The 144179-nt window shown below is 34.1% G+C and overlaps 1 protein-coding gene across 6 annotated transcripts; it reads left to right on the forward strand.

The window, feature by feature from the left end:
- The first annotated feature begins 4043 nt into the window (after positions 1 to 4043).
- Positions 4044 to 116694, forward strand: CALCRL (calcitonin receptor like receptor). 6 transcript variants are annotated; one of them, XM_060152477.1, is made up of 16 exons: positions 4044 to 4250; positions 23605 to 23672; positions 64475 to 64564; positions 64750 to 64838; positions 65892 to 65984; positions 68281 to 68413; positions 71123 to 71233; positions 71333 to 71445; positions 72836 to 72927; positions 95879 to 96005; positions 98923 to 99076; positions 100407 to 100467; positions 100551 to 100617; positions 107442 to 107660; positions 107816 to 107857; positions 113188 to 116694. In XM_060152477.1, exons 5-16 carry the CDS (start codon positions 65931 to 65933, stop codon positions 113401 to 113403), a joined length of 1389 nt encoding a protein of 462 aa, XP_060008460.1. In that variant the 5' UTR covers positions 4044 to 4250; positions 23605 to 23672; positions 64475 to 64564; positions 64750 to 64838; positions 65892 to 65930; the 3' UTR covers positions 113404 to 116694. The 6 variants fall into 6 exon arrangements, with proteins under 6 accessions (XP_060008460.1, XP_060008464.1, XP_060008465.1 ...); XM_060152481.1 differs by having other exon boundaries at positions 64755 to 64838; XM_060152482.1 differs by lacking the exon at positions 23605 to 23672 and adding an exon at positions 60863 to 60976.
- The last annotated feature ends 27485 nt before the right edge of the window (positions 116695 to 144179 follow it).

Below are 144179 nucleotides of genomic sequence, written 5' to 3' on the forward strand. Positions count from 1 at the left end.
CTATAAGAAAATATTGAGTTCCTTAGAAGATCCAAATCCATCAGAACTTCGTAAGAATCAATGAAAAGAATAGGCAGGTTTGTAGCCAATTGTTACTGATATGTTGTTTGACTTTCTTGGGGAAACACATTATAAAATACTGAAAGAAATACTCTATATAAACTAGTAAAATAGTTTTATTTATCCATATAGGGACCTGATGTCATGGTACTCACTTCAAATTTAAAGTTTTCTGTTCTTTTCAAATTTGTATTTATAGTAAATATTTTAAAAACAACATCAAGATCTCCTTGAAATGATAAATTATGTGTATAATTAGAGTGAAATCAGCCCTTTGGTTTTAATAATGGAAAATAGCATATTCACTTTCAATGGCTCAGCCATCAGATCTGGGTCCTTCTACTAAATGCAATTCATTTAGTAATAAAATAACTTTAAATATGTTAAGCAATTTAAGTAAAATAATAGAAGGTCAGGTCGACTTCCTTACTAGGATTTTTTTGATTTAAAGATTATAAAAATTGTGTTTCTCCCCAAATTATTGGTTCATTTTAAACAATGCATGGTATACATAATTTTGTTGATGCATACATTTTCTGAGTATAAGTAATGACTTTCCAACAGTTGAGAACACAGAGGAATTATTAATTCACAATAATACCTGAAAAACTTCATAGAAATAATTTTTAAAGTTCTTTCTTGCACTCTCACGAAGGACAGTCTGTTCATAATATGTTTCATTTAAAAGTGTTTTGTTTTGTTTTGTTTTGTTTTGTTTGTGGCAGAACTATGCTCCAAGGCAGTAGCCACACGAATTCAAAATAAGTGGTCAGTTCAACCCAAACCACATTTTTGGTCTAATTTGACTAAGTTAGTCAAATAATATAAACAGTAATCCAGATATTTTGAGATAATCTCCTCCTGAGTGTTAGTCAAAGTGCATTTCACATGGTAATTGGTGCTCATTACTGGTAGACTACGGCTCTCATGTGCCTTACATGGGACCACAAATGTAGGCACAAATCTGTGTCTAGGATTCTGAAATGGGCAAGCATGACTAATTATTATCATATATTTCATTCTGCATTGTACATCATTCCTGAGTTCTACAGAAAACCTTATTGACAGCGTCCTGCATGGTTACATCTAGACTCTGCGTTTGCAACATTAGTTGTTAATTGCAGAGAATTTGGCACTTGATTCCTCATGTGCTCGTCAATCTATGCTGTATAAACTAGATAACAGAATACATCCTATTTTTTTCTTAATTCCCCAACACAGCTAGTACAGTGTCTAGCTCAAAATATAGGTTTGATCACTTATTAAATGATTGCAAGTGTCTTTAATCATCTGTTCTGGAAAAAAATTATTTTATAAATAAAATACATAAAGCTAAATTAATATATTGATTAATGCCTCACTGGTTAAGAATCACCTCAATGATTATTGAAATGCTTTCACTTTGTTCTACTGCATTTTTTCCAAATATCTGTTGTCATGTTTCAGTGTTGAGATCCATCTTTTCACCTGTCCCTTCATATCCAGAGTGGCTCCCTGAAAGTCCTCATGCCATTTATTTCATCTGGAGTTTATAAAATGGCAATTTAGAATCTGATTAGTGGGATGCAGTTTGCCTGTTATTTCTAAATAAGGCTTTTAAATGATAAGTAATAAAAATTATCCAAGGGACTTCATGGAGTATAAACATGTGCCTGAACAATAATTTAAATATAAATACTATAGCCTCTATTAGCCTTCCCATTTAGTGTAGTATTAGTAAAGGAGAAAGAGGATGTATAGTAGAGGAGAAACAGGGTTGGTTTCAGATTCTTAGGACATAAGTCCAAAGCATAGATTTTTTTATTCCCTAGACTTTACTAGTGTTGGGCAAATGAAATCAATGACTCTTGAAGAAAAAATATTAGTACTTTTGCAAACTTATTGGCAAAAGTTTTAGTTTTTTATAACTTAAATTCAAAAGCTATATTTTGATCTCTTACTAGGAGCCAGATGATATACCAAGCATGAGAGATCAGAAGACATGGACAGTAAACATTCAGGCACATATTAAAGTCTAGTATTTGATTCTGCTCTGAATTTTAAGATGGGAACAGCAACACGTAAAATATTTTGTCAAAGGTCACACTAGAAAGTATCAGAACCAGGACTGGAATCTCATGTCTCTTGGTCCAATCCCAGTGCTTTGTATTAGTGGTTCCCTTAGTGTATTCACTCTGCAGCAGAATTCAGTAAAGTTTTCACCTGGCAATATCCATGTCAGTATTCTGATTAAAGAGCCACTGTTTGTGGAGTTGGTCATAATCTGCAACATTGACTTTTCTTCTCATGGGCTGAAAGAAATAACTCCAAATGAAGTACATCTCAGCAGCCTCCCAAAGCAAAGCAAAACCTAGTCCTAACTGGAAATGACAATATTCTGTAAACTTGCAACCTATGGTTATTTTCTATTTCTCAATAACCAAATAGGTATAAGTTAGTTTCTTACAAGCTTTATAACTATAATTTGATAGAGATTAGTATGTATCCAATTTTTATATGTATTTATTTTTATCAACCTTGATCCTCTTGATCTTAAGATCAGTAATTGTGTAATAAGTTTCTTCCAAGTAATAAAAGTGTCAGCAGGAACATACTGTTTAAAATACGTGAATTCTCTTTAATTTATGTTGCCTGGTGCTCCTTTGTTATTCTACAAGGAATATGAGAATCTCATTTTGTTCTGGAATTGCAGTAACACACCAATATCTCATTGCCTCTGATTTCAGATTTACTAAGAATTGAGTAATCATCATCATATCATATGTATTTCTAAATGTTACCTAATTTGTTGACTGAAAGTGTTAAAAATATATGGATTTTAGATATTCTTTGATACATCTCTTCTAGTTTACAGATAGAAAATTGATGCCCAGATAAGTGACTTTTAGTGCTGTTTAGATTTCAGAAATTATTATTGTTGTTGTATCTCACACATACACCATATTGTCAAAAAAAAAGTTCATTTCAAATTTAAAACTTTCTCCCCTGATAACTTCCAATGATTTATTAAACACATTTAGAATAAACTTATGTTTTGAGGCAAAACTTTTTCTAAAACATTAAAGTATGTTACATATTTTACCTTGTTTCATAATTTAAGTCTACAAATTATTGGCATTTTTGTTAAGGCTATTTTGAGGTATAAGTGTAGTGGTATTAATTACTCTTTTATTTCATAGGTGATAACAAGTCAAATATTTTTAAATATGTGCAATTATTTTAAATGTATAAACACGTTCTCAAAAGGTTATTTTCTCTAAGATATATATTTATATATAATGAAAAATAATTATGTATGTATATGTATACACACACAACACATACACACACAATGGTTTTGGTTATGACACATACACACATATCTATGTCATGAACAAAATAAAAAAAATGTTCAAAAACCTACAGGATAGAGTTTCATCATTTAATTGTGGAAAACTGATCAGGGAATAGCTCTGATTATCAGAGATCCAAATTAACAAGAGTTAGATCACAGAACTAATTATGAGGGAAAAATAGTTATTAGTTTTCTGTGTTCCTTTATGAAGAAAGACATGTTAGATTAAAAAATTCCCTTGATGCTTTGTAAAGTGTAATTCAACACACACACACACACACACACACACACGCACACACTTCCTAATTCCTTTAATTCTTTGAGCAGAATACTATGTTCAGATTTCCTTCAAATCATAGGCATCTCTGTTTGACAAGTTCTAACAGAACTCAGTCAAGGTGAAATACAGCCAGCTTTTGCTGCTAACAATGTATTCATACAGCATATGATCTCTGTCTGTTCAGGCTGCTTCTTGCTCTTGTCTCAGAATAAAAAAGGAGTGCTGCTTTCCTGGGGTATGCCATTTGAGAAAGAAAGTAACCTAACACTAACTGCAGGCGGGGTCAGAGTGATGTAACAGGAAGCTCTGATGTTTCCCTTCTGCTGCTGAGCACATACAATGTGACAACCCTTCCAATCTACTCAGAACAACCCTCTCTCTCCAGCAGAGAGTGTCACCTCCTGCTTTAGATCATCAAGCTCTGCTAACTGGACCTCACCCTGCCTGCAGGGTTACACTGCAAAGCTTTCACCCTTCCGCACCTTGTCTGGGGGTACATTTCTTCTGCGGAATCTCAGAAAATCAAATTCCATCCTAAGAATATTTCACCAAGAATTTCCTTAGGAGCTGTGCTGGGTAAGTGCATTATTCAAAATAAATATATTTATTCGGAGTCGTATTCTCATGTAGTTTGACAATGTTTCTACTATAGAATTTAGTTAGTGACATTGAAATTATGTTGAAACAATTCTCATTTATTTCACATGTTAGAAAAATGAGAGTATATCTCCCCAAGATGTACACAATACCTATTACTACTAGATAATATTATGTACAGTGATATTCTAGAAAAATAAATTTGGGAAGTGATAAAACATCTAAATGGATTAAAAGGCATACTTTTGAACAAATATCTTAATCAGGGAACAATGCTTTTTAAAATTAGCTCTACTATTAGCTAAGCTTAAATTTTGACAGCTGGAAAACATTTTTCCCCCAGGAAGAGTCTTTAAACTTTCCATATAATCTGTATTCTAAAAAGGGGGTGAAAGAATAACTACTTATGGGGGTCTCGGAGTCTCACTCTGTAGTTGAACACGATGGAGAATTAAAAGAAAAGGAATCACTTTGGGTTTATTATATTTGTCTTCTATTTGCCACTCACGCCTATTTACACATACATCTCTAACTATTGAACTAATGGAATTTTCATTGTTCGCTGTTGCCAGATGTGTCTAAGTCTCTCTTTTACTAACTCTGAACTGTTTCCGCTGTATTGGATCATGGGGTGGGCAACAAAGGAAAAAAACAACTAGGGTTGAGAAAATGTTGATATTTCTATATTAACTCCAATTTCAAAGCTCTTAAGCTAATAGAATGTGTTACTTCCATTTGTCTGGTATCCCTCTGCAAACTTTTTCGGGGAGGGTGTGATACTGAGATAACCGTGGGTAAAGAAAAGTAACAAAATATTTCCCAAATAGATATATCAGATAATTAAACAGGGAAATTAAAGTGTGTATTAAAAAAAGAACTTCCAGGATAAAACTTACTGAAATGTTGAGATGAATCATCTGTTAATGCTTCTTTCAACAGTACAGACCGTCCTGGACAATTTAAGAAACTAGTATCTACTTAATAAGTTGTTGGTATAGAGACATGACAAATTTGTTGCTAAGAAAAATTAGATGTCAGATTTGGGTTCAAATTATATTAATTGACATAATTTTAATATATTTTCTTACCTAAGTGAAATTATAATCTGCAAAATATCCTTCAGTGGAGAAATCCTGTACTTAATCACCCATAATCTGGCACATTAACGGTGGACTACCAACACATTCTGAGTAATTCCTTCATAATTTTCTACTCAGTTTTCCCACAAATTTCTCCAAATAATGGAAAGTTCAATTAAGTCTTATTTCTGTGATTCTTTAAAAATATTATGGCTGGTTTCCTATCTCCTGTCATTCATTAATTGTACTGAGTTCCCTGACACATTTGTGGAAATGGATAGTGTTTTTAGAATGTGACTTTGTAAACAGCCATTAGATAATTAGGGGAAGAAATGGAAAGAACACACTAAATGCCTAACCCAATGCCATGGGTTAGTAACAAAAATTAAAATAACACTGTTTTTAATTTAGATTACTTTCTTACAAGGAGGTATTACATTAATATTATATTTTATAATAAGGAACTCCCTCAAATTCTCTAATCTTTATTTAATTGCTAGCCAAAACCCCATAATTTTCTTTAAATTATTAAAATAATTTAATTTATTTTTTGTAACTATTCTTATAGTATGGTTTATAATCTTTATTTTCAAAAAATACTGTGGAAAAACACTAGGCAACGAATATTGAGGGTCATTTGGCAAAGGTTTATTATTTGAGAAAATAATTGAAAGCTGGAAATAAGAATTCATATTATTAAATTCTACAGTTTGCTTTCTTTAATGGTAAGAGAATATCAGAGCATCAATGCATGCTTTCAGCCATTAAGAATTAATTTACTTTTCTGGATGATATTACCCTGTAGGATCATAAAATCAATACACAGAATCTAATTACAGTTCTAAATATGTAAGATAAAAATACAGAATTGAGAAATCACATGGGTAATGTGAGCAAAACTATGTTCTACCTGCAATATTTAGATATCTTTAAGAATATGCTTTTGGTTATTGCTACAAGTTCTTTTTTCCCCAGTATATCTTGGCATATGCCAAAATATTATTTTGTTAGTTAAAATATGTAAATTTTTAGAATATATAAGAGTATTCATTCACTTTGAAAAAAATGAATAACAAAAACTTAAATAGAAATTAGAACTGGGTCTGTAATTTTAAAAACTATGTTAAGTGAATGGCCAAGGTATATGTACTTTACTCATTGGTGATGCCTAGGACATACTGAAGTTTAAATGGAGTCAACACCCTAGTATACTGTGAGAACTTTCACATTAACCTGTACATATTTTATCATTATTTTATGCATAACAGATATTTACTTCAGTAAAAAATTCAAAATAATATTAAGACAAAAGTTTACCTTATAAGCTTTATGTTAATGTGGAAAAATTCTTTGATAAATACAAAAAAACTAATCAGAATTCAGTTTATAGTATTATTACATATTTCTAATTTAGATATTTGTAACCATTATAACAATATTTTGTTTTCAACCTTTAGTTCCATGGTTAAAATTTGATAGTTACTTAATTTTTAAGAATTGCCTTAGAGACTGCTATAGAACAATTAAAATAAACTTTTTAAAGATCTAAATATGCATTCACTAAACAAAACTTATTTCATACTCTATGTATGACTTTGAACACAGCTTGAAAAAATAATTGTTTTTAGGGATACCATGATAATGGTGTCAACATTTCAGAAAACAAATATATTTAAAGGACATTATTTGAGTCTTTGGTTTTATTCCTTATCTTTATTTAGGATTCAGAGAAGCTCTTAAACCATAAACATAAGATACATCATTGCAACAGTGTTAAAGACGACACTCAAAGAGTGTAGTATCTCTTAGTTCTTGACTTGTAGTGTCTCTTAGTTCTTGACTTAGACTATCAGAGAATATACGTAAGATGGAAAATCAGTACACACCTATTTAAAAGATTTGTCTGTGTCTGGTTTTGAAGTTCATGGATGCACTATATAAATGTTTATAATTTCTTAGGAAATCTCTCTTTTTCTACCAAAGTACTATTACCATGCTGCACTATTAAATTTAAGAAATTCTCTCATTTAATATCAGAAAATGTTCTGATGCAATTAGGTGGAAAACAAATACTTAACCAGAAACACAAGGTCTATATGCTAACCAGATATCTCGATCATTTTCCCATTTATTCACATGGACAATCATACCTGCCCAAATTCTTTCATCAATAGTAGTTATGCAACTCAAAGTAACTGGATAGTTTTCACACCTTAATTTTAGTTTACCTACTTATAAGTTGGTTTATAATTTTGAAGGTATACAGCCTTAATTAGTGTAAAATTGAAAAAATAATATAGAATACATTTAATTGTAAACTTTGGAATATAAATATTGAACTAGTGTGATTTAAGAAAAAAGAGCATATGATTAGATATATGATAATTAAATTACCAAAACCCATTTAAATAATAGGAAATATATTTTATACATCCTATTGCCATTCCCATTTAAATAATTTAAACTTTTTGTCCTCAATAAATCCAGATTATTATTTTCTCATGTCTAATTTGGATTATAATATTGTTCATTAAATCAGATTAGATCAAATAATCTGTATTTTTCCATATTTGAGTAAACTTAAAATCAAGTTAGTTTTTTAATTTAATGTTATTTACAAAAAAATGAAGAAATGGATTTTAAAGATCCAATAAAAGGCTTCTTATTGTTAAAAAATAAAATGGAATCACTGGCTGTGAACTGAGTTAGAGTCTATGTTTATTAGGTTACCAGAATTATTATCAGATGATAAGTTGCAAATACTTTCCTAGAACATGTTTCTTCCTCTTTTTCCTTTAAATTAGTTTACTTAAAAGAAACAGTATTATACAAAACAAACACAACATATTGTCGTTTGCAAAAATGGTCAAAAGAGTTTATTTACTTTTAAACATAAAACAAGTTTTAATCTTTTTCTTCCTTCCTGGTTTAATTAAATGCATCATATGCTTCCTACCTTACTACCAATTAAAAGATCAAAAGCTCAGCTCGACCCAATATAAATCTAAATAAACAATTAACCAAACCAACCCTGTGGTATTGAGGCTATTGCTTTATACTTTATTGAAGTTGTTGGATGGAGCCCAATTTTTAGTGAAATCTTATTCCTTTTAACATGGAACATATTTTTTAGATAAAAAATGTTAATATGGCATAAACTTTTGTATAAATCTGTCATTATTTCTCTATTTAGGTTTAGGTTAACCTGAACTCAATTGTGCTTCTCATAAAACCATAGTGACTTGTGAGCATGTCATTTGGTATATTAAATAGCAGTGATATAGTGAAATAGCGGCTAGCTGGTTTACAAGGTGCCCCTCTCCTTCCAGCTTAGTCAGCTGGGAGGTCATTAGCATATTCATGAACACATAAGCTTGGTTTTATCAATCAAAACTAAGATAAATTTGTCTTATATCCAAGCACTGATTTCATACATTTTACAAACGAGCATTATTTTGAACCCATAACCATTAGTTAACCTGACACCAATTATTATGCAGATATTTGTGCATGAACCTCAATTTTGCTTCCCTTCCAAGGATAACTTGAAGGGAAAATTGGAACTTCAGTAAGTACTAGAGAAGAATAAGTAATGTTATAGCAGAAAATAAGGAGGATTAAAACTATGGGAAAAGAATGTCATCAATACAAAACTGTTGGTTTTTTTTTGTAATTCTGTTATTTTCAAATGTGAGGCAAAATAGGAGACTTGTTTTTCCTTAAATAATGCAGATCTAATATCAGGGTAACATGCTTAAATATTTTATTAATCAATTTACATATGTCTTCTTTAAAAATCTATTTTCAATGAAATTTTTTTGGTTTTAAATCTTTTTTTTTAGGACATGCCCCTATACTTTATTAGCTAAGGCAAAAAATATAACTTATGGATTTGTGTTTTAGAAATTTAGATATAGTTGTTGTTTGAAGCAATTCCCTGGAATGGAGTACATTTTAGACATCAATCATGTCACATTTAGTAAGGATATTGCTACATTTTAAATGTGTTAAACACAATTTCGTTAAACTCCCAGTTAACTAACTAAAATATCTTGGAATTGTCAGGTTTACTTGGGTAAATATATTTATTGTCAGCTTTGCTTTTTGGTCCTTGACATTATTAGATAAGGATGAATTATTGGATGAAGGATGCATTATTGGATGCATCTATCTTAATATCCCTGAGGGACAGAAACTTTTTTTTTTTTTTTCTGCCTCAAACAGTAGAGTCTGCCTTCCCTGCTGCAGCATTCCCACCAGAAGTCAGCATGGGTGAATTTGTCCACACTGCACTCATACAAGAGAACCCCCTTTTAAAGGGTGGCTTGCTGCTCCTGATTTAGCTAATTTCTTTAAGGGTTTGCCATGTGCTATGGACATTATTAATTACTCATGTATAAACCCATTTAATCTTCCCCAAAGCCCTAGCAAATATTATTATCTTTGTTTGCAGGTAAGAAACTCCAAAACCAAGGCACAGAACTCCTAAGTAATGTGCCAAAGTTCATATGGTTATCAAGTGGCAAAACCAGAACTTAAATTCTGACTCATGCTCTGAACCACTCTTCTTCCCTTTCCAATTGGTGGCTGGTATCTCATCATTCCTATTGCAAAGGGATGCTGTTCCTGGAACCTTAAGTTAAGTATAGAATGAACTGAAATTCTTTTGAAACAGTGATAGAGTAAATAATCTTGGGTTTCCTGGTTAGTCCATAAGTTTAATTTTTAAGTAGATTTTTATTTCCCACTGCTTTCTTATCAATTGCAAATAAAATGAAAAGAAAAAAATTACAATACCACAGCTGAAATATGAGCTGTGCATATGAAATATGAGAAGTGCAGCTTAATGGACTTTGGCTTCAGGTCATTCACATATGAACCCAAACTTCACCACTTCTTAGTTCCCCTTTCTCTTCTGTAAAATGGAAGTGATTAATCACATTGCTTTATAAGGTTTTGTGAGGAATCCAAGAAACAATACATTGAAAATGTTTAGCACAGCACTTGGCACGTAGTAGGTATTCAACACATTTTAGTGCTCATTATAAATCTTTTGTGAACAAGACTGAGGACATAACTTGTCTCTATGCAAAAGCTCATTCGAAACAATAAACATACAGACAATTAGAATACAACTTCTTCACAGGACAGGGAGAGTGAACAAGTGTGATTTGTAATCAGTTTTTAGACTGATCACACTTTGCCATCATCATATAATATGTGCCAGACCTAATAAAACTGACACTGTTAATCACCATTTCTACAGAGCTTGAGCACCTAAAAAGTATCTTCAAGCTAAGAATTGTAAAGGTATATTATACAGAAATTATTGTTTCTTTCTTTCTTTTACACATGATGCCCAATGAAGTACATGGTGTTCCCGAAGTCAAATGATATCATTGATAAAGCTCTGATTTTAACGTACATCTACCATGACTCTGAATCCTAACTATTTTGTTGCACTATTATATATTATCTATTATTAGATCTCTTATTGCTAACATTGCACAAAGTTGAATAAGCATAATGATCCACCAGATTTAAACTCAATTTCTTCTAACATAAGATAATAAAAGTAAGTTTATTTATGTTATGTGGATTTTGTGGAATATGGTACATTAGAGATAAATTTAGATGTTTGTCAAGAAATTTTTAGTTTTTACTACTTATAGCAGCTGTAGAAACTCAAAATTTAAAGGACATTTAGAATGATCAAATTAAACTTCATTTGTAGGGCTCCAAGTTTTTGGTGGTTATTTTCTTTTTGTAAAAATGTCTTTATTACAGGGCCTTCTTACTACTGCCTAATGGTAGACACTTATATTTTCTTATGTATTATATTTCAGAAATAGGATGAAAGAGTACTTGTGCAATAGGACAGTGAACATTCATTTAAGTTTTGGTTTAAGATAATTTATTCTAAAAATCTGTTTTTGAATATTTTATGAATTACGGTCCATATTGAGAATATAATGAAAACTACAAATTCTTTCTCCAGTACAAAACCAACTACATTCATAGGGACTCACATTTTGCATACAGTTGCATGAGTTTCATGGGATCTCCCTTTTTGATGGATCCATTAAGAGTTTTTGGATCTCATTTATGAAACTTGCTAATTAATTCAAACGACAATTTTTCTTCTGAATGAAGTAAATTATACGTATATATTTTTCAGTTACTTCAGATACTTTTATAAGTACCTATGAACTCAAAAAATAGACATGAACATCAGAAACAAATGGTTTTTAAGATTATCTCCATCAACTAGAGGGCAATACTGCAGGGCTCTAGGAAAAAACTACACAGTAGGTAGAATCCGCAATTGGTAATTTTCTATCTCCTCTCTGTACCCTTCTCCATTCACGATGTTTCTATACCTAAACCTACACCTTTGGACTCTCCTCCAAACCAAATACTCAGCAGCTTCATTCTGGCCTCAGATAGTCAAGAGTAGCATGGAAAAAAATCTTGAAGAAAAATTCTTTCTTTATTGGGAAACCTCAGGGTTTAATCTTAAAGCTTTCCACCGATTGGAAGAGGCCCACACACATTATCAAGGGTCATCTCCTTTATTTAAAGTGTCTGATGGTAGATGTCAGTCACATCTACAAAATATCTTCACAGCAGCATCTAGACTACTGTTTGATCAAACAACTGGGCACCATAGCCTAGCCAAGTTAGAACATAAATTAACCATCATACTAGTTTGGGGAATTCATCCATATTTACTCTTTTTTCTCCAAAATTATTTAGATTTTTAGATTTGGGAAATTCTTCAAAAATTCCTTCTGGAATGATAACTGGAACTGTAGTGAATTCACTAGTTAAATTGACAAGAACTGAGGCCTTAATGTTGTCATCCAACCATGAGCATGGTTCATATTCTCTAGTTACTCAGGACTTTTTTTAGGGGGTTGGTAGGGCAGTCTGATATGGGCTTAAATGTATGTTAAAGGTATATTTAAAAGAAATATAATATATGTTATAACATAAAAATACATTATGAATGGGGGAGGGTAAAGAGAAATGATATAAGGTTTCCACTTTTTTTGAAAAAGATAACATACACACAGGATCTTCCAGATTCGCTCTTCCTCTTATCAAGTTAAAATATGTTCTCATTGCAATATATTTTATATGGGGAAATTTCTGTTCACACCAGAATTTAATCTTGTCAGAGAACAGTTGTAGTTTAACCCAGTGACTATGTCATCGTTGATATTAGGGGTGCTACGGTTAAACAGCCTGATCTTCAGTTTAGAAAGCACTCACAATGTGCCAGCCTCTATGTTAGATGTTAAAGGTAAGACCCCGGGTCTGGACAACATCAGCTCCACCTCAGTGCAGTGTAAGACAGTGCTGGTTAACTCTTAAGCTATACTGCTGGCTGCCACTCTATTTTTCATTTTGTTGCAAGATCAGGACTGAATGCCTTAACTAGGGTGTTTCTAAAATGACAAAACCTGATAAATCAGATACTTTCTGCATATATTTATTATATTTAAGAAACCTTGGATTATAGATTAAAAGTAGAAAAAAAAACTGAAATAAAGAATAATATAATGGATTCTACTTAGCTCACAATTGTATGTGCTTTGATATTCTGAAATATCTTCTTTTCAACTGCTTCTGATATAACTTTGACATTTTAAATTTTAACAGAAAGATTTCCTTGCATCTAAATCCACCACAAATGTCATGGTCATGTAGCAGAAATTGTTCATTTTTTAGACAAAAAGAATGTGGTTAAAGAAAGTGATATCATTAAGAATAAAGTTTGAAGAATGTTTGGTTTCATTAATTTGAACAGGAAGGTCTTCAAATGAGATATGAGCAAGTTTTAAGGTCTAGAGCAAACTGAGAGGGATGTAATCCATAAATGATTTTCCTAAATATTGTTTAATATTTTAATTAATTGAATTCTTCACATGAATTAACTTCCTTAATTATACACTTTCCAAAAGGATTTCCTGTACTGTGCTCCATGTTATCAGTTCAAAAATTATTAGAAGACTTACCAAGTCTTTTGATCATAAAATTAATATACGTCCATATTTAATGAACCAGATTCCAGCCTACTTCCTTCAAAATAAATATACCAAAATCAAAGAATTTATGTTAGAGTTTTTGTATAACTCAAACATCTTTCAGGGCTACCCTGGTGGCGCAGTGGTTGAGAATCTGCCTGCTAATGCAGGGGACACGGGTTTGAGCCCTTGTCTGGGAAGATCCCACGTGCCGCGGAGCAACTAGGCCCGTGAGCCACAACTACTGAGCCTGCGTGTCTGGAGCCTGTGCTCCGCAACAAGAGACGCCACGATAGTGAGAGGCCTGCGCACCACGATGAAGAGTGGCCCCCGCTTGCCACAACTAGAGAAAGCCCTCGCACAGAAATGAAGACCCAACACAGCCAAAAGTAAATAAATAAAATACAAAAGTAACTGTACCATTTAAAAAACAAAAAAGGAATCTTTAAAAAAGAAAAAATCCTTCAAAAATCCACTAATTGTGTGTTTCAGATTAACTCTGAAAGCTCACAGTTCACTGAATTCGTAACTGTCACAACCCTAGTACCATAAGACACTACATATTTAAGGCTACATATTCTCAACTTTCTCAGTTATAGTACCATACATACCATAAAAGACTACATGTTAAAAACTTTTAATGTTACATGTAGTTTCTGAAGCTAGAAGCTAGAATAAGCTAAATAAATCTAGTCAATGGGATCTTAACTTAGAAATAGGAGACTCCAGCTCAGTGTGTCTTCAGAGGGTTTCGTTACGTGTAACTATGATGTAGGTCTTGACATAGCGTGTGCTCTAAAAAAAAAAGTTAGATTTTTACACTGAGACAACACTCTGCTCCTAATTACTCAAAATCATTTAGACTTCAAGGATTGTCCTACATCTTGGTCTATGTTTTTCTTCCACACATAACTGCATAATTTTATTATCACGAAAGGGAAGCAGTCTGTAAATACAATGTGTAAGCTTTTCTATCTGGAGAGCTATCACAGTATATCAATTCCAATTTGACTAACTCCTTGGAATTAAATTTGTAGTAAACAAAGATCAGGGAATTCCCTGGCGGTCCAGTGGTTAGGACTCGTACTTTCACTGCCGTGGGCCCAGATTCAATCCCTGGTCAGGGAACTAAGATCCTGCAAACTGCATGGCGTGGCCAATAAATGATAAATATATAAATAAAACAAAGATCATTGTGTATCATATTACTTTACTAATACAAAATTATAATAGAAATTAGTGAAGGAATACTTACTTGAATGAATTGAGTAACTTTCTAAGTTTATTATGTCTTCTTTACTCTTAATCACATATGCATCATTATAGCATCTGAATATGAAAAAAAATGCTAATCGTTCTTATTTGTGGGTGTGTAGTTCCTGGATTCCAGATTTTAGTAGCTCTTCTTTCTTTTGTTGAGTCCTTCACCTCCAGACAAGTTTACTTCTTGCTAGTACTTCTGATATCAATTGGCATAAATTTAAGGGAAGGTCAACACATTATCTAAGAAGGGATTAAAACTTATCTGAGTCTCTTTTAATGAGCATAGAATGTTTTTCTCCCAGATATCCATATGCCTAGGTCCCTCTCCTCCCTGTAGTCTTTGCTCAAGTAAAAAGTTTTCTATGGGGTCTAAACTAATCACTATTTAAGATAAACCTACACCTATACCACCACAACCCTATTGTTCATCTTTAGCTATTTTAGCATGTTCTTGCTTTTTCCTTTAACACCAATCACCTTGCAACAAACCATCCACTATAATTTACATATTTTCTGTTTTTATTTATTTTCTGTCCATGCAACTAACATGTAAGCTCTACAAGTACAAGCATTTCTATTTTTTTTTCACTAATATATCCTAAGCACCTAAATAAGTGCCTGCACTAGTAGGTGCTAAAGATTGCTTAATAAATGATTAAATGAATGAATATGTTTCTTTCTACCAGTCTCCACAGAAAACTAGTAACTGTGATTTTGTATGCAGTACACAGTAGATGTCAGAGCTGAAATTTTGAAGGTGTTAGAATCACTACACATTGCCAAAGAGAAAATATTCAGAAGCTAATTAGCATTTCATTATTCTTAGGTCAACCTAATATTTACCCCTTCACTGTCTTTGTAAAGGAAAATAAATTAATAAAGATGCTTTCGGTAATGTATTTAGTGTTCAGGTTTCACTGAATTCCAAAGCATGACCTTTCAAACTGGGGTAAATGAGAAGGCTGGTCAGTGTTTTAACACAAAGTGTTGAAGCATTTCCCCAAATGGCCAAACAATGGCTGAAATTGGCAGAATTTCTTGTTGAAACTGGCAGACTTGCCCACTGTTACCTCCCAACAAAAGTCTTCCTCCATTACTTGTTGCCTTTTTGGACAATAGCACTAAAAAGTCTATAGAAGGAGAAAAAAAACCCTTAGCAGTGAAATAGAAAGAAAGTAAATCAGTCTTTTAATAAAGCATATAGGGTAGAATACAACTCCTGTTTAATTGACAAAAAATTATACCTCTGTTTGATAAGTGAAGAGTTACATATTTGTAAATCTATAATTTATCAAGCTTTTAAGTGTTGATTTATAAATATTTAAAGATAATTTTAAAGTGTGCCAACTGTCAATGCCCTTTCATCATTGTATAGCTTTGAAAGTTTTCTAAACTTAAAGCCAAAGGACTATTTTATAAATTAAAATACATACTTGTCATTAAATAAAATCATGATTTGCTTGAAAGCCTAATGATGAATTTTCACAAAATGTATCTTTTAATTGACACAACTCATAAGTTATAACAATACTTTTCTAATTAAGATTCTCCATGTGTTTGAGACACATAGAGCTAACTTTATTTTCTTTTAAAACAGGTGTTAGTCATTCATTCACCTAGAAATATCACTGTTGAGGTTTTCTTTCTTCTGAGTCTAGAATGTATATCATTCAGGGAAATAATAATATTCCTTTGAGAAAAAGACTGATTCTCAACATATGTCCATAGTATTCAGAAAAAAAATATGTGTATAAAATGTGTCAAGGTTGTAACTTTACTGTCCTTCAGTATATTATCTAATATGACTGGATTTTAAACCACAAGCAACAAACTAGCTTGGATTAAACAACGCTCTGTCCTCAATGAAGTATTGTTCAAAACATAAAAGTAAGTTGTGAAATAGCTTCTTGTTTAAGTCTTCTTGAACTTTCTGACTTTATGTGGTATTATTGAATGGTAAACTTATAATAAAGTTACTATTACAAAACATAAATGATAATAATACCCTAAAAAAATTGTATTTGTTTTAAGAATTATTCTACATTCAATTAATTTCTGGTATGTTTATATATAACATGACAATCCAATAATCTACATTTTCTTTGTCCCAAGTAGCTTAAAAACAACAACAATAATAAAATAAAGCTGAAATCAACAATAACTTAAAAGACCAAAATGTGACAATTTCTAATCTAGAAGGGCTTGATGAAATGGTGGAAAGGGCACTTAAAATACGCTTTACATATTAATAGAATAATAATGAATTTTCAGTTCAAGAAATTGGAGCGCAAAAATAACTAATTTCTCACAGTGAGCAGAGACACTTCACACTTTCTCAAGCTAGAATCAGTCCCTACAATGAAAAATGGGTGCTCCCAGTAGTCCTGTTCAGAAAAAGGCAATGCCAAAACATTTGTTTACTCTCATCTAGATTCAGCAGAGGTACCATGTATTCTTGAGAGCCTTTTCTAATAGAGTGTTACTTGCAGGATGAAAAAGCTCTTTTGAAGACTGAATAATTGTCTAATACTAAATTAAGTCTAACAAAATTGCTGTCAAAAACGTTTCACTAATTATTATAATTGACTCTTCATTGCACATTGGATTTAAGGGTATAGAACAAAATTCATTATCAATTTTAGTAGTTCTTCAGCTCTTATATACTGGATCTCCTTGACTCTGTTAAAGTGTCTCTATTCTAGAGGAATAGCTTGTTAGCCTATAGCATGGAATATAACCATAAATCAGTTTTGTAATCCATGATGTTGTCCACAAACATTACTAGCAATTCTCTGATTAGTTCTATTTTAACTAATTCCTCTTACTTACTAGGTCCTCACCTCATTTGTTTCTAAAGGAGTGGATGTACTCTCCTTGTTTACATGGATCTTATTTTTTAATTGCATATTTTTAAACATATAATTTAAAAACTATACAAATCCTAAACTTTTCTGCCTTGAAGTAAAACCATGTCAGGTCCGGTGACAGTGTCTGTCAAGGTGAAAGGTTTAGAGGTTCAACCAGAAGTTGATGAAACTGGAAATGAAAGGAACAAGATTAGGGAGTTAGAGACTAATCAGGAGAACAGAGAACAGGAAAGATTCAGAAAAATTCTCATTCAGAGACCAAATATATATGACTGTAATAATGTAATTAACTTAGTAATTATTGTTTACTGAGTCAAAAAACTGATATAAAGCCACAGTGAGGGATGGGATTGTAAGTAAAATAAACCAGAAAAATAAAAGGGAGTGAATAGAATAAAGAGAGGAAAAGAGGGAGAAGATAAAAGGAGAAGCTATAAGAGAAGATAAATTGGTTCAATAAGACATAGTATTTGCCAGAAAGGTTAGGAAATAAAAATCCAGCACTGAACTGCATCAGTTAAGATGTGAAGATATTTTGGATACATGGTCATGAATAAAAAGTTAGTATACAAATACTCTCCAGCTGCTTGGTATAACATTTTGGATATGAAGAATTTACCTGCTCTTTTGTTTGAAGAATGGGGTTGAGTGTTAAGCCTAAGGGTTATTCCTTCTGATAAGAGGTGAGGAGTGTTTATGAAGAAGTTGTGAGAAGCAAATACCACCTCCTGGTACCAGGTGGTACCACCTCCAAGATTACCTGGATGGTAATCATGTTCTAAGACTTGGACCCAATTAGTCAAGATAATGACTCTACTTTTAAAAGGGGAGGGTTCAGAGAGACTGACCCACTGGGAAATCTGAGTCTGTCTAGGATAGTTTCTCTAAAGGTAGCCCAGAAATTGGGCTACATTAATCATACCACATTTAAAACAGCAGAGCTTATTTGGTTAACTGCAAATCTCTTGGCTCATTCCAAACCTACCAAATCAATCTGGGGTGGCTCAGCATACAGAGGGAGGTGATACTTAAGTACTTGAGTCCCCTGTGCTCTGAAAACCACTTTCCCTTTACTTTACACTGCATATTGTGAGATAAGAGATGATAACCTGATTAGATTCAAATTTACAGTAACAAAATAAGAGTGAACAAGGCACAGGTTTAAATCAATTAATTTTCTAAATAATGAAATAATGAGTATAAATTCACACTGAACTACACATAAATAACAAGATATATATTGCTTTCCCTTCTAATTCTGGCTCTGAGAATTATTAGTTTTGTGATTTGAGGTGCACATTTTCCATGTCTGAATCATTATAACTTAAAAGTCTTAGAAACTTGGTAATAATCCAAAATACAACTTTACTGACCCTTTCCTTTTTCACTGGACTTGGCGGTAAGTATACACACACACGCACACACACACACACACACACACACACACACACACAAATACTTACACATATACATTGATTCACAGGTTGGTCATCATTGGTGTTCCAAAATTCCCTCCATGTAGCTAAGAAACTAACCTAAAGTCAAATAGAATTCACACACCTAAATCATACTTGTAAAATTCACAAAGTGTTTAAATCATACATATACTATGATTTAACTGTGAAATCTTAAAAAGGGTCTAATCTTAACAATATTCTGACAAAAGGAAATAAACTTTAAAATTGAATGCGTGTTGTGTGAGGCATCTCCATCTCCCACCCAACACCCCAGACCTATCTGAATTACATTGCGTTTTTATGTATTTTGATCCACAGATCCATAACAAGTACATGATTCCAAAGTAAGGAATCACACTCTGCACATTGTCCTACAAAAGCTTTCTAAACTTTAAATTTTCATGCATACGAAAGATTATTAAAATATACTGCTTGGGCTTCCCTGGTGGCTCAGTGGTTAAGAATCCGCCTGCCAATGCAGGGGATACGGGTTCAAGCCCTGGTCTGGGAAGATCCCTCATGCCGCGGAGCAACCAAGCCCGTGCGCCACAACTACTGAGCCTGCGCTCTAGAGCCCTCGGGCCACAACTACTGAGCCGGCGTGCCACAACTACTGAAGCCCGCGTGCCTAGAGCCTGTGCTCCACAACAAGAGAAACCACTGCAATGAGAAGCCTATGCACCGCAACAAAGAGTAGCCCCCACTCACCACAACTAGAGAAACCCCGCATGCAGCAATGAAGACCCAACGCAGCCAAAAATAAATTTATAAAAAAAAATACAATGCTTAAATAAATAAATGCCTGTATACCTAGAACCCATCTTTTCCATCATGTTCCTCCCTGATTAAGTCACATGTATGTCCCCAGAAGTAAACCAGTAGCCTAAACTTGTACTAGTCATTCCCTTGCTTTACTTTATGGCTTGACTACCTATATATGTATTTCTAAGCAATGTATTATTTAGTGTTATGTTTTTAGTTTTACTTTTATGAAAGAGGAATACTTCTGAATATAGTCTTTGGAGACTTTCTTCTTTCATTCAGCATTATGTTCCAAAGATGCATCAGTGATAATGTGTGTAATTTTGGGTTTGTTCTTTTCACTGTTGCAGTGTTCCATTGTATGAATGCACAATGTATTTATCTTTTCTCCTGCTGAGGGACATTTGGATTGCTTCTATCATTTTGCTATTATAAACAATGAAGCAATGAACATTTTTTTAACATATTTCCAGGTACACATGGTTGAGTTTCTTTAGGGAATAAATTTATGAGTGGGATTTCAGGATCCTAGCAATTCTTGTACCAATTTATAGTCCCACCAACAGTGTATGAGGTTCCCATGACACCACATCCTTTCCAATACTTTGTATTACTGTCAAACTTTTAAATTTTTGCCAGCCTGGTGGATATAACATAGTCTCACTGTGGTTCTAATTTGTATTGCCCTAATTACGAGTAACAGCAAATCTACATGTAAAACAAGTTAAAATTTTCCTCTGAAATATTTGTTTCTAACTGGGTAGCAGTGACTTAATGTTGTAGAATTATTTTTTGCTTATAATTATTTAAGAAAAGGACTATTTTTGGTTAGGTGGTCCAGGGAAAGGAAAGATTGTTTTATTGCTTTTAAAACTGGGTATGTGTGAATGGCATTTCTCATCATGATCAAGAACATAGACTGATAATACCTAGAATCATACCTCAAATTTTCCATTTCCTTTTATTCAAAAACCCCATCAAATACATATCTTCTTTAAAAACAGAGAGGAAGGGACTTCTCTGGTGGTGCAGTTGTTAAGAATCCACCTGCCATTGCAGGGGACACAGGTTCGAGCCCTGGTCCGGGAAGATCCCACATGCCACGGAGCAACTAAGCCCGTGTGCCACAACTTCTGAGCCTGTGCTCTAGAGCCCGTGCTTGGCAACAAGAGAAGTCACCGCAATGAGAAGCCCATGCACCGCAACGAAGAGTAGCCCCCGCTCTCTGCAACTAGAGAAAGCCTGCGCACAGCAACAAAGACCCAACGGTGCAGCCAAAAATAAATAAATAAAAATATATAGTAAAAAAAAAAAAAAGAGAGAGGAAGAAAGTGAACACTTCCATTCGGATGCATGTGTGCTTTTTAAAATATAAACTTTATTTTTTAGAGTTGTTTTAGATTCATATCAAAGTTGAATACAAGGTGAAAGATTTTCCATATAACCCCTCTCCCAACCCTCCTCTATTACTAACATCTCCCACGAAAGTTATAAATTTGTTACAACCAATGAAGCTATATTGACACATCATGCCCACTGAAAATACAGTAGGATTCACCATTGATGTTGTACATTCTATGAGTTAGGACAAATGTATCATGGCAAGTATTATGTGTTTTTATAATATTTTGACTATTTTAAATCATTCATGGAGCTTACAAGTCTCCTGAAAGAGATAATGTCTCTCTTTCTACTGTTGTAAAAATTATTTCTTATACATAAAAATATCATAGAAAGCATTGGAGTCTGTGTCTTTCATGTAATTCCACATTTTGGAAACCACTTGATTTCCCTTATATCCAGTAGCTGAATTTAACTAATATATTTCTTCAAGATTCTGATTTCCTCTTAATAAATACACTTAGGTTTGCATTTTTTTTCCAGCTTGATTGTTTTGCTTCACCATGGCAAATATCAAGAAAGTTTATCCACTATTCTTACCTAATATATTTATTTTCTGTGTTTCTAAGGCTTAGTTGATTTTGATTTCATTGTCTACTTCAGTCAGTGGTGCTACTTCCACAAAATTAGCTTTCTTTTGAGTTTTCTCTAGGTATCGCTATCACTTTCATTAAGGCTTTATAATATTTTCTTTGTATCCTCTCTTCTTGGATATTAATCTATTTTTTGGTACTACAGATACTGATATTTTCAGAGGAAAGTGGAAGTAAGACCATGCTGACATATACATTATATTTTATTAATATGTGCAATGCATTTACTAACCAAAGTTAACTCATCAATAAATTTACTGATAGTCAGAAGTAATCGTTGACATATTTGTTTTTTACTTATTCCCTATCACCAAAAAGGTGCAAATATTCTTTCACAGCATTTTCAGCTCGGATGAAAAATGAAATTTCTAGACCCATGCAGAAAAAGAAAACACTCCATGGTCATGTCTATTTCTAGTGGCATTTTCTAGCAAGTTGGGAAAATACTCAAAATAAACTTCAACTTTGAACCTTGTGAATTCCATATGAATGCCAGTAAAGGCTGAGACTGCCAGGAGTTTTTATTTTTTCCAAAATAGCTTGTAGAAAATTCAGATTCTAAATATATGTGGAGTGTCTATTGGTGTAAAAATACACAAGTCTTTAAAATGACCAGATCATGATCCTAATTACAACATATACTAGACAATTTATAATATATAATAAATTATTAAAATATATGAAGGTGTGAAAATTTACAAAATAATTTTACAAAGTAATCAAAATTTTTTGATTTATATAAAAAAATTTGATTACAGAGATTGCTTTTAACATAAGCTTTCTTAATACTTTTGGGTTTTCATGTAAGGATCCCTAGTGCCTTCATGGAAATCCTTGACAATCATTCAGAAATTATTTTTGGAAGTAGCAAATTCATGATCCATAAGAACAAGTTTAATAAAAGCCTCTCAAATCACAATATAAATTAATGGAGATAAAAAATTTGCAAATGCAAATTTGATATTTTTGAAGTTCTAAAGTCCAAATAATACTGTGTAAATGCAAAGCAAGGTAAACAAGATTATAGCTATATCTTGCCTTCGACCTTATTTTGAGGCTGAAAAAATGATGTAAACCACATTTATATACGTTAACTCAGTTTAGCAGTGGATGAATCTCACCTATTAGTGATACCCTATGTTTAAGGAGAGTTAAATCTCATTACTGACATGGTCTAGCCTCTGGCTTCCTCTTTGACAAGATCTGTGTCACTCTTTCCCCCTCATTCACTCCAGTTTGATCACGTTGGCTCTCTTTATGTACTTTGAACTAGCCATGTCATTTCCTTCTCAGAACCATTGACCAAGCCACCATTTCTTCTGGGAACAACCTTTCACCTGAACATTTCAGGGCATTCACCTCTCCCTAGTGCTAAGATCTTGAACACCAGGGACCATCCTCCATGTTCGTGCTCCTTAAAATACTCATTCTTAAGAAATAAGGTCCAAGAACAAAGTTCCTGATTACTTTCAGGTCAGCATGGTGGCAACCTAAATGTGCCTGAAACAACGCCTCCCAACTTCCCATTAAAATGAGACATTTAAAATACATATGTTTGTGATTTAAAAAAAAACACTAGGGCTTCCCTGGTGGCACAGTGGTTGAGAGTCTGCCTGCCAATACAGGGGACGCTGGTTCGTGCCCCGGTCCGGGAAGATCCCGCATGCCGCAGAGCCACAGGGCCCGTGAGCCATGGCTGTTGAGCCTGCACGTCCGGAGCCTGTGCTCCGCAACGGGAGAGGCCACAACAGTGAGAGGCCCGCGTACCGCAAAAAACAAAACAAACAAAAAAAACCACACTAGTATATAACTTTAAGTTATGTAAAATCCCACTATCCACTAATAATACCAAATTCACAGGAATGTTCTCTTGTCATCCAGGGTCCTATGATGATACACCAGCCACTTGTGCTACCACCTGTCAAAACTATGGATGGCCCTACCTTCAGGTATTGAGTATGAATATATTACAAAAGAACATTCATGACTTGATGAAAGTAACATGTTGAAATTCCAATGAAATTGAGGATAATATGAACATGTTAACAATCATAAGAAAGATTTCACAGAATGATACATAACTCCAAATAACTTCTGAATCAAGGAAAACTTTGAAAGGCAATCTAACAAAATACAGGCTTAGGGACATCTGTCAGACTTACAAAGTCATTTCCTTGGGACCTTTGGGTATGAACTTATCCCCCATGTATTTTTTCCCTTGGCCAGAGGACTAGGAATGTTAAATTAATACGAACAGTTCTTATAAGATTTATTAATATTAACAATTTGGTAGTATTAGCCACAAACATCACACAAACACACACACACAAACACACACACGTATATAATGTCTATGGCTAATCTTATTTTAACTATAACTATGTATATATATATCATGTATATATGTATATCTATATATACATATATAAAAAACAAATTATGTTTCCTGTATAAAATAATAGGGCTAGGTTGCTCTTTTGAACTAAATTCCTTTCCTCTGTAGAGTTCTTTGTTTTCTGATCCACATAGTCACTATTATATTCTTATAAATGTCTGTAAACCTTTCCCATAATTGGAATGTAAAAAGATATCATTTATAAATACGGGAACAGGAAAATGGGGTGTTAGCTGAATTAAAGATTTAAGTTGCTCTAATACTATTTTTAGAACTCCCTGGCAAAGCAGTTTCAATTTCAATCCTGGGCATTAATTTCAAGCTTCAGGGGCATTGGTGTCTCCAAAAAGATTACTGTTGCAGACAGATGTGTCTTATTTATATTTAGTATTATAGTTCCATATCAGATAAGATATTATGTGATTATTATTACACCTCACATCCTCCTTCCTGACAAAATTAAAGTAGCTTTCCTGTCCTTACTTATTTTTAGACTGTGAAGTATTTAACAATTCAATCATGCATCGTCCCAATAAACTATAATAGCATTAATGAAAAATAAAGGCTACTGAATTATTTTACTTTAAATTCAAAGCTGAGTGACATAATTCCTTCTTCTGATTTTAAATTCCCAAGTCATTCTGCTGGACCCCAAAATAGACCCTCTATAATTATTCTTTGTCCCACAGCATGTCTTTGGGAACTCATCATTGTTGTTCTATCCTTTTTATGTGTCAGCTTCCTTTGCACATTGCATCTAATATGACTCACTGTTCCTTAGAGCATGGTTTGAATGCTCAAAATGCCTACTTATATCTGACAGCTGGATTTTTCTTCCTGAACTTTTTTATGTGAAGTGGTGCCAGATCAATTTTTAAAGCCCCAATTTTGCTTATTGAAGACATACAAGAAAGAGCAGAAAATGGAAAAAGAGTCACTTACTAGGCAAAAACTGATTTTGACTTCCAGTATCTGTTAGCACCAGTCATCTTCCTATGGAAATTAAGAGGATTACCCTTTTTTTTTTTTCTAAATGTCTTTCCACCTTATAAATTCTAACATATATTGGATAGTTTGAAGGAGATAAATTGGAAGTGGCTTGAAAATGAAAGGTCCAAATTTAAACTGCATTCTCTTCGTTAAATTGATTTCTGACTTGCAGAGTATTGGTAAGATTTTTTGTGAGACACTAATAGGCCTAATGGTAATTTTTAAAATTTTATTTCTAACAAGTAGAGTTTAAGGTGGCTAAATATTTAAATTCTAGCAAGAAAGAGGTTGAAAAAATGATCTCTAGGGAGATTAAAAAATATAACTGAGAAACAGGACTGTGGTTTGCTATCATATTAGTTTGACTCACATGTGGTTTAATTTTAACCTAATAAAAGAAGCACAGAAATGAGACTTAGGAAAGAGAACTCCTAGTCTTACCTTAGCTCATCTACCTCTACTGTGGGATATGAGGCACATCACTAAACCCTCCTGAACTCCCACCTTCCAAATCTGTAAAATAAGCAGGTTATACTGTGAGACCTTCAGGTCTATTCCAGCTCTGAGATTCTGGATCCTCTAACTGTAACTACTCTGAATTAAAGACAGGAGCTGGAAATAAAATATCATCTGAAGTTCTTTGTAACAAATACTGTGATTTGTAATAGCTCAATTCCTCTAACTTCGAATAGTTTTGCTTTGCTTTATTTACATAATCATTCAGTAGACTCTGAAATTTGACAAATGGGTAAGAGGTGATAAAGAGGAAAAAACAAAGAGAATATCTCTGGCTAGACTGAATTTTGGCAATAGATGGATCCATTTCTATTTATCACTAACATATTATATTCTTATTGAAAATTCTCTTTGACTCCAATATAGTAAAAATATTAACTTTTAAATTTATAATAATTTAAAGGTCCATTTTTACATTTAAATCTTAAACCAACTGAAACTGAATCTCAGATATAAACTTTTCCCCAAAATTGATGGACAGTTGTAGCAACACGTTTTATTAAACAATTCATCCTTCCTATTACTGATTTGAAACATAACTAAATTGTTCTATTTACTAAATTATATTAACAAAAATTATTTTGGATTCTAGAGTACATTTGTCTTATTGTTGTTTGTTATTTGTTTAGCTGACCTTTAAAATTATTTATTATCTTGATTGTATTACATTTACACATTATTTGGGGAAAAATTAAGCATCTTTATACATTTTAGTTTTGTATATATTAATACAAATGTCTCTTTATTTATTAAAAATCATTTTATGTCCATAAGATAATTATATATTTTCTTCAGAACGGCTCTCCATGCAGAAGAAGTGCCTGTTTCTTAAAGATCAGAGAAGATTTTTACACAGAGCAAGATGAAAGTTTTCTCAGCAAATAATATGAATAGTTCAGACAATCAGGAGTGAGTCCAGTTGGTTAGAACAGTAAGAACTAAATTAAGGTAAATTTGGAAACTAAAAAGTATTCATATTCCACTAAACTAATGAAACTTAAATTCCAGGACTTTCACTCGAATAAGACCCTTTTAAGACCCTGCATTTAACTTTGAGTTTATGATTTGGTGCTGTTTTTTTTAAAAGAGGAATCCTATAAGCGTGTTAGTTTTCTCCAATCCAAGACCATAGCATATAAGTCCCCAAGTTGTCAGTGCTTTGGTTCCTACATCTCATCTGGTAAGGCAGTAAGGGTACCCAAGGAGCAAGGGGGCCACGGGTGTGTAATATGAGATACTGGCCACTGAGGGCTGGTCTGGTGTGTAGCACATCTCTCCTTCTAGCTAAGCTTTTGACTTATGCATGTCACATAAATAGACTGGAGTTTGGCTGCCCCATCCGTAAAATAGGAGATTAAACTAAATCTGAAAAAAAGAAAAAAAACCCCAGAAAGTTGCTCTAAAGAAACTCTAAGATCCTCCTTAATTCTAACTCTTCCCAGGCACTGTGGCTCATGGTTTTATCTCTATCTCCAAAGGGTACATTTTACGTTCTGTCTTTTGTCCTTTAATTTGGCATGTCCATCTTTCTTGTCCCCGAGCTACAATACAGAGGCATCTGTAAAGAGCTATTTTAAACCTCTTTGTAGTACATCTTTTAGTGCCTGTAAACTCAATAAGTACGTTTACAAATTATATTAAAATGCTCCCTGGAAATTATATCTTTACTGTTTAAACTATGTTTATAGATCAACTTCATGCATGATTGTCTTACTGTCCCTTGAAAAATTTATAGCACACTATCTTATTGCTCAGAGTTAAAAACAGGTAAACTAAGAGATATCATTATTCTAGAAGGCATAATTAACGACCTGTTACAAAAAGTAGGTATAAAAATATATAACATATATATATATATATATATATATATATTTTTTTTTTTTTCGGTACGCGGGCCTCTCAGTGTTGTGGCCTCTCCCGTTGCGGAGCACAGGCTCCAGACGCGCAGGCTCAGCGGCCATGGCTCACGGCCCAGCTGCTCCGCGGCATGTGGGATCTTCCCAGACCAGGGCACGAACCCGCGTCCCCTGCATCGGCAGGCGGACTCTCAACCACTGCGCCACCAGGGAAGCCCCTCATATATATATTTTTTAAAAACTGGAATCCTTTTGAATATTTTAAAAAATTATTTTTATCTTTTATTTTTAAACTATTTTAAAGGTTACACTCCATTTACATATATTTTTAAACGTAATTCTTAAAAGAGTCAAAAGATGCAATATTCTAACAGTTAGAATGTCCAAAAAATACCTATTCTCATCTTGCTGTGTAATGATCCATGTTTCCAATAAAAATCATTCAAAAAAATTATGGATTCAACAATATGAGTTTAGCACAAACGATGAGGAACATTTGCTATATATACCTGTCATTTATGTTAACTTACATATCTCACATGCAAAATAAAGCATGAACCTAAGTATAACACACCACCTCAATAATTCAGTATTGTTATTGATCCAGTGACTTGGGGTTCTCATTTCCAGTGCCAAAAATGTCTACTAATATTCTTTTGAATCTCTAAGAAATTTCCGTATTATTATGCATCCTATAAATGGTGGTATTCTTTACAAATACACTTCTCTGAAACCACCTTGCTAACTTACTTTCAGTACGCGGGCCTCTCACTGTTGTGGCCTCTCCCGTTGCGAAGCACAGGTTCTGGACACACAGGCTCAGCGGCCATGGGCCACGGGCCCAGCTGATCCGCGGCATGTGGGATCTTCCCAGACCGGGGCATGAACCCGTGTCCCCTGCATCGGCAGGCGGACTCTCAACCACTGTGCCACCAGGGAAGCCCTGCTAACTTACTTTTAATCAGACTGCCTTTTAGTGCATAAAGTTGTTCTACTTTGCATTGATCCCTGAAATAGTCCTTTCTTTGACATCTCTAAAAAATTCCATACACTAAATTGTTTTTGAGCATAGTAGACTTCACTGCAGATTTTCATATGAAAGATTCAGGAGAGATTCACAGATTAGCAATGCAAACAATTTCAAATCAAGTGGTAGACATCACCATTTTAAAAAGGTCACTTGGAGAGTGGCATGGACATATATACACTACCAAATGTAAAATAGATAGCTAGTGGGAAGCAGCCGCATAGCACAGGGAGATCAGCTCAGTGCTTTGTGTCCATCTAGAGGGGTTGGATAGGGAGTGTGGGAGGGAGATGCAAGAGGGAGGAGATATGGGGATATAGGTTATGTATAGCTGATTCACTTTGTTATACAGGAGAAACTAACACACCATTTTAAAGCGATTGTACTCCAATACAGATGTTAAAAAAATAAAAAGGTCACTTGGTTCTTCCAATATTTTATCTATTTCCAGCCTCTTTCCATCTTTCTGGATCCACGCTCTTCTTCTTTATCACTCATTTTCCTTCTTCCATTTTAGGAGTGAAAATAATACATTTTCTAATCTTGAAGCATGAAGAGGAGATTTCTGCTTCTTATATTTGAGCAACTGCTAACATTTATGGCCATGTGGCTGTTCTATCCCATGTTACTTTTGATGTATTTTACAAAAAAAAATATAATTCCTTCTATAAGAAGAATTCTGGTGTCAATGTTAATGAGCATTATTTAATAAGTTATGGTAACAATTTGTTAATAATGACAATTATTTAATATTTAATTTAATAAGTAAAAATAAGTTGTCATTGAAGTTTAACGGGAACCATGTTATATGTAGTATAGACACTATAAACTTTCATACATTTATTTACTTATCATTTGTCCTTTTCACATTTGCTTTATATTAAGTTACAATTTGTCTGATTCATTTTTCTCACTACAGTGCCCAGCATAATAGTTCTCAAATGCAATGCATTTTTATTTTTGGTAGAATTGAATTTCTTCATTTAATATGTCTTACACTTTAAACCAGTGATCTACAAACTGGGGTATGCATACCCCTAAGGAGTAAGCAGAAGCAGCTTGTTTTACAGAAATCAATTTCCAGATTCTTAACCTTCATTTGAACTCCATCCTAGAACTGATCTGCCACAGAAAATTACTAAGGTCTAAGCTTCAGGCCACTTCTCACTTTTTCTTTCATAGTGCTCCTTTTACTTCTTTACACACACACACACATACACATATGCACTATTTCACCCTTCTGAGCCTTACTACAAAGCATTTCTGCAGGATGTAACAATCTCCTAGGGCATAAATGAGGGGACAGGGATGATGGATACACTGATGTTTGCCAAGCCTTCTTAAAAAGGACACATGACTTTCCCACTTTCTTCATCTCATTAATGATGTATTTCTAATAAAATTTTACTTTATGTGTTTAAAAATTATGTATCAAAATTTATAATAAATTTATTATGTTTTCATCTAGAGTATAAACTCTAGAGCCAAACTGGTTCAAATCCTGAATCAAACAATTTTTTTAATTGGTGAAGTTAATAAACGTACTTGTGCCTCAATTTCCTCAAAGGTAAACCTGGGATAAACAGTACCTACTTTATATGTTTTAATAATGTGATCATATAGTCTGAAAAGGTAAATATTATTTTTTCATGTATTATAATATAAAGTAGCATATCATCTATTATGTATCATTGGTGTTTCCAGACTTGGTGGCCACTGTGTACATGAACTGATGGAAGTGGAGGCAGAAGTATATAGTGCTTAGGTCATGGCTTGAAATTGAGTAAGCCTTCCAAAAGTTTTAGCTACTATTATCATCATTGTTATTAGTATTATTATTTCTAATAAAAATTGTAATGGTAATGCAATTGGGAAGGATTTTTAAAAGATTCATTCAGATAGGATTTTTTTTAATGAAATTTCAACCTAGGTATACATATTTTGTTGTATAAAAGATTTTGAGCAGAGAAGACTTCATTGAAAATTTTGCTAGGAAAAGATTAGGAGAGGTTTGCATAGTAGCCATGCAAACACTTCAAAGGAAAAGGAAGATATTGCAACATTATAGTTTTTAAGTGTCACCTGCTCACTCAGTGATCTATTTCTACATCCCTCCATCTTTCCTGCTCCACTCTGTCTTTACTCCTTCTATTTCTGTATTATGCTTTTTCCTGCTCTCTTTCAATGTGGTCATTTAAAAGAATTTGAAAAATAAAGTTCAGTAGAATAAAATTCTATCAGGGAAAGATGGATAGTGGAGTAGAATATGATGTCAATGAGATTAAGAAATGAAGTAAAATTTCCAACTGTCAAGAAGAGAGCATTCATTTCTCTACAAATGATTGCGTAGGTATTAAATTGTTGTTGCATTTACATTTCATTGAAAAAGAATACTATAACAGTCATAGTTTAAAATATCATCATTTAAAATGTGCCCAAAATTATGTTTTGCAAATGACCTAGTAACTTAAATGAGTGAAGTTTTTTTAAAAATTACTTTATAAATAGTGTCAACAGAAAAGTTAGAACACTGCACTAGATTGGCATGTTTAATTCATCTTTGCATTCCCTCTTCCATGAAAAGTACATTTAAAATAAGTTTATTAATAAATATGAATATAGCATTTTTATCATGAAAATAGGATGAGTTATAATGTCATACCTTTCATTGTACCATGGATCTATAACCAAAACAACTAACTTTATGTTCTTGACTTAATTACAGGAGGATGTATTGGATCTGGGATAAGGTGACTAGGTACTACACATATAACATGGAAATGAGCTCTTGCTGTTATTACTAAGAAAATAAATATAAGGCTTTGCAAGCAGTGGGTTGGAAGATACCATAAGGGCTTCTCTTTTGTTGTTAAGGATAATAAATTATAAGGAGGTTAAGAAAGGTCCTTTGCAACTGGAGCTTATAGCTCTATGTGTAATAATTTATATTTGTAACTTATGATTAACAAATAACTTACTTTTATTTTTTGATAATGAAGTTTTATTTTTGATAATGAAGAACATTATAATTTGCAAAAACATAAGAGGTTGTCATTAGATGTGGGAAAACTCCACAGCTTTTTTCCAAGATGCATTGACCCATATAAAAAGCAATCACAGGCTTCCCTGGTGGCACAGTGGTTGAGAGTCCGCCTGCCGATGCAGGGGACACGGGTTCGTGCCCCGGTCCAGGAAGATCCCACATGCCGCGGAGCGGCTGGGCCCGTGAGCCATGGCCGCTGAGCCTGCGCGTCCGGAGCTTGTGCTCCACAACGGGAGAGGCCACAACAGTGAGAGGCCTGCGTACCGCCAAAAAAAAAAAAAGCAATCAGTTGAACAAAGAGTACCTATCTTGAAAGGGTTTTTTATCATATTTGAAAAGCTTGTTTAATGGGATAGACCCATACTTATGATTAAAAATCAGACCCCTCAACCAAATCTCAGCCAGAGTCCATTAGACTCCAGATTAATTCTAACAGTCATTAGGGTGTGGATTTCCCCTCTGTAGGAAAACCGTGCATTAAAAAAAAAAAGCACCTCTCTCCCCCTACAGAAAACCTTGTCTGTTTCACTTAGATATTTTATTATTTTTTCATTTGTCTTTCACCCTATCTCCCAGGCCTTCCTTAAGCTTCCTTTCAAAGCAAATTATTTACCTTTCTATGGAATAGATCAATTTTGACAAAATTTTCCCTCTTCCCCAATTATGCAGACCCTAACATGAACACAACAAAGTGAAATTATCAATCAGCCTATGCCACAATTCACTTATACATGTCAGGGTCATAATTTTGCTAGTTTTTAACTTTGAGACAGTTCTTCCTAAACTGCCCATATTTATAACATTCCTAGATTATCTAACTTTCTGTCTGTGTTAATCCATCAGTCACAATATACTTATAAATGGCCAGATGGGCAGGCCTTTCCACTTTTTGGCTTATTCCATTAATGTATAGAGTCTTGCTAATAAATTTAATGATATTTATACATCTACTAGTTATTGAAAATAAATGAAAACACATTTACATTTATTGACTCCTGTTTAAGTGACCACATTTCTACCTAAAGTAGTGGAGAAATGCCTAGGACCTAGGAAGAATAAAGGGTGTGGCATATGAGGAAACCACAGTCATTTACTGTATTTTACAGGAAGTTCCTGCTGTGACTAAAAGTTCTTTGCTCTCTCAGACTGCTGTAGATATAAGACAAAGAGAAACGCAACACAGATAATTATAGCTTTTAATATGCTGAATGTAAAGCACTTCTACCAATGAGAAACAGACCCTGGATTTAAAGGAAACGAATGCTATAATTCAATGAGCCTGGCAAATATACCTGGCAACAATAACACAAGACAGATGCACTATTACTGTTTTAGGTTGTTTTAGAGAAATCAAAACCTCCAGATGAAAGTTCAACACTTCTCTGTCAAATGTTTTGTCTGTATGACACCAAATATCACCTTAAGTGAGAGAAATTTGAGTAACCAGTAACTGTCAACTGCCAATGGTAAAAATTACCTCATTGGGCATATCCACATCTTTTAAATAAAATTTGGCTATTGTTAATTAGGCTTTAAGCAAGAGACCTCCTATCTATAAAGAAAAAATTATGGCCATGCTGAATTTATTATTTGTTATCTCACACATAGAGTAAACTTGTTTTTCACATTTACTATAAAATTAGTAACAAACTCTAACTTCAAATCATTTGGGATTCCGTTTTATAGAGTGTGCTAATCTTAGTTACATATTTCCTGAAAAATTTATTATTGTGTATTTATTCTCAATTTTTTCCAAAGCCTTTGGACATTTAATAAGGGATCCGGAAAACAGTGCTGTGACACAAAGATTGCCATATTACTGGAAACATTAATGCATGCATACACATAAAATCACAAAATACTTTAGAATGAATTTTACTATCATAAGAGTAAGTTTTCTGAATCATAGCAGACCTTAGAATTCATCTTTCAGCCAAATCATAAACATATACCTCAACAATATCCTATTAAGATAGTTTCTGTGTTTTCTTTACTGGGGGAAAAAGACATTGTATGCTTTTATAAATTCTCAGATTCTACTTGGTATTTCATAGACTATTTGGTGGAAATTATACATGAATACACACAAACATACATACATACATACGTGTAACTTGAAACACAGCGGAAATTCAGATGCATTCTGAGAAAAAAATACATGCAATGAAAATAAAGAGAAAGAGGTGTGTTTGTTCACAAAGACATACTAAATTAAAAAGAATAAGGTGATATTTTTGGTTCACACTTTGTAGTGGCTGGTTTGGAAAGTTATATCTTTGTAGCCAGAACAATTCTTCTATTATACTCTATTCTTAATGTCTGTTAGTTTCTATTATTGTCTTTGAAGGTTAACTGCGTCTTTAAAAATTTTTAGTAGTGAACAGGGAGGAGTTATTTTTTCTCTTACAAGTCCCACCTAAATACTGTAATGTAAACTGTAATTTCTATTCTCTCTATTACAGCTCTATTGCTTGGAAGTCTTTGGTGCCATTTCCAGGTACAGAGCTTTAAAAAGCCCTATATTCAATCTTCTAATACATTAGCTTCATAGATTTGTAGGACTAGATGGATCCTTACAGTTTTTTGAGACAACCCCACATTTTTGAAATGAAAAACTGAGAATCAGGTAAATAAAAAGACTGATTAAAAGAAACAAAATAGTAATCTGGTGTCACCAACAGAATTAGTATCCATTTTACTTCAGTACACTTATACTGACTATTCTATAAAATGCCCACAAACTACCTAATCATGTCCCTTAAAAGTTATCTATAAGCAACACTCCACTCTTCACACAAATTTAATTTTCCCCCGTATTCTTCTGGACATTTTCTTATATGTTTCCCTTGGAACTTAACAAAGCATTCTCTGATATTGACTCTAAGATCATCACTATTATTGACAGATTTGATAAGTCTTCTTTCATGATGCCCTAAAACAAATTGTCACGTACGGTTAAATCTGGACTTCAAAAAACTACCCCATTTTTGGATTCATGTCCTATCCATTGTCCATTGAATTGTCAAGTTATTTTCTAACTGGGATCACATAATATGCTGATGTATCTTAAATTTCAGGTAGTTGTTGCCACAGAATCTCTCATGCAGTTTCAGTTCAAACCCTGATCAAATAAGCAGCGTGATTGATATTTCTATTTTTAAAAATTTGGCCCTATCAAATAACTTTCTGAAATTGCTCTCCATATCCTGACATGATGAGGGTACTACTCAGTTAACAGAGGGCATTCACATGTGCTTAGAGACTTTGTACCCACTCTGTCTATATGAGGTCTCTCAACTGCCATTTTATTTTATTTTTCTCTCTTTATGTAGCAAGTTGGACCTATTTAGCCCCAGGGCCTTAAGAAATTACTATGCAATTAGTATTTATGTTGAAAAAATACATATTACACAAGATAAAGCTGGACTTGTTAGCAGGAGCATCAAGCTGACTTCAAACACTGGTGAAGTAGACAAAAACAAAGATAAAGCACACACTGTTCACTAAATGTAACTCTTTGGAGTCATTGGTTTTTATATCTGCCTGAACCCATATGTAAATACATTAGTCTAAAAATACTAATTTCCAAGTGAAATCTCAGTAATAAAGATCACTTGAACACTTGTGGGTATAGTTAGGTGTTCATACTTTATATTGAGGATGTTATTAGCTCATTTCACAGGATTTTGCATACCTGGGATAAGTTCCCAGTGACAGCATAGAGTACCCAAAGGGATTTGAGTTAGGAGACATGTTTCTAGTCTCTCCTTTGCCTCAGACCTGTTGCGTGAATGTGATCACGACACTTCACTTCTTTGGTATTTTGTCCTCATCTATAAAGTAAATTTTTGTATCAAATTGATTTTATTTATATTGTGAAAAAGTGATATTTAATCATGCAATGCATATACTAAATAATAAATGTGCAATGCATATACTTCCAAAGTATATAAATAATAACATGCAATGTATATACTTCCAAAAGTCATGTTGTATACCGTTTTTCTAATTCTGAAAAAGAGATCCCTTCTGGAGTCAGAAAGATCTCAAATCTTATGTGATTGCTCATAGAATGAGCAATTTCAAGGTAGAAATTACATAACATTATTTAATATGGTCCATTTTTCCCTGAAGTATACTTTAATGCTCTTAATATAAGCAGAGAAACAAAATTGAATGTAAAAGAATGGTGAGGTTTATTCATTTTAATGTCCTTCCTCTAGGATCTAGCATGATGGTGGGCACATAGTAAGGGATTACTCCATAAACATTGGTCTTTCAGTGATAATTTTGCTCTGTGGGAGAACATGTGCTTCACATAAACTTTAAAATATTGCTGATAAATATCTGCATAGCCAGTGACTATTTGGGGGAGTGAAATACATCAGGGTCCAGAGAAAGTTCTGGTTAAGAGTATATGTTTAGACGTCAGAGTCACAGTCTTGAGTCCTAGCTGTTCACTGCATTAGTGAGATGACTTTGAGTTTCCTTATCTGGAAAAATAAATGAGAGAGTGTAATAATTTGTTACTCTTAGAATTAAATATGGTAGCATGCTTACAGTGGCTGGGACAGTGCTTATCACACAGTAAACACTCAGTAAATGGTAGCTATTACTATTTAAATTATCCTGTAATTCTGATTTCAATTGTTGCAAATAACACCAAATTAAGACTTGATTTATTTCCTACTATCTACTTTTGATCTTTTGCTAATAGATTTCTGAATGTTACCTCAAGGAATTTCTGACAATTTCTGCTCTCCCTTTATTAGTTAGTGGAACTAGGATGGGATGCTTAGTCCAAATACCCCTCCTTTTCCAGACTTCCTCCTTTTCCCCTACCAGCATCTATATGCTTGAAATAATATGCAGGGAACTTTGAATGTTGCTGAAGAAAGAAAGAGGGGGTTGTTTTGTTCTGTTTTATGGGACCTGACCTACGATGATGAGGACGTAAAACTCAGAGGGTGGCATGGCACCTATGCTTTACTGGGCATGAATCGGGTGGAGCTGCTAGGGAGCTAAAGATGAAGGAAACGTTTTCATGAGAGTATTAGTAAAACTCTGGATAGATCCCAGGTGTCAACACAGCAGACCATTTTCTACCAGTTCTGCACAGAACACAACAGGTCTCTGGCCCCAAGAGTTGAAGGCTTTGAGAGCCTTCACTATCAGGAGATAGTGCCTTTGTGCTATCATTTTCAGGATGAAGCAGTAAGAAATATCAAGAGTAAAGTCACTTCCAGTGATTCTAAAGACAGAGGGCATAGAATAAAGAGGTCAGAGTTCTAGACAAAGTAGGGTGTGTGTTGGCCCTACGAAAGAGACTGGCCTATGAAGCATTTCCTTAGAGATTTCAAGAGTTATGTGGGACTTTGCAGGATGCTGGAGGTCGCATGTTCTAAGGCGCAGACAAAATTAGAAATTTGGGGGTTATTGATGATACGACTTGGTATCCAGAGGCTTCTACAGTCTAACAAGATTTCAGTCACAAGAATAATTATGGGAAAGTTTATTTAGATATAAATTAAGATAAATATTTAACTAGTATGGAGCCAAGAATAGATTTCAAAGTGTCTGAATTTATGAAAATTGTAAGTGAACTATGGGATTACCCAGCTGATTTAAGGTACCTTGGGCTTTTACATGAGTCACCTGGCAATAAGGAGGTATGTGATATTTCCTAGCAAAGTTATTTTCAGATGGGAAAAAATGAATATAGCTACTTCCACATGGGAGGTCCTGCTACTGATCTATGTAACCCTAAGGATTAATCTATTCATGGTTTAGATAGTTCTACCTAAGAAAGGTAACATGTAAATTCTTGTAAGTCAGCATTCACAGATACCCTCCCTCTAATGTGTTCAGAGGAAATTCTCAAATGGCTTTAAAACCCTTAATCCTTTCTCAAAACCCATGCAAAGCATTCAATATCCTGATATCTTAAGTCTACTTAAAATAAACTTCTAGACATGTATTGTTACTGTATTTATGTGTAAATAATCTGAGAGTGGATACTAGAGATTGTCTTTCTTTCATCTTCCTTTCTGAACACTAGCCTTTCCCCACACCTCCACTCTCTTGTATCACTTACATGTATATTTCAAAATGCTTCTTTCTTTTTACTCAAGATACCACTCAAACATATGTACTCCTGAAATGTAAACTCACGTTATCTCCTGCCAAGTTCAGATTCCAAATTAAGTTGCCTAAGGCCCTTAATGATTTGGTTTCCTCTAGCCAGTATTTGACAAGAATTCATATCTGCTTTCAATGTATCCTTTTAATAGATTTAAAAAATTTTTTTAGCCTGCCCTGAGTTTTATTTGTGGCTGTAGGCAAATAGGTGAAACTTGGCAAAGAATCATGCTCTATGATGATCTTCACCATAGGGACAGCTGCCTCTCCCTACTGGTCCAATTCTTTCCTTTTAAAAAATTTCAGAAGAAGAAATATAATTATGACCATTAGCCTATTTGAGCTGTACCTTCAACCAGTTTCATTGCAATGTCATTTTTATACTTTGAAAAAACAGCGGTTCATTAAAGAACAGATTTTTCCAAGATATGCATTATGAACAGTAAAATGCATTATAAATTCATGAAAGAAATTTCATCTCTTCCAGAATTAGTTCATTAAATGATTCTTTTAATCAGATTGGTTCTTGACACAAAAGACAGAAACTTTTCTCTTAAATTCATCTGGCAAAGATACAATCTTTTAAACACATGAAATATCAGCAGATTTAATTAACTTCAAGCACTATATGAAAATGATTTTTAATGCTCTTACTATGAAGGCTCTTTTAGAAATGTTAGTATCTATTTCATTTTATAGCTTTTAGAGTAATTTCTATTAGGAATGTATATAGTTCAGTGTGAGAGTGGCAACTGAAGGTTCATTGATTATTAGGGCAAACAGAGGTTAAGTTGGCATATGAGCCAGTCTCTGCTTCCATAAAGCTTAGCTTGTGGCTCCTGAACTAATAGCTATTAATCATAGCATTTTTTTAAACTATGTTTAATGGCTTAATATTATGCTATTTATCTTCATAATGGCTTCAGGCAGATAGCATAGATCCTTTAGTGGTAGATTTATACCTCTAGTTAAAATAATCTAAGGAAGGCCTTTTTAATGCATTTTAATTTAACCTCACGTACAGTAAATATTTTCTTTAAATAATAGCTCTTTAGCAAAAGAAAATGTATTTCTTTGTTTTAATTTTGAATATACGAAATGGTATATTTATCAACAAGGAAGTGTTTAAAATTAGATAATTTTTAAAATACCTTTATGAAATTCTGGGAAATTTTTCTTCAGGTTTTATTTAGACACTAGCTCTGAGAACTAACTCAACCCAACTGTATTAGTCTGTTAGGGCTATCCTAAAAAATCACAGCCTGGGAGCCTTGAGAAACAGAAATTAATTTTCTCACAGTTCTGGATGCTGGAAGTTCAATACCTTGGTGTTGACATGTTTGGTTTCTCTTGAGACTCTCTTATTGGCTTGCAGATGTCCACCTTCTCATTATGTCCACATATGGCCTTTTCTCTGTATGTGAGCATCCGTGGCATCTCTTTCTCTTTTCATAAGGACACCAGTCCTATCGGATTAGGGAGCCACACTTAGGACCTCATTTAACCGTAATAACCTCCTTAAAGGCCCCATCTCCAAATACAGTCACATTGGGGGTTATATCTTCAACAGAATAAGTTTGGAGAGGGGGGGAAAATTTACTCCATAATGCCAAGAATTTCTCAGAAATTTTTCAAAGAAAATGGAGTTGAAATAGGTAAGAGTTATTGGAAACTTTTTAATTAATCCCAAGTAATAACTGGGTTTATTCCCTAAGTAAAAAACTAAGCATCCTGTTGACATAAAATGAATAGACTGCCAGTTATTTCTACAGCAAAAAAAAAGGGGGGGTTTATTCAGGATCCGCAGAGGACTGCAATTCAGGGTCTACAATCCTGGCAAGCCACATGCAAGTCACCCACAATAAATGGAGAGGAGACCTCTTTTATAGAGGGGAAAAGGAATTTGGGAAGGCTATAGTAAACAGAGTCCGTGGCTTTTCACTGGCTGAGTTATGGCAGTCTCTCATTGGCTGAACTCTTGCAAGGAAAAAAGAGGAAGTCTTTCTTCTTCCTGTTGGGTTTTGCTATAGTTGTAGGGTGTGAGAACTGCTTCTGTTCTCCTGACTCTATTTTAATTGAGGTTTCTGTTTATTAATTTCTACATTTCCCATTTTTGAGCACGATCTTTCTCTAAAATCATTGTGGTCAAGAGTCAGTTTTTCCAGTTTCAGTGGCTTTTTGTCCCTCAATGCCAGGAAGAATATTTCCTGGGTATAGTGTCCCTTGTTAAAGGGAGAATGCACAAATTGTAAACCTATTGAGGTCATATTCAAGTAAAAATGAGCGGTAGGAAGGAGAGCTCTCAGGTAATTTTTATTTAAGGTCCATATGCTATCAGGATCACAGTCATCTGAAGTGTTATGTCATAATCAAAAGTTTGGCAGATGAACTTGCAAAAGGCCTGGTCTGGATATCTTGGGAAAGCTATCTCATCAGATGTTGTTTCCTTCAATTCTTGGAAATCTTTACTTTCAGGTCACCAGATGATATGCCTGTAAGTCAGGGTTTGGTGCTTTCTTTAGGTGTGTCATGTGAATCCAACAGTCTGTTCCTTAGAATTTGGCAGGACAAAGGTTGGTTAGCAGCACCTGATAGGGGTCTTTCCAGTGAGGTTGAAGAGAGCCTTCTGTAGGTATCTTTTCCAATAGATGTAATCTCCAGTTTGCAAGGTGTTATGCTTAAGGTCTTCATCTCCTGAAACACACTGTGAAAAGACTGCACTACCAAAACATGATTATTTTTAATAGAAGCAGTTAGACCTCTGTAATATTGGAGTATCTCTCCTTTTATAAGTTGTGGGTCAAAAGAGGCAGAAGCCAAATGCATTGGGTGTCCTGTGATTATCTCAAAGGGTGAAAGTTCTATGAGTTCCAAAAGAGTGGATCTAATCTTTAGAAAGACCAACAGCAATGCTTTTGGCCAAGGTATTTGGAGGGCCTCACAAACTTTGCCAATTAAGTCTTAATACTGCTATTAGTGCATTCAACTAAACCAGAAGATCGAGTGTGGTAAGTGCAGTGAAAGCGTAAAACCAGCCAAATAACACAGACTTGTTGAAGTACCTGAGCAGTAAAATGAGTTGTTGGATCATTATGAAATTTGAGAGTAGTCCCCCAGGTAGGGATAATCTTTTCCAAAATGACTTTGCTACAGTAGTCTGTCTGCAAGGAAAGGCTTCAGTCCAGTGTAAAAACATGCAGACCCTGACTAAAACTTATTTATATTCATGAGACAGAGGACATTTTATGAAATCCATTTGACGGACCTCAAACGATCCATTAGGAAGTTTAAAATGTTCAGGAGCAATACAAACAGGCTTCCCTGGGTTGTATATTGGACAAGTGGGACAAATGACATAAGCACTTTTTGTAGCCTTGTTAATGTTTCCCCACCCATATTGATTCATGAATGCTATCATTTTGTCAGTAAACCAATGGTTTAATGCATGTACAACAGTGAGGAGTGAGAATCTGAGAGTCTGCAGTAGGACTGGGTTGTTTTTTGGTCCAAACCAGAGCCTTCTCTTTTTGTCAAAGCAACAATTATTGAATTTCCAATCTGGTTCTTCCTTTTCTGAGGCCAATTGTTGGGCTTCTCTAGCCAGTTTTTATAACTTATCATTTGGGGAAATATCCCTTTTGACCATGGCAGAGGTTTGGCTGCTGTTGGTTCCTTTAAGGAAATGATTTCCCCTAGCTTCCAGGCAGTCAAGTTTAGAATTCCCTGGAATCTTAGTAATAGCTAAAGTGGCAATAATTGCATTTAGTAATTCCTGAACGTAAGGGTCATTTTTTGTTTTATTTTTTCTGGAAGTAAAGAAGTCACACTGCTTCCACAACATTCCAAAATCATGAGCTACTCTGAAAGCATATCTACTATCAGTATAAATATTGACAGTTTTGCCCTTGGCTAAAGTACAAGCCCATGTAAGAACATATAATTCAGCCTGTTAGGCTGAAGTAGACATAGGTGAAATGCTGCCTCAACAGTATCAAAATGTGTTGCAGTAGCATAGCCAGCACAATATTTGCCATTGTCACCTTTTCAATAAGAACCAACAGTGAACCATGAGAAGTCAGTGTTTCCCAAAGGAATTTCCAGCAGATCATCCTGAAGAGTCAGGAGGTGAACTGTCAGCATTAAGCAGTTGTGAGGAACTTTGTCAGTGAGAGAGAGAAGAGTAGCAAGGTAAAGATTACTGCAACTTGAAAGAGTTATATGAGGAGCGGTTTTAAAAAAGGACTTCATAGGAGGTGAGGTGGCTGACTGAGAAATGTTAAGTGTGATGGGAATTCAGGAAAGCCTCTATAGCATGAGGTACAAAAATGGTTAGGGAGAAATCCCACAACAATTTTCTCAGTAGTCTTAACCAAAAAGGCAGTGGCAGTAATGGCTCAAAGGCAAGAGGTGTATCCCAATGTCCCTGGGTCCAGTTGCTGGCTATAATACCCTATGGGTCAATGGTGGTCCCCATGTTTTTGGGTGACTACCCCAAGGACATTTGCTTCCTTTTCATATACAAAAAGAAAAAAAGGGAGTCTGATAATTGAGATGCCCAAGAGCAGGTGGGTTCATCAGACCCTCCTTTAAGGACTTAGAGACTGTATTGTCCAGTTTTTCCCACAAAATTGGGTCAGGGCTGTTGTTGTTGAATGAAACATACAGAGGTTTTGTCATAACAGAGAAATTTGGAATCCAATTTCGGCAATAACCAACTAGCCTGAAAAAACCTTGCAGTTGGTGCTTGGTTTTGTGCAAGTTCCCCCCCAAAATGGAAAGGAGATGGAAGTTGGGAGGACTATAGTAAACAGAGTCTATGGCTTTCCATTGGCTGAGTTGTGATAGTCTCTTGTTGGCTGAGCTCTTGCCAAGAAAGAAGATGAAGTCTTCTTCCTGTTGGGCTCTACCATCATTGTAGGGCATGAGAGCTCCCCTTTCTGGCCTCCTGGCTCTATTTGAATTGAGATGTCTGTTTATTAATTTTTACAATTGATATCTTCTATATGCCAATAACTTCCCAATTTAAATTGTTATGTAAGAGCTTCTTACATATCAGCCCTTCAGTAAGAACTTTTAGCCAAATATTTTATAAACCATTCATAATGATAAACCCTTTCATGGCTGAATATCAAACTGGTGTCAGAAACACTGTTAGTTTCCTGTTATAGACACTATTAGATGACACAATGGCTTATAAAAATGTTTCTCTGTTAGTAAGTATACTTTTCAAATCTATACTCTTCCTCAGATTCTTCAGAAGGATTTCTCTTTCTTTTGTGATTCAATATTTTTCAAGCATGCCCCTTTTTAAAAAAGTTTATTTTATTTTGGTTGCTGATCATGGCCTGAAGATAGACCTGCTCGCCGACAGACAGCTTGAGAATTTCCCTTGGTTATGCTCACTGTTCTCTAGGCTTTCATCAAAACCCCTTTTCATGTCAGAAGTTTAAAGGCAAGCAGATAAGCATAATTTTAGCCAAAGTCCCAACATTTACAAAGCATTTATCTAGATTTTTCTAGAGTGGAATTGTCTCATATCCTATATCCTATCATCTGGAACTCTCACACTTTGACCAATAGAATGCATTAAAACCTCTTCACCAGGGCCCTTGCTACTTCTTCCTTCCCCGTAGGGCTTGACTTATGGGATTAACCCTTAACCATAGAGATTATTGAGACAGCACCAGTGTCTACTCCTAACCAAATCAATTAATCAATCAACAAAAACAATGTATTTCTTGTTTTCTGGGAAATAAAATTCCTGATGAATGGGGGGAAAATGTACAAAAAGAATAGACACACATCTCTGGCCTTGTTTTGTTTTAAAACCAAAAACACCTACATTTACTAATTTCTTGGTGAGTACAGCTCACAATCCTCTGAGCTTCAGAGAAGATGTTAAATTTGGGATGGAGTGTGTGTCAATTTTTTGTCTGTTGGGTAGGCACTGGCTGTTTCTGAGTCCACCTCTACATTAATTGGAATGCCTCCATGGTCCTGGGAAAATCTGTCTTAAATGTCCATGTTTCTATGTGTTTTTCTTCAACCTCTGGGTATTCAGTGTGTAGCTGGTGTAAAGATAGTAGATGGCATACGGTGCATAGGTTGCTATTTAGATCCTAGTTTTAGCCAAGATTCACATGTGTACTTTGGTTTTAGACATTATTTATTCTATTATGATGAAGGAAAGATTGTGTTTTCAACATCCTACAGATCTAGCTGCTAATAATTATGACCTCTCAGAGCAAAGTAGATTTTAAATGAGTTCATTATGGCATGCTGCTGCCTACATTAATATGTGAGCAGTGAGTTTAAAACGTGGTCATCTATTTATAACTTTACTATTTAAAGTTACTTTTATATTTAGGAATGAAATACTATTGACTAATATTGAGGAATTCAAACACCTTTTTGGCTAAGAATATGCTAATTGACCTCTTAGGCAACTACACTTATACAACTTTCCATACTTGCACCCTAATAAAACATGGTAGAAAAGAGAACTTTCTTCCCATAAATGAAATTTTTGCATAAATAAAATATTTGCTATGCTGATGTCCCTATTTACATATTGTACTTCCCATTCCTCCTGCTGTGTGAAAATTAATGATAACCAATATTAAAATTGTATCATAATAATAATTCACATTGAGTGCTTACTGATGTGTCAGAAAATGTTAGCTCACTACATACTAACACATAAACCCTAAATAGGATATACTACAATTATTCACATTTTATGTAGATATCAAAATTAGAGGGATAAAATGATTTGCCTGGGTTATTTAGATACATAGTGACAGTTTATATCAGCACTCAATGAAATACTGACTCAATCAGTGACTAACTCTATAAAAATAGTCTTTCTCACTTCTCCCAAGATGAAAATGTAAGCAAAGCAACTCTGGGTTGCCTTCTCTGGTATTTTATATCTATTGAGACATAAATCACAGTTTTTGCGTCAGCCCTGGTGCTGTCAACATACAAATTTTAGCTTGAATAGAGATTATTTTAAGGTCAGGCCAATAACAATTACTTCAGGGAGTTTTTCTACCAGAATTGTTGAAGAGAAGAATAATTTCCATTATTTTGCTGAAAATTTAGCTGCCCCAAACCTACTTTTGTCCTTTTGGTATATGAATAACAAAGTCTTAAATAATATAGTTCTATAACATTCTCTTGCTTTCCTCATATGGGGGGGAGATAAAATTTAATTAACTGATAAAAATATGATATAACAATTATGGTAGGGCAGCCATCAGATAGATAGCAATTACCTTAAAAGGTTTAAAATATAACAGCTGACAATAATCACATATACAATGTCAGGGGAAACAGAATGAATGTTTGAATCTCTTTAAACTTCAAAATTCTGAGAGATAAATACTGTGTCTTTTTGATATTCATGCTTTTCTCCATGTCTTTAAAAAAGATTTTTTTTGCACTTGGTCCTTCCCCCATTTGGAATATTCTCTCTCTCTCATCCTCTCTGACAGATGATTAGATCATAATAATATCTCCTTTATTGGTCCAGAGAACAATCCTGACAGTATTAAAGTTATCTCCTAAATCAAAACAAATAAGTTTGAAAAGCTGATCCAATGGAGGGGAAGGAAAAAAAAGACTTTAGTGTTGTAAACATTTTCCCAGGGATTTCAAGGCTATTATCCATCATTATTTGGTAAACAGAGTCAATTAAAGGCATTCACGTGTCAAACATTCCTTTACAAAGAGCTCACAGTGACTGCTGCAGTCAAGGGAGAAAACTGGGGAGAAGGAGACAAAAAGGGAAGAAAGAACAAGACTTCAGACCTTTAACCAAGAGTAATTGTAAACATTTTACGTGTGCTGGAATAATTTATTTGTGCTTTCTTGAAAATGTAATTGCTACATAATTTTTAGGAAAAAGCAAGTTCTATATTTCCATAAAATGTTGTTTTAATTACAAACTATATAGAGCATGGAGGAAGAGAGAATAGAATAAAAATGTTAAAGAAAAAACTGCATTTATAAACCTTTTTCTTCTTGGTTGAGCTATTCTTTAGCTATCAGTGGAGTATAATTATTTCAGTCAACTATACAGTGATTAAATTACTTAATTTCTTTTACTAAAATTTCCTTGGTAGCATTTCTGAGATGGGAGGATTTGTATACGAATTACAATAAAATTCAAGATCCATTCTGGATTATCACAAGGGCAAAAAAAAAAAAAAAAAAAAAAAAAAGCCAGCTACAGAAGGGAGTTTTTAAATTTTCATTTGTACAGAACAGAGACTCCAGGGAAAGGTTATAGTGAATTCATTCATATATTTCATTTAGTAGGTGTTTGGGCTTCCATATCATCCTACCTTTTTAAAAGAAAGATATATAGCATGTAATATAATTTTATGAATATCACATTAGGCATCTTTGAGTTTTATTTCTGTCAACAGATTGCCTATTTCTTAATAATGTTTTAAATAAACTTTAAAATATACTGTCATGCTTCTTAAAAGTGTTGCCTTACTCATTTATTAAGGCATTGGGAGGAGGAAAAAAAAGAAAAAAACTCACTAAAGCTAAAAAATGAAATCCAAAAATGTTTTCTAAATATTTAAATAGATATCAAAATAGCATTATTTTGCAAACTGTAATATTTGTTGCATGTAGATCTGAAACAAATTAGTGAGGAAAATTTTCTTTAGTTTAGCTTTCAATACTTAATGGATTTACATTAATATATATATCTTAGATAAAATAACAATGATATTTCCCCTCAGAACAGTAGAATTAAAGAACAAAAAAGGACCTTAAGAATCTAGTCCAATACCCTTATTTTACAGATTTAAAAACAAAACAGTACAAAACTGAGGCTACCAAAGGTAAATGGTTTTTTTCAAATTATATAGAGCTTGTTTAGTGACAGAAACCAAGACAACATATAGAGGTGAAAATACTAGTAATCTTACCGCACTATGCACAAGAAGCTTTAGGTCACACTAGAGCCGGCCTTCACTCCTTTTCCGCTGTGATCCCCAGGTTTGGCTAAAATTAGAACGCTGGTTTTATTCACACTCAACCTGAAGCTATTCGAATTTTTTAGAATAGCAACATTTTACCTAAATATATGCTTAACGTTAAAGAAAACTTTAATATCAAGCAGCATATATTTATATCTCACTTTATCTCAGCCCTTACCTCATGCCAAAATATTTCTCATTCTTTTATTTCTAAATTTGTTTTTTTTTCTCTTAGAATATAAAAGTCAGCACAAATTTCCAGGATTAACAGCAAAAATATACCACTAAATTTTTGAATATGCACTATTTTAGAATTAAAAGAAGCAGTTCATTTGAAAATGTTCACAACTTGCCAATTTTAATCGCCATGATATTATCACCCACTAATTTTTAAAAATTTTCTTCAACCGTCTGAGAGAAAACATTTTTTGGATTAGTTTAAGTGTATTTCTTTATTTGACAAATGGATGAGACAAACCATTTTTAAATAGTCATACACTCTTCCTAAATACACATGAATTTTGCTGTGATCAGTCTTTGTAAATCATTAAAACGATTTTAATTATTATAACTATAGACATATTTTGTGATGAATATTTATTTCATTTGTTCATTCATTAAAAAAACTGGTAAAGGTTACTACACACCAGGCAATGTCCTGGGGACCCAAAGGTTAGTAAGGCAGTACCCTCAAACCCCCTCAAATAGCACTCACATTTGGTGGGAGAAAGTAAAAAACCAGACTGAACTAAGTCTAGTGTGATAATGTGCTGTAAGAGGGTGCAGTCTCTCTGTGGTGGGAACATTAGGGACATAAGGAATTCAGAGAGGGTTTCCTGAGGATGAGAGAGCCAAAGATAAGTCCTGAAAAGACAGTAATTAGATCCTTCATAAAGCATCATTAGCATTATAGGACAAACAGTTCTATTTTTTTCAAGAATTCTGCTCTTCTTATATCTGACTAAAAGATTTTCCAGTTAAGTAGTTAATGTGTGTATTTAATGGTGTGGATTCCATCACTCCTTCCCTGTGTAGGAAATAAAATGGGAAATCCTGTCCTTCTGTCTTCCAGTTTTAGCTCTCTCTCTCTCTCTCTCTCTCTCCCTCTCTTATGTAAGAATACACACACACACACACACACACACACACACACACAAAAGGACCAAACCACATCTTTTTCAAAACTTATTAGTTGCTTATTTTAAGTACCAACCACAGTGTTTTAAGCAATGATTACTTTAAGAGACCATAGATATACCCAAACAAACAGACTTATAATGTTAGGTTCCCCAATACGTCCTCTTTTTTTCCTCCTTTTTCTTATCAATTGTACCCACCATTATGCAGAGGTAGAATCCTCCTAAGATTTTCTTCATAATAAAGATATTTAACAGAAAACTTACGTTGAATTGTGAATGGAGTATTCTAAACATCTTCATTAGTTAATGAATTTATTTCCAATTTTTTAAGTACATATAATTTTCATAAAATGGTAAGGGCTAACAAATAATTTTCATAAAAGGTAAGAGCTAAATCAAATAGTTACAAATAATTTTCATAAAACAATGAGCTAAATCAAAATATATGCAATTTTACAGAACAAGAAATTATTTTTGAGCTTCAAAATCTTTTTTTGAGATAAGGTATTGTTTTTATTGTTTCTTTGCCACGAACAAACATATCAACTTTTTCCCTCTTTTCTTTTTCTTTCTTTGGCTGGGGATGGTGGTGAGGTGGGCCAGAATTCAGTTTTAACCATAAGAATGAAGGGATAAAGCCCAGCTACTTACAGCCCCACATTCATACTATTTTATATTAAAAGGCAACATTATGTCTTAAAACACAAAAAGTACTATTTAATTAAGAAATAATAAATTATTAATCGAATTATTTTGTGTTATATATATGTCTGTATTAATTTTAATTGTTTTGGACAACAAAATAAGCTTACCTAAGAACTGCTCCAAGTTTTTTCTTTCTTTCTCCTTCAACTCTTTACGTTTTATATCTTTGCACTATTCTGCCTCCAGCTAAAAACTCCCTGTTTCCAGATAATATATCTGATGCCTTCAGTTTTACTGGTTTTTTTCATCCCGGGATTAAGAAAATCAAAAACAATTGATAATGCAGATGTAGAAATCTTCATAGGGTATGTGTTTGTGACAAAGAATAAAAGATTTCACCTCCTTAATAATATTGTCCTGGGGATCTAAAGAAGAGACTGGAACACTGGTGTTTATTACCTTCTTAGTAAAAAGGCCTGATGTCGTGTATGTGTGTATATGTGTGTGTGTATATACATATACATATATATATATATATATGTATATGTATATATATGAAATGGTACCTCCTAACAGAGCAAGGGTTAGCAGTGCTATGTATTGAGCAAAGTAGTGTTCATGAGAAAACAAGCAATTTTGGATTTAGAGTCCATTGTCACTCCCCTTTGAACATGGTAAATCCCAGGCCTTTGATGGCCAATAATCTCCTCTTTTACAGAAAGCTGAGGAGGTTGGCATTGTTAAATATTCACATATAATTTTACCCAAAATTGCAAGTCTTGTCACTGAGACCGATTAAGGCAAACCATGGCATTCTCGTCCGCTGCAGGGGAGAATAGAGACCACTACTTTCTGAGTACTTATCACTTCCCAGATAGCAACAGGTGATTATGTGGGTTATTACATTTAACCCCCATAGGTATACTTAAGATAGAAGTGCAATGCCCATCTGAGAACTACAGAAACCCAGGTAAATGTTGCAGGTTAGGTTTCTGCCTACATTCCCAGTTTGTAAATACTACAGCTGGTATCCAAAACCAGAGCCCATTGACGCAAAAACCTGTGCTCTTTGCCCTGCATTTTGCTTTCTACCGTTTTCCTGTCTTTTTTTTTTCCCAATACAAGTCCCCTACTGTTATTTTTAAAAAGTTGTCGTTATCCGTTGCCAAAAGCAGCATACTGTTCAGATAAATGCACTGACTCCTGTCCCAGAAAGCCACATGTGAGTTTTCTAGCCATAGCCCCCATCAAAGTGGCCATGAGGCTGTGTTTATCTTTTATTTACTTTCCTCTTCTTCCCCCTCCTCTCCCTCCTTCTCCTCCTTCTCTTCCTTTTTTTTTTTTTTTCTTTTCTGAGATTGCTATTTTGATTGCTGTTTAGAAAGACTTTTGATGGAGAAACACTTCTCTCTGCAAAGATAGACATGCATAACACTACAACCTGAGTTGCAGTTTGATGAACTTGCCCCCAAAATGCTTGGGGTTTGTTTTGAAGTGACCAAGACAGATTTCAGGATGTTGTGATTCTTTTCTTTTCCTCCAAAAGAAGAAAAAAAAGAAAGATCAACTTACTGGGTACCTAGGGGACCATTTCATATGACTAATTTATTTTCTTTTAGGTTATTTTAACTCTTACAAAACATTTATTTTCTGTAGTAATTTTTTTCTCTTTATTTGGAGAAAAATCCTACTTCGGTGGACAGATTTTTCACTTGATTTAAAATGGTGACTTTTTTTGGTAAATTGTCTCATCTGTTGTTTCTTCAGGGTATTTTGCATTTTCATGAAAATGCACTGTCTTAAGATTCAGTGAGAGGAGGGGCAGTCAGGTTAGGAAAATGTTTTACTGTTGTTGTTAAGGCCTATTATACCATGTCAAGAGTGACAGGGCATTTTTTTTCTTTAACACATCCTGGTCCAGTTAAGGCTGAGATTCAGAAAAAGTGCTTGCACAACAATTTAGCAGGAAAGAAAGCTATTTTAAAAGTCTTTTGGGAACATGTTTGTGAAACAGGAAAAAACATAAAATTGAGTTGATAATAGCACTCCATAAAGGTTAGACTCGCTGAAAGGGACTTGCCATCTTTTTTTCACAGGGAACGTGTTGTTCTTAAGCAGCAGTTCTCACTTAAGCATGGCTTAATTCAGCAAGGAGCTTCTTCCTGTGTAACTTCTTTTGCAATGGAATATCTATTTTTAAATTACAACCCAGATTTAGTCACAGGACTAAATAATTAAAAATAAGCTGTGTTTGGTATGTGCAAAATTACAGCAGTTGTAGAGTACATCATGGGACTGGGTGCCTGGGAAATGTTTCAAGTCACATATCCAGGTTTCTCCGCATTGATTTCCTAAAGATTCTCAAGTTCCTTCAAGCCTGCACCTTTACCCTTACTCACACAAACCTTGCTCTTTCATGAACCTATGCCTTTGTGTTTCTAGTTCCTAGTCTCTAGAAAGCTCTACATCTATCCTCTATCAACACACAGTCTTCCTTTTGAAGGAAGAAATTCCTTAAATTCCACCAGTGTTTTTGAAATGTGCTCCAATTCAATTCCATGTGCATCTCTTAGAGTATACTGTCTAATCCTTTCCCATTATAGACAGTGTTTCTGGAAAAAATGGCACCTTTTACTGCTCTATTATATTATGATGAGTGTGAACATTTTATTTCAAGGCCCTTCCTTACTAATTTCCAGAACTATCTAGACAAACACTCTCAGGCATTTTCTTCTTCAGAATATCTCATCTGTACTCAGATATTTTCCCACACTTGTTTTCCTCTGTTGTAGACCCTATATTACTGACTGGAAGCCAGATACTCATATTAGAATTGGGGGGATTCATTTAGGTTAATTACACTCAACTGAATTCTAATATCCTCATAGTTTAACCTTTTTAGTATCTCTGACTTTTAAATATTGCTTTCCATCCCCATCATTATTAATCTTAGTTCCAGCCTCCATGATTACAGTATTTTCTTGCCTCACTTACTTAGAAGTCACTGCAGTATTCTAATTCATCTCTGTACAACTGCCCTTGTCACCATCTCTGAATTAACTCTCATACTTTGTAAAATGAAAATCTTGACGTACTGTTCTACTACTTAATTCCCCTACAATTATTATTATTATGATTTTTCTGCAGCTGGGCTAGCAAATATTTTGAATACTTGTCATTCCTTCTTAGGATGATGCCCATGGCAGACATCACTGATGCATCAGTGATGCTCACTGAGCCTAGACTCAACCTCATCACTGCTCAGTGCAGCAATACTGCCTGCCATCAACAGCAAATCAGAGTAGGCATAGAGATGAAAATCCATAGCCTAGAGCATTAAATCAAAACTCTTCAATATGACAGAAAATATCATCTTTAATTTGCATCCCTGTCTTTCAAGAAAGCCTTATCTCATAAGTACGTGCATCTTTTTAGCACCTGACACTTCCAAATTACTGATTTTTTGAAACTCCACATAAGTGTCATATTCTATATGTTTCTCTCTACATGCATGAGCGTGCACACACACACACACACACACTTCTCCTATCTAAAATGCATCATTCTATCTGATCAGACACTACAAATATTTATTGACTATCTATAATACTTTATTATCTACATTTGTACATCTTTTTCCCCTACAAGATTTTTTACTATCTCTAAGGTAAAAAATTATAGCATTTCTGGATCCCCAGTATTTAACATAGCTTTTGATATATATATTTCAAACAAATAAATTTTATATTCAAATGAATATACTAAAAAATATTAAGGTGGAATTATGTTTATTGGTTGTGAGAAAAAGAAATCTGTAAAGGAACAAATTTTAGTATTATCAACCTTCTGTTTGATTCTTTATAAAAATAATGAAAAATAGAGTTAATTTTAAATAAAGTGTGCATTTACTTGAGACACACATTCCCTCCCTCTTTCTTCTTTCCCTCCTTCTTTCCTTTTTCTCTATTCTTCTTTCACTTTTCTTTTACCTATTAATAACATCATAAAAGGGAAATATTTGGGATATAAGATTTTTTTTTCGTTGTGCTAGGTTTTTGTTGCGGCACGTGGGCTTCTCTAGTTGTGGCATGGGGGCTTAGTTGCCCCATAGCATGTGGGATCTTAGTTCCCCGACCAGGAATGGAACCCGCATTTTCTGCATTGGAAGGCAGATTCTTAACCACTGGACCATCAGGGAAGTCCTGGGATATAGGATTTTTAACCAGGGTTTATTTCCAAGAATGAACCAAAGTTCAATAATTTCTCTTCTCTTTCTTGCTAATACTCCTGTGTGCTATTTCTTTGTTGTTATGGTTTGTAATCACACAATTAAAATATGCCTCAAATGAGATAAAAATATCTGCATTTTTGTATACAAATTGTCAGTTTCTACTCCTATCAGAAAATGAAATAATGCTATAGAAATGTAGAGAAAAGAAATTACTGTCAAGAGAAAAGAGATAAACAACTACAAATCCTATTTAAAACTAAGGGAAATTTTCTTAGATATCATTATACTTTTTGCTCAATTGTGTACAATGGTTATTTTAAGTAAACATATTTATTCTTCAAGGGAAATGTAAAATTTTTTTGTATGAGGTGAAAGCAAATTTCAATGCAAATGTACTTTTCCTTACAAATCAAAACAGTACTAAGCATGTAAAATAGGGTTGATTGGGTGTTGTTGAACATGAGATAATGCATCAAATTGAAGGGACAACTTAGTATACATCCATGTAAACTAGGCAGGTTTTTTGGTCAATGTATTTTGTTTTACAACATGAAAATTATTTGTCCCTTGACAAAGAAGAGAGAAATGAGACTAGATGTTCTACTAAATCTAGTGTAAATCTTCCCTTAGATATACACACCTTATTTTGCATTTACTTTTTAAGATATAAATCATATAACATATAGTCCATCGATTTAAAGTGTATAATTCAATGGCTTTAGCATATTCACAGGGTTGTGCCACTATCACCACAATCTAATTTTAGAACATTTCATCACCCTAAAAAGGATCTCCGTACCCATTAGCAATTACTCCCCTTTACCACTCTCCCCCAGCCCAAAGCAACCACTAATACGGTCTCTGTTTTTATAGGTTTACCTGTTCTGGACACTTCATATAGAAGGAATCACATAATATGTGTCTTTTGTGGCTGGGTTCTTTTACTTAGCTTACTGTTGACAAGGTTTATCCATGTTGTAGTATGTATAAGTATTCCTTTCTTTTTATTGACAAAAAATATATCATTTGGGGGATATATCACATTTTGTTTATCCATTCATCAGTTGATAGACATTTGAATTGTTTCCACTTTTTGGCTATTAAAAATAATACTGCCATGAACATTCAAGTACAAGTGGTTTTTTGGATATATGTTTTCATTTCTCTTAGGTAAATATCTAGAGTAGAATTGCTGGGTTATATGGTAACTCTATGTTTAATATTTTGAAAAACTGTTAAACCACTTTCCAAAGCAGCTGTACCATTTTACATTCCCACCAGCAATGTATAAAAGTTACAATTTCTTCACATCCTTTCCTACTTGTTATTGTCTATCTTTTTCACTACAGCTATCCTGGTGGGTATGAACTCATAACTTATCGTGGTTTTGAATTGCATTTCCCTATGACTAGTGATGTTGAACATTTTTTTCATATGCTTATTGGTGATTCATATATCTCTGTGGAGAAATGTCTGTTCAGATATTTTGCCCATTTTTAATTGGATTGTCTTTTTATTATCTAATAGTAGTAATAGTTCTTTGTATATTCTGAATACAAGTCCTTTACCAAATACGTAATTTGCAAATATTTTCTCCCATTCTGTGAGTTGCCTCATCATTTTCTTGATGGTATCATGTGTAACACGAAAGTTTCTAATTTTGTTGTAGTCCAATTTATCTTTTTTTTTTGGTCACTTGTGCTTTTGGTATCATGTCAAAAAATATTGCCTAACCCAAGGTCACAAAAATTTATTCACTTGTTTTCATGTAAGAGTTGCATTTACTTTTTGAATTAGCTATAAATATCTTATTGCAGGCACATATTAGCTGTGGATTATCCAAGGGCATATATGGTTAAGGCTATTTCAAATTTAGAAAAAAACAATCACATCATAGATATATTGGGTGGAAAAAATTAGTTTATGAACTCATATTGGCTGGGCTTGGAATATGCTTTGGAAATGAATAATGATGTCCTGCCTTGGTAAAAAAGAAAATAATTTGGAGATATTTAGATTACAAGGTATAAGAGAGATTGAAGTCATCTTATTTTACAGGTCAGGAAACGGGGGGCTGGCAGCGTAACTATCTTAGGCTCGGTAAAGCTAGGCAGAATGCAAAATGGAACCTTCTTAGTAATCTTTCCACTACACTAGCATTTCTCAAATTGTTAGTTAGAAACGTGTTGGTTGCAAGAGACAAAACTCCAAATCAATCCTGTTTAGGCATAAAATGTAACTTGATGGTTTTCCCCTGATAACATTAAAAGAAATGTCCCAGGGAGAATTTTGACAGTACAGATTGGATCCCATTTTCATGCCTAAATCAACCTAAATCAGAGGATTGTGCTAATCTGACCAGTTTTCAGTCACTTCCTACCTCAGTAGAGCAGCCTCACTTGAACCAGAGGGAACAGATTTTCCAGTGGAAAGAGAGGTTCATTTTTTCAGGGAAAAAAAGAAAGTGTGCCAGACCAACAGTATCAACAGAGTTCCCGTGGTTCCGAAATGCTGAGATATGCTAGTAGGTGGTGTTTAAAAATTTTTTTTTTGAGAAAGATTGAAAACAAATAACAAAAATACCATAACTTTTATGATGGACTATTACGTTAATTCAAATTAAAACTCCAGCAGAATTATATACTTTCTGATTTTATTGTCTGAGGAAGAAAACATGTTTTCGCATAGAACTTGATTCCTGACTTTGTGGAAGGGAAATAGGTATAAAGCTCGTAGTCCAAAGAGCTGGAAAGATGTATTTTGTTTCTATGCTCTTGGGCAAGCAATTCTTTCCATATTAGATCTCCTGGAGGGAGATTGTTCCATCAAGTACAAAGCAATTTTTTTCAGGTCCCCACCTACCTTTTACTAATTAGGCTGATATTTGGCCACTTGCCTCTTTCAAATAAAAAGAAGGTGACCAAAATCACCGGAAATGGCTAATTATGCCCACAATGGGAAAATTATTCCCATGAGTAAGTACTTCAGAGTGTAAAATGAAGTCCTAAATTTAATCACAATATTATCTCTCTTTAATGGTTATTCAACTATTCACCCTGGAATGTTCATTAGATAAGCAAGTAAGCATAGAGTCAATGTTTTTCTTTTTGGTTCCAATACAATGTTAGTAAAGGCTGTTACAGTCAACCTAAAATTAAAGTCAAATTTGAGAGGTTTTATATCTTGTTTTTAATTGGATTAGCATGTTATATTCTTTACAGTGTGACTGATTACAATGTGTACAATTTGCTAGAGTTTTAGTTTATATAAGCTCAGCATTAGGAAATATGCAGTTATTTATTAACTAGATGGATATTATATTTGGAATATACTTGTTATCATTCACTTAACTCAATATTTTCATAACTGATTTAAATGACAATAGAAACAATCATATTATTTCTACAGAAGATAAAAAGTCAAGATGCTTATCATGATCACCTTGAAATATAGGATTAATTTTCACCTATAATGCTATTGAAATTGTAACAAATAACTTAAAACATGTATGAACTTACTTATATTATTAAAAATTTTAATGTGATATAATAATAATAACTAACATTTACTGTGTTCTAAAATGTTTAGGTACATTATCTCATTTTATTTTCACAATAGCCTTTTGGTTTAAAAACTATTTTGCAAATGAGAAAACTATTCTTAATGAAGTTTTTTAACTTGCAAGTGTGAGGCTGAGTTGGGTTTTAAAATCAGGAAATCTTACTCATATTAGTAATCAGTACAACTACTGCCTCTACTTGTAACTGACCTCACACATTGTCCCTCAATTATGCTAATTATAAATATCAGTTGGATACTACTTTATTTCAATAACTTTGGAAAAAGGAAAACTGTATCTGTAGCAATGGGACAATATTTACAATATATGTTTTCTTAGCATTTGGAATTTAATGGTTATTATTAAACTAAGGTGTCATTTCAAAAATAAAATACTTTCTGGAGGTTTTTATGAGAGTTTTTATTGCCTTTTTAAATATTAGATGTGTTTTTATACTAAGTCACTCATAGGATTTTGATAAATTAAATGTAATAATCTTTCTTACTCTTTCATTAATTAACTTGTTGGGTATATTGTTGCATCATTTCTTAACATGTCCTGTAATTTTTGGCACTGTATGATTTTTAAATTTTTACCTAAGTCATTTTCTGTTAAATGAAAAACAGATAAAAACCAATGTAGCTAAATTTCAGAAATTGTTGGTTTCCAGTATTAGGAGCATTAAGGCTATTCCAGTGATGATGGTAATAAGTTTAGCTTGGCCTAGATGAACTGATCAGATTCCATTCTGAGAAGTCTGGCAAGGGGGCTTATGAGGAAGTATGTTTGCTTTTCTAATTTCAATTTTCTGCAGTGCAGAAGAGAGAACTAGCCCTTTTTTTTTTTTTTTTTTTTTTACAAATGGCCTTTCAGAAGTAAGAATGGCTCTTAAAAAGAGGCAGTATATGAAGAGGTGAAATCAAGATGCGATTTTTTTTTTGGCCTAGATACCTTTTCCCTGAATTCCCATGTAACAAAAGAAAGAGCATCTAGCCAAATGGTCCACTTTCCACTGTCTTAGATTCAAACTCAAACTCCTTTTGGGTAATTGGTAGTAGGAGACCTAGAGAAAGTCTTCCTGAGCCAGAAAAAAGTTTCAGGAAAGACTTGGTTTCAAGGATACTTGGGATTTGGGTTACTTTCAACAAAACTGTTCCTATACTAACCATTTTTTTCTTTTTATATAAATTTTGAACCTTTATTCAATATTTAAATTTATCTTATCCTACTCTTTTGTTTTACAAATGAGACACCTGAGAAGGTATGTAACCTGCTCAAGCTCATTGCAAGTGTACTGACTGAGGCCCAGCACTAGCTTCCTTTCTTAAATGTTGTGAAATCATCCTTTTTTAGAACCTCATGAATGACTCTTATGGACTGTGTTTAAAAGTACTGAACGAATCCTCTAAAATCAGTATAAGATTACCACTATCTAACTTGATAAATATTTTCATTGAGAGCAGAAATCTTAACTTGTGTTCACTTCTGTCTCCGTGCACAACTAAGTGAAAGTAGTTGCTCAAGAAATAGGGTAAGATGACTAATTGAATTTCTAGAAGTACTTCTTAATCTAAACTGCATTTTAAAGTGCTTGCAAGTGAGACAATACATGTGTTTTTGATTTTGGTACCTTAGCAGAATGGCAAGTCTGAGTTGTCAAGCCATTTACTAATATAAGTTAAAAAAAAAAAAATCAAATGTCACAACATTTCTAAGGAAAGGAATTAAAAGAAGAAATTGTGCCAGAAAAAAATTATAAATGTGTCTTATGAATAAAAATAAAATGCAATGCAATGAATGAATGGCCGGTTAAATAAAACAACTGAATAAGCAAAATAGAAATGTATTCTGCACTTTTTAAACCTTAATTATCCAAATAAATGACTCAGTCCTCTAAGTCAGGATGGTGCAGGACAAAGGGGCCCAGATTTAGGGTCAGAGAATCTGAGTTCTTAGCTTTGCGTCAGCCCTAAGCTTCTATGTGACCTTGGCCAAATCACTAAAATATGTATGCTGGTTCATTCAGTTGAGATTAGCATTGTGACAACTGATTGAAATAATATAGTAATAATGATAATAGCAAGAGCTAATGCTTATTGTGTATTTATTATTAGACAAATTCTTTATATCTATTATCCAATTTAACACACTGACAAGATGAGTTATGATAAAAATTCTAGGCAGGACTTCCCTGGTGGCGCAGTGGTTAAGAATCCACCCTCCAATGCAGGGAACACGGGTTCGATCCCTGGTCCAGGAAGATCCCACATGCCACGGAGCAACTAAGCCTATGAGCTACAACTACTGAAGCCCACGCGCCACAACAACTGAAGCCCGTGTGCCTAGAGCCCGTGCTCCGCAACAAAGAGAAGCCACCGCAATGAGAAGCCTGTGCACTGCAGCGAAGAGTAGCCCCCGCTCACCGCAACTAGAGAAAGCCCGTGTGCAGCAACGAAGACCCAACGCAGCCAAAAATAAATAATAAATAAATAAATTAAAAAAAAAAAATTTCTAGGCAACATTGATTCAGCCACTACTTGTACACCCACTTTCAGGTCAGGAAATAGATTTAGTGAGTTTAAGTGTTGCAAGAGCTTAAGTTTGAAAATATGGCTCTCTGACCCCAGCATACCTCTTCTAACAAGGATGCAGTAGCAAACAAGAAGCTAAAGATCAAGTTGAGTACCCATTTTCTAGTTGGGTAAACCATGCAGAAAAAAAGTTGAATCGATTTTCTCAAAATCACACAGCAATTTAGGAGCAGCTAGAAAGAAATTCTGCTAGCTAACGTGATTGCCTTGCAGTATAATGAATACATAGACAGTCCCCAACTTACAATGGTTTGACTTTATGATAATGTGAAAGCAATACACATTCAGTAGAAACCCTACTTTGAATTTTGATCTTTTCCCAGGCAAGCAATATGTGGTATGACATTCTCTTGTGATGCTGGGCAGTGGCAGCAGCTGCAGCTCCCAGTCAGCCACAAGATCATGAAGGTAAAAAACTGATACACTTACAACCATTTTGTACTCATAAAACCTTCTGTTTTTCATTTTCAGTACAGTATTCAATATGTTACATGAAATATTCAACACTTTATTATAAAATAGTATTTGTGTTAGGTGATTTTGCCCAACTGTAGGCTAATGTAAGTGATCTGAGTATGTTTAAAGTAGGTTAGGCTAAGCTATGGTGTTCAGTAGGTTAGGTATATTAAATGCATTTTTGACTTATGATATTTTCAATTTATGATTTATCAGGAGATAACCCTATCATAAATTGAAAAAGATCTGTATTCTAGAGTTAGGAGGAATGATTGACCAGTTGGGAAGCAGAAAATTACCACTTAGTTTTGATGGGAAAATTAATTTTTGATCAGGTAAGTAGTTGTACCTAGTTTTTTCTCACAGCTGTAAAAAATTGCCACAAATTTAGTGGCTTAAAACAACACACCGTTATTATCTCACAGTTCTATAGGTCAGAAGTCCTATGGGCTTGGCTGGTTTCTCTATCCCAAGTCTCACAAGGCCAAAGTCAAGGTGTTGGCAGAGCTGTGTTTTCTTCTGAAGATCCTGGAGAGAATCTGCTTTTGGACTCATTCAGGTTGTTGGCAAAATTCAGTTCCTTGAGGATGTACAGTTGAGTCCCCATTTGCTTGCTGGCTGTTAGTTTGAGGGCCACCTTTATCTTCTAGAGGCCTATTTCTGGTCCTTGTACATGAGCTCCTGCATGGCACAGCCAGTAATGGTGCATTAACTCCTTATGTTGCCATATCTCTTCTGCTTCCTTTCTTCTGCTGCATCACTCTGACCTTCCTCTTCTACTTTGAAGGGCTGGGTTTAGGCCTACCAGGATAATTCATGAGAATCTAGGATAATCTTCCTATTTTAAAGTCCATAACCTTAAAATTGCAGATTCTGGGGATTAGGTATGGAAATCTTCGGAGGCTCATTATTCTGCCTACCACAGTATTCTTCTGTCTATCCCACTGGTTCTCAAATTTAGCTGTATATTCCTGTATCACCTAGGAAACTTGATAAAATGCTTATACCTGGGCCATAGTCAAGATGAATTGAATCTGAATTTCTTGGACTACAATCCAGGCAATGACTTTTTTAAGGTATCAGAAAATTTTAATATGTTTGAGAGGGTTGAGAACATCCCAGAACACAAGCTTTCTTCAACTTGATTAAATTCATTTTGTAAGTAACCTACTCAAAACATACTTGATATACCCTCTTTATGCCCCCACTTTGCTAGGGTTTGGAGTCACAGAGATTAATATGATGCATGTCCTATTCTTCCTGTGCTCACAATCTAGAGGCACAAACGGTACAAAGGAATAATTACAACAGTACATGAAATGTTTTAAAATAGGATATTTGAATAACTTGCTCTGGAAGTTCTCAGATATTAATTATGCCTGAGAACACTGCAGAATATTTTGCTTGATTTATACTTAATAGTACTTTTAAAATAGTCTGGCTAGTACCTAGGGACAGAGGAATATAAGTGTGTCCAGGTTTCAACATGGCCAAATGATGATGATGTATTTATAATGTGCTTCCCAAAATTTAACAGGCCATGAATTTCCTCAGGTGCTTGCAAAACGTGCAGATTCCAAAGTTCTGAAGGTTCTGATGCAGAGGTTCTGTTGTGGGCCCTAGACATTCTCACGTGTTCAGCAAGTTCTGGTGGTGATTCTGATACAGGTGATCCATTAACCCACACTCTGTGGAATTCTGTTTTATGTTACAACAGTAATTTAGTAACTGTTCATTAAATAATGAAAACCCCAAGCCATATTATAAAAAAGGACTTACAGTTTGATTTTCTTACATCAGTAACAGATCTTCAGGAAAGAGAAGTCTATTTATATTTTAATTTTCTTACTGCTTCATGGATTGAAAGTGTTAGGAACATTCCAGGTCAGGATGGGGGTGGGGAATTAAAACCTTATACTGGAATTTCTTTCTCAAAGACTCTAGTGGAAGTAAAGACAGTAATTTGCAAGAATCATTCTAGCACAAAGACTTACGTTTTGCCAAAAAATAAGCAGTGAGGAGAGAATAACAGGTAACCAGGTCTTGTACTTGGATACTTGTTTTAGTGGCACAATCTGTTCCACATAGTATAAAGTGACAGAAAGAAGTTTGCATTTGTCATAGACATGTAGAATATTGAGACTGAAAAGTGCTTTTCCCTTGTTTTGATTCAGGAGAAATATAGCTTGTTTAATATGCCATAAAGGAAGACATGTAACTAGATAGGAAACAGCCTCACTTTGCTCACACAAAGGTTCAGGATACTTAACAGCAAATTAGATATGTGTGGGAAATGCTTCTGTTAGCCAACTTTATAGTGACTGGATAAATAAAAGGAGGAGAGAATATGGCTTAGGGCCTCTGAAAATCCAAGATATTTTGGAAATGAAGGAGTGGAAAACAAAAGTTGGGTTTTTTTTCTTAATCTTGGAGTGAACATACACTTTTAATATTAGGGTTAGGTGACTCAACTAAAAATAAGAATTATTATTAAGAAAAATAAATTAATGGAAAATGTGTATATGTATAATAAAAATCTGAGAAAATAAGAAGCGGGTTTGAAAGGCACTGGATTTATGCTTTTATGTTCTGGTAAATTAGTATTGATTAAGTCACACTAATCTATTATGTTTATGTAGAATAAAACATGTTTTTACACTGAAGTAAGCCAAGAAGATTGGTTAAACTTTGTGGACTTGGAAATGTAGAACTGTTTAAAAAAAGGTAGAACTGTCTTGGGCTGCAGATCTACTGAAATTTTAAGAAATGAACCCAGAATGATGCTACATAAAGCCTTGAGTGACTAGGAAGCTATATTTCAAAAGTTAGTTGAGGTCTCAAGTCAAAGTTCTTTCTGTGATGAAATCAATCATTTTAATTTTATTTTGGTGATTCTTTGGTCAAGAAGCTTGTAGACTATTTATAAGCTATTTTTTATTCTATGTGTACAGTAAAGAAAGTTATTTTGTTTCTAGTAGTAGAACCAAATCTTCCACTTTAATTTTGAGGTGTGATAATGAAATGGTATTTATAGGATCCATGAGGCTAGCAGAAACAGAAAATGCCAGTAACTACTACTAGTACCACTGTGATTACAGATTCACTTAAGTTTAAATTAGAGCTTTCTCAGTTTTGAAGAAGTGCTTTTCCCATGAAACAAACCTAAATTCACTTGGAAAAATCCACTACCAGATTTAGTCATTTAACTTGACCTCCTTTAATTATGTACTTGATCTCTCCTCCAAATTGAATGGGAGCTACTATGTATTTCACCAGGCAACATGCAACTCAGTTGTCAGTAAATGGTTTAACTAGAACTGAGAAATTTACAATAATTTACTTAACAGCTTAGGTCAATTGATATCAAGTGAACTTCAGCAAAGATAAATTTGGAATAAGCTAAACATAGAAGAGAGAACCACTTGCTGAATGAACATATGAGAGGCTGTATACAAAGAACCAATAAGCTAAACCTAGGAGTACAAGTAAACATACTTCTCCTAGTAATAATCATGCCATTACACCTACCAATATGAGGCTCAATCTAAACTGACCTTCATATGTATCTGCAATGGCATTATCTATATGCCCAGTCATGATCCCTCCATTATTGGCCTAGGGAGCTCTTGGTGAAAGAGGTGATTCTTCCATAACTACCACTCGCCATATGTGTCTGCTGGTAGGGAAATTTAATGAGTCCTTCGTAGAGTAGATGCCTCAAGCGAATTGTATCACCACATGAAATGGACATTGCTAGATCTAATGAAGAGTACAGGTGTCCACCACGTTTTTGAAAGACTGGCACCCAAACTTGCTGCTGCATCCTTGATAAAATCAGAGATCATGAACCTGCCCCCTTGGTTAGGAGTGCTACAAGTTTACACAGTGCAGAATACAATCTTGACCCTAGTAGCCCATTTTCCAAATCACTAGGGAATAGGGTAAAGAGAGAAAGCTGTAAAAGTGGAATTACTTGCACTGATCAATATTTTGTGAGTTGAATAAAGTCCTCTTAATTATTGGTGCCAGGATGATCTATTGCATGCTAAGAGATATTTCACTAAGATACTTTTTGGAATTCTGATTTTGAAACCCATTAGATAAGCAACAAAAGTAACTGCTATTGTTACATGAACTGTTTTTCAAATATGTTGGATATAGGAAAACTTCAAACATGTTTTTTAAGGCACTTTTTCCTTCAATTTTTGAGCCCATGTACACATGGAAGGTAATTTAGTCTTGACTCATGTAAATCATCAAAGCATTGCTTCATAAAACCTATCTGATTTCCAAATAAAACAATATCAATATTTCTTTACATTCCTGTTTGTAAATCTGTGTGTTTTATATGTATTTAATACAGAAAAATGTGGACGACTAATGTTTTAAATTTGGCTTAAGCTTTATGACTTCCAAAGACAGTACAGTAAACTACTGCTTATTCAATATCCAAACGACCACAGGACTCAAAAACTGAATAAAGGACTTTATTCTGTAGGAAAGTAAACATGCTGATATAAGAACTTTTTTCCCCAATTTTCAGTGTCAGTATAGATTCAAACACTACTTAAAGTCTTCTAATAGAAGAAATGACAGTTCACTAATAGTTATGATTAGTATTCCTGATTGTAAGCTTAAAATCCTAAAGTACTTTATTGTTTCATTTGTTTATTTATTTATTCATTGATTTATACAGCAAATGTAAATTAACTGCCAGAGACAAAGGATACAAAGATCAATCAGATATGGTTTCTGCCTGTGAGACACCACACAAGCTAGGGAAATAGATATAACTAAGATTAACACATTCCAATAAATATTACATAAAATTATTCAAAGGAAGTTTAAAATACAGTTTAATTTAAAAGTCCTTTTATCATACTCTAGTTCTTTGAAATTTACTTAAGTAAAAGATTCAGTTAATTGCTAGTGTTTTGACCATCCTGGATAAATGAAAATTGACATTAAGTTTTTCCATATAATGGAAAACAACAAATATTTGTGACAAAACTCAAATATATTGTAAGCAAAACAGATTTTTAAAAATTGGAATAGCTTAATAAAAATATCATTTTTCTAGTGGCATTTTCTTTGAAATTTTAAATTTATTATGGAAATGATTTTGGCTCATTGAAATAATATTAAATTATTATATCAATATTTCAGGTCATGACCCTGGATTTAAGAAATTTTTCAAGACAGTTTTGAGTATAATCCAAGAGAAAATGTGATTTGAGTCTGGAGACAATTGTGAATGTAAGTATTGGAAAATTAGATTTTTCTCATTGTTCCATGCAATAAAAACTAAAATATCAACTCATTAATTTTTGAATTGCAAAAACTTTGATTCATTGTTTTCTCTCTATTACAACACGATTTTTTACATCTAAAATTAATGGAATTCTTCCTATTTTTTTTTTTCTGGGTTGTATTTTTTAAAGATCAGCTAATAATAAAAGCCCAGTGTAGCTGATTGAAGAGAAAACATTATTTGGAAGATTGCTACAATAAAAAGAAAAGTTTCTTCTAGGTAAGTCATTGATGAGGGCAAGCAATGGCATAGATTCTGTGTGCTAGTTAATGGCATGCTCTCATTGCATGTGATAATGCAAATGCTAAGTAAAATGAAGAAAAGTTTTTTATAATTCTTATTCTAACATTTGCCCTATAATAAAAATCATGACATGTTTCCTAACAAAATCAAATCTAAGTTCATAGTCCACTGGCAAATATCTATTGATTAGATTTTTATCTCCTTTGAAAAATATTTTTTACCCATTCAGTTAAATAAATACTATATTTTATGACTAAACCATGGTCATTTATATTTCATAAAAATACTGCCAGAGTATGTTGATCATGGAACTTAGAGGGAGTAAGCATTATACACATTACTCCTGCAATGTTTGTCTCTTAGAATTAAGAAGTTAGCAGAGAACTGTATCTATCATTAGAAATACTCAACAGAAATACTTTTATTTGGTATTTCCCATCTCCTGTAAACTTATTTTAATAATATAGATGACTTAGGGAATCTTTTATTTTTGATTAAAAACTTGAATGCTGAAGTGAAGAATAATTTCTATTAAATCATAAGGCCATTTTTATGACTTATGGATGTTAACTCTCAAGAAATTGGCCCAAATACAAATTTTTCCCTTAAACTGTTGAAGAGTCATAAAATTAAAAATAATATTAATACTTATCGGAAATAAAGGTAAGCTTTATAGTAAAATATGCTATCAAAATTTGTGCTTTTATGTTCTCGTGAAACTCTTTACCTTGTACTTTTTATCCCAACTTTGGTAAAGGTAAAGAAAGTGAGATGTTTTCTAATTACTTAAAAATATATCTGTAAGAGGCTTTCCTGCTTGTAAGGCTAATTAAGTTAAATTAAAATGTATTTAATTAAGCTCTTTAGTACTTTAAGCCATGATGCTCTTAACATTTGTAATATGTAAGACTATTAATCCAATCCTTAAAGCAAAATTATTGTGTAGTTTTAACATTTTTTCCATTGAGAGCCATCTATGTTTATTTCATAAATATTGCTAAATTATATTTCTTTTATTTTCTATTGCAGTTTGATTTATATTATATAACATATTTCATCTTGGCTTTAATGATGGAGAAAAAGAGTGTCCTGTATTTTCTGTTTCTCTTGCCTTTTCTTATGGTAAGCATAAATTTCTCTAATGTATCTCCCTATCTATGATTATTTCTGTTTTAACTTCCAACATACCCATAATTGATAAAGGCTAATAACACAAAAATACATGTAGTTATTGGATGCATAAATTAAGTACATTTTTATATCTAATCAATCAGCAATCATTTGTTTCCCTTCAGTGTACCTTTTTAGGCTTTTAGTCCTGTTGCAGGCACAACAGTATGATAGTGCAGTGTGGGTGGAGGGATGATGAACACAAATGTGCAGACGCCAGAGAAAAGCCATTACCAGAGTTCGAAAGAAAAATGGAATGGCTCTATGGTACAGTCGTACATAATAGATGAAATATTTTCAATCAGACCTGCTGATTCTGAGTTAGATCTATTAAAAAAGCAATTCCAACCTGTTGATTTTTCTCCCATTCTGCCAACTGATTGACCTGTATTGATTGAAAAGCACTTCGGAATCATGCACTATGTTTTAAATTAATTTCCTTACCCATTCACTCAAATAATTATTAAGTGCCCATTTTCTGACAGGCATGGATGCTAAGTTTGAGGCAGATGTGTATGTGAGTATGTGCATTCCTGCATGCCTCTGCATGTATATGCAGGGGACGTGGGGCTGGAGGTGGAGGGTAGACTAAGGATGACTAAAAAGCAATTGATGTACTCGAGGGGTCATAGGTCATAGACATTTAATTTTATTTTTATTTACAGAAATTTTTGTTCCTATTTTTCCCTGTTTCACATTAAAACAGTGACTATACTCTTATTATATGTTGAGAAACTCAGAGACATAATCTCATCTAATTCTGTGCCAGCAAATAATTTTCTTGTGGTGTTTCCAAGTAAACCCCACAAAGATTCAAACAAAGAAACTCAAGAAAAATATAGAAAACCTAAATGGGAAAAAGCACAACTACTCTCCTGTCATCCTTTGTATTTAAAAACATTCTCAAGTCTAGGAGCAGTCCAAATTCTGCACTTCTTAGATGTTATCTTAAGTAAACAGACTGAAATTCAAGAAACAGGATTCCTGTTTCTTCAGCTCCCACCCTCCATTGAGCATGCCAATGAGCTGCACAGGCCAAAGTTGGTTCCCTGTAGGTAGTTCTGTAACAGATTACCAATCTGATTATTGTAATTTAAGGAATTGTGACCGTTTCTCTTGAATTCATTCAGACAATGTGCAAACTTGAGTTTTTAAGTAACAATAAAAATGATATTGATTTTATGCAATTCTATAAACTGAGAACAGGAGGAAAGAATTTTTTCTTGATGTTATAAATTTCCATTTATTACTTGTGCAGCACAACAGCTGCATACATCTTTATTAAGAGATTAAAGCCAATCAAAGAATAAAAAAGTTAATATTAAATGGTGGTGAGGTGATGGTGAAACTTGAGTGGTGCCACATACTGAGGGAATTTTACTATTTATTTTAAATTTAAATTAAATTCAACTTCCTGCTAGAGAATAGAAAATCAAAAATAAGGAAACAAAATAGGAATAGAAAAATAACTGTTTATGGAAAATAATTAATAGGAATTATGCAAAAGCAAAGAAGAAATAAGGTTGAAGAAAGGTTTATACAGGCTTCATGCTACAAAACGGGAAAAAAAGTCATGTAGAAATTAAAGTATAAGTGAAGCTTAAAATAAAGCTACTAAAGTGGAAGAATATAAATATATACCTTGCCTAAAACCTTTATTGATGTGCATACAATAAAAATTCTGTTTACCAACATCATAAATGAACTTGTCATTATTTTGATTATCAAAATGTAATTATAAAAATGGCAACAATTTTAAGCATTTACCATGTGCCAGACACTTCCCCTCTGTTATCTTGATACTATTTTATCCCATTTTACAATAAGAAAGCAGAAGTTTTGGTAGTGGTAGAGGGGGTGGTTAAATATCTTGTCTATTAAATATTAAATATTTTAAACTCCCAGTTAAATATTTTGACTCCCAGATCAAAAAATAGAGGTGAATTTTGAATACAGCTGTCTGCATTCCAGATACATGGCCTGGAGCTGGCTCCCACAGTCTTCTGAGAGGGAACTGTGGACTATGCTGCTCATTGGGGCCATTGGAAACTCTTGGTGGTGGTTTGAAATTGGACATAGTAGGGATATTTACACCATGGAAATTGGCAAACACTACAAATCAGGAATTTCCCCCCAGAGCCTGATGACCCTGCAGTACATCACTGCACTTACTGTTTTCCAATGTGACAGACTGCTTCTCACAGACATTCTCACAATTCTGAAGTTTTATTTTTCTTTAATCCCTTAGATTCTTGTCATAGCAGAATCAGAAGAGAACCCTGGTGACTTAATTCAGTTGGGTGTTACCAGAAATAAAATCATGACGGCTCAATATGAATGTTACCAAAAAATTATGCAAGACCCTGTTCAACAAACAGAAGGTAAACATGACTAATTTTAAATGCATTTAAAATATTTTTGAAAGAAAACTACCTCATTACATTATTACGGGTCCCTTAGGTCCATTCTTAAAAATGGGTTAATTGCTAGTTTTTCTGGTATATGTGCAGTTTTAATTATTTACTTATGAAGAACATTTTACGATGTAATTATCTTGCCTCTTTTTAAAAATTCTAATAAAAATATGTGTGACAGGGATATTTTTAGTAACATTTTTTATGGTATAAAGATATTTAAAATATCAAATAAGTATGTGTCTTGGATTAAATCAGTGACAGTTGATCTTCAGTTTATGTGATTTATGTGTCTTTTTTTTCAAAAGCTCCTTGATAATAGCTTAATAAAATGATGAATAATTTTTTTTTTTGCACATAACATACTTTGTGTGATACATTTGGTAGCAAAGCTAATGAAATCCAAGAGCTTCTGTTTCCATTAAGATATTTTTAAGGTATTTTTGAAACATTTATTGAGGGCCTACTAAGTGCCGTATATATGCTTCAATTCTGAGAAGGACAAGTAGAGTTGCCAAATTTAGCAAAAGCAAAAACAAGTCCTGTATTTTACCTGGCAACCCTAAAGGCAGAGTTATGTTCAAAATGTAAAATGCAACACTCATAGTGAAACAAAGCAAAATGTGAAGACTTTAGATATTTTTAAATCTTTAAACCATCAGTAGAAACAAAGAATTTAACTTTGGGGGAAAATATTTGATAGTATAAAATACAATGTTTGTTATATACATGAAATGTTAAAAGTAGGTTATTATTAGTATTTGTAACTGTCAAAATGAACTTGCTAGTGAGAAAGAGAAAAAAAGCAATTTTCCCACATTGGTCAACTCTTGAAACCTTAATCTAACTGAACAATACAATTTGTTCATCTTCGGAGAAGTAGTTAGATATATCTGCCCAAATATTTTTATTACAATATATATTCAGTTAAAACATGTCTTTAAAATATGCCAGACAATGACAAACTATCTGATATTAGCTCAATAGGGATTGAATTATCAAGTAATTAAAATTTGTATACAAATTCTTTGTTAACTGATCTGGCTTCTCACTTTATTCCATTAAAATCTAAGTGTTGGGCTTCTCTGGTGGCGCAGTGGTTGAGAGTCCGCCTGCCAATGCAGGGGGACACGGGTTTGTGCCCCGGTCCAGGAAGATCCCACATGCCGCGGAGCGGCTAGGCCTGTGAGCCATGGCCGCTGGGCCTGCGCGTCCGGAGCCTGTGCTCCACAACGGGAGAGGCCACAACAGTGAGAGGTCCGCGTACCGCAAAAAAAAACCCAAAAAAACTAAGTGTTATTAGTTTAAAATTATTGAATTAACACCTTCCAAATCATCTAGATATGTGTGAAAGCTAGCTTCAAATCTAATTGTTTAACAATAGGAATATATTTATGAGGGTTTTATAATAAAATAATTTTGTGATAAAATAAGTTCAAGATCACTGCATAATAAATCTTCCTCTTGGAGAGTCATAATACACTTTGTAATTTTAAATACTCTAGAAAATCTTGTTATAAAGAAATGTTTATTTTAACTTTGTGTTCTCCAAATCTATTTGATTACATAATTTTTTAATGGAATACCTACTCATGTCTCACTCAAATGCCATACAACACAGTTGGAAAAATTCTAGACCTGGCAATCTATCATGCAGCCAGTGTTGTGGAATCTTTTGGAGCAGTATAAGGACTTGTTTGTGAGGCTTTCTAAAATGGTATCAGGAAATTTTTCTCTGATAGGCCACAAAATGCAATTTATTTAGTAATATGTGGATGCAAGCTATTTATATGAGTTTGAAAATCTCAGGAGGGAAAACAGACTATCTGAGGCTTTTTTTTTTTACCTAGAATTATTTAGATTTTCAGGCCAATAGAACTTTTTCTATTTCCGTGAAGCCTAGATTGATTCTGAGATTGCTGTACAAATCTGTTAATAATAATAAACATCTCATGCAACATTCAAGTTTCTATCTATGTGTGCTTACCTAACAAGGCGGAAAATTACTCTCTTTGATTACAGACTTATAACTTTGGAACATTTTGGTCATTTTATTTCTCTATGTCTTTAAAAAACTTTACATTTTTTTATGTAAGAGGTTCTTTCTCTTAATGTTGGTAAGAAAAGAATGAGAGATTAAACACTCTACTTCATTTGAAAAGAAAAGGAAGGAAAGTAAGAGCTAGAATTTCGTGGAGGGACCTAAATAAGTATGTGTCAGGGTTAATGTGGTGAAACAGGAAATATTGGAATGTTCATCCGTTCACTTCAGAAAATACTATAACTTGCCCTAAGAATACAGTTTCTAAAATAAAACATATTTTCAATTTCCCATAGTTTTTGAATTTCAAGCATAGGGACAATAATTAACCACTACTTTATGGTTAAGAAAACCAGCAAAGACCATGTGATTTATTAAATAAATAGCTACCTTTGAGAATTAGAATTAAAGCTAAACCTCATATTTTTTTAGATATTTCTAAATTTAATTTAACAATTAGTTATTCTAATAATTACTTTGTGAATAATCCAAGTAATTGTTATAAAGATTTTATATGATGCCTTCATTTTCAGTAGACAGTCTTTATTCCATGTCAGTGTGAGTCTACCATTATTTATGTCTTTCTATATAACTAGAGAGAGTTAGTAAGCCCTAATTTCTACTCTCCCCTTAAGGCATTTATTGCAACAGAACCTGGGATGGATGGCTGTGCTGGAATGATGTTGCTGCAGGAACAGAATCAATGCAGCACTGCCCAGATTACTTTCAGGACTTTGATCCTTCAGGTAAAAGCAGAAATTTATATACAAATATCCTTGACATCTATTTAATAAACCCTAGGTTAACTAAATTACTGTTTCCTTTTTTCCTTTTTAATTTTAAAGAAAAAGTTACAAAAATCTGTGATCAAGATGGAAACTGGTTTAGACATCCAGCAAGCAACAGAACATGGACAAATTATACCCAATGTAATGTTAACACACATGAGAAAGTGAAGGTAAGTAATAATTATAAATTCAGATTTAATTTACACTATTTTAAAAGTTAGTTGCCGATACAATATTGGAGAAAATTTAGCTAGTGTTCATTCCATTGTAAAGCCTTTTCATCATAAAAACAATGAACAAAAATATCTTCGTAGAAATAATTATTGATTTGGTCATTACACCGAGGAAGCAATCCTGCTAGGTAATTCAGTGTCTCAGTATTGGAGTTCAGAATTTTCCAAATTAAACATACTTTAAAAATGTAAGAAAAAAGAAAATTTTCATCTGTGGTGGAATTCCTATAATTACGGTCAGGAATTGTGCTCAAATAAACAAAATAAGCCCAGCGGGGTTTACACAGTTCCCTCAGCAGAAAGCTTTCATTCTGACTGGCTATTAGGTCACCCTCACTGGCATTCCCACTTTTAACATCATACATTAAAGTCAAGGTTAGTCACAGTTTGTCTCAACAATAAAGGTTCGATACAAAGTGCCTGCATATATTTGCACGTGTGTGTATATTGAGGCAGTTTGTCACAGTGATTAAAGCTGAGTTCTGATTTCTGACTTCCTGTTTCTGCTCCTTACCAGCTGTGACCTTGGGCAAGCTGTAACCTCTCTCTGCCTCAGTCCCCTCCTGTGTAAAGTGAGGATACTAAACCCATCCACAAGGTTTTCATAAGAATTGACTTAATATAAGGAAAATATTTAGAAAACTAACAAGCCTATAGTAAGCATTTGATAACTGCCAGCTATCATAATTATAAATCATGTATTCTTTGCTTACTCAGAGAAGGGTTTGAAGAGAATTATAAAAATACACAATAAGATGGTAAGTTACAATAGAATAAAGACAAAAATCAGAGAAAAAGTCAAAACCAAGATAAAAAATTTATTTGTACAGATCAGAGGCGCCTGTAAATTACTGTTCTGAGACTTGTTTTGGAGCCTCAAATTTGTCAAACGAAAAAAAAAACCCAGTTAGGAAAGAAAGCCTTATCTGGCATTTAAGTCTAAAGAAACAAACAAAAATCATTGATTTAAGGTGCACAAACTGATAGAGTGAAAATTGTCAATGTCCTCCAAAATGATAAATGTTGGTTTTCATATATTATACAACATAGATCAAGAAATTTATTTCTTCATATGTTTAATATGTGACTCCTAATTTCTTAAATAAAAAGAGCAATTTATAAATTTTGATATCACCTGATAAATTTTCATAGATATTCTTCATTCCAGATGTATTCTAATACTCATTGGCTTGCAAACTAAATGGTAAGGCTATCAGATCACATGTTTTTAAAAATATAAGTTGTTTTATTGATTTTGAGCTTACACACATGTAGAATTATACTATTGATATGAGCCTTAATTTTTTTTTATCCATACAAATTACAGACTGCACTGAATTTGTTTTATCTGACTATAATTGGACATGGATTATCTATTGCATCACTGCTTATCTCACTTGGTATATTCTTTTATTTCAAGTAAGTACATGTAAAATTTTTTTTTAACTGATTATCTTTGGTGAATGCAGTATCATGTGCATATTTATCCATGTGCTGATAAAATTTATGAAATATAGATGATTTATAATGTTTAAAATAAACTGAATGTTTAAAATGATTAGAAATATGTTGACTTTATCTTGACTTTATAAAATGTAGAGAATCAGGAGATTGATAAAATATCTGAAGCCTAACTTTACAAAATGAGTATGCATATAAGAATGAAGTCATGCAGTAAAAAGGGAGCCAGAATGAATATGTAAACCTATCCTTATTTGCTTTGGAAACTGCCAAATATTATAGGCCTTCCTAATTAAATTTTCAACTTCTTGGTCAATTTTAGTATCAGTATACATGGTACATTATAAGAACTGGTATTTTGTGCAAAAAATAGCAATGACATTTCATATATATTATTAAAAATAATAATTTCAATATATTATGGTTAGGTTAATTTTTCTGGTTTGGGGGGTTATTTTTAAAATAGTTTTAATATTATATTTTGAAATTTACTTGAAGTTTATTCTTTTTTAGGGTGGAGGGAGAGTCAGCTCCAATTTCTTTTTTTTTAATTGAAATATAGTTGATTTACTGTATTTTAGATATAAAGCAAAGTGATTCAGTTATTTGTGTGTGTATATATATATATATATGTATATATATATACACACATATATATTCCTTTTCAGATTCTTGTCCATTATAGGTTATTATGAAATATTATAGTTCCCTGTGCTATACAGTAGGACCTTGCTGTTTGTCTATTTCATATATATAGTAGTGTTATCTGTTAATCCAAAATTCCCAATTTATCTGCCTTCCTCCAATTTCTTTTTTTTTTTTTTTATTTTATTTTATTTTTTTTATTTTATTTTTTTTAAACATCTTTATTGGAGTACAATTGCTTTACAATGGTATGTTAGTTTCAGCTTCACAACAAAATGAATCAGTTATATATATACATATATTCCCATATCTCTTCCCGCTTGCGTCTCCCGCCCTCCCACCCTCCCTATCCCACGCCTTCAGGCGGTCACAAAGCACCGAGCTGATCTCCCTGTGCTATGCGGCTGCTTCCCACTAGCTATCTACCTTACGTTTGGTAGTGTATATATGTCCATGCCTCTTTACCGCTTTGTCACCGTTTACCCTTCCCCCTCCCCATAGCCTCAAGTCCATTCTCTAGTAAGTCTGTGTCTTTATTCCTGTTTCACCCCTAGGTTTTTCATGACATTTTTTTTCCTTAAATTCCATATATATGTGTTAGCATACGGTATTTGTCTCTCTCTTTCTGACTTACTTCACTCTGTATGACAGACTCTAGGTCTATCCACCTCATTACAAATAGCTCAATTTCGTCTCTTTTTATGGCTGAGTAATATTCCATTGTATATATGTGCCACACCTTCTTTATCCATTCATCCGATGATGGACACTTAGGTTGTTTCCATCTCTGGGCTATTGTAAATAGAGCTGCAATGAACATTTTGGTACATGACTCTTTTTGAATTTTGGTTTTCTCAGGGTATATGCCCAGTAGTGGGATTGCTGGGTCATATGATAGTTCTATTTGTAGCTTTTTAAGGAACCTCCATACTGTTCTCCACAGTGGCTTTATCAATTTACATTCCCACCAACAGTGTAAGAGGGTTCCCTTTTCTCCACACCCTCTCCAGCATTTATTGTTTCTAGATTTTTTGATGATGGCCATTCTGACTGGTGTGAGATGATATCTCATTGTAGTTTTGATTTGCATTTCTCTAATGATTAGTGATGTTGAGCATTCTTTCATGTGTTTGTTGGCACTCTGTATATCTTCTTTGGAGAAATGTCTATTTAGGTCTTCTGCCCATTTTTGGATTGGGTTGTTTGTTTTTTTGTTATTAAGCTGCATGAGCTGCTTATAAATTTTGGAGATTAATCCTTTGTCAGTTGCTTTATTTGCAAATATTTTCTCCCATTCTGAGGGTTGTCTTTTGGTCTTCTTTATGGTTTCCTTTGCTGCACAAAAGCTTTTAAGTTTCATTAGGTCCCATTTGTTTACTTTTGTTTAAATTTCCATTTCTCTAGGAGGTGGGTCAAAAAGGACCTTGCTGTGATTTATGTCATAGAGTGTTCTGCCTATGTTTTCCTCTAAGAGTTTGATAGTTTCTGGCCTTACATTTAGGTCTTTAATCCATTTTGAGCTTATTTTTGTGTATGGTGTTAGGGAGTGATCTAATCTCATACTTTTACATGTAGCTGTCCAGTTTTCCCAGCACCACTTATTGAATAGGCTGTCCTTTCTCCACTGTACATTTCTGCCTCCTTTGTCAAAGATAAGGTGACCATATGTGCGTGGGTTTATCTCTGGGCTTTCTATCCTGTTCCATTGATCTATATTTCTGTTTTTGTGCCAGTACCATACTGTCTTGATTACTGTAGCTTTGTAGTATAGTCTGAAGTCAGGAAGCCTGATTCCTCCAGCTCCATTTTTCGTTCTCAAGATTGCTTTGGCTATTCGGCGTCTTTTGTGTTTCCATACAAATTGTGAAATTTTTTGTTCTAGTTCTGTGAAAAATGCCAGTGGTAGTTTGATAGGGATTGCATTGAATCTGTAGATTGCTTTGCATAGTAGAGTCATTTTCACAATGTTGATTCTTCCAATCCAAGAACATGGTATATCTCTCCATCTATTTGTATCATCTTTAATTTCTTTCATCAGTGTCTTATAATTTTCTGCATACAGGTCTTTTGTCTCCTTAGGTAGGTTTATTCCTAGGTATTTTATTCTTTTTGTTGCAATGGTAAATGGGAGTGTTTTCTTGATTTCACTTTCAGATTTTTCATCCTTAGTGTATAGGAATGCCAGAGATTTCTGTGCATTAATTTTGTATCCTGCTACTTTACCAAATTCATTGATTAGCTCTAGTAGTTTTCTGGTAGCATCTTTAGGATTCTCTATGTATAGTATCATGTCATCTGCAAACAGTGACAGCTTTACTTCTTCTTTTCCAATTTGGATTCCTTTTATTTCCTTTTCTTCTCTGATTGCTGTGGCTAAAACTTCCATAACTATGTTGAATAAGAGTGGTGAGAGTGGGCAACCTTGTCTTGTTCCTGATCTTAGTGGAAATGCTTTCAGTTTTTCACCATTGAGGATGATGTTGGCTGTGGGTTTGTCATATATGGTCTTTATTATGTTGAGGAAAGTTCCCTCTATGCCTACTTTCTGGAGGGTTTTTATCATAAATTGGTGTTGAATTTTGTCAAAAGCTTTCTCTGCATCTATTGAGATGATCATATGGTTTTTCTCCTTCAGTTTGTTAATATGGTTTATCACATTGATTGATTTGCGTATATTGAAGAATCCTTGCATTCCTGGAATAAACCCCACTTGACCATGGTGTATGATCCGTTTAATGTGCTGTTGGATTCTGTTTGCTAGTATTTTGTTGAGGATCTTTGCATCTATGTTCATCAGTGATATTGGCCTGTAGTTTTCTTTCTTTGTGACATCCTTGTCTGGTTTTGGTATCAGGGTGATGGTGGCCTCGTAGAATGAGTTGGGGAGTGTTCCTCCCTCTGCTATATTTTGGAAGAGTCTGAGAAGGATAGGTGATAGCTCTTCTCTAAATGTTTGATAGAATTCGCCTGTGAAGCCATGTGGTCCTGGGGTTTTGCTTGTTGGAAGATTTTTAATCACAGTTTCAATTTCAGTGCTTGTGATTGGTCTGTTCATATTTTCTATTTCTTCCTGATTTAGTCTTGGCAGGTTGTGCCTTTCTAAGAATTTGTCCATTTCTTCCAGGTTGTCCATTTTATTGGCATAGAGTTGCTTGTTGTAATGTCTCATGATCTTTTGTATTTCTGCAGTGTCAGTTGTTACTTCTCCTTTTTCATTTCTAATTCTATTGATTTGAGTCTTCTCCCTTTTTTTCTTGATGAGTCTGGCTAATGGTTTATCAATTTTGTTTATCCTTTCAAAGAACCAGCTTTTAGTTTTATTGATCTTTGCTATCGTTTCCTTCATTTCTTTTTCATTTATTTCTGATCTGATTTTTATGATTTCTTTCCTCCTGCTAACTTTGGGGTTTTTTTGTTCTTCTTTCTCTAATTGCTTTAGGTGCAAGGTTAGGTTGTTTATTGGAGATGTTTCCTGTTTCTTAAGGTAAGATTGTATTGCTATAAACTTCCCTTTTAGAACTGCTTTTGCTGCATCCCATAGATTTTGAGTCGTCGTGTCTCCATTGTCATTTGTTTCTAGGTATTTTTTGATTTCCTCTTTGATTTCTTCAGTGATCACTTCGTTATTAAGTAGTGTATTGTTTAGCCTCCATGTGTTTGTATTTTTTACAGATCTTCTCCTGTAATTGATATCGAGTCTCATAGCGTTGTGGTCGGAAAAGATACTTGATACAATTTCAATTTTCTTAAATTTACCAAGGCTTGATTTGTGACCCAAGATATGATCTATCCTGGAGAATGTTCCATGAGCACTTGAGAAAAATGTGTATTCTGTTGTTTTTGGATGGAATGTCCTATAAATATCAATTAACTCCATCTCGTTTAATGTATAATTTAAAGCTTGTGTTTCCTTATTTATTTTCATTTTGGATGATCTGTCCATTGGTGAAAGTGGGGTGTTAAAGTCCCCTACTATGAATGTGTTACTGTCGATTTCCCCTTTTATGGTTGTCAGTATTTGCCTTATGTATTGAGGTGCACCTATGTTGGGTGCATAAATATTTACAATTGTTATATCTTCCTCTTGGATCGATCCCTTGATCATTATGTAGTGTCCTTCTTTGTCTCTTCTAATAGTCTTTGTTTTAAAGTCTATTTTGTCTGATATGAGAATTGCTACTCCAGCTTTCTTTTGGTTTCCATTTGCATGAAATACCTTTTTCCATCCCCTTACTTTCAGTCTGTATGTGTCTCTAGGTCTGAAGTGGGTCTCTTGTAGACAGCAAATATATGGGTCTTGTTTTTGTATCCATTCAGCCAATCTGTGTCTTTTGGTGGGAGCATTTAGTCCATTTACATTTAAGGTAATTATCGATATGTATGTTCCTATTCCCATTTTCTAAATTGTTTTGGGTTCGTTATTGTAGGTCGTTTCCTTCTCTTGTGTTTCTTGCCTAGAGAAGTTCCTTTAGCAGTTGTTGTAGAGCTGGTTTGGTGGTGCTGAACTCTCTCAGCTTTTGCTTGTCTGTAAAGGTTTTAATTTCTCCATCGAATCTGAATGAGATCCTTGCTGGGTAGAGTAATCTTGGTTGCAGGTTTTTCTGCTTCAACACTTTCAATATGTCCTGCCACTCCCTTCTGGCTTGCAGAGTTTCTGCTGAAAGATCAGCTGTTAACCTTATGGGGATTCCCTCGTGTGTTATTTGTTGTTTTTCCCTTGCTGCTTTTAATATGTTTTCTTTGTATTTACTTTTTGACAGTTTGATTAATATGTGCCTTGGCGTATTTCTCCTTGGATTTATCCTGTATGGGACTCTCTGTGCTTCCTGGACTTGATTAACTATTTCATTTCCCATATTAGGGAAGTTTTCAACTATAATCTCTTCAAATATTTTCTCAGTCCCTTTCTTTTTCTCTTCTTCTTCTGGAACCCCTATAATTCGAATGTTGGTGCGTTTAATGTTTTCCCAGAGGTCTCTGAGACTGTCCTCAGTTCTTTTCATTCTTTTTTCTTTATTCTGCTCTGCAGTAGTTATTTCCACTATTTTATCTTCCAGGTCACTTATCCGTTCTTCTGCCTCAGTTATTCTGCTATTGATCCCATCTAGAGTACTTTTAATTTCATTTATTGTGTTGTTCATCGTTGCTTGTTTCATCTTTAGTTCTTCTAGGTCCTTGTTAACTGATTCTTGCATTTTGTCCGTTCTATTGTCCATTCTATCTCCAAGATTTCGGATCAACCTTACTATCATTATTCTGAATTCTTTTTCAGGTAGACTGCCTATTTCCTCTTCATTTGTTAGGTCTGGTGGGTTTTTATCTTGCTCCTTCATCTGCTGTGTGTTTTTCTGTCTTTTCATTTTGCTTATCTTACTGTGTTTGGGGTCTCCTTTTTTGCAGGCTGAAGGTTCGTAGTTCCTGTTGTTTTTTGTGTCTGTCCCCAGTGGCTAAGGTTGGTTCAGTGGGTTGTGTAGCCTTCCTGGTGGAGGGTACTAGTGCCTGTGTTCTGGTGGATGAGGCTGGATCTTGTCTTTCTGGTGGGCAGGTCCACGTCTGGTGGTGTGTTTTGGGGTGTCTGTAGACTTATTATGATTTTGGGCAGCCTCTCTGCTAATGGGTGGGGTTGTGTTCCTGTCTTGTTAGTTGTTTGGCATAGGATGTCCAGCTCTGTAGCTTGCTGGTCGTTGAGTGAAGCTGGGTGCTGGCGTTGAGATGGAGATCTCTCGGAGATTTTTGCCGTTTGATATTATGTGGAGCTGGGAGGCCTCTTGTGGACCAGTGTCCTGAAGTTGGCTCTCCCACCTCAGAGGCACAGCACTTACTCCTGGCTGCAGCACCAAGAGCCTTTCATCCACAGGGCTCCTTAATTTGGGATGATTCGTTGTCTATTCAGGTATTCCACAGATGCAGGGTATATCAAGTTGATTGTGGAGCTTTAATCTGCTGCTTCTGAGGCTGCTGGGAGAGATTTCCCTTCCTCTTCTTTGTTCTCACAGTTCCCAGGGGCTCAGCTTTGGATTTGGCCCCGCCTGTGCGCGTAGGTCGCCGGAGGGCGTCCGTTCCTCGCTCAGACAGGACGGGGCCAAAGGAGCCGCTGATTCGGAGGCTCTGGCCCACCCAGGCCGGGGGGTAGGGAGGGTCACGGAGTGCGGGTCGGGCCTGTGGCGGCAGAGGCCGGCGTGACGTTGCAGCCTGAGGCGCGCCGTGCGTTCTCCCGGGGGAGTTGTCCCTGGATCCCGGGACCCCGGCAGCGGCGGGCTGCACAGGCTCCCCGGAAGGGCGTGTGGCTAGTGACCTGTGCTCGCACACAGGCCTCCCGGTGGCGGCAGCAGCGGCCTCAGCGTCCCATGTCTGTCTCTGGGCTCCGCACTTTTAGCCGCGGCTCGCGCCCGTCCCCGGAGCTCTCCCAAGCAGCGTTCCCAATCCCCTCTCCTCGTGCACCAGGAAACAAAGAGGGACGTAAAAGTCTCCTGCCTCTTCGGCAGGTCCAGACTTTTCCCCGGACTCTCTCCCGGCTAGCCGCGGTGCACTAACGCCCTGCAGGCTGTGTTCACGCCGCCAACCTCAGTCCTCTCCCGGCGCTCCGACAGAAGCCGGAGCCTCAGCTCCCAGCTCCGCCCGCCCCGGCGGGCGAGCAGACAAGCCTCTCGGCTGGTGAGTGCCGGTCGGCCCGATCCTCTGCGCTGCAATCTGTCCACTTTGCCCTCCGCACCCCTGTTGCTGTGCTCTCCTCCGCGGCTCCCAAGCTCCCCCACTCCGCCTCCCGAAGTCTCCACCCGCGAAGGGGCTTCCTAGTGTGTGGACACTTTTCCTCCTTCACAGCTCTCTCCCGCTGGTGCAGGACCCGTCCTTATCCTTTTGTCTCTGTTTAGTTTTTTTCTTTTGCCCTAACCAGGTATGTGGGGGGTTCCTTGCCTTTTGGGAGGTCTGAGGTCTTCTGCCAGCGTTCAGTAGGTGCTCCGTAGGAGTTGTTCCACGTGTAGATGTATTTCTGGCGTATCTGTGGGGAGGAAGGTGATCTCCGCGTCTTACTCTTCCGCCATCTTCCCGGAAGTCCTAATGTAGATCCCTCCAATTTCTTGATTCAACCTATCAACTGTGATTTTTTTTAATTGACAGGAAACTAAATTCTAAAACTGCATAATTATCTTATGCATTAACATGGTCTTCATGATTTTGATCATCACCAGTAATTAAAGAATTCAGTGTAAAGAGAGAGTAGCTATATTTTATTGTATCTTCATCACCAGTGTCACTGCCATTGTCTCTCTCTTCCTCTCCTTCCTCCTCTTCTTCTTCCCTCTTCCCTCCTCCTCCCTCTCCCCCTGCCCCTCCTCCTTCTCCTTCTTCAACAATTATCTTGGAACATTAGCAGCTTCAGAACCAACTAAAGTAGTAGCTGCACATCAAAATAATCCAAATCCAGAAATTATTAGACACCTAGATGTTAGGCTCATTTGTAACTGGAGCACCAGCTTTTAGCCCACAGTTCATCAAATATTCAAAGTACATGAAATAATATACGAACCAACCAATGATTATTTTTCATGGGATCAAAATCATGGGATCTAGAGATTGCATCATAATTGCTGTTTTTGGAAACTTGCACTTTCTTAAGAATCTTCAATACCAGTTACTTTGGGGAATTTTTAAAAAACTTTTTGTTTTATATTGGATACAGCCAATTAACAATGTTGTTATAGTTTCAGATGCACAGCAAAGCAACTCAGCCATGCATATACATGTATCCATTCTCCCCCAAACTCCGCTCGCATTCAGGCTGCCACATAACATTGAGCATAGTTCCCTGTGCTATACAGTAGGTCCTTGTTGGTTATCCATTTTAAATATAGCAATCTGTACATGTAGGTCCCATACTCCCTAACTATTACTTTGGGGAATTTAAATGGCACTTTTGATTTATAACATTATCGAGGCACCATTAGAAACCGACTAAAAATATTCCACTCTGAATAAAGCTAATTCAACATTTGAGTACATTTTAAAATGTGACTTTTTTTTTACTAAATTGTGTTAAAACATGCATCAAAATAAGTTGAAGAGACTCTTTATCCTAAAATATGGAAAACATTTCTTAAAGAATAAAATTTACTATACTATATTTTGTAACAAATTGCCAAAATGTTCTTGCTCAAAACAAACTGTCAATTCTCGGTCACTGCCTTTATAATTAGTTACATAATATCAGTTGCTTATATACAGTTTAATAAAACTTCATGTCTTTACTCTTGAATATACTCTTAGGTTATGTAAGGTTTTTGAAATGAATATTTTGGAGTACGAAAAACTTCATGATCACTGTCTAATAGATTGAAAACTGGAAAATAAACCATTTCCCAAAGTGACAATTTTTAAATAAAGTCCTCGGGTCTACAGTGATAAATTATTTATGCTAATTGACAAAGTGAAATAATGTTACTGATGATAACAAGCTTATTGGTAAAATATGGCACTAAAACTCAGCTAATATTTTATTTAGTACATTTAAAAACACAAAATAAAATTAAAATTTCAAAATCTCACTTAGTATAAATTTAAGCAAGATATAGTTCTTTTTTTTTCTTTATTGCTGAAAACAAAATCTTTACAATTTAAAAATGAATGTATCTAAATTTGAAAAAATGACTCTCTTGGAACTTAGAACTAAATGATACAAGTAATTCCCTAAAATCTATGCAGTACTCTAGAACTCAGATTCTGAGTTCATTAAAATTACATATTACCACACATACAAACACAGAGAAGATTAATTTAAATGTAACTAATATCAGCTAAGATTCTTTTTCTAACATGGAGACTTTTATGACCATGACTAAGTATAAAGTAGATCAGCCTCTACCCTAAAGGCATACAATAGAAATCATAAGAGTTATTTAAGACTATCTTAAAAAGCTTCTTGGAGAAAAGGTTATGTTTTAATATTTCTAACCTCAGGAAAAAGAATGCAACCATTAATTAAAAACAAACTAGTCTTGAGAACTGCACTTATATTTGCAATATTTTTAAAAATTGAGAACAATTTAATTTTTTAAAATAAATTTTAAAATAAAGAAATATATACACCTATAATTCTAATACACTATAGGGCAATTTCATTTATTTTTCCAGTTTTATTTCATACTCATTTGTATTTACTCAGTTTTATTTGTAATGTACAAGTTATTTTAACTATTTTTACAACTTAGCATTATATAATTCTTTCCCTGTCACTAAGAAGTTTTTAAAACAACCATTTAATTGGCTAATTGGCTATTTAATTGGCTAACTAATATTGCATTTAGTAAGTTGACAAAAGTTTACTAAATCATTCTTCTATTTTTGAAAATTAACGTTGCTTCCAACTTTTCCTATTAATAAAATACACTGCAATGGACATTTTCAGCCATAACTTTCCCCATATTTTACACTATTTTTTTAGGCTACATTCCCAGACTTGTGATTTCTTGGTGAAAGGGTATTTATCTTTTTATGGCTCTGGAGATATATCATCTCAGAAGTATTTCAAAATCAACATGTTCAAAACAAATTCATACTATCTACCTTCTCCTAACCCAAAGCAGTTTTTCTTCCAGAGCGATCCATCTTTACAAATAACACCACCAGCAATCTAGTTGCATAAGCCATAGACTTAGGAGCAATCTTTGATACCGTCTCAGTTTTCCTATCATTCTCTCCTCATACTCTGTGGATAAAACCTCCTGACAGCCCTCCAATCTATCCATTTTGTTTCATCTCTCCTGCCACCACCACCAACCTAGTCTTATCTAGCCTCAGTAAGTCCACTTTCACCATCTTCATTCAATGCTAAACATCGCAGCCAGAAGATTTTCAAAGATTTATATTAAATATAGATCTGATTTTGTCATCCCTTGCTTTAAAAATTTTAGACTTCCTATTATAATTTATATAAAATCAAAGTCATTAATGTATCCTATAATTGAATATTCTGTATAGTCTCTTCCCTGCTCCTCTAGTCTAGTTAAATGTAGTCATCTTTCAGATCTAAACCTTAGCATCATTTCCTCAGTGAAATCTCTGTGATTTTTTTATTGTAGTATTTCTGAAACTGCAACTAGTTTGTGCTGAATGTGGAATAAATTTTTAATTACCATTTAGGAGCCCACCATCTCTTCAGATTTAATACTAATACAGCTGAGACCCTTCAGATTAAATGATCTCTTTTTATTTTGCATGTAATAAGCCAAAATATTTAGACACATTAAATTTCTGAAGGACACAAAGTTAAATATAGCAATTATATTGCATGCCAAAATCAGTATTTAAAAAGACGACAAAGGGTATCCTAGAATTCCAAGTCCTATGGCTCCAATCAAGTTTGAAATTTAAGGATATAAATAAAGTTCTAAACTAACTCCATAAAACCAAATGTAAAATTAACAGTTTCTTTATGAAAAAGCCATGATTTAACTGAGCAAATGCTTGCTGTGTACTAATGAGGCAATAGTGGGACTGCCAAGGGAAAACAATATTGCAAGCCAGACTATACATAAATGCAAAGTATCCAGTTTCAAAGCTCTAATTAGACCAGTCATTTACTCTGTCTACTATGGACTGACTTTGCAAGAGGAAAAGAGTATGTCATAGAACTGACTTATCAGGACAATGAAGAAGTTAAAGAAAATAATATCTGCTGATCAGGGAGTGAAGGTACCAAAAATGTTAAGCCAAACAACAAAATAAACAGGGAACAGCAGATGACTTCAATAATCTGAAAGACTAAAATGGGAATAGAGTTTGTATAATAACACAGAGAGGAAAAATAGTTGGCTCAGTTAAAAACAATAAAAAACGCTAACAGGCAAACAAAATAGACTGAACCATCTGTTGACCAACTGACCTTTCTGTCACCCAAGATTTTCAGATATTAGGTGTCAACCTAGCAGGAATTTTGAAATAGGTGATTTCTATACTGGGTTCATAGCTGCACCTAATGATCTGTAATGCTACTTTCAAGCCCAAGTCTATAATTTAGGAAAGAAGATTAGAATGAAAGAGTTAATTTTTTAAAACAAAATATATAATTTCAATATCAGGAAAGTTAGCATTTGTGAAAGTATTTTGCAGGCTGAAAGCAATCTACACAGGTAAACTACATTTATTATTGATTAGGAATTGAAAGAAAATCTGGTTCAATATTTTTATATCTGCATTTACATATATTATATTTTAAAAAGCAAATGCTATTCAACCAATACAAGTAATTTTAAACTGAAGGGTTAAAATTTTAAACTTGAGAATTAATTTATTTTCTCTGTAGAAAAACACTTTTTAAAAAACTGAAATTGTGTATATACATGCTAAGTACTTTAGCTTTAAAGATATAATCTGTAGACCCATTTCTCATTTTAAAAAGAGATGCTAAAAATTTCATGTTGCCCCAAACATCGTCTTCATGTTCAACATATTGACAGACCTTATTTTTTTCAGAAAAACAGGTTTTCTTTTTTTAAATCAAGAATACTATATGCAATATATATATATAACGTATATATATATATATATACGTTAATTACTAAAAATTTCAATGCTTTAGAAAAAAGATTTGTGACATGCTACATAGGCAAAACCTCATTAAAACAAATAAATATCTTGCCAATATATGGAAATTGGTTCTTGGCCTCTACATAAAAGAAAAATTAAGGTTTTTAACTAGTTGCATTGTTTATTTTTAGAGTTTATTCTGAAACTACAATTAACTATTCATTTTCTATAGTGAACTATAAAAAAGCTTTAATGGTGAGTTAGCATGATAGATATATACTTGATTTCAGGCACAAGTTAATTTTAATGGATAGTGTAATACAGTAATTAAAAACATGGGATATATGCAAATCTTGCCATCACCACTTACTAATAGTATGGACTTATCCTGATTTCTGTTTTTCAGTTAGCCTGTTTCTTTATAATGAGTCCTAATGTTTTTTGGTTTTTTTTTTCCTTTTTTTTTTTTTTTTTGCGGTATGCGGGCTTCTCACTGCTGTGGCCTCTCCCGTTGCGGAGCACAGGCTCCGGACACGCAGGCTCAGCAGCCATGGCTCACGGGCCCAGCCACTCCGCGGCATGTGGGATCTTCCCAGACCGGGACACAAACCCGTGTCCCCTGCATCGGCAGGCGGACTCTCAACCACTGCGCCACCAAGGAAGCCCAGTCCTAATGTTTAATGTTAAAATGTTAAAATACTGGGCAGAGAAGACACACACAGTACCTGGCATGTAGCAAACTTTCAATATACAGTAAAAGGTACTAATTTTGTCTTTAGACAATATCAATCATGTAGGCACATAGACTACACTTACTTAGTCATCTAACATTATCCCTATATAAATAGTAATACAGCGCTTCCCTGGTGGCGCAGTGGTTGAGAGTCCACCTGCCAATGCAGGGGACACAGGTTCGTGCCCCGGTCCGGGAAGATCCCACATGCCGTGGAGCGGGCTGGGCCCGTGAGCCATGGCCGCTGAGCCTGCGCGTCCGGAGCCTGTGCTCCACAACGGGAGGGGCCACAACAGTGAGAGGCCCGCGTACCGCAAAAAAAAAAAAAAAAAATAGTAATACAAAGTAAACAACAACAACAACAAAAGCCCCCAAAATTGCTGTGGAGCTACAAAGAGCTATGGGAAGACAGAGGAAAGAAAGACTCATTTTGACTCATAGAATTGTAAGATCCTTGAGGTGATAATCTCACTGAAATGAGTGTTGAATAAAGAGGGTAGAATTTCAACAGATAGAAATTGTAAGCCATGAAAACTGAAGAGATTATCTAGTTCAACACCTAATTTTACTTATATTCTAAGTAGTTAACTAAGTTATCTAGGGTTCCTCCCCAGCTATGTACTTTCTGTTTGGCTTAGTAATCTTATTTGACTTTAGTTATCTTTTAAAAATGGAGAATTTGACCAGAAAGAAGCAAAGTTTCAAATTAATTTTTCTTTTTTATTATACATTCTCAGGCTTTATGAGAAACCTGGGCCAAGTTAGGCCCGGGTATACCATTCTAAATACTTTTTTATGTGTTAGACAGCCTTCACTACAGGTGAGTAGTTAAGAGTATGTTCTCTAAACAGGCACATCTTCTCTTAGATTCCACCTTCGTCAGCTACTTGCTGCATAGTATCGAGCAGCTTCTTTCATTTCTCTAATCCTCAATTTCACATCTTTAAAACGCAGATTCTATTAGTATCTATATCATAGCTGAGATGATATATATGCATTGTTAAGTGGAGAGTCTCGTTTGGAAAACACTATTATTGGCATAGTTGTCACTCTTGCTCTTTCTTACTAGTCCATTAAAAGATTTTATATAAATATTTAGCCCTGACTGGCACATTTTAACAGTGGGCTCTTTTAAAACATAATTAAAGAACACAGTTTCTAGTTTTATGTGTACCACATTTTTAAAGAAATTGTTATAACGTTCACATTATAAGAAAAATAAGTATACAACGAATGAAAAATTTTATAAAACAAAGTAGTAGTATAATTATATCAGGAAAAAATTGAGGTTAAGTAAATTAGTCAAAGATAATAAGACTTTTTTAATGCCCACAAGATATCACATAGCTTACTCAGTACTTGAATTTGTAGTCTTTGATTTTAAGGCACTTTTAATATATACTCCCAGAACTATCTACTAAAATAGGAAAAGCCACTATCAACCCAAAACAACTATCCACTAAAACAGGAAATAATGGAAAGAACAGCACAAATTTAGCTCCATGAGAGCAGGAATCATCACTGCTTGGTTCCTTTACACATTCCAGGGCTTAGCACATAACCTTGTGCATAGTAGGCACTTAATACATTTTTAAGGAATGAAGACATGAACTGACTTGGAAACTTATTTCTAGGACAGACTTTCCCATGACTTATCTGTGACCTTGGACAAGTCCCTTGAGTTTGTCTGGCCTTGGCTGTCTCCATCAACAAAGAAAGACATTAGAGTAAGACTCTTTACAATTCTAGCCAGTAGAAGCAACTGTGTAAAATAACATAGGATACCCTGCAGCTAGATCCAAAGAAGACCAAGGCCATCTCAGAAAATGCTTAACTGAATGGTTAATGAAGCACGTTCATATAGTCATGAGCAATAGAAATCTTAGCTTTCCTCCAACTAACCTGGAAACAATTCCTAGGAGAGCTGATGTTTCACATAAAATCATTGTGTGTACAAAAATCTATCAATATCTCCTTTCTGCTTCTGAACCCAGTTCCTCATACTGCAGTCATTCTTGCTTAGTCTAGGGTAGAGGCAACTATTTTTTTCATTTGTTAATTGAGTGAGGGTCACTGATCCATCCTAATAAAAACCAAGACCATACAAAAAGTTGATTTACGGTACTGTTTGTTATTTTTTATTTAGAGAGAGAAAAGAAAAGTCTACTACTCATCCATGCTTTAAATTAGAAGCAGAGAACACGAAACACTATTTACCAGATATACTTCAGTTTTATATTAGAGCCAATTAAGGAAAGAGAGTGGGAAATAAAAAGAAAGGGAACAGAAAGGGAGGGGAAGAGAGAGAGACAGAAATTTGGGATTTGCCAAGCCCTAAGAGGCAATGACTCTTACTCATAATGATCCTTGGAAAAACAAAGCAGAATCCTTTAGATAAAAAAAATAAATAAGCTTTACCAGAATTAATTATAAGTTATATTTTAATTACTGTTTAAAATCTGAGAGCATAGCAAATCTTGCTCTTACTTTCAACCCAGACAAAAGGCTCCATATTCTTGCACATAAAAGAGCACACGTAACTTGCATGGGGAAGAAGGTAGTTCTTTTTTTTTAAACCATCTTAATTTTGCTGACATTTCAGACAGTGATTCTAAATAATTTTAAAGCCAAGTTGCATATTTACAACTATACAGAAGATGATATTTCTCGGTAGTCCTGAATAAAATTCAGCAAAACATCTATTTCTCAACTTAATAAAATGATCCTTTAATGCTTATATTTCTGCTTTTCAGGACAAGTGACACAAATTCTCACCTTTCTTTTTTTAAAATCATATTTGAAAATATTCAATCAATATTGTGAACCTTTCTCTCATTTCGTTTCTTCATATATCTCTTGAATTAGAACAAGTATGGCTTTCTTCTTTAAGCTATAACTATTCTCCTGAAAACTGTTCATGATTCAATCTTTAAATTGGTTTCAAATAAAGCTAACTATTTAAAGAAATCCTACATTGAAACAGAGAATAGAGAGTCTTATCTACAAATCATGTTCTGATGTCCCTGTATTTGCAAATCAGAGCTATCACTTAAATAAGTTGTTTAAAACCTGGCAAATCTGCACTGTCAGAAGTCTGACAATGGCTGAGTTCAGAAATAGTCATGTAGCGATCCTTGAATAACATACCTCTGAGTGCCTACCCAGGACCACCCTTGCTTTCTCCACTCTTGTAAGAGTGCATTCATTGTAAGTCTGTTGTGCACTACAGTTCTGAGATACATTCTATTCTATTGTATGTATTCTAGACTTCGTTCAGCTTAACACTGGATATTGTTAGTTATAGTTTTTCATATAATGTTTTATTAGAGCATACTCACTGAGTCTACTTCCAAATTAATGAATTTAATCAATGTGCTGAAACATCCTTCCCTCTCAAATGAACGTGATGAGAGCTGAAAGCATACCTATTCAGGAATGCGAGTCTTGGCTGGAAAGCTTTTTAAATATGTCCACTGTAATTATATAATAAAAGCATTGCATTTCCACATTAGAGTATCAGATTTAAATCAGGACAAACTGGTGCAAGAAGTAATGGGTTTACTCTAACAAAATCCAGTTCCTCTATAATGTAACTGCTATTACTGGTTTATGGAGAAGAGTCCCAAGTATGGAAATATAACTGAATTAAAGAATTTGGACTTATTTTAAAGAGTAAATTTATTATTTAAACTATAACTAAATGTTAAAGATTACATATTTATGTTGATTTTTCTAATAAATATGCAACTTCTTTATAAGTGTATTTATAACGTATATTTAAATGTAAGTACTATTTAAGCATAACTGAATTTTCATGGGAACAAAATGACAAATTATTTTAAGAATGCTAATGATCCGCTGCTTGGTGTAAAAACTATACAGTTATTAGAATGGATTAAAATTTTGTAATTTGAAATAGATAACACAAATAATATAACATCTTTCTTCCCCAAATCATAATATGTTTTGCAATCTGGTTTCCTACTCTTGCAGACATAGTTTATTTTCCTAGACCATACCCACTGATATGACTATATATGAGGAGAAAGCAAAGCAAAGTAAACCCTCCCAACTGTAGCATCTTTTTAGTAGTTAGGAAAAACAAAACCCAAGAATGACTGGATATTACATTGCTAACATTTGCTGATGGAACATTAAGATGTAACATAAGAGTAAGAGCTGCAGAATCAAAAAGTCATTTAGTAAGTTATGTTCTTTGAATTTAATTTTCCTCATTTAGTATGGAAAAAAAACAGTGTAGAGTTTTGCCTTATGCTTTATTCACATTGTCTGTCCTTCTTGCCCCTCAAAAACCTTAAGCTTTAACTTTAAAAAAAAATGTTCGACACAGGATGCTCTCTCTGCTTGAAATGCTTTCCTTCCCTATCTTCTCCTGTTTCAGTTCTATCTGGAGTATTCCCCTCACTCTTGCCACAGTCTCTGCCTATCTCCTAATTCTATTTTAACTTCTAAAAAGCATATAACACTATGTAGAATTACTTTATGTAATGTATGTGTCTATTTACCCTCCACCGTCCCATGAGTAACATGAGATCAGGATCTTGCTCTGTGTTGTTCATAACTGTTTCCCCAGTATCTAGAAACAGTGAACAATATATTATTATGCATCAAAAATAGTTATAAGTGACTAAATGAATATTAAAGGAGACAAAAGCCTTATTATTGATACTTTATTAAAAACTTAAACGTTCAAATTCAAAAGATCACTTAATAGGATTGTGACCTGGAGCAGCTTACCTCAATTTTATTAAAGGATAATGATATTTCAAGGGGTTGTTAAATGAGATAATGAATGTGGAATACTTATCTCTGCACCTGGGATATTGTAAAGCCTCAATATCATGGTGTATGCTATTATTATGAATTTTATCTCTAAAAGGGTTGTTTTTCGGTTTTGCTTTTTGGGATTTTTTTCTTTTTTTCTTTTTTTTTAGAGCATAAGAATCACAGGCATTCAGAAAGCCAGACTATTTCTTCTCTAGTTTTCTGCCCTTAGGAGACCAAGAAGCACACTTGCACTGGGGCAATTCACACATGAGAGCAAACCATTTGGCCACATAAAATGAGCAGGTCTCTTCCTTATGCAGCCTGTATTTATATGTAATATTAAATGAGCAACTTTGAAAGGCATGGGCAGTGGAGGAGAGAGCATGATAGAGGAAGGGCAACCATTTCCTCTCTAGCAGGACTTGACTGAGCACCTTGGTTGAAACACTCTTGGACTCTTTCTAATCCGGCTGAATGGATCACCAGCAGCCTCCAAAAGAGAGCTAATGCTAGAGGTTATGTCTACTTTGTGTCACATAACCAGGTGATTCCATCAACTCAAAGTTCCATTGCCAGTAGACAAAAGATAGCCATACTGCTTATTCTTTTAATACATTTATTGCTTTCTGCCTGTTGTTTTTGGCAGTGTTCCTATTGGCACAGGCTTTCCTTTCGGATACATGATTTGTGTTTTCTTGTGGAAAAAGCTGAGCATTTGGAAATTAAATTAGATAAACTAGCATAAGGAAGTAGTACACTGTAGAGTGGGCTATTCTTTTATTGCTTGTATTTCCTCCTTCCATGACTAGTTTTGCTCAGGATTAGTACTGAGGAAAGTAATTTGGAAATTTCGACCTCATGTCAAAACCAAATGGGAATCAAAGGCAAGTATTTTGTCTATACTGTGGCAGAACTTTGAATATGGAGCAGCATAATAGCTGGCATCAGCATGACAAGGAAAGTGGAAATTTGCAGACAACTCCTTGGGAAGATAATTTAGGTTGCTTGATCTATTGCCCTTCATCACATGGAAATTCTCTTTCTGATGCTGAATTCTTGTGTTTTGTAACAAAAAGATGACAATGTATCATTGCGTTACTTAAAACATGGGCAGTTTTATATTACTGACACGAACCTTGATGCTATTTTATTATTTGTGAGAGAAAACCATTAGAGAATTTGGTTTAAATTAACCGCATGAAAACTATGTTAAAAATTATAGTTAACTTGGAATGTTCACTATAGGTTAGATATTACGCTTAGCACTAGACATGATTTAACTCATTGAACCTTCCAGCCAATCCTGTGAAGTACTATTGTTATCCCTATATTACAGAAAAGGAAACTGAAACTGAGGATTAGAGTTTTTAAATAACTTGTCCAAAGTCACACTTTCAGTAGGTGGCACAAAAAGAGAATTGAAAGGCATGGTTACATTACACATGGAATGTAATGGTTTTGCTGCCACACTTATGCCAACTGCCTCTATTACTCCGCTTGTCAAAATTGCATATTGAAATAGTGTTCTAAAATAATTATACATAGAGAATATGAAACGGAAACAATCCAGACCCACAAACCACATTTTCTATTCTATGGTTATGCTAGGATAACATTTAAAGAAAGCAGACAGAGATTTTTGTAAAACATTCTATAAGCCTATAAAACAATTTTTAAAATATTTTGAATAAATAATCACATTAAAGAATTTAGGATAGGTTAAATTGGTTGCAGATTAACATTTGAAAAAATAGCAAAATATTTTAGTATTTCATTTAAGCAAACCAGTGTGTTTACCAAGTACATATTTTGGTTTTCATTTTCAAGTTGATTTTATTTGGCTTAATGTACTTATACGTATTAATGAATATGTTTAAAAGAAAACAATACTCATCACTAGAAAAATCTGAACCATTTTTACCACTAGACATTGAGAAAAAACATGTCAGATGGCATTTTTTCCTGGAGGAAAAAATCGAAGAAACCAAAACTATAGTCTAGTATTGTAGAGAGTAGGACTTATTTTACACAACACAAACTGAAATGATTTGGCAATGGTTCAGTATGTTACAACGATATAGACAGCTAAACAGGATATCAGGGTTCCTAATGCAGAAGTATATGGTTTGAGTCATATATGGTAGATTATCTATGTTGACCATACTACTTGGATAATTTTGTATAACACTCAAAATAAGCTTCATGTGTCTATTGAAATGATTTCATGTGTCCTCTTAAGTATTTGTTTGGTTTTGGTATTCAAAAATTCATTTACCATAGAATTTCACTCTATCATTTCAAAATTTTGCCCATAATATGGCATTGTTTGGGTCTAAAAGATGGAAATATGGTATATTCTTTTATCACATAGTAAGAGAATAAGAAACCATTTTTTTGGTGACTGTAGTCACAATAATTACATCTTTAGAAGAGAATAGATACCAGCAGCTCATTTTTTTTTTAACATCTTTATTGGAGTATAATTGCTTTACAATGGTGTGTTAGTTTCTGCTATATAACAAAGTGAATCAGCTATACGTGTACATATATGCTATCTATTTTACATTTGGTAGTGTATATATGTCAATGCTACTCTCTCACTTCGTCCCAGCTTACCCTTCCCCCTCCCCGTGTCCTCAAGTCCATTCTCTACATCCAGCAGCTCATTTTTAAGTCTTTAACTTTCAAGCCAGATTGAGGTGGGAGCCGAGTCATTAGAAAAGAGGGAATTCTCAGAGGAACAGAAATACAGACTATCATAGAGAAGAGAAGAAGTTTAAATGAACACAAGGAAAATTAAACTGGTTTTTCAACTAACTAGTTGGCATTTTATTTTACGTATTTTCAATCTTTTCACATGTGAATCCTATAAATATCAACAGTTATTATATAAATGCTGTTTGTTTTATGTTCCTCAGTTCATATCTTTCAGCTCTTACTTCTATAATGAACTGCTATTTTTGAAAGCCTTCTTCAATGTTTGTTTTCCTGCATTCCAATTTACTCTTTACAAATATTTCTGACTTGCTCTGTAAGCAAACCCTCCTAGTCTTTTGGTCATAATTTGAAAAATATGAAATTTTGTTTATGTATATATGTCTTAACCAATGGACCTGGATATAAGTGTGTTCAGCAGAAAAGGGCAAAACAACCCAGTTAAGGAAAACATTTTATTTTTTTTCCCATGATGGTAGCTGAGTTATCTAAATTCTGTTACTAAAAAAGGGCATGGGTGTTTTATAATTGCATGGATAAGCAGTTTTTCCTTAAACAATAGTTGGCACTCTATAGGCACAGGGTAAGCCCAAGACAGGCATTTTAAAATAAGACCATGTTGACAAATTTTATGTGTTCATAATTTTCAACACAGAAGAGTGATAAATTACAAGAAATAAACTACACATAATATGTATAAATGATTTGAAAAGAGTATTTTTTATTAGACCTCTCCTCATATTCATTAATTCTCTTCACTCTCAGTAAACACAAGCACTCGTGTCACTGCTGTGGCATTTTATCAAAAATAGAGCCATCTTTGCCTCAATGTTGACTTCAGTTAAAGAGCAGAACTCATGATACTCCTTAATTCAAAAACTTTCAAAGATTCTTCTTCTCTATAGAGTATCATTTTTACACTGTTCCTTGATCCCTGCCTGCTTCTCACTACTGTCATGCACTGCAAAGTCAAGTCAAGTTAAAGACTCTCTAATATGAAAATACTAGCAACTCTCAGCTGTTTCTATTTTGATGGACTCCATCTGGACTTCACAATTGTTGGTATATGACTGTCTCACACACAGTGATTGATCTGAGGGCCGTCTTGTTCATGAAGCCTTTCAAAGAAGTTTCCCTGATAGCATCTACTTCTGTGAAAGGCATGTATTGAAATTCCATAAATTTTGATTTGGATTGGATTCACTTTCAGATCCTTTAAAATACTAGAGCTATATACACGATCACAGACCTTTAGCTGCAAGAAATTTCAGAGACAATATAGCCTAAACTTTGCATTTTAAATATAGAAAACCTTGGCATCCAGCCTAACTATAATATCCTGGGCACATATTCTATTTAAAATAAGGTGATATAGTGATAAAACTAGGTTAAAATCTCAAAGTTTCCAAAGTAGAAGTCACTGATTTGAGTTATATAAGACAGATTATCTAGGTTGATCATATTAATTGTATAACTGTGTAAAACCCAAAATGAGCTTTTAACTCTTTGTAATGAAATGATTCCTCATGTCTTCCTACATACGTTTTGTTTTGATATTAAGTGTTCAGTTTCAAATGGATTCCTTTATATTATTTTAAAACTTTACCCATAATAAGCCATTGAATAATGCTTCACAGAAGAGGTAGTACTTGAATTGGTCTTTGATCATGGGTAAGGCAGTCATATACGATCTTGTAGAGCAGATGTGGATTCAATCTGAAGACCAGCATTACTTGTCACGAATGACATCTGCTCCTGAAATCTATTTCTATATGAACTCCATTTAGGCAGTTTTAAAATTTTGTTTTACACATGAGGACCTTCAGTAAAAGGAGGTAATATTTTTATATCTTATGCATGGCTGGGCCAATTGGAAAAAAATTCAGTGAAGCTGAGCAAACCTCATTGGTTGCTAAATCTATATTTTTATCAACTCATTTCTTCTAAGTACAATGTTATTTTTCTCATGATTGGTCTACATAATCACCACTACCACATAGGAGCTATATAAACAGAACAACCATAAATAACCATAAACAGGCTATATAAATAGAACAGCCTATGTGGTATAATGAAAAGACCATTATCTATGTGAGAATCTGATGACAAATCCAAAGTTTTCAAATTAATTAGCTGCATGATTTTTTGATCAATTATCTATTTTCACTGAATTTCAGTTTCTATATCTTCAGAATGAATTAGAATATTAATCATGATGAGAGATTAAGGGAAGAAATTTATGTAGAGGCCTTGTACAGACAAATTTCCTTTCCTTATATATGTTTACCTGTACTGAAGCAACTCATGTGTCTCTATGCTTTAAGGAATTATAGATTTTCCCCAATTAAAATTTTATCATGAGTAAATCTTGGGGAGAAAAAATAATTCTTCCCAATTTGGAGCAGCTGCTATGAATTGTGAATGTATCTTATTTGAATGATTATTAATACAAAATGTGGAAACATTTTATGATGTCAGCACACTTTGGTTTCTCTTGCCTTTCAGGAGCCTAAGTTGCCAAAGAATTACCTTGCACAAAAATTTGTTCTTCTCTTTCGTTTGTAACTCTATTGTAATAATCATTCATCTCACTGCAGTGGCCAACAACCAGCCCTTAGTGGCCACAAATCCTGTAAGTAAAATGAAGTTTAGGTTCAAGGGGTTAGTGGGGAAGAAATAGGAGAGGTGGGGGGGCAGGGGTAGATACATGTATATGTGTGTAATTAAGTACTAATATATGTATATTTTATGTCTGCCATATAAAGAGTATGTATATGTAGCTATATTCCAATTTAGAAAGGTAAATATATCTCAATATTCCCCAAGTTATAAATATTGCATAACAAAAGGAAGAGTAATTTCTTTGTTTCAGTTACCTATATATGTTAAATGTCTTCACCTCATTTATGGTTAGAGTCTTACTGCTGGTGGGACATAACATTTCCTCAATCAAATTTTTAAAAAATCAAGCAAAGCAACTAACTGTGCAGTTAGAGAAAGGCAGCACGTGAAAATGGAAAATTTAATTTAAATTATATGTTTGGTATCAGGCTGACTTTAAAGAGTTAATAAAACCAGGGAAAATGAATTATGCCTATATAATATTGAACTTTATCAACATAAAATTTTTCAAGTGCTCTACCAAATCCTAACTGTCTCAGCAAGTATTTGTAAATTGTTCCCTTACAATCCCTTTGGAAGCACAGGTTTTAGGATAAATATAAAAAGATACACAAAAATAAGCACAGAGACTATCACAATACAAAAGCTATATTTTAAAAATATAAACTGACATTTACAATACAATTTTATATACTTTATGCAAGTTATATGCATATGTAAGCTATATTTAAATTAAAATATCTCCATAAATAGCAAGCATATAGTTGAGATTTTTTAATTGCCTGCTTTTATATTTGTAGTATCTATAATACAGTTTTGGATGTAGATTTGGGAAGGGTGTGTATATATGATATATAAAATAGTTTTTATATAAAAGATTAAGGTTAAGATTATAAAAGATTAAGTTCTGGTTACTGAAATCGGGGAAGGGAAGGAATTTTCACTTAATTGTTCAATAAACGATACTCTCATATGTGTTTTATGTGTGCTTTTAGGGTAATTTCCAAAATTCTAAAATTCCCTGCGTTGTTTGCACATATGCATCTGGATGCTTAATCTTGTATATGTTCCACTCTAAAGTCACTGGGTGAGGAAACACTGGGGTATAATTAGCAATATAAAAAATTGGCAAATATCCTGCCATTTTAGAGTGCATTTCTCTAGAGCAAGGAAAGTCGGAGTTTTGTCATGAAGCTTCAGAGAAAGAGACTCTAAATCTTACATTTATATACATGTGATACTGTTTATCACATAAATTGCAAAATGTAGTATAGTTACTTTTAATGTATTCTTGGAAAATTTATTGTCTGTTTATATTGCCAATGCCATCATAAAAATATTTTTCTAAAGCATGCTTTAAGTTCTTTTTATCATAATAATTTATAGATTAAATTTTTAATGAAATCAGGAGTTGGAAGCCCAATTAGATATATGTATCTAAAAACTATACAGATAAAATTTTGAAGCTGAAGCCTATCATTTCTATATAACATAGTTAAATAACTCAGCTTTATTTCTGAGAGAACTTTTTAATATAATGTTTGACATCAATGTACAATATTTAAAATTTAATATCATACATTCTGCAGATGTATTTAATAAAAGAATAGTTTTATAAATATCCTCAGTCAGAAGGCATTATGTATGGTCGAGAAAACAAAATTTTGTTCAGGATGTAGCTTTGATTGATGTTGTATGAATTAGCAAATCATTTAACTTCTCCAGTACTCAGTTTTTTATCTATAAACTATGTGGCTAGTGATAAATCATGCCTCACAGAATTATCTCAGGGATTACATAAAACAATACATATTAAAATATTTTTAAGCTAACTTATATGCCAATGTTATTACTACTATTCTATGATAATACAATATTTATTTTCTAGTGCATTTAATTTCCAGTTTTCCTTTTAGTGAAAAAGATATTTATTTCAAAAACAGTGATAATTGCCACTAAATATTTGAGTTCCAGTCTGGAAACTGGAGCTGATGGGAGTTAATTGGAGAGCTTTAAATTTATTCCCCTTGTTAAGGGGTAAATATCTCTTTTACTCCTTTGTATTTTCTTTACCCAATATTTAAACCTCTCTCTCTCTTTAAACCTCTCTCTTTGAGAAAGTGAGACCTCAGGAAAAGAGGAAGAAAAACCATAACTTTTTTTTCTTTTTACCTACGTGAAACCCTCAAACCCCGTATTTAAATAAAACAAAGAATGGGCTCATTAGATTATTATTTAATAAGTGTCTGCACTGGTAGCACACGATATGCAAGACTTCCTAAGTATTTGGCACTTTTCATGAACTGCTTTTAAAATTATTAAGATTTTTCCAGCAGAATGCAACAATCGAGGAGTTCATGATGACATGGTTAAAACAGATGTAAATTCATTCATGTGCAAAACTTTGATACTTGTAATTACACAATAACTAAAACAATATTAAGAAAATACACATCCACTAAATGTAGTAAATTCGGCATTCACACATTTCCTGAGAGGTGTATCATTTTAAATCTCTGAAGTCAGTGGCTAAATACTTTAGAGGCACCATTAGATGGGGATGAAGACTGGCTTTTATAAATCTGAATCATTAGTAGGAAAGATTTTGTGTAGAGGCGAGAAAATTCTGTGTTTCTGTATAACTAAGCTAAACTAGAATATTGCTTTACACATACATTTATAAACAACTAAATATGGATTGCTTTCTGGGAATTCCCTGGTGGTCCAGTGGTTAGGACTCTGTGCTTCCACTGCCAGGGCCCAGGTTCAATCCCTGGTCGGGGACCTAAAATCCCCCAAGCCACATGGAACAGCCAAAACATATATATACACACACACACACACACACACACACACACACACACACACATATACATACATATATCTATATATCTATATCTAATATATATATCTTTCTTTCCTCATAGGTTAGCTGTAAAGTGTTCCAATTCATTCATCTTTACCTGATGGGCTGTAACTACTTTTGGATGCTTTGTGAAGGCATTTACCTACACACACTTATTGTGGTGGCTGTGTTTGCAGAGAAGCAGCACTTGATGTGGTATTATTTTCTTGGCTGGGGTAAGTGCCATCATGCATATCTACTGACTCATCTTTTAAGAAAACTTTTGGAGGATGCAGAGTCCCTTTGTAATAAAAATATTCTTATTATTAATCATTTTTTAAACAATATCAAGTGATTAACCTTTGCTCGTTGTAAATTAAAATATTTAAAGTACCACTGACTCACTGTTTTCGGTAACCACAGGTCAATTAATAATACAATTTTTTTCTATTTAATATTCCAGTGTATATTTTGGCCAAATATGTAGTGACTAAAACAATAGAATTAGAATCATAAATTAGGGATCTATTCTGAATCTCCTTTTTCCTCATGTGCCAAATGAGGGCATTGGGCTTAACCAGCTTTGAAGTTCCATTCTAAAAATGATTGTTTAAAAAAATTGTTATTTTATTTTAAGAGTAGAGGCAACAGTAACTGAATAAAGACAGCCAAAAAAATCTGCTTTTTCCACACAATCTCCTGACATGATATTATTCACAAAGCAAAAAATAATACACTTCTAGCATATTTTTTAAAAATAACCAGAATAATACAAAACATAAAATGCTGAAAATGAATTCATTGTACATGAATTCAAAAGGACTAGTTTCCAGAAACATAACTGAAATGATACTTATCTATCTATCCATCTACCTATTTATCCAGTCAGATAATAGATGTAGATATAGAGAGGTATGTACACACACACTATATATTTTTTTACTGAAATAAATATTGTTCCTATTGGTTGTTTGATATTATTGATAATAAAAGTGTCATATATATATTTTCCAAGTGAGTCCAATTTTTGCTCAATTATATGTATGTACGTGTTGAGGCTATTAGTACACTCAGGTTACCTTTATAAAATATACCTTCATTTTACATTTGAAAGATCTGATTTAGAATGCTAAGAACATGCAAACTTTCTGATATATAAGCCATCTCTCTCTTCCTTCTCTTCTTCTTCACATAGTCAGTCTCAACTTCTTCCCACATCTGATTGGCCAGTTCCATCTTATGGAAGATATGTGGATGCTGAATTTCTTCTAAGCTTTTGAGCCCAGGCAGCACATTTATGAACTTAGGTCTGGAGTCCACTGATTCAAAATGGCTCAGATTAGAAGAAACTGTACACACACACACACACAAGCCTGAAGACAGATACCTAATACTTCATCACATTTACTGTATGAGTAGACAGATAATATTTACATCAGAAGCACACAGTGACCAGCTATTTTTGCTCCTAGAGTATCTCTGAGTTTCATATTTCATGACATATTTTAGGAATTCCATCTACAGAGAAAGATGCCTATTTATTTTCTTTTTGTTTGACATTTACAGGATTTCCACTGATTCCTGCTTGTATACATGCTGTTGCCAGAAGCTTATATTACAATGACAAGTAAGATAATTTCTCTTTTTGATTTCAATTGGAAATAATTACAATGAAAATCTTCAACATAATTTCCCTGCTTTTTCCCTTAGCTGCTGGATCAGTTCTGATACCCATCTCCTCTACATTATCCATGGCCCAATTTGTGCTGCTTTATTGGTACGTAATTAAAATGCTCCCTTTTTCATCATTGTTCATAGTTCAACTTTATTTCCTGAAACATCTGGCCTATGGTATCCTTCAGGATCTCAGTAGACATAGACGGCATACTCACAGTGTTTGATTGAAGAGGGTTAAAGGAAGGTGTTATATTTGAAGTGTTGGCAGGAAGAGGAAAGGAACTAATTCATAAGGGATGGTGAGGCACCAGGCACCAACAGTGGGAAGCTGTTATCATGGATAGACTTTAAGAGGGGGTTGGGTGAGTGCTAGGAGGGGTAGCCCAACAAGAGGTCTGGCCTTGGGTAGAGGAACACAGCTACTGTCAAAACCACAGCCTGACAGGGAAAAAGGAGAAAGAAATACTCAAACTTCTCTCTTTTCCCATGCTCTGATCTCTTGGATCCTCCCATTGGCCAAATGCAGCAAATGCCAAGGGTAAAAAAGCCTTGTGATGATGCAGTCCTCAGACCTGCCTCAGAGCCTGCTGGGGAGCAGAGCAGAGAAGGGCAGAGGATGGATCTAGTGAGTGGGGATGGCAAACAGGAAAAACCACACACCTGTGATGGTAATAAGACTAATATCCCCATAAAGAAAATAATTTGGAAAAAGAAAGTATTGCTTAAACTGTTGTTTTATCATAATGATCAGCACTTAATCCAAGTGCACGAATTGGACATTTTTAAGTGTGGTTGCAGGAAAACAGAAGTCAAATTCAGTGCTTTTATTACATTGTTTCAATGGGGAAATAAATTAATCTAAATTAACATGCTTTCTCTCATAGAGCATTAGAGACCAGATTGCAATTACAGTCTTTAAGACTGTAACTATAGCTGATATTTAATTATATATAAAAAGATGAAGGGGGCACATTTCTCAGCCAAAATTCAAAGCTTCCTAACCCTTCTTTTCAGATCCTTTTTTAGAGAAATATTCTATTATTTTACTACATTTTCTAGCTGCAATTTAGTATGTGGTTATGTTAGAACACTATTCAAGCCATTCTCAAGTGTATCACTGTTATTTTCAAAAGTTTGCCATAATTAAGAGGGTAAATTTTAGAAGCTGATTGCCTGGGTTTGAATTCTTCTACCTCTTACTTGCTATGTGACCTTATGCAATTAAACTCATCACTCTGGGCCTCAAGTCCCTTATTTGCAAAACAGAGAATGTAATTACAGATACTTTTAATTTTTTTTAACAAGAAATTAAATGAGTTAATACATAAAGAGTGCTTAGCCTGGCATGTATAAATCATGGAGCAAGTGTCAAATTTCTGGTTTGTGCTTGGCTACACAAGACAGCCAGTTCAAAAAATCAACACATGAAATTTATTATTATATCTCATGGAAATTTTAATGTACCTTAGTGCAGACTTTATGAAAATTTCAGAGGCAGAAGCATTTCCTTCCCTTGCTACTTGCACATACTAGGAACATGTATAACACATTGTTTAAGCTGTATCCTGAGAAGTCCTAGCTTTGTATTCTTGGAAAGAACCAGCATTGAAACCTAGCTCTACCATTGATGGCTGTGTTTCTCAGGGCAAGTTCTGTTTTGTTTTGAGCCTCTCTATGCCTTTGTTTTCTCATCTATGACTATGCAGTAATAAGAATAAATACCTCATAGGGTGTTGTAAGGATTGAGACGTATCCTGTTAAGCAATTAACACAGTGCCTAGAATATAATAAACTCTCAAAAAATGCTTTTAAAAGATTCTTCACTTATAATTTCTACATGATACCATGATTCTGTTTTGAGGAAAATACAAAGAAATTAAGATTCTTTTTTTGGGCCATCCAGAAGCTTACAGAACAAATACAAGGCAAAATTTTATTATAAGAGATCTGGCTCTAGAGAGGGGTATGTGATTCAGAGTCCTAAATCAGAGAGGTTCAGGAAATAAGTAAAAGCACCTAACAAATGAAAAATATAACAGCAATTAACACAATCCTTGGAAGAGTCTGTCCACAACAACTTTGGGAGGGAAGAGTAGATGGTGCAGTTAGGATAAAATATCACATAGGAATATAGCCCATCAAGCTCCTCAGTAAGAAAGGAAGTGAAAATCCACATTATTTGCAGAAAGCTTTTTCCATTTTTCTGGCCTAACCAAAGATTAGGAGCCTATTTTTCTAACAGGGTAATATGATCTGTCCTTGTTTAAGCTCTAGGGCTCCTCACTGGTCCTGGCCAATTCCAAGGTCTTGGGAGGGGCTCTAGCAATTTTTTATATGGTCACATATTTTTGTACAATTTTTATAAATGAAGAGATTTCAACCACAATCAGTTTCTTTCCACTCAGACTTCCTCTGTCCCATATTCCCTCGAGCAGGGTGGTATTGGAGTGTCTACAGCACTTTTGAGATCTTGCTAAGGGGAAGTTGAGAGGGGATACGGTTAATTTGTGTTTAGTGAGAGATGTTTAGGTCACTTCAGTGAGCAATTAAGTGATTGCTGGCTAATCTAGTAGAGGAATGGCTTCCAGGAATCCTGCTGCCACTGGGTTGATTCACAGGGCTTCCGGCCATGACCCTAGGTGGTATCATGATGTGAAAATGTCCTGTTGTACCTACGACCATCTATGTGAACTTTATGGGTATTGGAGTAAAAACAAGTTTCTTCTCTTTTCCTTACCTAGTTTTTCTCTAAGATAGATGAGATTCAGATGTAATTCATCTGAAATTCACTATTCTTGTTCTATTTGTATTTAAAATAAATGGAAGTATTTGCAGAAAATAAAGTAGGATGAGTTTCTAGGTTCACATTTTAAATCAGACTTGCCATTTGGAGAAGCACTTTGCATTTAGAAATTTTTATATAATGGGCATTTAAATTGCAACATTTATAGTGATTTTTATAATTTATGATTTTTGTATATTAGGATTATAAAATATTCTAAATTTATAAGCAGATAAAATGGCATTATTACTTTTTATTCAATGGGCTGGTAGTAATTTCCACTTAGTCAAAACTTTTAAAACAGTAATGAATGCTTGGGAAGGGAACACAGTAGGATGGGTGGAATAACAGCTGATGTGTTGATTCATCATGTTTCATTCTTACACCTGTTGCAATAGCTTATTCTGCTTTTGTCTTTAGCAGACAGTCCTGTGTCTGTTACCATGTTACTTTTCATAGATGTGTTTCCATCAGGATTATAGTTAGCTGTTTATTTTTGAAGCATATGTTCCATTGAATTCTCTAAAAGAATAGTAGAATATTTTTATGCCCAGTTATTTTCATAACACATGCCTTAAATCAGCAAATGTATGTTATTTTTTCATTGCTTTCTACATTAAGTGAGATGCTACCATTATTTTTCTGATTAAAGTATGTGGATATAAACTGCATAATAGTACACAGTTTGAAATTTTTACATTATTAAACAAAACACAGATGCTAGAAGTCAGGGTGAGAAAAAAGGAAAGAGAACAGCATAGGAGAATAAGAGCCCGAAGGGACTTTTCTGGGGCTATTGTCCATAATTCTGTGGAAGGCGTAAGGAATAGGCATAGAGGATATAGACAAAAGTAACAGATATGGACATGGATAAAGATAAGAAAGAGAGAACGTAGTATTCAGGAAGAGAGAGAGAAATGTATTTCAATAGAACTCTGTTCATTTCTTGAACACTATATATATATTTTTCACATCTTTATTGGAGTATAATTGCTTTACAATGCTGTATTAGTTTCTGCTGTACAACAAAGTGAATCAGCTATATATATACATATATCCCCACATCCCCTCCCTCTTGAGCCTCCCCCCCACCCTCCCTATCCTACCCCTCTAGGTTGTCACAAAGCATCGAGTTGATCTCCCTGTGCTACGCAGTAGCTTCTCACTAGCCATCCATTTTACATTTGGTAGTGTATATATGTCAATGCTACTCTCTCACTTCATCCCTGTTTCCCCTTGCCCCTGTGTCCTCAAGTCCATTCTCTACGTCTGCGTCTTTATTCCCTCCCTGCCACTAAGTTCACCAGTGCTGTTTTTTTAGATTCCATATATATGCATTAGCATAAGGTATTTGTTTTTCTCTTCCTGACTTACTTCACTCTGTATGACAGACTCTAGGTCCATCCACCTCACTACAAATAACTCAATTGCATTTCTTTTTATGGCTGAGTAATATTCCATTGTATATGTGTGTCACATCTTCTTTATCCATTCATCTGTCCATAGACATTTAGGTTGCTTCCATGTCCTGCTATTGTAAATAGTGCTGCAACGAACATTGTGGTACATGTGTCTTTTTGAATTATGGTTTTCTCAGGGTATATGCCCAGTAGTGGGATTGCTGGGTCATATGGTAATTCTATTTTTAGTTTATTAAGGAAGCTCCATACTGTTCTCCATAGTGGCTATTATCAATCTACATTCCTGCAAACAGTGCAGGAGTGTTCCTTTTTCTCCACACCCTCTCCAGCATTTATTGTTTCTAGATTTTTTGATGATGACCATTCTGACCGGTGTGAGGTGATACCTCATTGTGGTTTTGATTTGCATTTCTCTAATGATTAGTGATGTGGAGCATCTTTTCACGTGTTTGTTGGCAATCTGTATGTCTTCTTTGGAGAAAGCTTTATTTAGGTCTTCCACCCATTTTTGGATTGGGTTGTTTGTTTTTTTGATATTGAGCTGCATGAGCTGCTTGTATATTTTGGAGATTAATGCTTTGTCAGTTGCTTCATTTGCAAATATTTTCTCCCATTCTGAGGGTTGTCTTTTGGTCTTGTTTATGGTTTCCTCTGCTGTGCAAAAGATTTTAAGTTTAATTTGGTCCCGTTTGTTTATTTTTGTTTTTATTTCCATTTCTGTAGGAGGTGGGTCAAAAAGGATCGTGCTGTGATTTATGTCATAGAGTGTTCTGCCTATGTTTTCCTCTAAGAGTTTGATAGTGTCTGGCCTTACATTTAGGTCTTTTGCTTGTTTGTTTGTTTGTTTGTTTGTTTGCGGTACGCATGCTTCTCACTGTTGTGGCCTCTCCCGTTGCGGAGCACAGGCTCCGGACACGCAGGCTCAGCGGCCATGGCCCACGGGCCCAGCTGCTCCGCGGCATGTGGGATCTTCCCAGACCGGGGCACAAACCCGTGTCCCCTGCATCGGCAGGCGGACTCTCAACCACTGCGCCACCAGGGAAGCCCACATTTAGGTCTTTAATCTATTTTGAGTTTATTTTTGTGTATGGTGTTAGGAAGTGTTCTAATTTCATTCTTTTACATGTAGCTGTCCAGTTTTCCCAGCACCATTTATTGAAGAGGCTATCTTTACTCCATCGTATATTCTTGCCTTCTTTGTCAAAGATAAGGTGACCATATGTGCATTGGTTCATCTCTGGACTTTCTATCCCTGAACACTATATTTTTAAAGTTTCATGTCTCCCTTTCAAAGAGAATGATTTGTTTTGGGGAAAGTTGTAAACTCATAGTAAGTTTATAATTACAGAAAGTAATTGACAGAAGGCCTTGTTGGGTGCCAAATTTTTTTAACTCTAGGATGATCTAGTTTGAATATCAACTGGTTCCAATATGTGATTCAGCCTCCTCATAAGGATAAAGAGGATTATATTACTATCATGGGGAGCTGTGAGGATTGTTGTTACACACATACACATACAAATAATGCAGGAAGGATAAACCAAAAAGATGAAAATGGTTATTATGGTATAATACATATTTGGTAGGTACCTAGTATGAACACTAATACAGAGTAGACACTTAAAATAATTAGCCTTTGCTACAAACAATTATTTCCTTTCTTTGAGCTGAAAATGTTCAGAAGCTTTGGTTTTTTTAATCATAGCAAAATTTTAAAATTTTGCATAAGAAAATGAACTAAGCAAAACAATCAGATATTACTTAGCTGAAGGTGGTCCACAATAATTCCACCATAAATTTATTTTTTAAAATCTAAGCCTATTAAGATTGATGTACTTTTTAAATTAATAAATCACAATTCCATATCCAAAGGAAACAAGAACACTATGTTAAAGAGATATCTGCACCCCATGTTCATAGCAGCATTATCCACGATAGCTAAGACATGGAAACAACTTAAGAAGTTATGGTATTTATACACACACACATACACACACACACACACACACACACACACATCACACAATGGAATACTATTTAGCCATAAAAAATAAGGAAATCCTGCCACTTGAGACAACTTGGATGGTCATTATGCTAAGTGAAATAAGTCAGACAGGGAAAGACAAATATTGTATGATCTCACTTATATGTGGAATCTAAACAAATAAACAAACAAACTCATAGAAAGAAGAGAACATATTTGTGGTTACCAGAGGCAGGGCGTGGAGGAGGAGGAATTGTAGGAAGGTGGTTAAAAGACAGAAACTTCCACGTTTAAGATAAATGAGTATGAGGGATGTGATGTACAACATGATGATTATAGTTAACACTGCTCTATGATATACATGAAAGTTGCTGAGAGTAAATTCTAAGAGTTCTCATCATAAGGTAAAATATATATATACAATCTTTGGTATTTCTATGAGATGATCGATGTTAGCTAAATTTATTGTGATGATCATTTCACAATATATGTAAGTTAAATCATGCTATGCAACCTAAACTTATATAGTGTCACTTATGTCTCAGTAAAACTGGGAAAAATATGAAAAAATTCAGTAGCAGAAATACAAATTAATATTTAGGCAAATATTCTCATCAATAGAACATATTCTTGTGTCCTGAAAATATTCTAAGATTCATAAAATAAAAGATCCTTCAATAATGATTCTTAATATTAAATATGAAATAATTTCCATATGCCATTTTATTTTCTTTTAGGTGAATCTTTTTTTCCTATTAAATATTGTACGTGTTCTTATCACCAAGTTAAAAGTTACTCACCAAGCAGAATCCAATCTCTACATGAAAGCTGTGAGAGCTACGCTTATCCTGGTGCCATTACTTGGCATTGAATTTGTACTGTTTCCATGGCGACCTGAAGGAAGGATTGCAGAGGAGGTATATGATTACATCATGCACATCCTCATGCACTATCAGGTATGGTGTTCTTGCATCAGGAAGGCACCTTGTGAAATTTGGTTTTAAATTTACATATAGCTTTGGTTTTATTTTTAACTATATGTGCATCAAGTTGGTTACAAATAATGTATCTTTTCCATTTGGAATTAGATAATTCTATTTTTCTTTTACAGGGTCTTTTGGTATCTACAATTTTCTGCTTCTTTAATGGAGAGGTATGGTGATTGATTTTATTCCTCTTATCATTTTGTATTTGCAATACTTTTTTACTTTAAGAAATTAGACAGAATTATAAATTCCCTAAGAACAAGTATTTCAAATTCCATTTCTGTCAGGAAAAAGAACCATGGAATCTCTTTTACTAGATGTAACTCTCCTTCCCAAAAGCTCAGGTCATATTGGAGTTCAAAGCTGGGGCAAATTCAGCCTCACTTTAAAATATTCCATCAATGACTTTTATTCATCTAGTCTTTCGACCTACCTCTTGAACTAATCCTACTAATTCTGGACTTTGTCCTAGGTACAATGTTAGGCAATCCTTATCCTCATAGAACATACACTCTAACAGGAAATAAAATTGGGTCATTTTTATTTTCCCCCTTTCTCTGGGTTTTTTTTTCTCCTGGGAAGAGCTGCAGTGGGTTAGGAAACAGAAGAGCCCTCTGATTTGTAACATGGAAATGTGCTTTTGGATATTTCAAGATTTTTGTCCAATATTTTTTTTCTAATTGGGAAGTTTCAGGCATCTTAGAAACTGGTACCATATTTCTTATGCATATCAATAGGGCTATAACTCAGTGGTTTGAGCTATATTGATTTAGTTCTTTATATGATTTTAATCTACTTGACAAAATTTAACCTGTTGGAGATTTTGGCAAAATTCAATAAAGTTTAGAAATTCAGACAGCAACTAATGAAACATATATTTGGTAATGGTGAAGCTTATCACAAAGCTTCAGATGGGCAACACATGGAACCAGTCGTCATAACTTTATAAGAACCATTTCTATACAACTAATCAATGTTGGAAATCATGTACATGTCACGAAAAACTATAAAATATTGTTTTCCCTTGTTTACGTAATATTTTAATTCTTTCTTTTAGCATACAATAAAATTTCATATTTTATTTCTTAATCAATTTTAAAATATAGATACTTATTTTATATATTTATTTATTTATAATGGCATATAGAACTATCAAACATAGTAGACTATATTTCATATCTTTGAGTGGTGTTTCCATGATTCTTCTGCTGTATCGAGGACAAGAGTGACTTTTTCTGAAGTCAGTGAGAAGTAGGGACAGAGAATGCAATTAGGAAGAATAGATACATCATCTGTTTTGATAATAAAATTCAATTAGCATTTATTATATAACTCTATAAATTATTGTATAAACTGAATTAGACTATCCAATTTCTGCCTACATAGGACTTTACAGTTAAATATAGATGAGAAAGCTACAGACAATATGCCATAAAGCATGTATGAAATAAGTAAGATACACGTTTGCATCTGCAGAAACAGATTTGATTTTTATAAAGGGTATTTTTTAAATGTACAAATTATAACCACTAGTAAAATATTTTGTGATGGAAGGCAGTGTAGAATAAAGGCGCTGACACAGTAATGCATTTAAACCCAAAGATGCCTTTTTGTTCCTGGCTGTAACATCTTGGGAAATATTCTGAACTTCCAGAGGTCTCAGTGTGTACTTTTATTAAAGGGAAATAAAAGCAAGTTCTTTACACAAATCTCACAGGGATTAACGTAAACTAGGAATATAAAGTTTTTAGCACCATGCCCCACCCACAGTAGATACTCAGTACATTATAGATTCCTTTTTAGATTTGTCAAATCGCTCATTTACAAAAATATATGTACAAACGGGAATATTAATCATATCGGAATCAAATCTCAAATTGGCCCTTATATTTAGAAAAAGTGTCCAGGGAATATCTAAATTAATGCCTAACACTCTTATTGCACTCTACCTGTGTAAGGAAAAGAGACACAGGCCTTGATCTTTTGCCATGTTCTAAAATTGAGAACACTTTGGCACTGGAAAATTACAATAAAAAATCTTTGAGCCAACTTGTTAGCAAATCCTTCAGCATCTCACAACACCCCCAATATTTGTTCCCTTGTCTTCATCTCTAGATACAATCCCTGTTTGTGTATGATTCATTTCTCATCTTAAGAAATACTATAATGCTTCCTTTTTTTGTCTCTTTGCCTCTAGTTTTTCTCACTCTCATAACATGAAGACACAGCTGCCAAACCCATTTTGTGTGGTTCCAACTATGTCATGTACTTCTTGAAATCATTTGCTCAGGCTTAGTTTCCTTCTTGCTTTCCACGCTAGGTCAAATAGCTTGCCTTTATCTTAATATCTCTATTTATTTTTTATTCTCACATTTTATTTTTATTTATTAGCCAAAATATTCCTAGTTGCATTTCTCACTAATTAAATAACCGTGGCTTGACAAGTACTCAGGTCACTTTCATCTCATCTCTAGTCCTCTCAATCAAAAAAATGTGCACTGTTAGCATAAACTAGGGACTCTAGACATCAGAAGGGCCCTCCCTAGTCTCACGGGTATCTTTAACAACACCTGAGAGTAGATATTTTTACAACGTGAACAAAAAGATTTGTTGAGAATAACCAAACTCACATCCTGTAATGAGAAGTAGGTAGAATTTTTATATACAGCTCTATTAAACACCTTTTAATTGATTTAGGTTAAGCAGTGTAGAGTTGGTTTCTTATCAGGTACTAATGGTCATATAAACCCATATTCTTTATATTATACAAAATTATATATTGCAGTGTTATAGTCTAAAAAGTTGGCCTTACTATTTATATAACACTTATGCGTAAATTAATGAAAACACTTTCATATCTTTAATAACATCAGGCAGGCTCTCTTGCCATCCAATGGCAATTTCCCTTTTTATCTTTCCCCATTACATTCTTCTCATTGTAAGTTTACTAAGAGTGGCCACTTTAATGTTCTGTTAATCAGGTGTGATGTTGTGTTAGAGAAAGCAGATGAAAAAAAATAACATCCTTATAGAGAGTACCATAAACAAACATGTCTACAAGGCCTCTGGGTCTTTAATTACCTTTATATTTAGCTTCAGTAAATAAGTCAGGAAATTGGCTTTCCATGGTTTTTCTGACGATTTAGTTGCAAGGAAGAAATAGGGTGATGATCTTAATCAAAGTAGATATTTCAAGAGCAAACAGTCATACATTTCAAAGCCATTTTCGCTTTTAGAATTGAATTTAAGCTTTCCTTGTTAAGACTATAAGTACTACTCTCATAGCTAAAATATTTCTTCATGTCAGCTTCTTCCCAACATTTATGTAGAATCTTTTGTACAAAGCTACATTCCACCTCCTTTCAAACAGAAACTATATAGCACATGGATTCAATCAGTCCAGCTTTTAGTAACAAAGTGAGAAGTTAATTAAGCATAAAAATCAGGATCAAAAACAACTCCCATTAGAAATACCTAGATAATTGGCCAAATGTCATTTTTGTTTTAAATCTCTGAATATTTATTTAAAAGTTATACTCTAAAGCCATTCCATTTGTCATTTGCTTATATTCTTGAAGATATTACATACGCAGATGGTATTTTTTAATTACCTTAATTTAAGTATGTTATTTGGAGAACTTAGAAATACATCACTAAACCATGAGAGGAATAAAGTATAATTTTTATAAGATAAATGTATTCATTTTCCTATAAATGCTGTTATTTCAAAGAAAATTTATATGAATAAAAATTATTTCCTTCAGATATAGTTGCCATATGTAAAGAAGTAAGCTTGAAATTCCTGAAGTTCTGAATTTCATATTAATAAAACAATGTATTGCATTCCTAACTACATAATTTTTGAATTATAGAGTAGGGAGACGCCTCTCCCTGCTGTGGCCTCTCCCGCTGTGGAGCACAGGCTCTGGACGCGCAGGCTCAGTGGCCATGGCTCATGGGCCTAGCCACTCCGTGGCATGTGGGATCTTCCCGGAATGGGGCACGAATCCGTGTCCCCTGCATCGGCAGGCGGACTCTCAACCACTGTGCCACCAGGGAAGCCCCTCCTGGAATTTCTAATAACTCATTCTGAATTCTTACTAAAGAAACTGATTGACCTTATATTTGTTTGTTTTGTTTTTCTACATGTTAAAATATGAAATGAGACAGTAAAACTTTGTGTTCCTTTTAAGCGACAGATTAGAGGAGACTAATAGGACCTTAAAGTATCCCACAGAGCTGCAGACATCCTGGGAATACCTATTCGCTATAGATTGTTTGTAATTTGGAGAAGAGATAAGAAAATGAAAAGACTTAAATAAGCAGCCCTATTTTAAAGTTTAATATTGATATGTACACATGAATGTAATGAGTAAAAAGTTGAGGAATTTATGTAATTCGTAGAAAGTTAAACAATATTGTATGAGTATGTTTGTAGGACATGAACTACTAGAAAGTTGTTTTTGAATGCTCAGATTCCCTTTGGGGAAACAATCAAAGGGTCAAAGAGCAGTAGAGATTTGGGGAAGACAATTCAAAGCTATACATGCTTTGCAAAGACACAGATCAGGTCACAGCATGTGGCTAATACATTCTTAAGTTGGAAGCAGACAGGAAATGTACAGGTGATCGAGTTGGAGATGCATTTGATATTCTCATTTATGCTCACTGACTCAATATGAAGAAAATCATCTGTGTCTTATGTTCAGTTAAAACCAAAATCTTTGTATATGACCTATCTAGTTCTCATCTCTATCCCCAAGCAGAAAAGATAGAAGAGTCATTAAACTTCAAATTTATCCAGACAGGGGGGTATCTAAATACACAAAAGTGGAGTGGTGACATTCCTAAACTTTTTTTTCCCACAATACTCATCCCATTATATGTTCAGTGCTGTAATTATCTGTTCAACACTTTCTTCCCTCTGGGGGTAAGCTCCATGAGGGCAAAAACCCTGATCTTTTTTTTCCAGAATGTAGCTCAATACCTGGCACATGCTAATCACAGTAAAATGTTGTTGCTGCTGCTGTTGATGATGATGGTGATAATTATTTATATTCCCTGTATCCCTGTTTTTAAATCTTTTTTCTCTCTTCTTTTATATTTTACTAATTATCTCATTCTTTTAATAAAAATATTGATACAAAACTAAATGTTGCACATGCCAACTTGTAAGTGAGGGTGTAGATTAACTATCTGACAGCAAGACATTCATGTGCATTTTTAGAGCTTCAAAGAGAAGGCATAGAAAGAGAAATATGAAGTTTTCTGTAGTCTGTACTAAAGTATAGAGTAATTGCAAAGATTTCCTAATATAAAGATAGTTTACTCAATTTCATTTTTTAATTAAGAAAATAAAGTAATATTATTCACTCAATATCAATGCTTTTTTTAAAAAAGCTTTTGTACATAACTTATTTTATTGTATTATTAAATACATTATCTTCATTTCATTTATGAATTGCTCTTACCCTTTCTGTTTCTTTTTGTTTTATAGGTTCAAGCAATTCTGAGAAGAAACTGGAATCAATATAAAATCCAATTTGGAAACAGCTTTTCCCACTCAGATGCTCTCCGTAGTGCATCTTACACAGTGTCAACAATCAGTGATGGTGCAGGTTACAGTCATGACTGTCCAACTGAACACTTAAATGGAAAAAGCATCCACGATATTGAAAACGTTGTCATAAAACCGGAAAAGTTATACGACTGATAATAGAGCGTGTAATGCTGAACTATTTTGTTCCACTCCTAACTCAAGGACTTGGATCCATGACTTTACAACCAGAAGACTTCAATATTAAATGAATTATTTGAAGGTGACAAAGAAAACCCTCACATGAATTCAGTAGTGTGTTGATAAATGTTTCACACTAGCTCCATGGGGGAAAACAGTCCTGATTTGTAAGTTTTGCCAGTTTTTATGGTGTAAGTACTCCCGCCATGGCTGATTTCAAGTTACCAACTTGACATCAGTGAATGTGGACTTGGGTAAAAATGAGCACAGTCAGTTGTAGGTTGGTGTGAGCCAGCTCTAGCACACCACTGCATGAAACCACAAATAAATAGACCATAAAAGTTCATAGACACAATGGGCACAATTCCACTCCTGTTGCCTAAAGAGACCTAGCTAAGGCCTATAGACTTGGAAAGAAAATGAGCTTTTCATTTGTTTTTAAAATCTTTATCCCATATTCCTTGGTGAAGTTGATTTTTTGCCCAGAAAGTATTCTAGCCCTTTTTGTTTTTATTTTTTCAAATGGACCAGATAAAGAATTAATTATTCCTGTTTGCTTACCCTCTTCTCCTCCCAAAAAATAAATGAGCAGAATTGCTGTTGGCTACTCATTTGCTGATTCATCACAGTTATACCCCTTGTCATATCCATTTTTGAGGCTTGATGAATAGTATGTATGATACGCAATCCTACTTTGGTAACATTAGGGAGAAATCTTGGTTGATACTACAAAACATGTAGTTGACTACTTTCCCATCTTACTACACAAGTGGGAAGGAATTCGTGTCCATATACCTGTAAATAGAAACTTTGCCCCTTCCATTTCTACTTTGTGGACAAATTAGCAATTATTTTACATGAAGGAAATCAATGAAGGATTTCTTATTTTCTTAAAAGTTTGTAAAAAAATTGTGAAAAGTAAGCTTGTAAATACTCTGTTATTCTATTTTATAGTCTCAAATATATACAATCTAGGTAATTTTTTTAAAAACAAATACTTAATGTAACAATGTGTGCATGTTAATATCTGATACTGTGTCTGGGCTGATTTTATAATAAAATAGAATCTGGAATTCTTATTTGGTAACTATTTTAAAGACAACCAGATGCCAGCATCAGAAGTTTGAGAACTAAGTTTGAGAAATATCTATGATAAGATATAAAATATTTATTTAAAAAATCCTCAAGGCCATTGTTTTATTGAATATATTAGCTTTGGTGATTCATACCTTAATAATAGATATGTTTGACATATTTCCTTTTTTATTTTGATGATGAACTTTCATTCTAATCCAGAAAATTTAAATGACTCCTATAATAAATGCCAATCTGCTATTCTTATGGTTTTTACCCCGTTAAAAAGATTACTTTTCTGACTTACTATATGAAGCTTTGGAAATGCTGCAAGGCTATTTTTTAAAATTAGAGGAACACAATATATATCATATACAATGTTTTTATATTTTAATAGAGATACTATATATGATGATGCAATATAGTAAAAGACCTGAATGTATCAGTAAGGAAGAATCGTTGTCAGAACATTTATGGAATAATTAAATTAAGATGGAAGAAATCCTCGCTAATGAATTAAAGTGACATTTAAATGGGATTCATTTTTCCTAATGTCATTTTCCACTGACTTCTGAAAACCAAAATGCCTTCAATTAGTAAGTCAGTTTTGGCAGGAGAATTCATTACATCTATATGTTTTTGTTGTTATTGCTGTGGTGTGTCAATCTGCTTAAAATGGATTAAACTAATGACTTAGTCATCATAGGTTGTTTCTTAAGCTGTCAATAGATGGTAAGTTCAGAAGTCATTTGAAATTGTCCAGGTAAATTATCTAAATTAGTAAGAATTCACTTATTAAAAGGCCTGGTCAGTAGATTTATGATTTATCTATACACATGTAAAAGCTGTATTGTTAGTTTCAGATTTACGGATTTCAAAACAAGCTTTTATAAAAAGGAACTCAGGCTGTTCTGAACTTTCTAATGCCTAAATTATACAATAATTCCTTTAAATAATCTCATATTTTAGCTATTTATTATTCAAAGACACAGATTCAAATCCTTCACTGGCACTGTTCATATATTTCAGCATTCTTCCAGACAAGCTATCAAGTCTCAACCATAAATGACAGTAGAAAATGTCAAATTATCAACAAGCATTATATTAAAAATACATTGTAACTTTCAAGTCTTTTTATTGTGCTTTTATCATATTAAGTTTAGATCAGATTTCCTTTGTGGCCAGAATTTATCTATTGTACCATCTTTAGGTGAAGACAGTCCATGATTAATCAGTGTTAATTTTGAACCCATTTTTTTTAGAAGTAATATTTTTAAATATTAGACTTCTCTAAAACTGAAGTACTAATAATTAAGATCTCCTTTGTATCTTACTCATATAAAAAAGTAAAATCAATACTGTTTAAAAGCAAACTTCCTTGGTATCTAAAAACTTATTTGGGGAATTTCTAACTTTTAAAATGCAAATCTGCTGCTTTTCTGAAAGTATTTGTGAAAGTCATTTTAATTTCTAAACAATTCTAGTCTGTCATTTTTTTTTTTAATTTCTGAAGTTATTTAGTGCATTTATTCATAAAATATTCATTCTGGAATTTAGTGTTTGTTCAAATGTAATCCAATGTACATAGAAGTAGTGGTAGCTATAGTGCTGTATTTATTGCTTGATAATGTTTTTTAAATGTGAACTTATCTAATTTTCTCTTGGTTTTAATATGCTAATAAAAACCATTTCTTTTATTTCTAAAACATACCCAAAATATTCTGATCAATTAAAATAACTCATGTTATGCTTACTTAGTGTATATCTCTATATTTTGATTGTACGAAAATATTAAAGTTATGAGCTAAAGTTGATTTTCACTCATGTTTACTGGAGTACTGAATAATCTAAATTACAAATATAATTCTTTACAGCAATCAGTGTAATACTTAAAATCGATGACTATATCACCATTACCCTCTTTGAAGTCTTCCATAAACCTGTAAATCATTCCATAAACCTGTTTGTTAAAATTATGAATTCATCTTGTAAGCTAAAAAATTCCAAATAAAGTACAGTGTACGCAAATTCCTTCCTAGGCTAAATGAAAGGAAAAGATTCCCAGAAATAGGAAAATGCACAAAAATTTGTCTCCTTTCTCCATTATATTCTACTGTATAGTTCTGTGTTGAATAGCAGAAAGAAACAGAAGGAAAAGAACTACTTAAAAATATAATTTTCTCATTTAAAGTTGTTTTTAGTGTATTATATTGGTATAGTATATTTACATATATTCAAAGATGTGTAACCATCTCCACAGTCAATTTTATTACATTTTTATGACCTCAGGAGGAAACCATGTATCCTTAGCTATCACTCTTCTATCCTCCCATCCCTGCTCCCACCCAAGCCCTAAGCAGCACTAACTTACTTTCTGTCTCAATAGACTTCCCTATTCTGGACTTTCATATGAATGGAATCATATGGAATATGATCTTTTCTGACTGACTTCTTTTACCTATAATGTTTTCACAAGTCCATAACTTGCTCCAGTTTCATTCCTTTTTATGACTAAATTATTCCACTGTATGGATTTACCACATTTTGTTTATCCATCTGTCTGTTGATGGACATCTGTGTTGTTTCCATCTTTTGGCTATTATGAATAATGCTGCTATGAACATTTGTGTACAAGGTAGTTTTTTAACATATATTTTAATTTCACTTGGTTATATACCTAGAAGTGGAAATGTTGGATCATATGTTAAATACATCTGAGGACTGCTAGACTGTTTTGCAAAACAGCTGGACCATTTCACATTCCCACTAGCAGTGTCTGAGGGTTCTGATTTCTCCACATGCTTCCCAACACTTGTTATTATGTGTCTTTTGTACTTTAGCCATCCTAGTGGGTGTGAAGTGGTTTCTTGTGGTTTTAATTTGTATTTCTTTGGTGGCTAGTGACGTTGAGCACCTTTTCATGTTTTTATCGGCCATTTGTATATTTTTGGAGAAATGTCTATTCAAATCCTTTGTTCATTTTTAAATGGATTGCTTGTATTTTATTATTGAGTTGAAAGAGTTCTCCATGTATTCCAGGTACAGGTCCCTTATCAGATATAAAATTTGCACACATTTTCTTCCATTCTGTGGGTTGTCTTGTCACTTTCTTGATGGTGTCCTTCATAGCACAACAGTCTATAATCTTGATGAAATACAATTTATCTACTTTTTTCTTTTGTTTCTTAGGCTTTTGGTGTCTTATCTAAAAATCCTTTGCCAAATTGAAGGTCATGAAGACCTACTCCTACAGTTTCTTCTAAGGAATTTACAGTTTTTGCTCTTACATTTAGATCTTTGGTCCATTTTGAGTTAAGTTTTGTATACGGTGTGAGATAAGGGGCCAAATCCATTCTTTTGCATGTGGCTCTCCATTTGTCCCAGTAATACTTGTTGAAAAAAAATATTTTCTGCATTGAAGGATATCCTTGTCTTGGTATCCTGATCAAAATCAATTGACCTTAGATTTATGGTTTTATTTCTGAAAAATTCTATTGGTCTCTCTTTGTGTCCAAACCACATATCTTGATTACTTTGCTTTGTAGTAAGTCTTGAAATCAGGTAGTGTGAGTTGTTCTGTTTTATTCTTATTTTTCACAGTTGTTTGGGCCATACTGGGTCTCTTGGAACTCCATATGCATTTTATTTTTTAATTTTTTAAATTAATTAATTTATTTTTGGCCGTGTTGGGTCTTTGTTGCTGCACACGGGCTTTCTCTAGCTGTGGCGAGCGGAGGCTACTCTTTGTTGTGGTGCATGGGCGACTCATTGCAGTGGCTTCTCTTGTTGTGGAGCACGGGTTCTAGGCACGCAGGCTTCAGTAGTTGTGGCATGTGGGCTCAGTAGTTGTGGCTCACGGGCTCTAGAGTGGAGGCTCAGTAGTTGTGGTGCATGGGCTTAGTTGCTCCGTGGCTTGTGGGGTCTTCCCGGACCAGGACTCGAACCCGTGTCCACTGCATTGGCAGGCCAATTCTTAACCACTGCGCCACCAGGAAAGTCCTTCCATATGCATTTTAGACTGAGCTTGTCAATTTCTACAAAGAAGCCTGTTGGAATTCTGATAGGGATTACATTGAACCTGTCGATAATTGGGAGAGTATTGCCATCTTAATGTTAAATCTTCTGATTCATGAACATTAGATGACTTTACATTTACTTAAATCTTTAATTGCTTTCAATAATTTTTCTAGTTTTCAGAGTATAAGTTTTGCATTTCATTTGTTAAATTTATTCCTAAGCATTTTATTCTTTCTGATGCTATCATGAATGGAATTGTTTTGTTTTATGTTTGGATTGCTTATTGCAAGTGTATAGAAATAAAATTAACTTTTGTGTATTGATCGTATATCCTTCAACCTTGCTGAACTCATGTATTAGTTATAACATATTTTAGTGGATTCCTCATAACTTTCTACATAAAAGATCATGCCATCTGCAAATAGAGGCAGTTTTACTTCTTCCTTTTGAATATGAATGCCTTTTATTTCTTTCATGTCTAAATGTCATGGCTAGAACATTCAGTAAAATGTTGAATGGAAGCAACAAGAGCACATGTCATTGTCTTGTTCTTGATCTTAGGGAAAAGCACCCAGTCTTTCCTCCTTAAGTATGTTAATTGTGTGTTTTTTGTAGATGCCCTTTACAAAGTTGAGGAAGTTCCCTTCTATTCCTACTTTGTTAATAGATTTTACTATGAGAAGGTGTTGGATTTTGTTAAATGCTTTTTCTGCATCTATTGAGATGATCATGTGATTTTTGTTTTATATTTTATTGATATGATGTATTACATTATTTAATTTTCAGATTTTAAAACAATCTTGCATCCCTGGGATCACCTCTATTGGTCATTTTAATGTTTAATTCTTTTTATATGTCGCTAAATTCAGTTTGCTAGTACTTTGTTGAGGAGCTTTGCATCCATATTCATAAGAGATATTGGTCTGTAGTTTTCCTTTTTTGTGATGTTTTTGTCTGGTTTTGGTATCACAATAGTATCATCTTCATAGAACGATTTGGATTGTGATCCCTCCTCTTCTGTTTTTAGAAGAGTTTGTGAAGAAGAATTCCTTGAAGCATTTGTATTAAATCTTCTTTGAATGTTTGGTGAAATTCAGTGGTAAAGCCATCTGGACTTGGACCAGATAAGGGCAGTTTTTTGATTACTGATTCAATTTCTTCACTTGGTATTGTCCTATTCAGATTGCCTATTTCTCCTTGAGTCAGTTTTGGTAGTTGATATTTTTCTAGGACTGTGTCCGTCTCATCTACTTTGTCTAATTTGTTAACCATACAGTATTGAACAATCACTAAGGTCACAAACTGATTTTTGGCTGGAAATTTTATAAGGAATCTTGGACTGGACTTTTTAAAACCTGTGGGTTTTTTTTTGCCATCTTGGGACTAATAAATCACACACACACACAAAAAAAGTCTCTATGCCAGATTTCACCTGCTGTGTCTATAAATTTGGGTGAATTCCATTTTTCTCAAGGTCCCCCAAATGTGACATAGTTCCTAGCATGCTAGGAATTGACCATCCTTACCACCTATAAGCCTGGGTGGGACCTGTAAGTCAAGCACAAAGCCAGTTTTCCTAGGAAGGTTTAATAGTCACTGGCTCCATAAGAACAGTCACACTTTCTTCCCCAAATGACCATAATTTAATGACCATCATTCTCAAAAATGACACTCCTGGTTAAGGCCTTTAGACAATCTATTTGTCCTATTACATACTGGTAGGAAGGAGGATTCATTCTTAATGAACCTATTCAAATAACTATATTATCATAAAAAGTTAGAATACTTAAGTTTTTTTTCTAAAATTCTTGGGAATCAGTTAGAATCTATTATTTTTAAATGTTTTATTTCAGTTTAAAAACAAAATTTATAATATTATTTTGGGTTAGATATCTGAAAATGAAAGAGAAAAGGTTTACTGATAATATCCAGAAAATAGAATGCTAAAACAAAATATTAAAAATATTCCATACAAATAACAATAAAAATATTTTTCCTTATCAGTTCTTTCAATTCTGTGAAATTAATTCTTGGTCTGGTGGATCTCACATTAGCAATGTCACTAAGATGTCTCTTGTGCAATTAAAAAAGTTCTCAAAATCCTGGTTCGCTCCACTTGGTATGGTCTGAAAGTTTGTGGTGCACTGACATTTTGGCCTTAACCAAAATAAAGCTGAGAATTTCATTAATTTTTTGGCAACATAAGCATTATTAGTGACATTGGCAAAGGTAGTTTCAGTGGAGTTTTTGAGACAAAATCTTGATTACAGTGGGTTCCAGAGAAATGGATTATCGTAAAATACTTTTTTGAACAAAATAAAAAATAGAAAACATGACATAAAAATAATATGGCAGAATCAAATCCAATGCATCTAGGGCTTAACTTACATATTAGCAGATTTTCAACTTGGATCACAAGCAAAACCATATCTTTGAGGTAGACAAAAGACAAACCTAAAAACCTTGAAAATACAAGGGTCAGCAAGGGTAGGATATCAGGGAAATCAAACAAACGAGAAAGCAATGGTCCTGATCTTAATATCAGTCAGGGAGGAATTTAGGTTTTTTAATAAGGCATCATTTGGGGAAAATAAATGTACTTTATAATGCTAAAGAGTACAAGTCCCAAAGAAAGCATAACACATATGAATACCTGTGAAGTTATGAATATATAGAAGAAATTACAGGAGGCATAAGGAGAACTAGACAAAAACACAAAAGTAGTAGCAGACTTTAATCTCTCTCAACAATGATAAAGTAGACAAAAATATCAGAAAAAAACCCCAAAAGACATAATTAACATATTTAGAAAAGTAAACCTTTCAAACTACTTTTATAAAGTGAGAATATCATCGAATTCAAAATATGATATTGCACCAAAGTAGTACAATTAATATCTTATGAATATTGGTAGATAAAATACTAAAGTAAAATACTGGCAAACAGAATTCAATGCATATTAAAGATCTTTCACAACCAAGCAAGATATATTTCAGGAATGCAAGGATGAATCAATATTTAGAAATCTATTAACTTAATACACCATAGTAATAGCAGTAAGGAGAAAAATATCAAATAATCATCTTCAATGAGAGTGGAGAAGCATTTGACAAAATTCAATTTATACTTAATTTTTTAAAATAAAAATAAATAAGGAATTTATATACACACACTTCATTTACATGACAAAAGATACCTCAGCCCCCAAATCATCACCATGTTAATAGAAAAATACTGGAAGCTTTGTCCCTAGAGTCAGGATCAAGATGTAAATGCTTACATATAACCACCATTATTTAGTATCCAGCTAAATGAACCAGCCAATGTAATTTGACAATGCAAAACAAAATAAAATTAAGCAAAATAGAGGTAAAAAATATGGAAAGGAGCAGAAAACTATCAAGATTTTCTGATGATAGATACAGACACACCTGGAATGTTAATCTAAGCAGTAAGAGAATTCAGAAATTTAGGAACATACAAAGTAAATGTGCAAAACTCAATATTTTCCGTATATACATATACCAACCAGGTAGAAGATGCAGTGGGAAAAAAAGGAGCAAATGCTATTTGTAATGGCATCAAGAGAAATAAAACATATAGGAAAAAAATAAGCAAGAAATGAATGAAATACATTTTAAACACTACTATGGTCACAACAGAGGACATCACTACGTGGAAAGGCACCATGTTCTTAAATAGGAAGATCATCGTAAAGATGTAATTTGGCCCCTAAATAAATTATAAAGTATTTATGATCTAAATAATAATAGTAGGTAGTTATTTTGAAATCAGATGTGCTGATTCTAAATTTCATATACAGTCATCCTTTGGTATTCTTGGGGGATTAGTTCCAGGGCACTCCTCCTCCCTGCCAATACCAAAATCTGCAGAGGCTCAAGTCCCTTATATAAAAAAAGCATAGTATTTATATATAACCTATGCACATCCTGTATACGTGTCTAGATTACTTATAATATCTAATACAATGTAAATACTATATAAATAGTAAATACAATGTAAATGCTATGTAAATAGTTGCTGGGTGGGTGGCAAATCCAAGTTTTGCTTTTTGGAACTTTCTAGAATTTTTTTTTCATCTGAGGTTGGTTGAATCTGCAGATACAGAACCCTTGGATACAGAGGGTGGACTGTAGGGTAATAAAAATAAATAGTCATGAAGATTCTAAATAACAGTGGTTAGGAGATAAGCCCTAACAGATGTTATGAAACACAATTAAAACAGTGGTAACAGTACATGATTAGAACAGAGAGAACAGGAGGAGGGGAAGTGTGTATACAGACTACTCTTTGGAGCAGAAAACAGTAATCAGAATGGGGAGTGGAATGACATTATCACTCAGAGAGTCATTAATTCTTGTCCTTTCCCACTTTCTCTTCTTTAAAAATGTGCCAACTCTGGAATACCAGATGTAAGAAATGGGCATAACTGGTAGTGGTTTCTCCCTTGGCTTTAAAATGCCAAACTCATTGAAACTATTACCCATTAAGTATAAAAGTCTGTAGAAAAAGCCATCTTCCTCATTAATTTTTGCCTGGGAAAAAAGTGGAGATGCCAGTTGTTTGTTTGTTCAAGTTACAGTTATAAGCATATAATTTCAGTGATTTCATAGATTCATGGATGCTGAACTACATCTGTGGATGACCTAGGAGTACTTAAACCTTAAGTAAATCCCTTTGGCCTACATTTTCAGCAAAGTTGAATAGTTATTCTTTTGTTTCTAAATTCCATCTACAATCTCTTCTCTCAGACTCCAGCTAGAAGGCATTTCTCAGGCCTTCTGAAAGCTCAAATATCTTCACCATACAATTTTGTTTTAAGGTATTTCTTAAATAATTTTGCTATTTCAATTTGTCCTTTACATTTTAACTTTCCTTTGACCTTTTTCTCTTTATCTTATCTCAGGGTATATATTATAGTCCAACCATTATTGTCATAAATTTTCTGTAAACTCATTTATATATTTAAACTCTAGCCTCTTACTGCTTGTTGCATGTCTTAGTCTGGTCAGTTTCCAAAACAAAAATACCATAGACTGGGTGGTTTAATCAACAGAAAGTTATTTCTCACAGTACTGGAGAGAAAGCCCAAGTTCAAGGTGCCAAGATTAAAGTTTAATTTTGAGTCCTCTTCTCTTAACTTGTAGGCAGCTGCCATCTGGCTGTGTGCTCATATGACCTCTTCTTTGGGCATGTGGAGAGAGTAAGCTACTTGGTGTCTCTTCTTATAGGTACACTAATCTTATTTTTTCAGGGCCCCACCTTTATGATCTCATTTAACCTTAATTGCTTCCTTAGAAGCTCCATCTCCAAATACAGCCACACTGGGGGTTAGGGCTTCAACATATGAATTTGAGAGGGATGCAAACATTCAATGCATAACACGTCATTATTTCATTACAAGTTCTCTGTGTACAACCTATTACCTCATAATAAAGCAAACAAAACATAACAAAAAACTAAAATTTGCATTCCTCTTGTAAATCAGATAGTGCCCCCTTTTCTGAAATGAGTTCTGCAAAAATGTCATTGCTTAAGTCTATTTCCAGACTGTTGCTGATGGCTATCTTCTTGATATTCTTCATAGGACAACTAGTTTCCTCACAAACTTCAAAATTCTCTCTCCTTTAAGGTTCATTTTGGTTATTTTAAACTTTTATTTCTTTGTGTTCATGTAACAAATGCAGCCAGTCATTTTTCTCTTTTGGATTCTGTGTCCAGGAAGCTCGCCCAGCTGTATCATTTTTCACTGTTACTTAGTCATACAAAGTCTGTATAAGAATGTTCTTCATCTCTGAGGATATACAAAGAGCTCTTTCTATGAAAAGAAACCTATTTGATCCAAGTCTACAAACCCAGGACAATTTTCTAGACTGCAATTTACACCCCAGTGTGTGCTCCATAAATTTAGGGTAACCATATACATTTGTTTGCTTGAGTCTAGGTTTGTTGCTTATTGTCCTGGCATCAATTACAGCTTAGCATTTGCAGTACTGGCCTCAGATCCATGAGAAAGGAGATATGTTCTTCTCCCGGCACTTCAGAGACTCTAATTCTGGCTTTATTCTAGCTTGATCCCTTTCCATGTGACAAGGAGTTATCTGATCCAAGGAAACATATCCACCTAAAGCTTAGCCCTTCTAACCATATCCTGAGAACCCTGGGACCCCAGAGTTTCCAGCTCCAGTGGCTTATGCTCATATCCAGGAACTGCACAGGTCTTTTGGCTGGATTCTCCTTTCGTATGATGGACCTTGCCTCTTCTGTGCCCATTCCTAGTCTCAAGAAGTAGCCATGGGATGGGTGTTTACACCGAGAAGTGAAAAGAACTCAGATGCACAAGCTGAAATGAACACTTACATCCACATGAGAGGCCCCATCAGTGCAAGGAGGAACTGGGGATGGACAAAAAAGGCCCTTTTGGGGGACAGGCAACAGTTTATCCCATACCAGCATATTCCTGTACAAAACTCCAAGGATCCTAAGAATTCTGAGAAACGTAAATTTGAAATTTATCTTCTTGGGTGTTTTGAATATTTACGTGTAAAAATAGGTATAGAAAGTTACCAAATAGTGTTGTGGCTTCCTTTATATACTTGGAATATGTCACATACACAGGCTTTAATTCGTACCCTTGCCTCAGGCTCCAGATACTAGGGAAAAGCCTGAGCAATTTTCTTAGAATAAACATTTCTTAGTTTGGATAATGAATTATATGTTCCCTTATTCACTGCTACTCTAAACCTCCCCAACCCCATTTGAGAAGTACATATTAAATGGTTAAACCTTTCTTGTTTTTTCCTTTTCTTTTTTACCCACAGATGTGTTTCATGCTTTTATTATGCACACTAAAGCGTACATTTTCCCATTATTTTCAATCAGTCATAACCTAATAATTCTTCACAATAACCATGAAAACAGCTAGTTTTACTCATGTTATTCTAATAACTCTACTGATCAAATATCATACCTGCGTGGTCCTGTGAAGCATAGGCCACCTCTGAAGGTAACTAATAATCTCTGTCTTTGACTTGCTAAGTGGAATTGCAATAGGATTCCTCCAAAAGTCATGTTTCTTCTACTGATACATTTTAAACCCAGATTCACTGCTGTTCTAAAGATCATTTGAAAGTTCTTTATTTCCTGGCATTAACATAATAATAAATATCTACTGCATTCCTAAACATTGACTTAAACATCAGAGTTTGGGGGGCAGTTGTTCTTTCTCTAGAGACACTGGTTCTCACAAAGAAGCCTCTTCCTCAAAGGATCCTCCCACTCTCTCCTGCACAGAAACTGTGCAAGTTGTCCTCTTCTCTGCTTTTTTTCAACCTCCAAATGTAGATATTATGTATGATAAATAGAAACTAACAGAAAACACTGCTTTCCCTTCTCTTTATGCTGTAAAAATGCGCTCAGTTCTGTTCCATGTGAGAAAGATTTGCCCTGCCTTTTATCTTTCTTAAACTTTCCTTTTGCAGGTGTCTGCAGACATTTCTATACCCCTGTCTAAAGCTAAAGGAGAAAACTCAGCACTCTGCATGACCAAAATCCTTTGTTGGTTGCCTGCTACTCTTGATCCTTTGCAGACACGTACACCCCACTAAGATGCTCATGGCTTCTTTCTGCACTGTAGTCTCTTTGTTTTGTGCCTCTTCACTGTCTCTGGCTCCCTGAGTAGCTGTAACAACTGCAGAGACTTTCTTTTCCCTCTACCCTACCTGCCCAATAGGATGTGTTACCTTATGTCCTATCTTACACGGCTTCCTCTATATTTTAAGAGCTTGGCACATAGTAGGCACTCAGTAAATACGGTTTCTCTTCCCTCATCTATTAAAAAATATATTTGAATCAGTAAGGCAAATGTAATCCTCAGCTGATTAATAAAATTGAGGCTTCGCAAACTTATGTCAATGCCATACTGTTTCCAAAATATAAAGTTAAGACTAGAAATCGATGTCCGTATTTGATACTAGAAACAGTATCAAACTGTTCATACCAAAAAGAGACAGTATAGAATAAAATACTTTACAAGAAAGCCCCTCAGAAGACCTTTTACTGTCATTTGATAATAAGGGTTTGGGGGAAGAATCTGTCAAAGAAAATGAGCCGAAAGGCAAAGACATGGTTTTAAAATAATGGCTTCCAAAATAAGGAATTGGCAAAAATTCCTTTGCACAATCCCATCTACAAAATAGGAACTTTTTTTTTCCCCTGACAGTCTGTTGTCTCTTCTATCTCATGATGAAAGTAGATTCATCCTTTTATACTACGATTATTTCCTGTTTGAGTAGTCAGTCATCAGTGGCTGAAAGAGAAAGAATCATTTGTTGTTCTTTTCATTCAGTTGATATGGTCACTCAGCTATCTCAAACGGTGGCCAGGCCAGGTCTCATTGGCTGCCTGACTCTTTGCAGCCATGCCCAGCAAGGTCAGAACCAGAAATGTGGAACCCAGTGGGGGTCATGACCCTAAACTGTGCTCCATGACCTTGACTTGTTTATGTGATCTTTGAATATCCATTTCCTCAAATGCAGCTAGCCGTGGCAATACAAAAAGTTGAAAACTCACTGTTTCTAAGAAGTTCTAAAGAATCAAGAGGTGTCAATTAAGACATAAAGTGACAGGTAAAGATCTGCAAAGCACAGGGAAAGAAATTTTAAACTATAATGAATACGAAGGTCTTGTATGATTAAGCAGGAAAATATGTAGCACTGTTGGTAACTTCCAGGAAACTATTAAATCAGCTATGCTTTAACTGTCGCAGGTGTTAGGCCACAAGGTGCCCCAGGGGAGAACAATTTATTCTATGGCTTCCAGAACACATTTGATTCACATCCTGTCTCCCATGTTATTTTACAATGTATTGGGATTGGCCAAAAAGTTCATTTGGTTTTAAGTAAAAATAAAAGACACATTTTTCATTTTCACCAAGAACTTTACTGAACAACATATTCTCTAACCGAACAAACTTTTTGGCCAACCCAATTATTATATTTATCAGATTACAAGATAAGCATATTTTGGATGGGCTAAAAATCACCCATCTTTCAAGGCTTCTATTCCCCTGGGGTTTGTGGATAGAATTCAGGGGATACATGAATTTAGATGCACAGAAAACTGTTTATTTTTATTAACTGCTGGCTGAAATTCAATGTCTCCTTCAATTACAAATGTAGGCATAAACCACAACAGCATTAGTAATATCTGTGACTTTGTCACTGATATAAATCACAGATATAGTCATATCACATAGTGATTGTTGCAGATATCTGGAAATGATTTTTTTCTGATCACCAATATTTTAAAACTATGATAGTTATTAGACTTGCTCTTGGATCTTGATCAGTTAAATTTATTAATAAGGAAGCACATGTATGATGGTATCACACATTTTTTTTTATATTTGGATAAATAAATTTCAACGTAACTATTTCTTTAGTACTCTATGTATTTTATTTCAGATATTTAAAAATATTATTCTTACAAAAGATCCATAGGCTTTCAGATATTTAAAAATATTATTCTGACAAAAGATCCATGGGCTTTACCATACTGCGAAAGGGGTCAAAAATATACAAAATAGTGACAAGCCATAGTTTAGAAGAGCAGTAGTTCTCAAAATTGAGTGTGTATCAGAATCCCCAGAGAGCTTGTTAGAACACCAATTACTGAGCCCCATCCCAAGATTTTCTCATCAGCCAGCCAGTCTGGGGGGACCTGAAAACTTGCATTTCAAAGAAGTTCCCATGTGATGCTGATTCAATTGGTGCAATGACTAAACTTTTTAAATGAATGCAACAGCATTGCTTGGAAGAAAGAATGGGCAGCTCTTAAAATCAAAGCCTAAAATTGTTTAAAAATACTACAGGGATGTTGGCAAGGAAGATTTCAGAAAAACTTGAAGGTCACACACATTAAAAAGAAATGCTCAAATGATTTTCTTACTATCAGAGCACAGCAAATCCACTGTATGAAGATTTATATCTTAAACAGCTGGTTTCCTCTCCTAACAATAACAATATAAATCAATAGAAAACATCAACACCATTATCAAATACAAAACACATTTTTACCTTGATTAAGGAAAGAAATCTGCAAGTTAAGATGTATTTTCAAATGTATCTCCTTCAAAACTCAGTGTCTTTAAATGTACCATGCATGTGAAGTCTCCCTTCTAAGTGATGAATGATCCATTGTAATGATAGAGAACTCATTCTATTCCTCTTATTCCTACCCAGGTCACTTTGCAAAAAGCTGTCCAAGACAGGAAATTTTTAAATCCAATTGCATATCTTAATATAAACTGATGAATAGTGAAGGAATCTTTACATCTATAATTCATGTAAATTCTGAAGGTTGATTTTGTGTTTATAATTCAGTTAGTTGCTCCAAATTAGATTAGCTGCCTCTGGAGTCTTGAGCATGTAAATTTCATCTCAGGCAAACGTATTTTAAGTTGTGTGGTGATAAACTCTTGTTTTACAGTCTCTTCTCCTTGTGACTGTAGATTTTTAATTAACATTAGCTCCTGAGTTATACGTGTGAGTGTTAATGGATAAGATTATACATTTAGCAACTCTTCCTAGCAGAAGGAAGAGACAGATGCACAGATGAGTTCAAAGGAAAAAAGATGGTGTGACTGTGAATCAATACACGTGGTATTCTCTACACACTATGTTCTAGAAATTGATGTAATTCTAACATCATTCCATTCTCCTGGACCCAGTGTTTACACAAGTTCTTTGCCTATACAACCATTCTATTCAAACTTAGCTTACATAGTAAAAGAAAAGGTAATATTTGACTGAGCATAGAGGGAGCTAGAGTGAGAAAATGTACAGGGGACTAGCGTTAATGTGTGTTTGTTAAAGGAAATGTATATACTCAAACAATATTCCCAGGACGGTGGGCAGCTGCCAAAGCTCAGAGTGAAGATACATCGATAAATATGTGGGAAAATCAGCAATCAAATAGGTTTAGTAAATTTAAATAATTCCTGCCAAATTTGACCGCAGGCATTTAGAATTTGAGAATCCCAAGTAGAAAACCACTGAGATTTCTCAAAGGATAAGGCCTGGCTCGTTTCACTGTGAAACATTATTTTTTACTGACAAAAGAAGCAACAAGGAAAATGACTGAAATACAGATGCTAAACTATAAAGGAAAATGACATTAGTTTCCTTTTTAATCAAAATAAAAGTTTTCATTAGCATCCAAGATCTCAAAGACATTTCAAGATCTATTCTAGTTCAGAGAATAAGCATATGGGAAAAGTATTAGTAGAATCATTATCACCTCTAATTTTTTCAAGTGTTCAAAGGAGGATGAATACTTATTAAGTAGTAAATGATAATAGCCCATCACTTGATTAATCTGATATCGTTCTCGTTCTGTGAAAAGTAAGGAAAAGATAATGTAGCTCTGAAACTTGCATCACTAATGGCTGGGGTTAATTATCATTTCATGTTTTCCCACTTTCTTGTCCATGGGATCCACTTTTTAAAGGGATTGCTTTCAGTGACATAAAGAGATATTTAGTGTGTCTGTCAGAAAGGGGGAAAAATCTCAATCTTGCCGAAAATATTTTGAACTATTTGATATGTAAAATCTTAATAAATCTAATAAAAATCATTGCAACCCCTAGAGGGATTTTACAGTAGAGTACCCCTATGTGAAACTGTAAGCTGAGGCTTCCCAAGTTACTGATCTTGGGAGCAAGCACATACTAAAGGAGTTTCAGAAAATCAATTGCTTCTCTGGATACCTGTTAACAATTGATGGGAAATGAAAAATATAAGAAGAGAAATTAGATCAAATGATGGAGGAGGGCTTCCCTGGTGGCGCAGTGGTTGAGAGTCCGCCTGCCGATGCCCCGGTCCGGAAAGATCCCACATGCCGCGGAACGGCTGGGCCCGTGAGCCATGGCCGCTGAGCCTGCGCGTCCGGAGCCTGTGCTCCGCAACGGGAGAGGCCACAACAGTGAGAGGCCCGCGTACCGCAAAAAAAAAAAAAAAAAAAAAAAAGATGGAGGAAATGGTGAGGAGGAGTTTTAAAGGAGAAGCATGCCGGGTCATGCAGTGTTCAGCTGCACAGGATTCTAAATTAGAAAGGCCACTGTGCTAATTCTAGTTCTACCATTTTCTACCTTAGCCAGTTTGAGTAACTTGAATTGTACTTTTGTTTCTCTGGCTCCTCAGTGAGAAGGCAAAAATAGCAACTTTTAGAACTTTGTATGAAATAAATTAGTTAAGGTATTTATAATGTCTAGTGGGGTGCTAAGAACTGGACGATATTTCAAAAAACACAGTTTTAGGATTAGGCTTGGTAAATAGCTACTATTGTATTATGAATTTTGCTAGACACTTTATGTTTTATTTATAATTACTATTAATAATTACTACAATAATTACTATATCAAAATTGTGCCAAACTCTTTCTTAGCTATTTCTTTAATATTAGTTCATTTCTTCTTAATTCATAACTCTGCAAGGCAGGTATTGTAATTCTTAGTTTACCTACTGTGGAACTGTGGAGAAATTAAGTCATTTGTCTAAAAGTCATGTGGCCATAAGTGAGAAAGTGAAGGATTATATCTGGGACCAGACTTTCATACAGCTTACAATTGGATGTGTCATTTGTTTTTAAAAATTAAGTTAAAATATGCAGGGAACATTTGTGCTTCTAATTGATGAATTAAAAAATTCACTTATGCAAATCCCATTTTATATGGGAATTTTAGATAATGATGTGTGGCTGTTGATAATTGGTGAGTGGTGGGGATAATTGGGAGAATTTTCTATAGAACTGTCATTTCAAGTTACCAGCTATTTGGTAAACATTCTTATAGAACTAAATCCCATTTAGTTCATGTTTTTGATTTATTAAAAAGAGATTATGGACCAGATAGTGATAGATGCCATATAATGAAATGCATCTTTAATAGAAATGTCATTTTTGGGAGAGGGTTGCAGTGTAAAGCCTGAACATGAGCATAATGGCCTACCCATAATGGATTATTTCGCTGACAAAATTATTGACACTGCAGAAATTCCCTTTTTTCACTACAATGTACATTGTGACATATACTGCAGATATTTGTGTGTCAAGCCCAAGCACATAGAAGACTTTTGAAAAATGCTTATTAAATAAATAAACGAATGGATTAATTAAAATCTTTCACACTTATTGCTCTTACCAAGGGCACTAATATCCTCTTACTCCTCCACCTCTGCAGAATTTGCTGCTTGACAAATTGACTTCTTTAAACTCTCTTTAACTTCTATGATGTTATTGAGATTTTTGTTTCTGTATCTAGTTTTGCAATCAGTTTTTCTCCTTTACTGACTGTTCCTCTTCTAACCATCTCACAGTGCAAGTTTTTACTGGTCACCCTTAATTACCTTCTTCAATCATATTCACTCTCTCTGAGCGACCCCAATCAGTGCTATGGCTTCAACTATTACATTAATATTGAAGAAACAGAAAGACAAGGAGGAGGGTGTGAAAGAGGAGGGAAGGGGGAAGGAAGGAAAAAAGGAAGGAAGGAAGAAAAGAAAGAAAGAAAGAGAGAGAGAAGGAAAGAAAGAAAAAGAAAGAAAAGAAAGAAAGAAAGGGAGGAAGAGAAGAAGGAAAGGAGAGATAGATGGAGGGAGGGAGGTTTTTTGTAAGCTGGCTACAACTTATTTCTCTACCCACCTTTTCCTCTCTTCTCTATGGTTTTGTGCCAAGCACACTGACCTCCTTGTTCCCTGAACACACAATATGCTTTCAGAATGTTGTGCCTGGAATACCCCACTCCATCTCCTCCTCTTGGCAAACTCCGGCTCGTCACTCAGCGCCAGTTCAAATGCATCTCATCCGTGGCCTTTCCTCACTCCCTCAGGCAAGTAGTTGTTCTGTTTTCCTCTCCCAAAGGAGTCATGCTCACACAGTGATTATATCAGCGGTTACATGCTATGGTAGTAATTGGTTCTGATATCTGTCTTCTCCACTGTACTGCTTTATTCATCCATGCCTCCATCCCTAATATAATAATTGTAGAGTAATTTGAATTTATGCATGCATATATGAATATCTGCATGCCAAAATTTCATTCAAATATTCTTTTTAAATTATTTCATTTGTCCTTTCAGCTTAATGTTATAGTGGTCAGTGTAATAATGATTTAGCTAGTTCAAAATTTTGGTAAACCCTAATGTAATTTTAATTATTTAAAATAAATTATTTATTTAAATATTTTATATTTTTAAAAATGATGATCACTAATATAATCCGCATGCCACCTTTCAGGCATGCATAGATTCATCAATATGAAATCCATCTCTTACCATAAATCTGCTTCTTATTGTGTTGGCCTTCATGATAGGTTATTAGTCATGGTTTCTCTTACTATTGCTAAGTCTACAAATTACAGCCTATTCATGTATAATTTTTAAAATTTGATTTGGCTTTTATATTATAAGTAAGTTATAATTGTGTTATAAAGAACAAATACCCCTCAAGGAAGAATCTATTGGCCTCTCTTAGAGAATAAAATCTATGGCTTTACTGATGGGATTTTATGAAAGATATTGTGGGTATTTCAATGATCTGTTCTACTTCCTTGCAAGGGTAATGAGTTATATTTAGGAATACTGATGTTTACTAGGAACTACAGTAACCAACTTCTATTCAGTGGCAGTTGCAATATCCTGCCTGGTTTGTAATTACGTTATTTTTACTTCATTCATTTATTTAAAAAATGTTTATTCAGGTCTTCCCTGGTGGCGCAGTGGTTGAGAGTCTGCCTGCTGATGCAGGGGACACGGGTTCGTGCCCTGGTCCGGGAAGATCCCACGTGCCGCGGAGCAGCTAGCCCTGTGAGCCATGGCCGCTGAGCCTGCGCGTCCAGAGCCTGTGCTCCGCAACGGGAGGGGCCACAACAGTGAGAGGCCCGCGAACCGCAAAAAAAGAAATGTTTATTCAGTTTCTATACTGTGCAAGGTACTGTGCAAGAGATGCAATCAATGGTGAGCAAAGACAGACAGTGTGCCTGTCCTCACAGCATTTACAGTCTTCTATTATTAGGTCTATTGGGTAAGAGATCTGCAAAGCATTGTATTACTAAAAACGCATCATTAAAAATTCCTATAATTAACAAAAATTTTAGATAAAAAGAGAAATCAGCATGCTATGTATGATGAAAGAGAAAGAAGTTAGGAAATTCAGTAGTTAAAATAGCTATTAAATAAGTGGGATGTGAAAGTTTTAAAGGGTATAGAGGAGGCGATTGGGGAAATATTATTTATGCGATTATACCACTAGATAATCTATCTTAAAGAGCAACTTTCACAAATTCAATAAACTCATATTAGAAATATAGAAAAGGAAAAGGACATTCATTTTCTTATTCTTTGCCCCCAAATAATAAGTTGTCCGTGACGGTGTGAATATACATGTAAAACACAGCCCAGAACTGTAATACAAAAGCTCTTAAGATAAAGCATAGTTTTCAAGGCAATTCTAATAAACGTGATCATCATGCTCCTTTGCCCTATGGTGATGAGAGTGAAGGGTTGTTAGATATTATTTTGTCTGCTAATATGCTTTTAGGTATACAAATGAGAAAGAAGAGTGAGATAGAAAAACAAGGTTTCTTAATGTGGGCCCCACGAATGGGCTTTAGGACATGAAATAATTTGCAGTATTTTTTAATGGAGAAAGAGTCAATAGCATTCATCAGATTCTCCAAGGAACCTATAATTACCCAGAAGTTTAAGAACCCAAAAAGCTGGGGAGTAAGAGAAAGAGAGAGAGAGGGAAATAGATCAGAGATAAAATAATTCCAAGGCAATAATTAAGAGTACTTTTGAGAGCCCAAAAATTTTTTTAAGTTTACAGTATTCTAAAATAAAACAGGATATTTTAAAAAATAATTAGCTCTCAAAAATGTTGTTATTTTGTTTACTATTTGGAATAGAGAAAAAGGGGTAATTGAAACAGAGAAAACTTCCCCTGTCATTTAGATGTTTTAGCATTTGCTACAAACAACTTTTGCGAAATTATTTTTACATCTACAATTATCAAAGTCAACTCAGTCGAGACTTGCTTTCAGTTTATTCATGTAAACTTTACTTTGAATTTTGCTCTTAAAGATGCCTGAAATTGTAATTTGTATTCTATATCATCATTATATTTACTATTGTAAATTAAGTATTGTACACGGATCAATAAGGTGTTTCAGAAACAAAGAGATTAAAAGTCACATTCACTCATGTCACTATGACCTATTTTTCCAAATGATTAAAAAGTGTTCATCAAATTAAATGCAATAACATCTACATATTTGGAAGGACTAGTTTTTCAATATAGCATATGTGAAAGTTTGAAAGTTTATTTAATAAATGAATTTCAGCTCTTCTTTACTGAAGTCACTTCCTGATAAACAGCCAACACGAAGAAATAAATAAATATAAGGCGGTTGTGAATTCCAGGCTTCTTGGCTAGTCACAATTGGTGTGTTGTTATTTTGGCTTGAGGACAATAGTCGTAATTACTTTCCTCTAAACAGCTGAATTCAATCCAACTCATAATGTCAAAAGTTTATGAATCTGTTGTAGCAAAAATTAAGATTAGCAAAGAAGACAAATGCCACTGAAAAAACATTTTTCAAACATTTCCTATCCCCCCACTCCCCTTTCTTGTTTCATCAAATTGGAATCACTCCCAGTTTTAAAGGTATCACAGATTGAATTGTACTTTCCCAGCCACTGTCTGTCCAGTGAGTTAAACAAACACATATGTAGCCAGAAAACATCTTTCCTTTTGTATATGTGGCTTTTCACGTGTATTAAAATCATGTCCTTTAGTTTTGCTTAAAAACTGTGGCTATTACATCATTATATATTTATGTACATTTATTATAGATGACAGTTTCTGAAAGATGTTTAACTGATATTACAATGATTATGCCTTGAATTAGAATTTACTAGATGTGAACAAATAAAAAATTGTTGATCTTTATATTTCTCAATTTTCAAAACAATATTATTAATTCAGTAATACAAATTAAAATATTTATATCATTGGTGACTACAGAAAATGGTCACTAATCCCAGTGAGTCTTAAAATTACTCAGTTCTCTAACAAAAACTGAAAAAAGGAGGGGTGTGTGTGTGTGTGTGTGTGTGTGTGTGTGTGTGTGTGGAAGTAGAAAGAGAAAAGTCATAGATAAGGAGGAAGTAGAGGACCTTTAGGTCCTCAGCAATGAACTTGAAAGTCTAAGAATAGGAGAATCAATGGGTTAGGTGGAAGATTTTTATCAAGAATAAAAGAGCATTGATTGGAAAGAAAACTGTATGATGTGACTAAAACTTTCACTAGAGATTATCCTACTAGGATAGATAAAAGGGGACAAATAAAATAAAAAGTTTCTCAGAGGAATACAGAGAAATATTTTGTAAGATTTTGATTATGAAAAGAGAGAGAAGGAAGAGATGGGGAACACTGAAATTTTATGCCCAAGGGCCTGGAAAGATGATCATTGAAGTCATGCAAGAGAAGGAATAGTGAGAGAACATTTAAAGGAAAACAGATGGTCTAAGGTCAAACATGATAATAGCCATAGTAGAGGTTATTAATGCTAATTTTAAAATTACATGTGTACAGTGCATTTTGTGTCATCAATGTTTTCACGTGCATGTTGCCTCATTTGACTTGATAGGGAAGAGGAATGGCCATGTATGAGCAAGAAGAAAAGCTGAGGTAAACCAGACAGTGAACTTTCATTTAGACTGTTAGGAAAAAATTAGAGAAGAGCTAATACCATTTATTTAGTGCTACTCTATGTGCTTGACATGATGTTAAGTTTTCTAAATCTATTTTTTTTAATCTTCACAATAAATTTTTCAGATACTTATGTCTCCATTTTGCAGATGGAAAACTGAGATTCACAGAGCTTTTGTAACTTGCCAAAGATCACTTAACTAGGAAACAGCAGAGCTAGCATTCATCCCAGACATGACTGGCCAGAACATTTAATATATTTTTAAAAAATCCTAGGCCAATAAACACTGAGGGACCTTTTTCAAATAATAACAAAAATCAAATTTCTTGGCTTCTTATTCACCATTCAGCACTGGACTATTTTGGTTAAAAAGTAAATGAATCAAAAATAATCTAAACAAACAAACAAAAAAATCTAAACATAGTTATAAAAAATTTGTAACTATGGTGAAAGATATTAACTAGACTTACTGTGATGATCATTTTGTAATATATGCAAATATTGAATCATACGTTGCACACGTGAAACTAAAATTATGGTATATGTCAATTATCCTTCAATAAAAAACAGTCTATAAATTCTATGCACTAAGGAAAAGATAAAGTTAGGGGAACATGTTCTACATATCAAGTACTCTCCTAAGTACTTTACAACATAATCTTTACAATTTCTCTGATATTACAACAATTTCATTCCTTCATATGTCATTGCATTACCCAGGGGCTCACCAATAGAAGTGGGATAACATGCTCTATGTATGTCCCTTGCTTCAGATGGAGGGAAGTGAGAATAAGAGCAGCAGGTAACATTTAGTGTAGTGCTTCTATATACCAGGGTATTTCCAAGCACTTTACATACATTAGTTCAGTCAGTCCTCACAGTGGCTTAATGAAGCGAATGCAATAGTATGATCCTCATTTTATCAATGAGTGAAGAAAGGTACAGAGTAGGTAGTTTCCAGAAATTTCCAGAGAAATAGAGTCAAAGATCCAGGATTAGAATGGAGGTCCTCTGACTCTGGAGCCTGTGCTACCAGTACATACATTGTACTGATTTTGTACAACTTAATAAAGGAAACTTGGTGCCCCCATAATGGTTCTAGAAGCCTGCAGAGGTCTAGAGTAAAGAAAATGTTCACCATTTAAAGAAACAGAAAATCAAAACAGGATAAGGAGCGGACGTTTTTGTTTGCAAACCAGTCCCTACCAACAAAACGAAACAAAACACAGAGACAAATTATATACGTTTATATTCATATTTTATGATTTTTTAAGAATATGGTGAAAAATATTTTGCAACTATCAAATCAAAGAGCAGTTAAACTAAGAACACAGATAACTACTGTTGATATTTTTATATCTAGCATTGAAATGCCAAGAAAGACTGTGAGAATGTCTAATTTTAGACATTCAAAGGGTGAATGTACCTAAATATGCAGACAAACGGAGGAGGAAGAGAAGAAGATGCCCTTTTGTTCCCTGATACAGTCTGAAGAATTATAACTCTTGAAAATACAAATATCAATGAAATTAATACTAGCTAAAAATAGCCATATAAAACCATTCCCAAAATTTTTTTCTCACATTCTGAAGGCAAAGGGATGTGGTTTTATGTTTAACTTTATATTTCTTTATCAGTTGGTACTTCTTCCTTGTGTTGCAATAATGATATAAAAATTTTGAATCACAAGTTTATGTAGGTATAACTAAGAATATTAAAAAGTGACATGGTTCTTATAAAAACTGTTTCTGTTAATTATAGACTGACAGAATTGAAACGTGCTAGCTAACATTTGGATTTTTATTCATAATTAACACTTAGGGTCGAACAAATATCAGACAAAGCAATACTACACATTACCATTCAGTTCTTCTGTGATTTAGACATTGTGAGTAGTTCCTTTGATGTCATTAATTCCATTAACTCCGTAGTAAAGTTTTCCCACTTTTAGCAGTAACTAAACGGACAAGATAATCTTTCCATCTCCTATCCTTTGCACATGACCACTACACAAAGCAAATTCCATAAATGCTAACATCATTATTCTCAACTGTCTGTATTTAAGGAAAAACATTTTCCTATGGATGATAACATGGCTGTCGAGGAAATACTAAAAAAAAAAAATCCATCAAGAAGCTTTTAATTGTATCTTTAGCTTTATCTCAATCTCCTAAAATCTACTATGGTTTTTATAGGTCTTTCATTGTATCAGTATCAAATTTTGCAACTAATGCCAAGAAGATCTCTCATATTTTCTGCTAAGATCCTGAAAATAATGAAATTCTTTTTCACCTAATTTAATTTACAAATTAATTCATAGTCTTTAAATTCTAATTTATTACTCTCAAGTTTCTATTTTGAAAAACCATAATTTGTGTACTACATGAATGAATGATTAAAGTATGCGCTTTGGGTGTGTTTCATGCAATCATTTTATTAATGATCTTAGAAAAAAGTAGAATTTTTGGATATAACCAACTTATTGACCGACTCCTCATGAATGAGCACAAATATCACTTCCTCAGAGCAGTCTCCCAAAGTGTCCTCCCACTCCTCTTCCCCATCTAGTTACTCTTCATCCTATTAGCCTGTTTGGTTTATTTTTTCTTCAATTATTTTTATCTTTTCATTTATTTGCTTACCTATTAATGGTTTGTTTGCTTCCATTAAAATGTAGATTCCATAAGGTCAGGGATATTTTCTACCTTTCTGACTGCTATCTCCCTTGTGCTTTGAGATACATGCTCAATAAACACTGCTTGAACAACCGTCTACTCCTAAATACTTTCGCATCTATCTTTTGAGTAGATGGTTGTGATGTCTGCAACTTGCTCTCAAATGATTCATCAATAAAATAACAATATATATACATATAGTTATGTATGGAGAGAGATAAAGCAAATGTGACAAAGTAGTAGCAGTTGGGGAATCTTAGTGAAGGGTATATGAGAATTTATTGTTCTAATTCTGCAGTTTTCCTAAAAGCTTGAAACTTTTGCAAAAGAAAAAGGTGAAACAAAAAAAACAGTACTTGAACAGATGTATGGATGAATACACGTAATAATGATTGGTGATAATGATATGGAATGCTTATTTGTTTAGTTATCTGATGTTATTCTAATTTGCTGATGTGGCCATAATTATCTACCTATTATTTTCAGTTTCACCAATTATTGGAGGCAACTTGTAAAGATATGCCAATCAGGTAACATGCATATGAGCATGAAACTAAAAGTCAACATAACAGATCGAGTTATTCCAATGGTAAGATTAAAAACTTAATGTATTTATTCATTGACTCAACAAATGTTTATTGAGTATTTCAAGTCAGTTAACTTGCTAGGTGCTGGGGATACAGTATGGGTAAGATGGATAGAAATACATAGAGTAGGGGCTTCCCTGGTGGCGCAGTGGTTGAAAGTCCGCCTGCCGATGCAGGGGACACAGGTTCGTGCCCCGGTCCGGGAGGATCTCACATGCCGCGGAGCAGCTGGGCCCGTGAGCCATGGCCGCTGAGCCTGCGCATCCGGAGCCTGTGCTCCGCAACGGGAGAGGCCACAACAGTGAGAGGCCCGCGTACCACACACACAAAAAAAACAAAACAGAAATACATAGAGCATGTACCATCATTACCATTTATTTGTGGGAAGGGTGTAATATAACTACCACCCAAATAATAAAGATTGTATTGGGTGCTATGAAAGAGGAAATACAGGTGATATTCACCTAGTCTAGGAGAGGCCTCCCTAAGGAAGTCACAGTTAGAGTGAGCGCTAAGGCAACCAAACAAACAGGTGAGAGGCAGCAGGGAGATTATTCCAAATCCAGTGACCCAGATATGGAAATTTAGTTAAATATGAAATCCTCTTTATATATACTATACTACATTAGAAATGATTTCTCTAAATGTTTATGCATAGATACAAGTACATTATAGAGAATAAAAACAATTTATCAGTAGTATCTTCCAAATATTCTATAAAACTGAAAATGTTTGTAAGTATGAGTTAAGAGCCCTTTCAACCTAATTATACTATGGTGATTTTATAGCCAAAGGATCATCTAATGGTATTGCCTTAGAACATACAGCATACTTTTATAAACAGGAAGTCTCCACTCTTTTCAGAAATGGATTTTTCATTTTTATGAAGGGAGGATATTGACACTTGCAATTCTCACAAAATTATAGAAAGTCAGAGAATCCTCTTTAAGACTGAGTAGTTTATCAAGCCAAAAGCTGTGAAAACGGAGAATAGAATGGTGGTTACCAGGGGCAGTGGTCAGGGGTGGGGGAATTGGGGAGATGTTATTTAAGGGTACAAACTCGCACCAATAGATAAGTCCTGGAGATCTAATATACAGCATAAAAATGATAGAAAGCAACACTGTATTATGACTTCAAAGTTGCCAAGAGACTATATCTTAATTGTTCCCACCATAAAGAAAAGAAATGATGATTGTGTGACATGATAGAGATGTCAGCTAATGGTATGGTGATAATCATATTGTAATGTATAAATATATCAACCAGTGTATACCTTAAACTTGCACAATGTTCTATGTCAATTATATCACAATAATTTTTTTTTTTTCCTCCTTGCGGTACGCAGGCCTCTCACTGCTGTGGCCCCTCCTTCTGCGGAGCACAGGCTCTGGATGCGCAGGCTCAGCGGCCATGGCTCACGGGCCCAGCCGCTCCGTGGCATGTGGGATCTTCCCAGACCGGGGCACGAACCCATGTACCCTGCATCGGCAGGCCGACTCTCAACCACTGCGCCACCAGGGAAGCCCACAATAATTTTTTAAATGGAGAAGTTTAGCAAGAATAACCAGTTGGACAATAATGATTTAGGAAAATAGACACTGTCTATTTTATGTATTACATAAATTTGCAAACCTTAATGCAAATTGCCAAAAAAGACCAGGGCCTGAGATGGTATAACTAAATGGCTCCAAGCCATCAGTAAGCTACTGTTGGCTTGTGGGAAACTCTTCTTTTTGGTTCTCTGCCCAAGAAGAAATCTTTTTAATAATTTTAATTAAGAAATAAATATTTTGGGCTTCCCTGGTGGCGCAGTGGTTGAGAGTCCGCCTGCCGATGCAGGCCGCTGAGCCTGCGCGTCCGGAGCCTGTGCTCCGCAATGGGAGAGGCCACAACAGTGAGAGGCCCGCGTACCGCAAAAAAAAAAAAAAAAAAAAGAAATAAATATTTTGAGAGCAAAATAACAGCTTTATTATTCTTAATTATGACTTAAAGTGAACAAATGCATGCTTATTTAATACAAATTAACATAAATTTTAAAGAATTATTAACTCTCACTCTGAAGTATAGAGAAAAGTGAAGCTAAAACTTTAAAATTTTGCATTTTGGGCTGATACATTAAAATGTGGAGCATTCTTAGCTAAAGAAATATAAAATCTGAAAGTACACTATGATTCAGTAAATACATGTAATGTTTTTCAAACACATGAGCATAATTCTTTTCAGTTTAAATCTGGTAATTTCAACACAAGAAGACACAAAATTAACACAAATATTTTAATATCCAAGAATTTAGCACAGATTTTTATAAGAAAAATATGGTTCCCATAAGGCAGAAGTGCTCCATCCTCATTCATAATGACTAAATATAATATAAGGTGTTGGCTACTTTGAAAAGTTTCACAATTTGTTAAGAAAAACACAAAAACCTTAGTTTCTTTATAGATCCCCATAGTATAGCAGAAAGGAAATAAAATTAAGGATTAGTATAATTATAAGATATCCTTCCCATTTTGTCATTTTAAGGTGATCTTGGAAAAAAACCTGAAAATCATAGTTTCACACAAAAAATGTACATATTCCTCTAAAATATGTGGTAGAACATTTTCCTCCCTGAGAATACTTTTGTTAGATTATTTTCTTCATCCTTTATTATACAAATAAATAGACTCTTTATCATGTTTGTCTTCCTTTTGGCTTGGAGCATTAGGGCACCCTACAAAGATTTGCAGCTGGCAAATCTTTCCATAGCTTAATGAATATTCATCACCAATCTGCAAAGATAGAATGACAAGGAAAACTCTCAGTTTGCTTAATATAGGACAATTTGGCTAGCTCCTAATGATTGCTTTCTGTGTTTGAACACTGAATTACACTAGTAGGGAATTAATGAAAGAAAACTCCACTGCAAAGGGGAGGAAGAAAAATGATTGGAGGGGTATGAAATGGTGATTATAAAAATCATTTGAGAAGTTTAATCTCACAAAATTTTAGCTTCAAATAATATTCCGTTTGCTTTAGAATTGTGCTGTTACTCATGAATATAATTTATTGCATTAATATCAGTATGTATTCATCTTAAAATCTAATGAATTCTGAAGTAGACTGAAGAAATGGTTATATGCGACTTCAGTAGAAAAGACTGCTAGAACAGTATACTCTTAATTACTGAAAATAAGATGTGCTTCATTGTTAATACCCTGTTCTTAATGACATTAAAATTCTTATTTGCTTTGCTGAATAGAGTCTTTTTCAGATAAATTATGATTCCTGGTGTGAGATGAAAAGCATTTTTAAAATTCCCACTACATGGGTATTTCAGTTAACATAATTTAGGCTTTTGGTTAACAGTATTGTTGAATTCAGAAAAGAAAGTTCAAAAAACCCTCTTTTGCTGTAATGTAAAATGAAGTACAATCTCAGTTAAAGTAAACAAGTAAAACAACACAAAAAGAAGTACTCACAGACAAGCAATTTCTCATTTTCTTTGTCTTTTTTGCCATACAGTCTTTTTCCTTTTATATTTAAAAGTTGTTAAAAGTAAAGAATCATTACACAATCATACAATATACAATACTAATGAGAAACATTAAATGTGGAAATATTCTCTAGTGGGATACTGATTCACCTAAAACCTATAAAATACAATAAAAGGGGAAAATGTAATACTTTAAAAGTTTATGTAAAATATGACCAGGTTATTATTAAAAGATATTATATAAAATGAAGTAAACTATGTTTATTTGTTAATAGAAAAGACTGATACTTAAATCAGATTACCATTATATCTAAAAACCAATATACTCTTTCAAGTCCTTAACATCGCAAACCGTTAAATGATTCTTCTATGTATAGTATACCTTACTACCTGGTGATTCTTTAGCAGTGTTATGAGGCTGCTTAGTGTTACACACACACACACAACACACACACACACACACACACACACACACACACAAGGTCTTTAGACTTTCCTGAATACTACAACAACAAACTATTTTTATTCAGACACTTTATACTGAAGAGGGCTATTTTTAGAATGAATCACATCCTGGTCTTCAAAAACAATGGGATAAAACTGGGTACTAAATACAAGGGCAATATTTCCACTGTGTAAAGGAAATGTGTGTGTGTGTCAGTGTGTGTGCGTGTGCGTACATCTCTCCAAAAAGCTGTAAATGATTGTCTGAATCCTCTATATATTTTGTAATCCATTTTATCCATGAATACTATGGTTTCAAATGATCCCAAATTATTCTTTTTTTCTTTTGCTTATTCTGAGTTCTTCAATCAATTACTCTATTAGTGGTTGTATTTTGTTTAAAAGTAAAATTATTATTATTACCAAATAAAGGATTATTAGTTTTACTATTGAGTGCCTATTTCTCCTTCTGAGCACCACTGGAATTTCTCTTCAAATCTTAGAGAAGTGTGCCCTTCCCCAAATGAAAATGGAATTTCTGTGAATCAAATTGTCCAGGGCAGCTTGCAAACAGATGGGAGAGTCCTGCTGCTTTTTGCTTTTGAACTTCTGCCATGCAAAGCTAGTACACACAGAAAAGCACTCTTTGAGGGTCACTTGTTTGTGTTTTCTCTAAATGGAGGTGTTGT

This window comes from Lagenorhynchus albirostris, chromosome 6 (genome assembly GCF_949774975.1).
Source record: "Lagenorhynchus albirostris chromosome 6, mLagAlb1.1, whole genome shotgun sequence".
Taxonomy (NCBI): domain Eukaryota; kingdom Metazoa; phylum Chordata; class Mammalia; order Artiodactyla; family Delphinidae; genus Lagenorhynchus; species Lagenorhynchus albirostris.

Excerpts from the sequence above, each read along its gene's own strand:
- CALCRL (XM_060152477.1), top strand. The coding sequence starts at position 65,931 with ATGATGGAGAAAAAGAGTGTCCTGTATTTTCTGTTTCTCTTGCCTTTT. Across the intron at positions 71,234-71,332 it reads TCAGGACTTTGATCCTTCAG|AAAAAGTTACAAAAATCTGT; the intron begins GTAAAAGCAGAA and ends TTAATTTTAAAG. Across the intron at positions 100,468-100,550 it reads AGCTTATATTACAATGACAA|CTGCTGGATCAGTTCTGATA; the intron begins GTAAGATAATTT and ends TTTTTCCCTTAG.